Source organism: Cololabis saira, chromosome 4 (genome assembly GCF_033807715.1).
Source record: "Cololabis saira isolate AMF1-May2022 chromosome 4, fColSai1.1, whole genome shotgun sequence".
In the NCBI taxonomy this organism is placed as follows: Eukaryota; Metazoa; Chordata; class Actinopteri; order Beloniformes; family Belonidae; genus Cololabis; species Cololabis saira.
In genome coordinates, this window is record NC_084590.1 from 43,824,963 (window position 1) to 43,968,146 (window position 143,184).

General features: G+C 43.2%; 6 protein-coding genes, 1 long non-coding RNA gene and 1 other non-coding gene across 9 annotated transcripts in view; 2 read left to right on the top strand and 6 right to left on the bottom strand.

The window, feature by feature from the left end:
• Positions 1-11,012: 11,012 nt before the first annotated feature.
• Positions 11,013-25,661, bottom strand: tgfb1a (transforming growth factor, beta 1a). The gene is made up of 6 exons (XM_061719875.1): positions 23,864-25,661; positions 15,375-15,644; positions 15,017-15,245; positions 14,744-14,894; positions 12,236-12,346; positions 11,013-12,147 (listed from the first exon to the last, which is right to left on the bottom strand). Exons 1-6 carry the CDS (start codon positions 24,210-24,212, stop codon positions 12,100-12,102), a joined length of 1,158 nt encoding a protein of 385 aa, XP_061575859.1. The 5' UTR covers positions 24,213-25,661; the 3' UTR covers positions 11,013-12,099.
• Positions 25,662-34,131: 8,470 nt separating this feature from the next.
• On the top strand, positions 34,132-43,901 carry LOC133442010 (cyclin-dependent kinase-like 4). The gene is made up of 9 exons (XM_061719877.1): positions 34,132-34,299; positions 34,715-34,836; positions 35,638-35,710; positions 37,375-37,465; positions 37,783-37,980; positions 39,081-39,163; positions 39,245-39,301; positions 39,620-39,772; positions 42,436-43,901. The coding sequence occupies exons 1-9, from the start codon at positions 34,132-34,134 to the stop codon at positions 42,529-42,531; spliced, it is 1,041 nt and encodes a 346-aa protein (XP_061575861.1). The 3' UTR covers positions 42,532-43,901.
• On the bottom strand, positions 36,222-36,350 carry LOC133442734 (small nucleolar RNA SNORA77). Its single transcript, XR_009782654.1, has one exon. It is a non-coding gene; the product is annotated as a small nucleolar RNA SNORA77 (small nucleolar RNA).
• A 1,303-nt stretch (positions 43,902-45,204) lies between the features above and the next one.
• Positions 45,205-60,601, bottom strand: LOC133442013 (cytochrome P450 2A6-like). The gene is made up of 9 exons (XM_061719880.1): positions 60,415-60,601; positions 60,105-60,267; positions 59,854-60,003; positions 58,675-58,835; positions 58,352-58,528; positions 57,925-58,066; positions 57,641-57,828; positions 45,759-45,900; positions 45,205-45,662 (listed from the first exon to the last, which is right to left on the bottom strand). Exons 1-9 carry the CDS (start codon positions 60,583-60,585, stop codon positions 45,481-45,483), a joined length of 1,476 nt encoding a protein of 491 aa, XP_061575864.1. The 5' UTR covers positions 60,586-60,601; the 3' UTR covers positions 45,205-45,480.
• Positions 60,602-72,585: 11,984 nt separating this feature from the next.
• LOC133442015 (uncharacterized) lies at positions 72,586-74,693 on the bottom strand. Its single transcript, XR_009782507.1, has 3 exons — positions 74,200-74,693; positions 73,925-74,052; positions 72,586-73,644 (listed from the first exon to the last, which is right to left on the bottom strand). It is a non-coding gene; the product is annotated as an uncharacterized LOC133442015 (long non-coding RNA).
• Positions 74,694-75,242: 549 nt separating this feature from the next.
• Positions 75,243-81,562, bottom strand: LOC133442012 (cytochrome P450 2F3-like). The gene is made up of 9 exons (XM_061719879.1): positions 81,373-81,562; positions 81,073-81,235; positions 80,822-80,971; positions 79,542-79,702; positions 79,221-79,397; positions 78,595-78,736; positions 78,311-78,498; positions 75,792-75,933; positions 75,243-75,696 (listed from the first exon to the last, which is right to left on the bottom strand). Exons 1-9 carry the CDS (start codon positions 81,541-81,543, stop codon positions 75,515-75,517), a joined length of 1,476 nt encoding a protein of 491 aa, XP_061575863.1. The 5' UTR covers positions 81,544-81,562; the 3' UTR covers positions 75,243-75,514.
• A 5,032-nt stretch (positions 81,563-86,594) lies between these two features.
• On the bottom strand, positions 86,595-99,499 carry si:ch1073-83n3.2 (uncharacterized). 2 transcript variants are annotated; one of them, XM_061719882.1, is made up of 5 exons: positions 99,325-99,499; positions 91,056-91,314; positions 90,863-90,896; positions 90,603-90,777; positions 86,595-87,154 (listed from the first exon to the last, which is right to left on the bottom strand). In XM_061719882.1, the coding sequence occupies exons 2-5, from the start codon at positions 91,304-91,306 to the stop codon at positions 86,799-86,801; spliced, it is 816 nt and encodes a 271-aa protein (XP_061575866.1). In that variant the 5' UTR covers positions 91,307-91,314; positions 99,325-99,499; the 3' UTR covers positions 86,595-86,798. The 2 variants fall into 2 exon arrangements, with proteins under 2 accessions (XP_061575866.1, XP_061575865.1); XM_061719881.1 differs by lacking the exon at positions 99,325-99,499 and adding an exon at positions 94,148-94,221.
• A 10,397-nt stretch (positions 99,500-109,896) lies between these two features.
• Positions 109,897-143,184, top strand: part of LOC133442011 (tyrosine-protein kinase receptor UFO) — a 69,921-nt gene continuing 36,633 nt past the window's right edge. The window contains exons 1-7 of the mRNA XM_061719878.1: positions 109,897-110,402; positions 128,917-129,127; positions 132,419-132,519; positions 132,609-132,791; positions 138,155-138,235; positions 138,335-138,450; positions 140,879-141,074. Of these exons, the coding sequence (XP_061575862.1) occupies positions 110,279-110,402; positions 128,917-129,127; positions 132,419-132,519; positions 132,609-132,791; positions 138,155-138,235; positions 138,335-138,450; positions 140,879-141,074 (1,012 nt within the window). The 5' untranslated portion in view covers positions 109,897-110,278. The remainder of the gene's footprint in view (positions 110,403-128,916; positions 129,128-132,418; positions 132,520-132,608; positions 132,792-138,154; positions 138,236-138,334; positions 138,451-140,878; positions 141,075-143,184) is intronic.

Here is a 143,184-nt window from a genome sequence, read left to right on the forward strand (position 1 = left end):
AAAAATTACCTCCTCTGGGGTTTTTCGGAGAATTTTTCTTTGACCCCGTTGGGAAAGGTATGAGGTAAAGGAAAGATAGTAGAGAAATTTCTTAAGGATGTGGTGGGGGGGCCGTCATGGGGGGGTGGTGGGGGGGCTGCAGGACGAATCCAACCACACTTTCACTAAGCAGTGATGTAGGTCAACTGCACATGCTCAATGTAGCTGAGTATGTTCTCACTCCAGCTGCTATAAAGCTGAAGAGACTCATGAAGACGTAGAGTCTAAAAAACGATCTGTAGAGCCTCCCCATCCAGGGGGGCGGGGGGTACCAACGCTTGCTTTTCAAACTGCCTTTGCACTATGACTAATCAGAGAAGTGGACAAGTCGACGTATTCAGAGCAATGAAAATGATCATCAGAAGACTGAGTCGTGTAGAATCGTTTGATGCCGTGAGCAATGTAATAAAATGAAATGAATTAAATGTATAAAATGAGAATTTAAAGGCTCAACAAACATCTTTCACATTGGGGATCGATGCCAACTGGCTTAAAATTACGTCTTGAATAGCTTATTTTATTGAGCAGATGCCTTTTACCATTTGTGAATGAGATGGTACGCTAGATAACGCTAGATAACGTTAGATAACGTTAGATAACGTTATATAAGCGGTGAAGACATTTGAAAGTCACAGCAACTTTTTGTTTACTTCTGTTGTCTGCCAACTTTTGTTGTGTTGTAGCATTTTTATTGGTGTTGTGGCTTTTTTCGTGGTGTTGTGGTGTTTTTTGTGGTGTTTTTCATGGTGTTGTGGTGTTTTTCGTTGTGTTGTGGCTTTTTTCGCGGTGTTGTGGTGTTTTTTGTGGTGTTGTGACTTTTGTCCTGGTGTTTGTGGCTTTTTCGTGGTATTTTGGCGTTTTTCATGGTGTGGCATTTTTTGTTGTGTTGTGGCGTTTTTATTATTGTTGTGCCTTTTTTTGTGGTGTTGTGGTGTTTTTCTGAGCATTCTGGCTTTTGTTGTGGTGTTGTGGCTTTTGTTGTGGTGTTATGGCTTTTTTTTCGTGGTGTTGTGGCTTTTTTCATGGTGTTGTGGCTTTTGTCGTTGTTTGAGACGTCTCGGCTACCGCAGGATAGGCTTCATCCACCGAAACCCCTAAGAGACCTTGGCGGCCAACATGCCTCGCCAGTTCGTCTCCAAAAGCCAGGATTCAGTCCTGGTATCGGGCACTTTGAATCACACCCTCGTTGTGGACAGGAAGCTGCAGGGCCGGGAGCCCAAATTTGTTCGCCTCTTTCACTTGGAGCTCTATCAAGATGATCAGCGGAGAGACGACAACCACCATTTAGTCTGAATCTTTAACTGTTGATTCTAAAGCCTGAAAAGAGCGTTATTCCTCAGCTGCGGACATCAGCACTGTTTACATTCAGATTACATCACTGCTCTGTTGTCATCATGTTTAGCCCACCCAGAGACTCTCTACAACTGATTAGGGCCCGAGCACTTACAGTGCGAAGGCCCTATTGTATCTGTAGGAATTTTCTCTTTATTCTTTCTTTATTCTTTATTCTTTATCCTTCTGACGAAAGGAGGGCCTTTTTGCCCCCCTAAACGTGCCCCAAAAGTCACCAAATTTTGCATGCAAGCCAAGCCTGGTGAAAAATTTGATATTTCATGGTTTTCATTAATGGGCGTGGCAAAATGGCTCAACAGCGCCCCCTAGAAAACTTTGTGCCTCAAGCCCCACAATACGGTTTGACCTACATGAACGAAAATCGGTGAACACCTGTATCATGTCGCAACTTAAAGAAAAGTCTCTTGGCGCCATGGCCGAAACTGAACAGGAAGTCGGCCATTTTGAACATTTTGAATTAATCGCGTAATTTTAGCGCAATTTATGCCATTCCTTCGGCAGTTAATACGGCCGTAATGTGCACCCAGATGTGTTATACATCAAAATGTGTGTCTCCATCCTGCAACTTACATTACTTTTCTCTTTCAAAAGCGTTACCGTGGCGACGTTAGACGCCAAAAAGGGCGCCCCCCCTTCATCTGATTGGTCCATATTTGATAGTTCCCCAAAAGTCACCAAATTTTGCACGCAAGGCAGGCCTGGCGATACATTTGATATTTCATGGTTTGCATTAATGGGCGTGGCCTAACGGCTCAACAGCGCCCCCTGGAAAACTTTTCTCTGCCATAACTTTTGAATGGTTTGACATAAAGACTCGTGGGTGGTGTCATCGGACATGGTTTTGAGTCCTTGACCATAATTGGTGCAAATTAGCACTTCTTCTGACTGGTCGATATTTCATAGTTCCTATATTCTGCCATAACCTTTGAATGGTTTGACATAGGAAGTCGTGGGTGGTCATGAGTGCTATGAGTGCAAGGGCCCGTTCATCGCTGCTTGCAGCTTTAATTATGATTGGTTTCCAATGACTTAATGAGTTCAAATGGACTATAGCTCGACGAACCTGCTTGCAAATTTTAATCTGCTTGTGGTACGTCGACATGTCAAGGCTATCAGAAGGGTGCTTTTGTACTCAGAGCTAATTACATTAAAGCAGGCCACTGTTATTTTTTAGTCTTTGGAGCTGATCCCTCGTTTCCTTCATTCGTATTCATGGACATGCCTTTGGAGAGTTGCAAAACCAATAAAAAATAATCACCGAATCTGCAGCCCTGCCAGTCCCTCACCACGTTGTTTTGATTTCACCTGCCTTGTTCAAAGAAAAAGCTATTTTTTTTCTTTTTTAAACCAAACTGAGACTATATGGCGACGCAGCCTCAACTTGTGTCTCACGAAACACAGCAATACTTTTACAGCAGCTGATGGAGAACAAGGCAAAGCTCATAAAAGTGTAAATCTCAATATATATGAAGAGTAAAATCACCCCAGGTGACCAAATCAAAAACATTGTTGTTGGTTTTTTTTATTGAAAAGCATCACAACTTAGACCTAAAACTTTCTTATCAGCATATGCTCTAACTTTAAACCAAGTCTCATAGTTTTGTCAGCTAATTTTTTTGTAAACAAAGTAATGGAAATAGTCTAAAACCTCCCTCTCAGCTCTCCTCAGCTTGGCAGAGGAACAAACTCGCTTAGCGGAGGACTTTTTACCGGCTGATGTTGATATAAACGCTGTTCTTGGCTGTATATTTTACTAGGCAGTATAATACTAGATAAGTATTTAGTACATGTGGATAAAGAGAAGAAAATAAAAGGAATTAGGAAGATTTTTCTGAGTTTTTTCCGTTATAAAATCATTGACTTACAGATGCGGTTTTAATAGGACCAGGGGAAGAATTACTGGACCCACGAGCATCATCCATCCCCACGTCTCCCCATCGTCACCCACCGGGGTGCATTCCACTGTTGGGATTGTGAGATTAAACTGCTATTTAGAGCCGGCCTCTCCTCGGGGGGGTACGTCCCACATGGATATTGCTGTCTCTGCAGACCCAGATCTGCTCCTCTGTTTATCGCCAGGGGAGATTGGAGTTGTTTATAGGATCAGATTTGTCCCTCTGAGTCCAGGGACACGCAACAGAGAGGGAGAGAGAGAGAGAGAGTGTGAGAAGAAAGATAAACTAAGACATCGTATCGTGAGAGGGAGTCGCTCCACGGATGTAATTGGTACCTTTTTTTAAAAAAACAACACGGGACTGGTAATGAGTCAGGGCGCTGCATGCTGTTTGACCACAGTCAGAAACTCTCACATGTTGTATCATACTTTCCCCTTTGTAGATTTTGCTTTGAAGAGGTTTTTTAAGTTTCTCCACTGTCTTTGATCCTCTATTTTTGAGGCTACCGGTGATTTCCATGTCCCAAGAGCTCAACTTCCATCTGTTAAAGAGGAAATGAGCAATTCTTATATGCTAATGACGTTTTTTTTTCTTTTCTGATGCAGACATTTTTTCTAGAATAGTCGTTTTCATTCATTCTTTTCTGTATCTATCACTTTACCGTGTTTAGCTGAGATGATGAATCAAAGTCTTTCAGGGAATCTTCAAAGAGGTTTAACAAAAGCAGAAGAAAATAAATGCTGGGAGACAAGAGATGCACCTGGCTGGTTCAGTCTGATAAGCATCGTAACTGCGGGTGTGAAGGAGGGACATGGCAGTGAAGGCAGGACAGGTGGAGGAGACTTCATCAATCCCCCTATTTCAAACATCAGTGACTTCTTTTTTAACTCAGTTCACCTTTGGTCCGCTTCTTTCCGCTTCTGTCCATTTACTGCATGTCGGCCCACCTCCATATATGCCGTCTAAGGTGGTAACTACAATCTCTGCTCTGTCCAATGTTTAACTCAGGCTAACAAACACCCGTTTTCCACCAAACCGGTTCCAGGGCTGGTTCTGGGCCAGTCCACAACTCGTTCAACTTGGGAACCAGCTGAGAACCAGTTTGCTTTTCCATAGCTCGGGTGCTAAAGTGAGCCACGTCATTACGTCACTGCATTTGCATTGGCGCAAAAATTGGGGCAGTACGGACTTGGTCCGCGTAGCACCGTCCAGTTTCGCCTGGACTTCCTCCGTGGACACATCTCTAAAAGACATGTTGTCTCCTCCTCAGACCACTGCTGCTTTGCTGCATCCATAAAAATTCAATAATGAAAATGTCTCTGTCTCCCAGTCTTGCTACAGTATTGCCGTTGGTCTTAATAACTTCACCCCCTCCGCTATCGTAAGCGGTTCCTTTCCTCTAGCCCAGCAAAGAGTTGGTTCCACCTTGGAACTGGGTTTTGTATGGGGCTAGAACAGTCTCATAATTCACAAATGCACAGGACAAAATTCACAAACGCACGGACCGATTCAAAAATGCAAAGACCGATTCACAAATGTACAGGACAAAATTCACAAATGCACATGCCGAACCGCAAATGCACAGGACAAAATCCACGAATGCACACGCCGATCTGCAAATGCACAGGACAAGATTCACAAATGCACATACCGATTCACAAATACACAGAACAATTCACACGTGCGTAGGACAAGATACACAAATCGAGGGCCGAAGAACATAACCTCCTATCTGCAAAATTGTCTGATTGGTGTTTTTCACTTTGGATGGTGTTTTTCACTTTGGATGACATCACAAGGTGGGCTGCACCTATTCAGCCTGTAGGGGTAGGGTTAGGTTAGGATAGGAGTATCCTTAAAAAAATAGCATTCTACAAGAAAACAACACGTTTTTTTGTGTTTTCCCAAAAAAGTGAAATTTTCAGATAGGAGGTTATGTTCTTCGGCCCTCGAAATGTATTTTTGATGCACACACAAATATAACCTGATTTACAAACGTTTTTTTTGTCTGTGAGCTGCGCTGGATTTGCGTGTGACTTTTGAGACTCCCCTGACGTCCCTCGATCCACAAATACGTTTTTTTTTAACACGAAAGGATATGCAACCAATCAGATTTCTTCTTGTGTTTCAGCCAATCATAAGAGCGCACCCCACGTGGGGGACGATTTACTTGTAAACCAACTCGCGCTCTGAACAGCAAGTATACTCACCCCCGTCATTTGACGCGTCGACAGGCTCGTTCTCCTGAAAGCCACCTGTAGTTCAAATACATAAATATCTCCGCTGTTTCTCATCATCAATTACCTGCATCGGCAGGACTTGGAGCTCTCCAGTTTCCCGGCGGCTCTGGTTGAACGGCCCAACAAACCATCTCCGATCGCGCTGTTTTCTTTACCGAGATCACAAGAAAAGCAGAGTACTGATCTCCTCTCCATCCCGTGTTGCTGTCTTGTTTATTTATCTTTACTCACCAACTCGAAATATTTAATCACTTTTCTAAGCGAACAATGCAATCGTAGTTCAAACAGCAGGTGTATCCGCCCCTTTTATCTGATTGGTTTATGAGTAAATCGTCCCCCACGTGGGGTGCGCTCTTATGATTGGCTGAAACAAAGGAAGATATCTGATTGGTTGCAGATCCTTCCGTGTTAAAAAAAACGTATTTGTGGATTGAGTCACGTCAGGGGAGTCTCAAAAGTCACACGCAAATCCAGCGCAGCTCACAGACAAAAAAACGTTTGTAAATCAGGTTATATTTGTGTGTGCATCAAAAATACATTTGTGTATCTTGTCCTACGCACGTGTGAATTGTCCTGTGCATTTGCGGATCGGCGTGTGCATTTGTGAATTATGAGACTGTTCTAACTCCATAGTTTTCTGGCCCGAAGCCAGTTCTTTGTCAGTGGAAACAGAAAGCCTGGTTCCAAACTCAGCAGAACCAGAACCAGACTGGAACCGGTTTGGTGGAAAAGGGAAAAAGAGGTTGCTAGCCTAGTTCACCACAGTCACTGGAGTTGGATGTTGACACCAACTCAGTCAACCAGGGCGTGGTGGTTGTGATAAGGCTTGAATCAAGGCAACCGGACCTCCTTGATGATGAGTTTGGATCAAGCGATCCAGAGCCGTGCCTTTGCATCGCAGAACTGCTCCCAAATTTCAGCAAATTAAAACAGGAAGGAAAAGTTAGCTTTTTTACAGCACACAGCAGCAGAGAGCTGTGATTTAGTTGCAGAGCACCTCCTACCTAAACGGTGCTTTTCTTCTGAGGATATGCTTCTTGGATAAGCAGATAATAATCTGCTGAGCAAACTGGATTCAGCAGAGACACATCCCTCTGCAGAGCTTTCTTCCAGCAATCAAATGATAATGGCCGATCTTTTTTTTTCTCTTTTTTTAATTTACAAAAGTGCAGTAATTTTAAAGGCGACGTAAGTCCAGACAGACACCGTTGTGGACGTGCAAACGGCAGCATTAGTCCCACACAGAGACGTACTCCACGTTGAGGATCGAAGACGTCTACGTCATCCTTAATCCACCAAAGCCTCCAGGAAACCTGGACTGCAACGCCTCTGTTGCGGTAAGTTTATGGTATGAAATGTTTGTGCATGTACGGACCATATAAACTATAACAATGAATCTGTGTCAGCAGACGGACAACAACAGGGACGGGTTTCAGGGCATATTGCAAGGAGACTGAATGGGTAATATTTTTAAATATTTTTTTGTTGGTGTATCGTTGGAATCCATGTTAAGCACATGGATTTGCTGTGTTGATGAAAAGACCTTGAGGACAGACAGCCAAGCCTTGAAATAGTATTTTCTCCCTCTAGAGGAGCTAGTTAGGTCTACTTTCATATATGCAAGTGAAGAAGAGGAAGTTGCACTTGCTGATGGGCGTTTTCTAGTGGTTGCCACAGCAGATCGTTATGTTGGGGGAAAAATGACCAATACCTCGGTATTCATATATCTTAACCACTAATAATCTAATAAATGTTCTGAGTTTATCGTCTCATTGTCCAGATTCCCATTGTGCCTTCTGGACCAGCACTTGTGGACCCCTTGTTGCAGTGGTGAATGTGAGGTTCAGGATCCTGCCCAGGGGCACGTTGGCATGCAGCAGGACTGGGAATCAGTCCAGTGACATGGGTGGTTTCCCACCAACTCTACTTATCAAAGATCAAAGATGCATCAAAGACCATGTCTGACTTGTGACAGATATCTTTGCATTGTTTGGTTTGGAGACCACTCAGGTGAGCCTGGGTCAGATCGTGCCCTGTGTGACCCCTGGCTCATACATCGCTGTCAAATCGACGAAGGAAACGCTATTGCCTCCACGCCATCGTGAACCCTTTAACGTTTTGCATTGGAACAAGAAGCAATCCACTGCAAAAACACCAGGGGGTGTCGAACTTCTGAAGGATCTGTCGGGAAATTGTGTAAACCTGTTTTGGTTTTCCGGTCACAGCGAACGATGGCAAACCAGAAAAGCGAAGTGCCTGAAGTGATGCAGCACAACGGACCAATCACAGCCCTCGCAGCCTGAATTAGCGCAGTCAGAAACGTTTGGAGGAGGAGGCGACGCAGAGGGTCTGTAATGGGAGAGTAGCTTGACTGGAAACAGGCAGAGAGGGGCGGGCAAGACATGCAGTAAAGAGCAACAAGCTAGGACTCGAACCTGCGCTGCCTGCACCAAGTAAATAGGCTCTATGAATGCCACCAACCCATTTGATTTAATCTGATTTCTAAGAATTTCTCAGACCTCTGTTAATCAAAAAAGACAGAAAAAAAGTTTTATAGAAATATTATTTTACGAATTTTTATTTATTTTAAGAATAAAGACTACATAAACTTAATGTATTTATAATAATAATAAAAAAATTACTTGGAAATTGTGCGATACAAAAGTGGAAGTTTTTTGATTTCAATACATAATTGAGCCTTTGTCAGCCTTCTGATTGGTCCCTGACTGACCAATCAGAAAAATCCTCCTTCGTTGCTACATCCGGGTCAGAATATCCAGTTTGACAAAACAGCCGTGTCTCTCGTTCACATAAATGGAAAAAGTAGTTTTTACTTGTCTTGTATCAAAATTTAAATCACCAGATTATTTTTCAAAAGACCTCGTTTTTGCCATTTTTACAATGGAAGTGGACGGGAGAGATGACAGTTTTGTCCAACCTAGACAAGAGCCTGGGCTTGACAAAGGATCAATTAACACTAAAAATAATATTTTTTTGTGTCTTATTTCATTTATCATGTATTAAAGGGCTAACAACAATGTTACAAAGTTCTCAACACAGCAGCCGAGAATTCAATTCAATTTAATTCAAGGAGGATACGCTGTTGCTAAGGTACATTAATATTTACATGAACGTTATAGCGCCGGTTGCCGCACTTGTATTTCTACATTTGCTGCAGTGAACAGGAAATCTACTACAATCATGTTTGAGGAGTAAAAGGGGGCAGTTGTGCAGTTCGTTGTGTCTCATGGCTGCCACTTGAACTTTCTTGTGATATAATGCCCCCAACTGGTCTGGGGTGGTATCATTACATAGTGTGTCTTTTAACTACATATGCGAAGGAAAATCATAAAATCAAGACTTCCTGGAAATGGTCCAAAGTCTCTCTGCAAAAAACTAAAAGAAAGCCATTTTCATCACAAACTGCTCTGACCAAGGAGCAGAAAAGCGTGTTTGTTGACTTGTGTGTATTTTTACGTGGACATACAAGCGGCACCTGGAGCAACAATGGCCCTGAGCAGCTGTGTGTTTGTCAAACAGAGAAGCAGCAGGACATCAGCTCTGTTATTAAGGTCATGGCCAGCTCCGCCTGAGTCCTTGGGAATTACACCGGGCCGCTTCGCTGCTTCAGTTTTAAATACCAGTTGTGGCAAAAGATCAGTGAGCATATAATTGCAAATGCCGTATGGTGAAATAACAGGACTCAGAATAGCATTGGAGGAGCAGTAGTGTGGCAGATCGGTTCAGATGCAACCAGATCAACTTGTAAAAGTGCTCTGCAGAGGAAATACATCATTACGTCAGCCTTGCACTTGTTTTCCTGATAAATGAAGACTAAACGGAGCACATGGATGCAATAAAAAAGGACCAATTATGTCAAAAGCGATGAAAAGCTACAACTAAATAATTTTCTGATTACTCATGCAGCAGTGCACACCAGGCACGTGTTAGTTGTAAAAGAGCACCTGCTGGACCTCAAAGCGCCTGCAGGCGCGATCCGTCGACTCTTTTCTCTTGCCCAACTTTTCAGGCACACTCCAGTGACGCGGAGCGCTGGTTTTATACACGCGAGTGTTGTTCGGGGATGTGTTCCTGCCTGGCACGAGGTGTCGGCTCAGCAGTTTGCTTCGGCCCCGCGAAGAGCCGCGGGGCCGAGGAGGAAGCAGCTGCCGAGAAAAACGAAGGCGAGCTGGAAGGATAACCCTGCCTCAGTATACCTGCCCTCCGGCTCCGTCCCATCAAAACCACCAGAGATTTACGAGCCCCTTGTCGCTCATTCATTTACTTCAGTAATTAGAACGAAAACATACATGTATAGAAGAGAAACCGAAGCGTGTACTTATCTTAAAGGGATAACGATCTGGTCTTCTTTAACAAAACTTTTTAAACTTTCCAATTACATTTGCCACATCAAGATAACGTGGTACAACTTGTTGCTTGACACCAATATGAGACCTTTTAAGCCAAAAAGAGGTCTTAAAACTAACAAAGAAGTCCATCTAGAAGACTAAAAGTCCTGAAACATGATATTTCTTTTTAAGGGTCCTCTCCCGGAGGACGTCCTGTGTGTTCTGCTGCAAAAACAAGCAAAGCCACCATACTTTGTTGGTAACTTGACTCGCTTTCAAACAGGATCGCACATATCGCTGTGGCCTTGTTAGCGGCACAAGGATCCCCTATCCCGCTCGCCAGCACAAAGCTTATGTAAGGCATTTTGATGTTGGTACGCTTGAACCGTGGCCGTGTCAGAGGGTTCAGTGTTTTAATGTGTATATGAGCAGCGCATGTGTGTGTATATGTGTGTGTGTGTTTGATTTTCCATGCAGTCACTGCCCTTAAGTCTGGTACCTACCAACGGGTCTGGACCTGCTCTCCTCGTTCCCACTTCAGCCTCGTGGGTTGACGGTAATCCCTTGAGTGCAGAGAGATGGGGGTGGGGTTCGGGGGGTGGAAAAGTGCAGGGATAGTAGCTGAAACCCTCCAGGTAAAGCAGCAGTGAAAAAAGCACGTTAGCGTGTTATTGAGGTCCAGCAAGACTCGCTCCTCGCTGGTCTGTCCACCGTTTACCAGGATAGTCCAGCAATTGTGCAGAAATAGACCACATGCATTCACCCCCCCGCCCCCCTCCATTCATGTGTCTCCTGACATCGCAGTCGCTACACGAGTGCTGGTTTTATAACATCTGCTGTTGTTATGCATTTGTAGGTGAATAAATCAGCGAAGAATCACACAAAGTAGTTGTCGTCACATTGTGAAGACGCGTAAGGAAGTGGAAACCGGTGTTATGGAGACCAGAACTCAGTTCTAAACTGAATACACGTCTAAAAGTTGATGTTTTTATACCTGTCCTACTTATCTAAAAGCTTTTGTGTCCACATGGCACGAGTTAATGATGAGCATGCACTGACACGCGTCTCTCAGGCAAGTGGGAACATCTCGTTAGGTCTTTATTTTGATCACAAAACTTTCCACTCTGACCACATAATTTAAAATGTTTATTTTATTTTTTTTTTCATTATTTACAAAGACAATTTACCATCAAGTGCACTATAAACACAAGTAAAAAGCTGAGAAAACATGGCGATTTATTGCCGATAGTACAAGAATATCGTGGAAACTTCATCTTCAATCTGAGACCAAGAACTGAGAAAAAAGGCAATAATTTACCACGGAAATGACGCCTAAGTTCAACTGTGACGTCCCCGGACGTTTCTCGCTAAAAGATGCTGGCTCGACATCTCACAGAAGGTGAAACTGAGGTGTTGCCGCTCAGAACTGATGGTTATCTTTTAGCTTTGACTGATAAAGACGTTTTGTGAACTATCTGAGATGATATCAACAACACAAACATGCTGATACACACACACACACACACACACACGAAAGGCACTGTGAAAATCATTTGGCATGTAAAAGGAGACGGACGGTTCATGTGATGTGTTTAGTGGGCGGACGAGCGGAGCTCTCAGTCGGCGGGAGTTTCCCCGGGTCAGAATACGCCTGCGGCAGCTTGTTTTCTCGTTTCTGGTGGAGTTTGAAAACACCTGCAGCGTTTTCTTCCAGGGAAACCCCAACAACCACGGTTTTCCACCTGGAATTTAACACCTGTTAACCTCTCCGGGAAGATGTTGTGGCAAACGGAAATGTCCCATGTGATTAAATAAAATAAAATAATAAAAAAACAAATCTTCCATCAGGATTAGTTTGGTCCTCGCACACTTTTATGTCCGCCTTTTTTTGTTTGCTTGTTTGTTTGTGAGTCTAAAAAACTGTTTTTGATCCTTTCTTCAGGAAAACCAACGCCTTTATATCTGTCCATCGGACAAATAAATTAATTCATTTTGAGAAACACGCTTTTATCAATACAAGAAGAAGTATATACATTAGAATGATGTAAAATATCTATATTAAAAAAAAAAAGTTCATAGTTTTCCGTGTGTCCACGGTTTAAAGGCGGAGGTTAAGAGAAGAAATTAATGGATATCCTGCTGATTTATAGTGCTTTGCTCCACTTGGTCCATGACACCACTGTTGCACCATCTCCCTCCGACCAGAGGAGGCACCATCGAGGTTTAGGAGCACTTGCAGGACGTCACCATCATGTTGGACAGCTGTTCCACCTGAAAACAGAAGCCAGCGTAAGTCGTGTGAACATGCCGCTTTCGCACTGACGGTTCAGCGGGCGTCTTCAGGCGGCTTCGTCGTTACCCTGTGATTTCTTCCCACGTAGTAGAGGATCGTCAGCGGCTCCAGAACCTCAGGGACGCAACACGGCTGGGCAGAGGCTCCCGGGTTGTGATGCTTGTACAGAGCCAGAATCTGTGAGCAATAACACACACAACAAAAGAATTATGACTCAACTCAAAATTTTATTTAATTACCATCAAGACAAAACAAAGCCATAAACAATGGCTAAATTGTTTTTCCTCCTCTTAAAAATCCATAATCCAATCATACAGTGGTGCTCCTGGAGCATTCGCTCATCAAATGCTGAAGATATTATGCTGTTGTTGTACTAATCATGAAATCATGCTAAATGTTTACCAGAGTTTCCCCTTTTGACTAAAGTTTTTTACAAACTTCCTTTAGAAGTATGTTTGACTATTTAAAAAAAAAAAGAGATGCAAAAAATACCCAAGAAAAAAAGAATGTATCAGATGCACTAGTCACTGATACCCCTTTTCCACCAAACCGGTTCCAGGGCTGGTTCTGGTTCACAACTCGTTCCACTTGCGAACCAGCTGAGAACAGGTTTGCTTTTCCATAGCTCGGGTGCTAATGGGAGCCACGTCATTACGTCACTGCAAACATCAGTTACGGCGCTGCAAACGTAAGTTACGTTGCTGCGTTTGCGTGAAAGTTGAAGCAACAACGACGTATTTGCTCTAATAAGACATGGTCCCCGTAGCTCCTCCGTGGACACATCTCTAAAAGACAGGTTGTCTCCTCCTCAGACCACTGCTGCTTCGCTGTATCCAGATTAATTTGTCGCTTATATGAAAATGTCGCCGTCTCCCAGTCTTGCTATTGCCGTTGGTCTTAACAACTCTGCCCCCTCCGCTTACGTAAGCAGTTCTTTCCTCTAGCCCAACAAAGAGTTGGTGTTACCTTGGAACCGTTTTTTCTGCCCCGGAGCCAGTTCTTTGTCAGTGGAAACAGAAAGCCCGGTTCCAAACTCAGCACTGGCCCAGAACCAGCCCTGGAACCGGTTTGGTGGAAAAGGGGTATTAGAATGCAATCCAGGACTTTTTTTCTGCAGATTGCTGCCAAATGAAGAAAAGTCGGAGGAGATTGTGGATTTATTCCATTAAACATGCCCATGTCCCTGGGGAGGCCAAGCATACATGGGAAAATAGTTCTGTTGTTTTACCAAGAACACCCAAAGAAATACAAATGCATATCTGTACTTTGAACACTTCCGTCCTGGCTGCACTGTAACGGTGAGGATTCTCAATAGGTACAGTATATGTATCACAAAGCTTCCAGATGGTGTTCATGTCTTTATTTTTCTTCTGTCTAGAGATCCAACTTTCCGTGCCTTGAAAATTAAGGGAATTTGACTGGCTTTCGCGGCACCACCACAAAACCCGGTGTGAACCTTGAATGACTGCTTTGCCCTTCAGCCTGTGTCACATGTCTGAAAGCTAAGACTAGAGGATTTACCACAATAGTCAAGACCCCATTTGTAGACTGTGCGAAGAATCAGGGAATCATAACAGCAGGGATTATGAAAGACACAGGTAAGGTATACAAGGAATACCATCGCAAAGTAGGTGAAAGAGTGTCACAGGATCTTATGTGATGAATACAGAAGTCCTAGAGGCAAAATGCAAGACAACTCCAAGAGAAAATGACCCTGTGGGAATTTATAAGTCCAGACTTATTGACTGGCGAGGGACAAAAACTCCAGAAGAAAGCATTGGTCACACATGTAGCAACATGTAGCTGTCGAAATGTCTTGATATTACTGTTGCAACATCAAGTAAAGGAAGAAACCCCAGAATCTGGAAAAAGGCCAACGGGTTGAAAGAGGAAGTTAAAAAGATTTGGAAGATTTGACAGTTTGTGTATTTCAAAAGGAAGTTTCAGATCGGGGCCACTGGCCCGCCCTTCGTTGAGGATCTCTTATGGATCTAAGTCAGTGGTTCTCAACTGGTCTGGTTTCAGGGCTCACCATCACCCCTTTAGGACAAGCTACGTAGATCTCAAATTGTTTAATTGAGAAGGTGGTGTAGTTTAAACCTCAGAGCTGAGATATAGTTCTTAAAAGACTCAAAGCTACATAGCTTTAGCTGAGTACCCACCAACTGACCCTATAACAAGCACCGTACGAGTAAAACTATTCACTCACCAGTTGAGAATCCCTGATCCAAACCATTCAGAAGTGCCATCTTCTTTAAATGATAAAATTCTTCTTCCATTGACAACTTTTTGTGGTACCCCTTTTTTTATCCTTTATTGACAAGTCGGGACTCAAACCTGTACTGGCTGCACGAGGGCAATAGCCTCATTCTAGCGCCCGCTCAACCCACTGAGCTACCCAAGGGCCCCAAGTCTTTGCCTTTTTTCGACTCATCTTCTCTTGACTAACAATCTGCTTCCATGGCGACCAACATCCAGCGCTAATGAGCTACTAACGGCATCAATGAAGTTTTAACAGTGACGGCCTCCAGAAAAACCAAACAGGAAGACAAATGGAGAAGGGTCCCGCTTTACCTGAGAGTACTTGTTCTCAGCACTCCAGATGTAGCTGCAGGTGCCCTTGCAGTAGTTGGCGTAGTAGCCAGTGGGCTCGTGTATCCACTTCCAGCCCAGATCTTTCCTGAAATCGATGTACATCTTCTCCACACAGCAAGCCTCTGACTGACTGCAAGAGAGAGAGAACAGGGTAAGACGTGGATATGGCCCACGATACGAGGCCTGGAAGGTAGATAAACAGGTGGTGGTAATGGTGTCTTTTATAAAAAACTACCAGTAGGATGGGCTTACGCTGAACAGGCGGTGGGTGAGCCGGTGGAGCGTTTCCTGCGCGTGGTGAGATGGGTGCTCATGTTCTGAGGGATGGACATTGTGAGGATGTAGGGCGGCTGCTCTGTCATAGATTGTAGATTCCTTGTATCTCCCCGGACGTTCTCAGTTCCGGAAATATCAAAATTGAATATGCTGATCGCCTCCCCACATTCGCAGAATAAGCGTAGCTGGAAGGTCTGTTCAGCCTCTGGAAAACAAACAGTTTGAGAGTTTTTTTAATGTGGTTTGCAATTTCATCTTGTAATATATAGATATAGATATACATAGAACCATAACAGGATCAGACCATGAACTGAAGTTATAAAGTTATTGTTACCTGACTTCTGGAGCCATTTCCGTAGGGGTTCTGTTACATCGATTGAAAGCCATTGGTCTTTCCATGGATTGCTTATAAATTTGGAGGCATGGTAGTGAGTTGCGGAGTCCAGAGTATAGTACAGCTCCACCCGTTGCTTGTCTTTTATCCTGGTGTTCCTTATGAGCATCCGAAGCTCTGCGCTGGTCAGCAGGGTGAAATCCCCCACGCTCTTCTGTATCTCCGAGATGTTGAAGATCATTTCCCTCAAGCTGTCTGTGCGATTATTTCCTGTGTGATTTAATAAGCGACAATAACTCGTTTGTACATTTCAGCTATTTTGCCCACAAGGATTATGCGTACATGCATGTATGGACAGCAACCCAGAACATTGTAGTGAGTTCTCCAGTGAAGGAGGACTAGCAGTTGGACGAACCATCGGTTTCTCACTCCCTATCACGTGATCCTAACCAACCAGATTAGTTTTGGCACAGAAAGTCTTGACGAAGCCTCTCATATTGTCATTTGGAGACAAATTTAAGGTTTTGCTGGATTGGCTGACTTTTCTTTATACAATAGTTCACAGTAAGACAACTGGTATGTGGCCAGGCAGTTGGATTTTGAAATACTTCCAAAACCAGGATTGTGAAAGAAGTAGAATTGTATTAACTGGAAGTTCCCAGCCCAATCCACAATTTTACTTGTCATTTTTATTTTTGATGTGACTCTTGGTCTCAAAAACAGTTTCCAGGTGATTGCGGCAGTAGCACCAATGCAGTTGAACTTTCATATGCCTCACAGTTTTCACAACAGTTTTTTCTCGTGAAAAATCATCTCCCATAGTCTCACATTTCTCCCACACCCACATTTTGGTCCTACAACTTCCCCAAACCATGTTCCACATAGGCCTGTCTGCATCTGTCCGCTGCCTCCAGGATCTGTGCAAACTTAACAAACCTTTTAAACCCTACAGCTCCCTTTTTTTTCGGTATATCCACCACAGGATTTGGAGGATGCCAAAAGCACCAACCCTCTTGCGGCTGCTGTGGAACCACATCAGCAATCGAAGAGCCAAACAAAGCTGGTTCAGATTAAGTCTCATCAGACTGTTGGAAACGCTCTGCTGCAACTGGGATCTGTTGATAACATTCCCAGCACCACATCATGGGACACTTGCTTGTCGGGCTTCACCACTGCCAACCTCACTAGCCACCACTGGACAGCTCAACTCCTCTCTTTATCCAAGTATAAAAGATGTATGGTGGTTGATGAGGGAACTTTGGCTTGCAGAGAAAGTAAACAACAGATTGGGCAGACTGTTACCCATGTGAGCACCTCAGGGGGAGCACTTTCCAGCGCTCACCCTTACCCTTCAGCGCTCCAACCTCTCGTTGCATGTTCAAGCATGAATAACAGTTAGAGCACATCGATCTTCGAACCCCTCCCAGGCCTCGATTCTAGCTCGAGGTCTTGGAATTGAATCGTAGTGACGTATTTGGATAACTAGGCATTTTGAAGTGTTTCTTTTGTTTGTTTGTTTGTTTTTAATTGTTCCTAGTCTTTGTCTTTGTGTGTTAGGAGACAGGGGGCAAACCCGATCAACAGTGAAAGCATAGCTTCTGAGCTCGCTGGTAAACTCAAACATGGACCTCCAGTTCATGGAGAGGTGAAAGCAATCCTTCATTCTCAAGTTGCATTTAAGGTGCCACTGCTGAGGTTTGCTAGGTTCTGGCTCCAGAAGACTCCCATTCAGTTTCTCACTGGAACAACGCCTGTTTATTTTTCCCACAGTTTACAGAACCCTCCTCCACTTCTCCACAAACCAACAGATGAAATCAACGGGCTATCTCAATGTTTTTGTTTTTTTTAAAGATGGTAGCTGGATTTACAAACTGACTCAGTCAGATCAGATTGTGTGAAAGCGGCGGGTTATAGACACCAACTTTGGGAGAAAGAACCCTTAAAAATCATAAATGGATATGTAGTTCAAAGAAATGTCTTTAAATGTCCTGTCATGAACGTGTCTTTGTATTTACTTGATATTTACAGATGTTACACCATATTCTGTAATATCAGCATAATGCTGGGCCTTTGCGTAATTCTGCTTTTCTTCACTGCAGATAACAAAAAGATTTTTGCATGACTGATTTTCATAATTTTGCCATTAACAGAATAGCTGAGTTCATCTCTTACTCAACCATCAAAACTGCAGCCAAAAATCCATCTATTCCAGCTGCTGCAAAAATGACCGGGGAGAGTTTTGTTCCCTCCGCAGTATTACTGCCCATATTTGTAACTTTAATCCCCGGGTATTCCCCAATCACGACAAAACATTCTCCCTGCAGATGGTGATAAAAAAAAAAAGTAGAAATCAGCTACTGAAGGTTTTAACACCAGGATCTGGACCAGATTTACAGCACAACTGATGTAAAAACGAAGGCGAGCAGAGATTGTCGTAAAAGGGGGGATAATTAAGAGTAAAACAATGTACAAAAAGAGCAGGAGCTGCAAGAATATGAATGAATATGAATGAAGAATGTACTTATATGAATATAGCTCGCATCTATAAGGGGTGTAAGGGTGCGAGCCGAGTGGGGGGGGGCGGTTGTTGAGAAACTGGAGCTGTGTATCAATGGTGAGCAAGGTCTGGCTCTGGCCCAAGTCCTCTACTCTGCCTCAGCCTGCAAAAGCCAGGCTTCTCCACTCTCAAGTCCGGGAATTACGCTGACAGCAGCCCTACCCATTCCTGCATACTTGTGCTGCATGCTCAGTCCGAGCCGTACCAGGATTCACCCTGTCACAGCTGCGTATGTCTCACTTACCGGCATCCTCATCTGGGTACATTGCTGAGGTAATGTTTCACCCGTTGTACTGTAGTGAGGCCCAACTGAAACTGTAAAGGCGCTGATCTGAGGAGCATCTGAGGTGCAACGGGAAACGAGATGACATTTTACCGGACCCCACCCAGAGCAAAGTCAGATGTTTGGTTAGAAGTACGTGAGTGCAAGTCGCAGAGCATCGCATCAGAGCCCGGCTTGCAGAGCAGCAAGCTAGCATGCGGCGAGAGAAGCAACAACAAGCATTTAACGCCCTACAGCTACTTATGAAAGTGAGATAAATGTGTAAAGGGTTAAAGAAGTGTTTGCAAAACAGGAAATTAAGTCACTTCCCCTAAGAAGCATATTCGCTGCAGTCCCATAATTACATTGAGGCTTTATCCTCACTTCTACTTTCTAATTAACAGCGTTTGCATTGTCTCCCGAAGACCAGCGGTGGAAACCTCGCGATAAAATATCCAGCCAGTGTTTCAGGCTTCCTCCTCGTCCTGGGCTGGGGTAATAAATCCTCCCTTCCCATGATAGGGCCAGAGGTGGGTAGTAACGAGTTACATTTACTCCGTTACATTTACTTGAGTAAGTTTTGGGAAATTTTGTACTTTTAGGAGTAGTTTTGAATCACTATACTTTTTACTTTTACTTGAGTAGATTTGTGAAGGAGAAACTGTTCCTCTTACTCCGCTACATTAGGCTACGTTGAGCTGTTACTTTTCTTTTATCCCTTTTATCCACGTACGCGTCAATCTCATGACATCACTGGGTGATTCTTTGGGAAAAAGGTTTGTTTTTGCATGTTTTGTCACATTTACACAAACTCAAACACACACAGAGTTTCTATGAGTTCATGGGCTTGTTCTAGTTCTGCCTGGTTAAAAAAGAAAAGTACAAAGGCTTGAAATTTTGTGCTACTTGTGCTTAATTTATTTTTTATTCTGTTATTTTATTATTTATTAAAGTACTTGAATTTACTTTAAGATTATTTTAATTTAAGCTATTTTAATGTATTTTATTGATTTAATTTGCCTGAAGATGATTATTTTGTACTTTTGTCTGTTTGAATGGTTGTGTTATAAAAATAAATCAGACGTTACTCAACAGTTACTCAGTACTTGAGTAGTACTTTTTTTACTTTTACTCAAGTAATTATTTGGATGACTACATTTTACTTCTACTTGAGTCATATTATTCTGAAGTAACAGTACTTTTACTTGAGTACAATTTTTGGCTACTCTACCCAGCTCTAAATGGGGCTTAATGCAGAACCCGAGCCTTCATGGGTGTGGGGGGCGGGGGATTTGTGTGTTGAACCAGGGCCTATCCACAGGTAAGCCGGGGACAGCTGTTGTGACAGGTAAGGAGACAGCTCTGTAATTACCAGTGGGAGGAAGCAGATTCCAGCAACTCGCTAAATATCTGCCTCCCTCATACTGGTCCCCACCCTCCCACGGCTCACCAGTCCATGTCGGGTTTCACCACCTCATGCTGCGCCACACGTGCTCACAGACCACTGCTGCTAGTGCTCGTGTTTTAGTATCAGTAGATTAAAAAAATACTCCAGTGTACTCCACAAAAGTACTCGTTTGGGGTTTCCAGGGGAGAAAAAGCATCCTGCCTTAATCACGCTGGAAACGGAGCATGCTAACTGGGAGAGGTGCATCTGTGTGGTCTTCAGGGGAGGGATGTGGCTGCTAATTGGTCGAAGGAATTTAGCCTAATCCACCAGACGATTACCGCAGTGGAGACTAAAACTATTAAGTTCGAAAATGCCGTACACACAAGTATGCATCCCTGTAAGCTATCTGGGCATTCACGAAAGCGTGAGTCTTAAATTTAAAAAAGAGGCCACACACACACACAAACACACAATGAAATGATGAATAGAAGTTTCATAAATAAGTTTAGAAAAAAAAACAACTTCTTCCTATTTTGATATCAAAAGCAGAAGTTGGAGTCTTTCTTCCACTCCCTCGTGTGTGTTTCTTTTTCTTTAGAAATGTCTAAAGTGCTCTAGATGACCCTGGACGTGCCGGGCTGAGACGGTGGACGGGTGGGAGGTAGGAAGCTTGCGCTCCCCATGGGCAGCGCTTACACCGGACCTGAGTCACTCAGCATCTCAGTGGCCATCAGCCCGTCTTCCTTCCTGCCAGGCTGCCCTGTCACAAACATGCTGCGAACACACTGATAATAAGCTCAGGAAGCCCAGCACAGGCAGGGCCGAGAGGGGGTAAAAAAAAAAAGAAAAAAGGCACAACGGAAACACAAATTACTGCCACAGAGAGAGAGGGATGGGGGTTTAATGGAAAGATGCTCAGGGAGAAAGAGAAAGAGAGATGCGAAGGGGAACCAGTTGCGAGATAAGCTAGGGAGAACCCAATGATCGAGTTCCCGTCCAGGAAAACCCCGATCCCTGAGGGACAAAGCAAACAAAGAGGGAGCAAACCAAAAGAGAATATGTGACGGGCCCGGGGAGCAGAGGTGTCAAGTAACGAAGTACAAATACTTTGTTACCTTACTTAAGTAGAAATTTTGGTTATCTATACTTCACTGGAGTAATTATTTTTCAGACGACTTTTTACTTTTACTCCTTGCATTTTCACGCAATTATCTGTACTTTTTACTCCTTACATTTTAAAAACAGCCTCGTTACTCTATTTCATTTCGGCCTTTAAAAAAAAACTATCCAGTTAAATTGCTCCATCCGGATAGAGTGAATTTGGTTGTGGTTGTTTCAGATGTTCTTGTCCAGTTTTGTTCTTACATCCGTTCCCTCAGATTCCTGCAACTAAACTTGGATGTACATTCCAATAAAGGTTAGGATAAATGATAACATGCCTCTGAAGTTTGACTTTTTGCACCATTACAATACTTATAGGCAACTAGTCATCATATCTCCTGCTCTCTGAAACACATGTTAATGCTCAATAGTTAATATATTTGCATTATACTAAGCTGCATTCATTTTCAATGGCTTTTGTCCTTAATGGCTTTTTTCCCCCTTACATTACTTTTACTTTTATACTTTAAGTAGTTTTGAAACCAGTACTTTTATACTTTTACTTGAGTTGATACTTCAACTTCTACAGGAGTACTTTTAAACTCTAGTATCTAAACTTCTACCTGAGTAATGAATGTGAATACTTTTGACACCTCTGCCGGGGAGTGCACTTCACCTCCTCTCTCGTCTCATTTCTCTGCCTTTGCCATCCTGCTCTGTCGTTCTCATCTGGGCATAACAAAAAAACGGCTCCTTTGAACGCGGCTTTGTTCTCCCTGCGGCCTGCACACCCCCCGAGAACGGTCCATCCACTCCAGTCTGGCGTTTGATGTGGTGCATAAAAGGGGGATCATGTGCGAAGCCTACCTGATAAGGTGAGAGGTGGAGGCGTGTGGAGAACAATGCAGCACAGAGACCCAACCAAGGATATGGTTATCATGGTAGTTTAGGAATTATTACGCAATTACAGCCGAAGGGCATTTGGCTCCTCAAACAGCATACGCAGCCCCGCCAAACAAACGGAGCTAATAAAATAATAAAAAAACAAAAAACCCCCACTGTGGATACCATGAAAGCAGCGCAGCAGATGGAGCGCGCAGCCCCGCTAACGCGTAACTCCTGTGATCTCTGAACTCTTGTAGCGGCTTAGAGATATTGGGCGGAGATCACAAAAACGAACATGTGTTGAGGGGATTCGAGGAAGACGACTTCAGCCGTCAGCCAGATTCTGACTACCTGGCTACGTTTCCGCTCTGAGACTTGTTTAGGTAGAAATGTGGGGACCTAGGACCTTTGAAAATACTCCTGTTTCCAAAGGCCACATTTTAGTCCCTTCAATCTCAATGTGTTCGCTCACCTAGAGTTGTTTCTGGCAGCCTGTTTCACTTTTAGTTTAAGTCTAGTCTTTGGGTCAAGCTATTATTTTAGTTTTTATTAGTTTTAGTCACGTTCATTCTCCTTTTAGTCGTGTCAAGTTTCAGTCTACTAAAAGCATTTTAGTCTCATTTTAGTCAGAATTGTCCAGGACCATTTTAGTCTCGTTTTAGTCAGAGATTGTATTTAGCCAAACCCATTTTACAATTCAAACAAGGTTATCTTATTATTATATTATTGTTACCTTATAGACTCAAGAATACATTCATTCCAGATACAGAAGACTCTAATTTGAATTTTTCCGCATTTCTCGCCGTCTTTTTCTTTTTCAACGACACATTGGGTTTTCTTTTCCACGTCTATGTAGGAAAGTGTATCCAAAGATGGATCTTCTTCTTCTTCTCCAGCCCCAGAGCAGATCCCTGCGTTTCTCTCTGTAACTTTGTTTTTAACTGACATGAACCTAGAGCTCTGCGTTAACGGCATCAGCCTCTAACTCTGCAGCTGCATCTTCTGGATCTGATTCCCCGCTGCAGCGACTGGGATTGAGGACTAACGTCACCCAGTAGAACTAAACCAGAGAAACTACTGAAAACATGGACATTAAAGATCTTTGTTAGAACATTTCGTCTCGTTTTGGTCAACGAAAATGAATACAGAGTTTTTACATTTTAGTCTCGTTTTTATTCCTCTACGATATTGCCAACATTTCCGTTGCATCTCATTTTCCTCAGGTGATAAAGGTTCGTTGACGACGATATTTAGTCAATCATTTGCGTTGACGAAAGCAACTTTACGCTCCACTTTATTAGCCTCACCTGGTGTACCTGAAGCAGTGTGTAAGACTGCAACTACATCAGGAGGCCAGTAACTACTTTCCAAAGTAGAAACTTTCGTTGGACTGTCAGAATACTTGCTAATGTGTTTGTCTTGAGAATATTGGGACATAAATCCCAGTTAGGCTGTTATGTCACCCTCATTACTGCAAATGGATAAGGATTGACGAGGACTCGTTAGATATCTGCTACTTAGGCCTGTGTTGAAAAAATCGATTTCCCAATTCTAAATCGATTCTCATATTAATTCCTAAAAATCGATTCATATGTCTAAATATCGATTTTTTTTAATTTATTTATTTATTTTTTTTAATTTTATTTATTTATGTATTTTTTTTTTCATCATTACATTAAAACTTTTGGTTATTTTTTTGTTTATCCCCAAAAAAGGAATGTTTTGTTGGACACGAGAATAACTGGTGCCATGTTTTTGCCTTTAAAGGTATGAAAACATTAAAGTGTTAGGTTATAATTGCATAAATTGTCTATATTTCATTACTTTATATACTGTCTTGGGGTTACATTTGCAAAAAATGCTAAAAACCAAATGCTCAAAAATTAAAAACCAAAATAGACCGAAAATGGAACAAATAAAAACGGAATGTGGGAAAAATTAAAACCGATTTCATCCGTCTCTGTTTCCTCCCTGGATCTGTTTGGTAATTCTGACCCACGATGTTTCTGAAAGTAGTTCTATCAGCATTCTGGGAGCTGATTGGTCCTTACAGCATCATTAGCTGCAATACTTGCTGTTGAATCTCAATATAATACTAGTAGTAATATTGTGCATAACTACAGTCATATAATTCATGCAACAGCTCAAAAAACAGTTTTAATAACACTAACCCAAATCAATATCGGAATCGAATCGAATTGAATCAAATCTTGATAATCGATTCTGAATCTTAAGAATCGGAATCGAATCGATTCTTGACATTTGAATCGATCCCCAGCCCTAGTGCTACTTACTGGTCATGTTGAACTTGTTCAGCACCTTGGCGAAGTACTCCTCCTCCTCCTGCTCCATGGAGACCGGGGTCTGGTCCTCGGCCGCCTGCGGCATGTCCTTGGTGCTGTTGTACAGCGACAGCAGGTTGTCGGGGATGTCCTTGTCCTCTCCGGCGTCCTCCGGCGCTTTCGGTAAGCGGAGCTTGCTGAGTATCTGGCTCCTGATGGCCTCGATGCGCTTTGTCCTTAAGAACTCCAGGTCCACCGTCTTACACGTGGACATAGCGCCCGCCGTGGCCCACATGTGGACGGCCATCAGCAGCAGGAAGCCCGGTTTCATGGTGACAGCCGTGCACCTCGACCGCTTCATGCACTGTGCTTGTTTGAAGGAGTTTCCCCCCTCACCTTCCCTTTTACCTTTTTACTGCCTGGCTCCGGCCGGGATGCTCGGGGAACAGTGAATCACTCTGCGGAGAGGTGCGACTGACGCAGAGAGTGTTTGCACACAACAGAACAATTACAGCAGTGTTGACGGTCCTGAAAGAATCACAACTACTGCAGCCTCGTGTCTCCTCAAACAGGTGGAGAAAATCCCAGCAGACACGGCTTCTGACTCAGCCGCACAGGTGACCCGGTGACGTCCTACGCACTGAGGTGAGTCCAGAAGCTGTCAAGTGCTAAAGAAAGAAGGAAAGTTCCGTTCACAAGGTCTCTCCAGCACCCATCGGTCCAAAGCAATGTGGCAGCGGTCCTGGTTTTCAAGCCTCTCACCTGCAACGTTGAGCATAAACCGTGTAAACCCGCTTCCACGTGTCAGCTCAGAGAGAACATGACATGTCAAGTGAATGTGAAGAGAGCCGATGGCTTTGCCGTCGGCGCCGAGGTGTTTCTCTCTCTGCGTCTGAGGTTCTCAACCTGACACGTCTCCCTGTTCTCCTACAGCCGCGAGGTATGTTCGTTGATCATTCCCGGCTGTCATGTGTGAATATGCATTCTGGAAAAAGGTCTCCGAGGAAGAAAGAGAGAGAGAGAGAGAGAGAGAGAGAAAAAAGCGCTACGCTTTCTCAGTTGTGAAGTTTCAGATGACCTCTGGCTTCCTTTACAGCTCGGATGAACGTCGGTGGGGGTTTGAGAGAGTCTGGAGTTAATCCACTATCCCCCGTGAAGAGGAAACGGAGAACAGCCCGGAACCTAAAAGCTGAACATTAACTTACTCATCTGAGATCAGCTACAAACCTTCAGCCTGTTGGCAGAACATGTGACAGACATGTACTGCTCTCTGCTCTCTGACTACCTCTTTTTTCTTGTCACTGATAACAGCATGTGATCTGTCCGCTGCTGCAGTACAACAGAAAAGGCTCTCGGTGCCTCTGGCTCATGCCTGCTTCACCATCTCCTCAGAGAACATGATAACTGCCGTGCAGTCGAGTCTAAGATCAACACAACCCCCCGGCGGGTTCTGTAGCAGACGTTTAAGGAAACTCTGTCCTTGCGGGGCGAGTCTTGCACAGCCTGACACACCTTCCCCTCACACGGGATCAACCATCCAGACACAGCAGCTGCGACCACAGCAGCAGGAGCAACTGTCCGTCTCAGCCCACGCTTGTTTGGGGGGAGTTCAGCTCCTAGTCTTGTCTCCTTCTTTCTCTTTTCCTCCGTCTCATCCACGGGAATCACTTCACGTGCCGCTCTCTCTGACACAGCTCCCGGCCTCGGAGGCGACTCTGGAACTGCTGCTGCGCTGCCTCTCTCCTGCTGCCTGTCAGAGCTCGCTGGTGACAAAGTGATTTGTGGGCGCTCAAGGCTCGGATAACTTGCACACCCTCCCTCTCTGTCTCTCTCTCTCTCTCTCTCTCGCTCTTCCTCTCCCCCCCCAACTCTTTTTTTTTCTTGTTCCTGTTAGTCGACTATTAGAGCGAGTATCTCTCCGCCCAGGAAGTGATGGTAACTGCTGCAAGAGTAAAACATCTGCTATTTGAGCTTTGTCCGCATCAGGAAGTCAGGAGCTGAACAAGCTGAATAAACTTGACTCGGGCTTGCACCTCACTTTATTCCCCGCCTGCCCTCCGCCGAGGCCGCACTGACTGATGTGTCAACAACATGGCACAAGCGCCTCGCCGGCTGGCCCCCACATTCACCTGGTGGTTTGCGAAGGTGTGTGACTGCCAAGCTCGAGAGGGAGGCTACTTCAGGGCCAGGAGGGCTAAAAGTAGAGTTTCATGTGATGGAGAGCCAACAGGGCAGGGCTGTGTGTCGCACTGTGGTGCTTTTTTCGAGGTCGGGTTTGTGTATTTTCAAAAGCAGGACTAGACTAAAACAAACCAGCTATGGTTTCACTCAGTTTAAAAGGTGATTCAACGGGGAAGTGAAGAGAACAAACTGCTACTGTACTGTTGCTCGTGTCATTTTCTTTTTTCTTTTTCCAAACTGGGCCAAACAGGTTTTTTAGTAGGTGGTTTCTGATGGCAATAAAGAATAAGCTACTCATCAGCGGCATGGACGATAGGGAAATTCAAGGCTCAAAAATCCCTGAAAAGTCCAGGAGATATAATTGTTTATTCATAAAAAGAAAACAGTGGCCCTATGTTTAAGGATCAACACTCTCCGTCACTGATGACAGCTGATAAAAACAAGAGGTTAAGTCCGAAATAGAAACTGCTTTTGGTTTAACTTGTAAGCTTCTGCAGACAAATACTGCCATCTAGTGCCAAAGGTGCTGCATAGTTCATTACATAGTTTCTCATGATTATATTTTGATAAAAGGCTGATTTGATCATCTTTAAGCTTTATGATTCTTTTGTTTATTTCTTTTTTTACCTTACAGAATGTGTAATATTATATCATTTCTGCATAGCAACAAAACTGAAAATTGAAGCATGAACAAACAGGAAGGTTACGATAACGGCAATTAGAGGGAGAAGGGGTATGAATAGATAAGTTTTGCTTTTTCATACCCCTTTTCAGACAATTTGCATAAAATCAATGTCAAGTTTATTCGATTGGAAATTTCAATTATGTACAAATTTATAGATGAATATATATTGCGACGATGAGCTAATACTGGTGAATATGTATTTGTTGTTTGGGTTTATTCTTTTGTAAATACTGTTTACCAATTACTTTTGTGGTAATTGTCTGAAAAAAATTAATTAATTCATTCAACAAAATATAATATAGGAAAACAGAGAGGCATAAAGTTCACAACAAACGTAAGACCAAATTAAATAAAATCAACCAACTTAGGTTTCACTGTACATGTTATTGCGCATGTGATGAACTCATTACAACAATTTGCCGTTTCACTATTTCAAGATGAGACGCACTTGAGAAAATCAGGGTCGTGTGAATGAGCAAAGTTCAAACAACACAGATGTGAGAGATGTGTTAACAGAGGAAAGCGCTAAAGAGCAGCTGTGTGAAATATTGCTGCACCAGCAGGTCACACGTGCACGGGCCTCTGCACACATCAGCCTCCCTGCCAGGCCGACTCCATCCACCCGAGCCGTCTGACCGGTCGGCCGTGGGACAGTTCATACCCTTCACCACAAGCGCCTCGCGCCAGAACCTCAAGGTGTCGGTGTGTCTGAGCACAAGAGTGCAACACAGTCTGGTTTCCCATAATTCCCAGTGGAGAGCTGGCAAACAGTCTCTGAAGGACGATGCCGGGTAGAGAGCGCTCACATTCAGCAGAGAGATCAGATGGAGTATAAATCACATTAATGCTTCAGAGTTGGCCTTTCACGTATGTGGGAGTGACATGATGCTGTCGCTTCTTTGAAATGTGTTATGAGTGGGCGAAACTGTTGACTCTTGTGTGAACTCACGTCATCAGCTCTGAACTTCACTGCTTTTGAGGCCCTTTAATTGAATAAAAATCCAGTTTTATTCAACGTCCCCCATGTGGCCAAGTACAGTGCCTTGCGAAAGTATTTGGCCCCCTTGAACTTTGGGACCTATTGCCACATTTCAGGCTTCAAACATAAAGATATAAAACTGCACTTTTTTGTGAAGAATCAACAACAAGTGGGACACAATCATGAAGTGGAACGAAATGTACAGTATTGGATATTTCAAACTTTTTTAACAAATAAAAAACTGAAAAAGTGGGCGTGCAAGATTATTCAGCCCCTTTACTTTCAGTGCAGTAAACTGTGTCCAGAAGTTCAGTGAGGATCTCTGAATGATCCAGTGTTGACCTAAATGACTAATGATGATAAATGGAATCCACCAGTGTGTAATCACGTCTCCGTATAAATGCACCTGCACTGTGATCGTCTCAGAGGTCCGTTTAAAGCGCAGAGAGTGTCATGAAGAACAAGGAACACACCAGGCAGGTCCCAGATACTGTTGTGGAGAAGTTTAAAGCTGGATTTGGATACAAAAATATTTCCCAAGCTTTAAACATCCCAAGGAGCACTGTGCAAGCGATAATATTGAAATGGAAGGAGTATCAGACCACTGCAAATCTACCAAGACCTGGTCGTCCCTCTACACTTTCAGCTCATACAAGGAGAAGACTGATCAGAGATGCAGCCAAGAGGCCCATGATCACTCTGGATGAACTGCAGAGGTCAGAGGTCATGATCACTCTGGATGAACTGCAGAGGTCAGAGGTCACCTACAGCTGAGGTGGGAGACTCTGTCCATACAACAACAATCAGTCGTATACTGCACAATTCTGGCCTTTATGGAAGAGTGGCAAGAAGAAAGCCATTTCTTAAAGATATCCATACAAAGTGTTGTTTAAAGTTTGCCACAAGCCACCTGGGAGACACACCAAACATGTGGATGAAGGTTCTCTGGTCAGATGAGACCAAAACGTTTTGGCAACAATGCAAGACGTTATGTTTGCCGTAAAAGCAACACAGCTCATCCCCCTCAACACACCATCCCCACTGTCAAACATGGTGGTGGCAGCATCATGGTTTGGGCCTGCTTTTCTTCAGCAGGGACAGGGAAGATGGTTAAAATTGATGGGGAGTTGGATGGAGCCAAATACAGGACCATTCTGGAAGAAAACCTGATGGAGTCTGCAAAAGACCTGAGACTGGGACGGAGATTTGTCTTCCAACAAGACAATGATCCAAAACATAAAGCAAAATCTACAATGGAATGGTTCACAAAAAAACATATCCAGGTGTTAGAATGGCCAAGTCAAAGTCCAGACCTGAATCCAATGGAGAATGTGTGGAAAGAACTGAAAACTGCTGTTCACAAACGCTCTCCATCCAACCTCACTGAGCTCCAGCTGTTTTGCAAGGAGGAATGGGCAAAAATTTCAGTCTCTCCATGTGCAAAACTGATAGAGACAAACCCCAAGTGACTTACAACTGTAATCGCAGCAAAAGGTGGCGCTACAAAGTATTCACTTAAGGGGGCTGAATAATTTTGCACGCCCAATTTTTCAGTTTTTTATTTGTTAAAAAAGTTTGAAATATCGAATACATTTTGTTCCACTTCATGATTGTGTCCCACTTGTTGGTGATTCTTCACAAAACAATACAGTTTTATATCTTTATGTTTGAAGCCTGAAATGTGGCAAAAGTTCAAGGGGGCCAAATACTTTCGCAAGGCACTGTAAACCACAGCATAAGGACTCTCAGGGGCAAATTCAAAACTTTACAACTTGATTGAGAGAATCCCAACAATTTCCCTTAGTCAAGCTCCTCAAATTATATTGTTTACATGTCAAATCCAGGTCTTAATTATAATTAACACAATTTGGCATTTGGCATTTGCCACACACTGCACAGGCCGAACCCTCCTAAGTCTTTGTTTTTGTCTTAATGGTGAACTGGCCTTGAATTTTCATCATATTAAGTCTCAGCTGACTCAGATTCATAAGATTCATGCAGATTTGGGTCTTTGTTTTGTGCCTATTTTTGCATCCTGTACCTGACATATAATGGAAATGGTTTATTGTGGACAAAATGTCATATTTCCATAGATTTCTTTTTCACAATAACTTTCTCGGCTATTTGTATTGCATTGAGCAAAAATTATACTGTATGTCTCAAAATAAGCACCGACTACTCGAGAAAGAATAGTCAGAATTATCTAAAACTTTGCTACAGCAATTGGAAGTAAATAATCCTAAGGTAATGTTTCTTACACATATCAAATATTTATAATGTTTATCCATTTAAAATGTACAATTTTCCAACATTACCTGGATTTTAAGATGCTACCATCTTGCAATTAAGTAAAATAAAATATATACATGTATTTAACTGCAATTTAGAAGAAAAAAATACATTTAAATATATGATTTTTTTTAAATATTGAAAGTTCAATTATTGAAATATCCTAGTTTCCCATTATTTCACGATTTTCCTCCATAACCGGTTAAAACCAGCGGTCCCAGGTAACGCCGGTCTCCATGGCAACAGCGTGCGTCCAGCTCTGTGAATTGGCATCTTGGCCGTTTGCGTTACGTTCGCCCTTTTTCTGCGCACGTAGTGAGAGGTAAGTTTTATTTAACTGCTACTTTATTACCACCCGTGTGGCTTCACGACGCGTCGTTTGGAAGTCAAAACAAACCCTTTTCATTTCCTGAAAAACACGCAAAAAAAAAAAAAAACCCCACCAACAACAACAAAGCGGTTGCCAAGGCGACGCCGCGGCGCGCACCACGGAGATCAGTGTGGGAGCAGAACCCGAGGAGGAACCGCGTAACCGTGCGTAATCTGGGGACGTTTGTTGGACCTGCCGCCTTGGAGGCTCCGGTTCTGGTCGTGATCAGACTGGTGGGTCGGTAGGAATAAGTTTTGTGTTCTTGCTCTTATTTTAAGGAATATGTGACTGTTTTTTTCTGTTTATCAGAAAAAACAGTCGCCCCTTGGTTACAAGCTCGGGAAAAAAACGTGTGTAAATGTTTGAATTATTAGAAATACAGTCATTTGATTGAATTAGATACCTTTAAAAGTGCATATGAATGGATGGATGTTCTTATTATTGTGCAACTAGACATTGGGGCATGGACAACAGATGCATTATGTCAAATTATAGTATATAGCCTATATATATATATATATATATATATATAGTATATATATTAGGCTATATATTATATTATATATATATAGGTGGGTAGAGTAGCCAAAAATTGTACTCAAGTAAAAGTACAGTTACTTCAGAATAATATGACTCAAGTAAATAGAAGTAAAAAGTAGTCATCCAAATAATTACTCAAGTAAAAGTAAAAAAGTACTTGGTGAAAAAACTACTCAAGTACTGAGTAACTGTTGAGTCACGTCTGATTTATTTTTTTAACACAACCATTCAAACAGACAAAAGTACAAAATAATCATCTTCAGGCAAATTAAATCAATACAATAATACAATAAATTAAAATTGATAAAAAATAAAATAGCTTAAATGAAAATAATCTTAAAATAAACTCAAGTACTTTAATAAATAATTAAATAAATAAAATAACATAATAAATAAATTAATTAAGCACAAGTAGCACAAAATTTCAAGCCTTTGTACTTTTCTTTTTAAACCAGGCTCCGCGGGCAGAAATAGAAACATGAACTCATAGAAACTCTGTGTGTGTTTGAGTCTGTGTAAATGTGACAAAACATGCAAAAACAAAAATTTTTCCCAAAGAATCACTCAGTGATGTCATGAGATTGACGCGTACGTGGATAAAAGGGATAAAAGAAAAGTAACAGCTCAACGTGGCCTAATGTAGCGGAGTAAGAGGAACAGTTTCTTCTTCACAAATCTACTCAAGTAAAAGTAAAAAGTATAGTGATTCAAAACTACTCCTAAAAGTACAACATTTCCCCAAACTTACTCAAGTAAATGTAACTCGTTACTACCCACCTCTGTATCTGTATATGTATATATATATATATATATATATATATATATATATATATATATATATATATATATATATATATATATATATATATATATATATATATATATATATATATATATATATATACACACACACTATTGCACATGTATGGGTTAAGAATGGCTCCTGGACACCGCCCTAGGGAGACTTTTGGGGGATTTTCTACCAGGTAGAGGCACAGGACAGAGCTAATAGACACTAGAGGCATTACATCTCTTGGACTGGGAGTAGTACCTCAGAATGAAACAACAAAGATCCAGAAATACATCCAGGGGATGTCCCTCAACGATGAACTGCATGGTGAATGTCTGAAACAAGAGAAGAGATGGAGGAGCAGTCCTCGTGGAAAGAGAAGTCCATGCATGGCATATATCACAGGTTCACTGCAGAAGTGGCCGACTCTGAGAAGTCCTCTGAAGGCTAGGGAAGGCTGGTCCGAAGGACATCACTGAGGCATTACAGCAGCACAAGAACAGGCACACATCGAACACATGGAAAGGCAGAATCGTGCAGCTGGAATAGCGTACAGGAACATCTGTACTGAGTACTGAGTGTGGGATAAGTCATGATGGAGGGCACCTCCAAGAGGGGTTGAAAATTAAAGATTAAAACACTTTAAAACACTTTAAGACTTCGTAATCAAAACTGATAAAGTAATGACGCTTAACCGGCTGGACACTATGGAGGCTGACAGAATTAGATGTAGCAATCCCACACCCACCGACACGGAAAAGAAAGAATATGAGAAGCTCGAAAATACGAAGATCCTGGGAGCAACTTCAGAGATCTCAGTCCAGAAGAGGAAGAAGTCCTGCATAGAACCCCCAAACAATCCCCCAGGCCTTGCCCCAAAGGCAAGGGTGGATATATCATGTACAACAGCAGTAGCAGTAGACTAGATAATTACTGGTGGCAATGACTGGAATCAAGAGATAAATGCACAAATAGATTCCTGAGATATTTGCATGAATATGTACAAATACATATACTTGTGTACTTGTGACACTGGTGTACTTCGGAGGGGGCCGATTGTTGCAGTGTGGTCAAAAGTGTGTAGGCCGTGGAGCAGAAGCTATTTTTCATCTGAAGAACTCCCTGTGTGGCAGACGGGTAAATAATCGGTGTTTAGAACCGGCCGGATGGTTGATGAGGATATTAGCTGCATTGGAAGTGATAGACTTCTGCTGTCTGGAGTTGGAGTACCTTGAGGTGGTTCAGTATGCAGAGACGGAATCTGGTAATGATTCTGGTAATGATCTAGTAATGATTTAGGGGAAATATATCCAGTACTCGAGTTGTGGTGGGATGAGGGGGGATGGCATCCCCCCTGAAATAAAAACGGTCAAAATCATCCCCCCTTTCCATCCTTTATGTCATTTCATCAATGAATGTGGTTTTACTGCTATTTCAACATTTAGAGTCATCACCAGAAAAATAACACCAGAAAAATAACTTATTTGACAATTTTCACCTGTTTCAAGTAAATTTTCACTTGAAATAAATAGGAAAATCTGCCAATCTGGGACAAGATTTATCTTCTTATTACAAGCAATAAAATCTTGTTCCACATGCAGATTTTTCTACTTATTTTAAGTGAAAATCTACTTGAAACAGGTGAAAATTGTTGTTTTTTCCAGTGATGAGTCTTGTTGTGTAATGAGATTCGTCTTATTTCTAGTTAAAATGTCTCATTTTAGTAAAAATGAGACATTTTAACTAGAAATAAGATGAATATTCTTGTTAAGATTGTGAGTTTTTGCAGTGATCCATGTTACTTATCCTGTGAAGGACAGAGTCATATTGATAAGTTCAGAAAACAGTTTTTTATTGTTGTGTTTTGATGTATTTGATGTAAGCCCAGTGGATATTTAAAGCTTACAGAAGGCTGCATTTAACTGCTGCTATGTCATTCCTGCAGTATTTCTGCAGGTGTTTTGGTCACTGCTATTATTTGTAATATATTATATTATTTGTAATCAGCACAATTATCTGTCCCCATATGATAAAATCCACCATCCCCCCTGATTTTTTTTTACAACTCGAGTACTGAATATATCATTGCAATTTTAAACTTTATTGACTTGTTGGTCCACAAAAGATTTTAGCTAAGGACTCTTCGAGTCCGGTCCTCGCGGGCCGGCATCTTGCATGTGTTCATCTTGCCTCAACACACCTGATTCAAATGAATGGATTATCATCAGCTTGTCATCGAGTTTTTTATTGATGCATTCATCTGCATCAGGGCGTGTTGAAGCAGGGAAACGTCTGAAACATGCAGCACACCGGCCCGCAAGGACTGAACTGGAGGGGGACGAGCACACAGCCCTGTGGTGTCCCGGTTTGATGGAGGTGGAGAAGTGCTTACCTGTCTGTGGTCTGTTTGTGTTTGTTTTATAGTGTTGTTTATTTTTCCAGTGCAATGGAGAAATATGAAAAACTGGGCAAAATCGGGGAGGGCTCCTACGGTGTGGTGTTCAAGTGCAAACACAGAGACACGGGCCAATTAGTCGCCATCAAGAAGTTTGTGGAGTCCGAGGACGACCCGGTCATCAAGAAGATCGCGCTGCGAGAAATACGTATGCTGAAGGTGAGAAGTACGTCCTGATCACAACTAAATGAACATATGCAGAAATGTATTTAATTACATTTGATAATAATAAGTGATTTTTCCTGAAGGCTACAGAGTTTTTTAATCCCAATAACTCGAGCTGTCTTCACATTGAGTTTGTGAGAATGATTAAACTTTCACTACTAAGCATTTTTGTGAGTTTTATGAGTATGTTCATAACGATTTGGACTCTTAAATCCCTCTAGTTAAATCCTGGAGGGTTTTTTTGGGCACTTTGATGTAAAATAAATGACAAAATTGGTGTAAATTAAAATAATAAAGGCAAAAACCACTTTGTGGCAGTAGAGAACATGACGTTAAAGCTACTTCCAGATCTGGTAAAGTTTGGTCTGACTGTGGAAACTAACATGACTCTGATGATCTGGTCCTACAGCAGCTGAAACATGTGAACTTGGTCAACCTGCTGGAGGTGTTCAGGAGGAAAAGACGCCTCCACCTGGTGTTTGAGTTCTGTGAGCAAACGGTCCTCAACGAGCTGGACAAACACCCCCGAGGGTAAGTCAGGCGTCGCTGAAACGCTGGACTCAGATTTGAAAACACGAGTTCACTTTTAATGAATTATAGTAGCAACAAAAGATGCTCTGTGATTTCCATCTTCAAAAGATGGATATAGCCAGGGACTTTTTTACAAATACCTCCCTACTTTAACTTTTACAACTTCAGCTTTTTATCAAATCTTTCTAACATAGATTAAAGATTGCTAATTTCAATGAATCATGTTTACATTGTTACTTTGCAAAAGTAGTTTTAAATATAACATCTAGGGTTTGTGGAGTCTCCAGTCCTGCACTGAATCTGCCGTTTAGCTCAGTAGGCGTACATTTATTTATCAAGAGTCTTTGTTACACGAGCCGGCCATTAAAAAGGAAGAGATTGCATTACAAAGACGGGCCCAAGATTGTTGCCAAGAGATTTCAGAGACGGAGAGTGTCGGCAGCAGAGCGAAGGAGCCGCCGGGTTTAAAGTGACAGACCACAGTTTTCAGAGGAAAGACGCTCGTCAAGCACTCTGTGGTGACTCGACTGGATTTTAGTTGTTTCCCGGCAAAACTAAACCGCTAAAGGTTGGTTGGTTCTGGTCGTTTTTCTGTTCCCACAAGCCTGTGAAACAGAAACTTTGGCTGCTCTAAGAAACAAAGGTGCTGCTGCTGCTGTGAGACGTGGGTCTAAGGTTACTGAGGAGTTCATAAAATACCTTGTTGGTTTTTTTATCTGAGCAGAAGACGATGACGGTGAACTTGTTGCATTAAGTTTCCATCACAAAAATCAACATCCCTTTGTCTCCTTGTCTCTGTAGGGTACCTGAAGCTCAGCTGAAAAGTATCGTGTGGCAAACTCTGCAGGCCGTGAACTTCTGCCACAAGCACAACGTCAGCAGAATTTCATGTTACTTCTTCTATTTTCATTCTTTTTTTTTTTTTTATTTGCACCCAACTGCGCTTGCAATTTGCACCCAACTGCGTTTGCAAACTTGTGTTGCTTTTCTGCAACATACACGGTTTGAATCAAAATGTCATCCACATGAAATATTATAATTGCTACAGACTCACCTCAAAACTAACACTGACATCCTTTAAAGTTTGGTTTAAGAAATGTGATGTAGCATGAAAAATTGCCCTCATTTAAGCACGTAATGGGAGTGAAGCAATACCCTTATATTGATTGGGACTGGCTAAACGACTTGCCTTTCCGTGTAAGACCCACCGAAGATGTTTTATTGCAAACATGGTCTTTAATACACGATTCATATGGATGACATTTTGATTCAAACCGGCAAATATTGATTTAAAATCGATACGATTTTAAAGGAACACACGACTTGGAACCAAGTTTACTCGAACAAGAATAACTTAAAACAAGTAAAACAAAAACTGACAGTAAACTAATGTAGCAGAACATACAGGCACCAGGCTTTTAGAAGTCCAGTATGATGTTACATTCTGCATGTTCATGTAGCAGACAGAAAAAGTCCCAGGCTGGAGCGAGCGGCAAAGAACAGATTGAGTCTGCGCTCTATTTTCATTCTTATACTAATTATGATCTAGTCACGAGTGGCAGCTCTATAAGTTTAAACATGTTCAATTAATGAGACACAATCAGGTCACAAATCTATCCCCTTATTGACCGTGCTAGTTTGACTTTTCTCTCCTCTTGCACCTGTTACATAACAAACCTGAACGTAACCGCGTTACATAACAGCGTGTAGCTCTGATTGTTCTGAAGCCATCAAGGTCTAAAGCTACAATATCATTAAAGTCTCTGAGTGGAGTTTTGCAGATGTAAGTAGGCTTACTGGTGCCGTCCTGCACTTTAACCCCACGGCGCCTGACAGTATGTGACGTAAGCTGATGGAGATGGAAAGAGAAGGTCAGAAATCAGGAGCGATCACGTTGGATGGATTTGGGGACAAACATAAATCTCCGGTCCAAACAGAAAATGCATCAGTTTAGTTCGACCCATGGATGATGTCTCATATTTGATACCTTTCTGAGATGTCTGCAACACGCCCAGAATCACCTTAGTCAGAACAGAACTATTTAAATATTGTTTATTATCTACTATTATTATAAAATACTGTAAAAACGAGAGTTATACAATGAAAAGAACTTCTAAAAAATAAATAAAATGACCAAATGTACTCAGAGATACAGAAAAAGTTATTAGAAAACTGTTGGAGGTAATTTCAATACACTTTAGATTAAAAAAAACATTTTCTATGTATTATTTCATATATTGGGCATCAAGGGGTTAAAATGAAGTCACTTTTCTGTACAGAAACCAGTTTTTGAAACTTTGGGGAAAGGTCCTTTAAACGTCACCAGACTAATCTGTACCGTCTAAAATGTAAAATGTGGTCCCTCAGGAACTCTGACAAAAGGATTCAGTTATTTTTTTAATATCAGAAATGTTTTGTTTGCCAGACTCTTAGCGGTCCTTTCTTAATCTGTCAGCTTTGGTGTAAGCTCCTTTCTGCGCCGCACACAGCTGGATGTCATGTCGCCTAAATCCCTGCTCCTGCTTGTCTGCCCTTCAGTGCATCCACCGGGACGTGAAGCCGGAGAACATCCTCCTCACCAAAACCGGAGTCATCAAGCTCTGTGACTTCGGCTTCGCCCGCATCCTGAGTAGGTCGTCCGGGCAGCCGGCGTGTTTTACGCGCTTCTAGTATTAATGTAGCTCTAATGACTTATTCAAGATGGAACGTAGATGGGCTGCTGCTCGCTTTCATTGTTTTCAGTGAAGGCTTTGCATAGAAGCACCATTCAGCCAGGCTCTCTTTACCGGGCCTGCATCGGGTTTCCGTGTTACATTACCATACGTTCACATGTAATCATTCAGCACGCCTTGTAATCCCTTCCTCTACAACGTTCATGTGATTTAGTGTTCAATATTCAGTATCTTCAGTGAACGCATATATAACTTTGTGCTGTTGGCTCAGCAGGACCCGAGGACGATTACACTGACTACGTGGCGACCCGCTGGTACCGGGCCCCCGAGCTGCTGGTCGGGGACACTCAGTACGGGCCCCCCGTGGACGTGTGGGCTCTGGGCTGCGTCTTCGCCGAGCTGCTCAGCGGGAATCCACTCTGGCCGGGGAAGTCTGACGTGGACCAGCTCTACCTCATCCGGAGATCTCTCGGTAGGCTCCGATCACGGCCTCTTTAAGGAAAGGTCGCTGGTACCGGCAGCTACGCTGTCGATTTAATGCAGAACCATAATTCAGGCGAAGCTGCAGTCTCTGCGCTGATACTGACACACCGGGTCGGAGCGGATTTGGTCATGATGTTTAACCTGTGTTTTGTGATTAATAAGCACGGGTTTTAATTAAATGTAATTTACGAAGGATGATTTCACGTTCAATAAGATAAGTAATCAATAAAATACAAAGTTTGGCACAAAGGCTTGGCCTGCTTGTGGGCGAGTGGAGGGGGGCACAATAAGAGAAGGTGGCAAGATATAAGGCGAAGAACTAAAGTGGCTTTTAATAAAACTTGTGCAAAAAATTGTGCCACCATTTTTAAATAGCATGCAGCTCTCTAAAGACTCTCTCTCTGCGTATTCTTTGATTTTGGATGTCGCCTCTTGCCACAATAACAGCAGCCATCGGTGCGTAATGCTGGGCAGATTAGCACCTTCCTTTCGAACGTATTAAATACAGACGCAATCACAATCCCCGCAATAACTTTCAGGCTTGGTAAATCTCATTGCGTGTGGTAAATGAACCTATTTGCATTTTCCCCTCCCAGTATTTAGCGCTTCCTGGCCCCATATTGATTATTCATCAGGGCAAAAGTACTAAATGAACAGTGTGTGCTATTTTGCTCATTTGAGAGACGCAGTCCTCTTTGCACGCTGTTAGTAGATCAGCTTGCACATTGGTTTGCGGGTGATGTCAAGTTTGCACACGTTTTTACGCACGCAAACCTTTAGTAAATCAGGCCCTTAGCGTTTCAGTAGGCATACACCCTTCATTTCTTTAAAATGCTTTTATCGTGAAATATTTGCAGGAAGCTTTAGGGGGAACGCTCATTAACTTGAACCTTGCGGGGGGGGGGGGGGCATCCTAAGAGTTGATCACAAATTTGCAGGGGTTCCAAAAAGGTTGAGAACCACTGCGTTAAACCTTCACATACAATAGATCTTCTGGATTTAGCAGTTTTTCTACAGGTTTTACCAACATGCAGATTCCAGTTTTCTGTTCCACTCCGCTCATTTTAATCGTCTCGTTTCTGATCTCAGGTGACCTGATCCCTCATCACCAGCAGGTCTTCCGCTCAAATGTTTTTTTCAGCGGCGTCAGTATCCCCGAACCCGACACGATGGTACGACTCAAAGCACAAGCGTTCGCAATCAAGAAGTCAAAAGTGTGACTTGTGTTATAACCTGATTATCTTCCTTCTCAGGAGCCCCTGGAGAAGCGTTTTCAGGGCGTGTCGCCTCACGCCCTCCAGGTTATGAAGGTTTGTAGACACAACAGCAGCGACATGCCGTCACGGTCAGGATCAATCAATGACCATTTTTGCCTCAGGAAATGTAAAACTGGTGCTTTACATAAGGAGTTTTACATATCATACCGTCCAAGTCCAAAACTCTTTCATAATAAACTTGAAGCAATTCCTTTAGAAAATTATACATTTTTTTTAGCATTTCTAGATTGATTGTCAGTCAGTATAACATTGTGACTAAGTGACACAGTTTCAGTAAAACCACTTCCAGGTGTCGTATGGAGTACTTGAAAAGCCTGTGATTACGTTCTTACTCTGTGTCTGCGTTAGCAGGCGTGCCTGGTGATGGACCCGTCTCTGCGGCTGTCCTGTGCAGAGCTGCTGACGCTGCCGTACTTCCAGGACGAGTCGGGGGCCGGCTGGGGTCGTGAAGCCGAGCGCCCAGGGAGACGGCACGACAGAGGCTCCCGGCGCAGACAGGCGGGGGTGAGTACGACACACCGCTGCGTAATGGTGTCAGAACCATGGCCATGACCCCAAACGCAGACCTGCAGAAGCCGAGCGTATCCTAGAGCTGTCAATACACTCTTACCCCTTTTCCACCAAACTGGTTCCCAGGAGAATACGGGATAACAGCCGATTATCGGCTTAAATTAAAGGCAGTTGGACTTGACAGTGACCCGTACAGTTACAAGAACCAGTGGTCCATGGACATTAATATTTGGCCACGAATCGAGTTTCCTGATATTTATATGTACTTAATTTCTAAACCGGGGAAATAAACGAAGCAAAGCTTGAAGGCATACCAAAGTCTTGACGCTTGGTCCGACTTCAAGGCAGGATTTGTTGTAGAAATTAAAGTGATGAGGACACCGAACTTCATGATTTGACCGTTTAACGTTAGCTACCCAAAAATCCAACATTACCTGATACAACATGGGAACCGAAAATCCACGTTTCGGTGCCTGGACCCCAGTTGTTTCTGCAAATGGCAGCAATCCATTTGTCTCTCTTAAGCTTATTTTTCGGCAGTCTGTAAAATGATTACTCCGATTTCTTGCTAAATCTATGAGTACAGTCGATCGCACAACAGCTCTTTCCCATTTTAGATGTTTTCGAATTGCTCAAACTGAAAGTTGACGCTGCCACTGAGTCTTTCTGCCACTCAGTCTTTCTGCCACTCAGTGGGCAAAACCCGCTGTGAAGTCGCATCTGTGACGTCATGTGCATTCCCTCTATTGGCTCCGGGACAGAGAAACCAGTTCCAAGGTAGCACCAACTCTTTGCTGGGCTAGAGAAAAGAACTGCTTACGTAAGCGGAGGGAGCAGAGTTATTAAGAGCAACGGCAATAGCAAGACTGTGAGAAGGTGCCATTTTCAAATAAGCAACAAATTAGTCTGGATGCAGCAAAGCAGCAGTGGTCTGAGGAGGAGACAACCTGTCTTTTAGAGATGTCCTATTGAATGAATGAATGAATGAATGAATGAATGAATAGCCTTTATTGTCGCCGGTCTGGCGTCCCAGCACAGTGAGATGACAACCAGTACAACCCATCAGGGCACAGACAAAACAAATAACATAAGACATGAGTCAACTGGTGAGAACAGATCAGAGAAAGGATGACATTGGGGATGGGGGAGGGAAAAAAAGGCATCCTCATACTGTGTATAAATTCACAGTGTGAAAGTGCAAAAAAACACCTCTGCACAGAAAGCAACATGACAAATTTAACATCACAAGGCTTGCACATGTGTGTGTGTGTGGGGGGGGAGGGGGAGGTGGTTCTAGCGGCAGGGGGGGGGATCCCGGCACAGTACCCCAAGTGAGCACCGCAGCCAGTGGCCCGGCTCTCAAACCTGTTGACTGCGTTGGGGGGGGCTGGTGATAAGAGGGAGGGGCCGAGGAAGGCGTTGAATTGAGGGAGGTGTGTGTGTTTATCAGTAAGTGTCTGTGAAGCGATGAGACGGTCCGTGAACCTTCGCCCAGAGCTGCTCTCAGCCGATGTCCTTGGTGTTATCAGGCGGCTCGTACAGTTCTGAGACGTGGATCCGCAGGTGTTAATGGGAGAGGGGAGGGTGGTGGGGGCAGAGTCATTTTGTTTACATTCCACCAGGAAGATTGTGACCAGGCGCGATCGGCCTAAGACTGCTCTGTCAAGGGCAGATTATAGAATCAACAATTATATTGAAAACAGGCAGCCCAGTAATTATCCGTCTGCCTTCAGCCCTCTGGTTCAGCATAGGCAACTTCAATCAGACGAATTTGTCATCACTTCTCACCAAGCTGAGCTTCCAACTTCTCCAGGGTGTTATCAATCTTGCCAATGAGCTCGAACACCGCCGCTAGCCTGCAATTCTGTTGGAGAATCGCATCTAGCTTACGGCCCTGCTCCCCCAACGTCAGAGTCTGACCATTGGTCGCCTTGCTTGACCCCTCAGCCACGTCTGGCAGCTCTGAAAGAGCCAAAACAGCTGTTGACGTCTTACGCGTTTGTCGGTAGACAAGTAATCCCCCACCTCCTATCAGGAGGATGATCAGGAGAAATCCTGCTATCATAAATCCAATTATGAAGGCGTCTTCAACGTCCCCGACAGACAGAATTTTGAGACACAAAGGGGTTCCAATATTTGTAGGAATCCATTGTGTACCAAGAAAAAAATGTCCCGTCGGGGCAAGAGAGCTCCCTTACCCCCTGTCTTCTGGTCGCAAAAATTTGGTCAATTGTGCTGAGAGACCAGTTAATCAATTCCATGATTGTAGAGTTTTCGGAGGAGTGAAAAAGAAGAGACTCTGAAGACGAGACAAAACAAAGCAGTAGCAGGGCAGGCAGATAAGGGAGAGAGCAGAAAAAGTGTCCGCCTTCGTCGAGAGCCGGAAGAATTAGACCTAGTCCTATTAGAGCAAAGACCTTGTTGTTGCTTCAACTTTCGCACCAACACAAACGCAGCGATGTAACTGACGTTTACAGTGACGTAATGGCGTAGCTCCCCTTAGCACCCCGAACTATGGAAAAACAAACCGGTTCTGAACCAGCACCAGCACTGGCCCAGAACCAGCCCTAGAACCGGTTTGGTGGAAAAGTGGTAATAATGATCATGTTTAATCTCTGTTTTTTAAAAATTTCTTACCTTTCTCTCTCTCTCTCTAGGCTCAATACCTGCCTCAGTTACCACACAGTAACGTCTCACCAGCACCAGATGTCAAGAAACAAGTGAAGCATAAATGTCACCTGCCCAACATTTGAAAAACCACCAATCCCATCTCCGACAGTGGGACTTGTGAAGTCAGTTTAATACAGTGAATACATTGAAGAAACATGTAGACGTCTTCTGTCGTTTGAAAAGTATTTACATTTGTTTATCGATAAGTCGACCGTGTTCTTTACACGCCGGACATTAATGAACTGATGCCGGTAACGCAGGTACTGTGATATAACCAAAGAGTGCTCAGTCCAGTCAGCGCTGAAGGAAACGTGCACCAAACCACCTCCGTGAGCTGGTATCAGTCACCAGTGTGCCATCATCTGTCAGAGCAGTTTTATTAACATCCCATGCAACGTCATTGTCAAACAGGTTCACACACCAGGATAAAGGTATAATACCTCTTTTTGTATAGTTCTGTTTCTTTTATATCGTACAAATATAAGATATATGTCCCTCCTTAGTGTCCCTCCTTAGATTCATTAAACATGTAAATGTTGTAATATAAACCACAGTTCAGTATATAATGATGTGCCCTTGATGTTTCACTTCTCGACTCGATCAAGTCTTAATTAAGGTTTCATAAAAACCTGCCGTGTAAGCTGACGCTTGAAGTAATTTGATGGAGTCTCAGCCTTCCCCCCACCACCGTCTGACACGGACGTAGACTGTCCCGATCAGCCACCAGACAGCGAATGATCCAGCACAGACAGGCTGACCCGACTTCGCTTGTATCAAGTTACAGGTGGAACTCATTTGCCTCCGTGCGAGGAACTGTAGACCAGCAGGTTGTACCGGAGGTACTGGGGACGGGTGTGGGGCTCGACGCCACTTCACCGGACACTACGAGCCAAATACGCCAGTACACAGTTCATGTTTTGTTTTCTTTTCAAGTGTGGGGGCGTGTGTGTGAATCATACATGTAAAAAATAAGAATCTGTGGAAACGATATACAGTCAGGCAAAGAAAAAACACATCAAACCAAGGTGATTTTTACAGGGAGGTTGCCGTGATCAAGCTCTTCAAGGAGCAACGGTGACGCGTCTGTACTCTGGTTTTAAAGTCTGTGCTGTGAGCAAGAATAAGTGTAATTCTGTGGAATTGACACTGGGAAAAGAAAATTATTCCCCAAATGAGTAGATCAAGGTTGTATAGAGTCAGATTAATAGTCCCAGATTAATATTCCCTCTCCTGATGTCATCATCCTGTAAACTGACCTTTTAGTGGAGCAGCGATGCGTCCAACGTGCAATCCTGAGATGGAAGGTATGGAAAATGTTCATATTGTCACAAAAGGTTTGCTTGTTGTAGTTGTTGAGATGAAAAGTAAGAAAATTACATATAAATGTGTGTTTCTACTTTCTTCTTATTTTTTTTAAATATATTTGATGGATGGTGTTGTTGGGGTGGGTTTATGTCATTCCATATAACAGTACTGATGTGTGATTGTGGCGTCTTGTTCTCTGCTTCTGCCATAAACCAAGTAACAGATAATGCAGGAATCATATATAATATTAATAAAATAAAATAAAAAAAACACTACGTACTGTATTTTCTTCAAATCCAGTTATATTGTTTGTGGTTAAAGTGAGTTATACCACGGTCTGTGTGAATACTCGATTCTGATTGGCTGGCAGGTGTCCATTAAAAGTAATAACCTACACCTAGAAAACAAGTTCGGTCAAATTGCCTGATAACTTTAATATCATTGCGCTGGATCAACTGCCAGGTGGTAACCACGGCAACGGAGATTCAGAGAAGAAGAGTCGGCTACCGCAGGACGGCGACATGAGTGATTTTGTAATTTCTTTTAATTTATTTACAATTACAATTTTGATGACTGGGATGCAAAAGAGGAGAGAAAAGAAAATAGCCGGGCGGAGCTGAGCGGACTAGAATATCTCCCGTTACCAAGGAAACTGAGTTATGGCTTGTTAAAAAACTTTGTAACCAGGTTACAACGGCTGCCGACGAGAGATTAAATAGTCCGCTCAGCCGCTCAGCTGTGGCTTGTTATAAAACTAATGATTTCAACTGAAAACACATTAAAGCATGAATAAATTATTTAAAATTATGTTTTTTGGTAAGTGACCGTGGTATAAACGTTGGAAGGTTCACGCCCCCGTGTCGTCGGGCATCATCCCTAACATAGTAGTAGGTATAATGTGTACAATACATGTATTTGATTCATAACTGAGATAAGTTGTATTGAAAAACATTTCAATTCAACTGAAGTGAGACTTTATCACCTTGTTTGATGTCTAATTCTGAAAATATGCCATTCAATGACCGGTTCAGATTTGCATGTTTAAAACGACACGTTAAAATCCCTCACAACTGAGTCCTTAGCCTGGTTTCACGATAACCGGTACAGGGGCTGCATTTCCCCGGGGCTGAGCCCTGGTTCATAACCGCTGCTGCTTCAGGAGACACTCATCTAAACAACAAACGTTACTCATGATTTTCGGTTTTTAATAAAAAAAATATTTTCAACCATCACAACGATGAAAATCCTTGATGGTTCTTTTCTCGCGGTGGGATATTGGATACTACAGTTTACTGTCAGAGGTCTGATTAAAACTACTAATATTGTACGGGGCGATGCTGATCTACCTTATTTTTTTCTTCACATGAGTCAGAGATGTCATCAGTCACAGCTCGGATGATTTACGTTAAGATATTGGTCATTTATGTGCCCTTGAAAAGAGGTTATACAAATTCAAAATAAGTTTTCATTTATTTTTTCTTCCTAGCAAAGCAAATAAAGCAATTTCACAGAAAATACAGGAATTATATACTAAAAAAAAAAAGACATAATACAGACGTGCATACTTGAAAACAGTTCTTAGAACTAAAAGCAAAGAGAAAGATGTTTTTTTTTAATTATCTTGTTTATGGTACACAGTTAATGAGAAAACAGTAGATATTATATGAACAATACCCTTAATTGAAAATTATGTTAATTGCACTTGAGGGGATGGCAGACTTCACTTTTCACCGCGGTGTGGCAATCAAATCATACCTACGAGGGATGTTGGCAAAGCTGCTGTATTCGGGGTTAAGGTCGATACCGTCTGACCCTTTAGGGCTGGAAAATTTAAAATTCTGTAGGAGCGTTACAAAAAAGATAAAAAGCTCCATTCGGGCCAGAGACTCGCCAACACAGGATCTTTTCCCTATGAAGAAAAACAAAATCAGAAAAGTTTAAACACACAAAACAATATTGTCCAGCATGAAATCAGGTTCAAAAATTGTGTGATTGACTATTTTACCTGCAGCAAATGGCATGAATGCAGGGTTTTTCTTAAAGTTGCCATTCTGGTCCAGGAAGTGCTGAGGGTTAAAAGACATTGGTGTCGACCACTGCTTTTCCTCTTTCAGCACAGAATGCAGCAGGACAATAATTTGAGTGCCCTGTAGACACAAAGAAGTCAGAATTGCAGTTATTAAGTGTATTTTTGTCATAGTATTGCTGAAATTACCAATAATTTCAGATAATATTACTAAAACTATTTTGGGACACAAATCCTCTCCGTTGGCACCATCTGTAGACCAACATTCCAAGGGGCGGCATGTACAGAATGTCAATCACAGTCCCATAAACACTCCAGACAACTGCACCACCCTTTTTCTACCCTGCCTAATGCTTCAAGTAAACATTTACACGTGATGAAGCATTGTGACAGCTTGGCCCCCCTGCAGGGGCAGGTTGCCCCAGTCCTACCTCCTGCAGGGCTTTGAACTGGACTCAACACCTTTTACGTAGCTTCAACTTCCTATCACACCTTGGAAGTTGCCTCAAACAGACTTGGAACACTAGAGCACCCCATGGGGTGATTTTCGTCTGTGGCCTATTGTCTCACACAAGTTCCTGCGTCTTGCATCCCTGCTGAGACAGGCACCGGGGGAGTGGATTCGACTTCCAGCCGCTACAGAGACAAAACCATATATGGACTTCCTGATCCCTCAGGGGTGGTCCCAAAGCTTAAGGGTCACACCTCTGACTGGCTCTCACTGGGCTGGTTTATTCCTGTCATTGTTGATTGAACTTTTGTATAAAAACCCTGTAGCCAAATCAATCTGGGTCGGCATATCAACCAGACTTTGGTCTGTGTAGATCCGCCCACCGCCGGCTGAATAAAAACTCATAAACCACAAAGCGGACTTCTGAACTGGTTTGATAAATTCCTCAACACACGCCACCGCTCGAAGTACAGTAATCCCTCGTTTTTCGCAGGGGTTACGTTCCAAAATGAACTGTTCTGTCCTGGCGTGTTTCTGAGAGGAGAGGGGCTTGCTCTGGAGTTCAGGTATCTTGGAGTCGTTCTTGACTCAACTCTCTCATTTAAGAAACACATAAAAAAGGGGACAAAGTCGGTCAAATATAATCTAGCTAATTTCAGACAAATAAGGAATTCACTGTCCACTACTGCTGCTCTCATGTTTTTACACTGTATGATTCTTTCTCATATTGATTACTGTTTTACAAGCTGGGCACTGGCATGTTCTACAGCACTTAAACTGATAGAGTCACTCTATAAAAAAGCCTTAAAGACACTGGATAAAAAAAACATACTCCTATCACACCTGTCATATCCTCATAAAGTATGATTTTTTAAACCTTTATAGTTATAGAGTTTTCAAATTTGCTTGTTTTATCTAAAGAAGCTTACATGGTCTAGCTCCCCCACCTCTGAGGGAATTCATTAAAAAAAAGGTCTGTCAAAGGCATGAAAACCAGAGGAGATGTTGAGTTTCCCTGTAGGTGCACTGCGTTCGGCAGGACTGTTCTGTCCACCTTGGGGGGGGGGGGTTGGAATAGTCTTCCTACCACTATTAGAGACAGTTATACTTTACCCTCGTTTAAAGCAAAACTTAAAATATGGCTGAAGGAAAACCAGAGGTGTGAACATTAATTTGGACTATTAGGATAAGTTTCATATTGAAACTGTAATTTGATAACTTTTTTTTTGTTTTGTTTTTTTGTCGTTTTTTCACGTTTGTTTTTATTGCTTAATTTTTTTTATCTAGCCCAGCTGTGTTTTTTAATGTTGTGTTTTGTTCATGTATGGCCTTGATGTCTCGTATGTCTGCTGGTGTCCAGTTCTGTGTCTGGCATTAATTTGCCGCGGGAACGAATGGTGGAAATTAGCCTTTGGCTACAACCATGCGTATTTACACGTGTCCATTAATATGTACGGTCCCTGCTCAACAAATAAATAAAGTCAAAGTCAAAGAACCCCTGATGAGTGAAATCCGCGAAATAGCAACCAAGACCACGGCTTCAAATTGCGGAGATCAGCCCCATACACCGCGACCCGATTAATTTGATTTGAAGGGGAGAAAATGAAAAAATGATTATGAAAAAAAATACAATTAAAGCTGCAAGCAGCGATGAACGGGCCCTCGCACTCACGTCCACCGCCCCCCATAAGCATATCAGAAATGACACCACCCACGACTCTCTATGTCAAACCATTCAAAAGTTATAGCAGAAAAAAGGAACCACCAATCAGAAGAAGGGGCAGGGCTAATTCAGGCCAATGAAGGTCAGGGACTCCATACAGAGTCTGATGACACCACCCACGACTCTCTATGTCAAAGCTTTCAAAAGTTATGGCAGAAAATCGGGACAACCAATCGGAAGAAGGGGCGGGGCTAATTCAGGCCAATGAAGGTCAAGGACTCAATACCGAGTCCCATGACACCACCCACGATTCTTTATGTCAAACCATTCAAATGTTATGGCAGAGAAAAGTATTCTAGGGGGCGCTGTTGAGCCGTTAGGCAACGCCCATTAATGCAAACCATGAAATATCAAATGTATCACCAGGCCTGGCTTGAATGCAAAATCTGGTGACTTTGGTGACAAAAATTGCTCACAAAAAATTCAGAATTCAGCCAGGCTCGAACTCTCAACCTCAGGAACCAAAGACCCCAATGATCTGGCTGAGCTACATGTCAGCTTAGGTACTGCTGTGACTTACTGGCTTATGAGAGACCAAAATAGCGATAAAATATCTGGAACCATTTTTTCCTAATTTTAAAAATATTTGTAAGGTATAAATATTAGTAAAACACTATGTTTTATATTATTACTTTTTCTGTAACATTCTACCGAGGTTCTAACCGGGCTGAGCACGGGACTATTTCTGACGTAACCACATTACAACAGCTGATTGGTCGGGGGGCGGGGCCGTCATCACCCTACTCGCCACTGATTGGTCGGGGGGCGGGGCCGTCATCACCCTACTCGCTACTGATTGGTCGGGGGGCGGGGCCGGCATACGTTTGAATCAGGAAGCGGGAGTCAGCGCGAGAGCATGACGCCATATTACAGGCAGCTGATTGGTGGGGGAGCGGGGCCGTCATCACCCTACTGATTGGTCGGGGGGCGGGGCCGGCAGACGTTTGAATCAGGAAGCGGGAGTCAGCGCGAGAGCATGACACCATATTACAGGCAGCTGATTGGTCGGGGAGCGGGGCCGTCATCACCCTACTCGCCACTGATTGGTCGGGGGGCGGGGCCGTCATCACCATACTCGCCACTGATTGGTCGGGGGGCGGGGCCGTCATCACCCTACTCGCCACTGATTGGTCGGGGGGCGGGGCCGTCATCACCCTATTCGCCACTGATTGGTCGGGGGGCGGGGCCAGCAGACGTTTGAATCAGGAAGCGGGACTCTCTATGTAAAACCATTCCAAAGTTATAGCAGAAAATCGGGACAACCAATCAGAAGAAGGGGCGGGGCTAATTAAGGCCAACGAAGCTTAAGAACTCATTACAGAGTCCCATGACACCACCGACGACTTCCTATGTCAAACCATTAAAAAGTTATAGCAGAAAAAAGGGACAACCAATCAGAAGAAGAGGCGGGGCTAATTCTGGCCAACGAAGCTTAAGAAGTCAGTACAATGTCCCATGACACCACCCACGACTTCCTATGTCAAACCATTCAAAAGTTATGGCAGATAAAAGTATTCTAGGGGGCGCTGTTGAGCCGTTAGGCCACGCCCATTAATGCAAACCATGAAATATCAAATTTATCGCCAAGTCTGGCTTGCATGCAAAATTTGGTGACTTTTGGAGAACTATCAAATATGGACCAATCACATGAAGGGGGGGCGCGCCTTTTGGCGTCTAGCGTCGCCACGGTAACACTTTTGAAAGAGAAAAGTAATGCGTGGTGTCGCAGGATGTAGACGCACATTTAGATGTATAACACACCTGGGTGCACGTTACGGTTCGGGCTGAATTAACTGCCGAAGGAATGGCATAAATTGCGCCAAAGTGACACGATTAATTCAAAATGGCCGACTTCCTGTTCGGTTTCGGGCATGACGCCAAGAGACTTTTCTTTAAGTTGTCCCATGATACAGGTGTGTACCGATTTTCGTGCATGTACGTCAAACCGTATCGTGGGGCTTGAGGCACAAAGTTTTCAAGGGGGCGCTGTTGAGCCATTTTACCACGCCCATTAATGCAAACCATTAAATATCAAATTTTTCGCCAGGCCTGACTTGGGTGCAAAATTTGGTGACTTTTTGGGCATGTTAAGGGGGGCAAAAAGGCCATCACTTTGTCAGAAGAAAAAAAAAAAAAATAATAATTAAAGCTGCAAGCAGCGATGAACGGGCCCTCGCACTCACGGCCACCGCCCCCCATAAGCATATCAGAAAAGACACCACCCACGACTTCCTATGTCAAACTATTCAAAAGTTATAGCAGAAAAAAGGGACAACCAATCAGAAGAAGGGGCGGGGCTAATTTAGGCCAATGAAGGTCAAGGACTCCATAAAGAATCTGATGACCCCACCCACGACTCCCTATGTCAAACCATTCCAAAGTTATAGCAGAAAATCGGGACAACCAATCAGAAGAAGGGGCGGGGCTAATTAAGGCCAACGAAGCTTAAGGACTCATTACAGAGTCCCATGACACCACCCACAACTTCCTATGTCAAACCATTCAAAAGTTATGGCAGATAAAAGTATTCTAGGGGGCGCTGTTGAGCCGTTAGGCCACGCCCATTAATGCAAACCATGAAATATCAAATTTATCGCCAAGTCTGGCTTGCATGCAAAATTTGGTGACTTTTGGAGAACTATCAAATATGGACCAATCACATGAAGGGCGGGCGCGCCTTTTGGCGTCTAGCGTCGCCACGGTAACACTTCTGAAAGAGAAAAGTAATGCGTGGTGTCGCAGGATGTAGACGCACATTTTGATGTATAACACACCTGGGTGCACGTTACGGTTCGGGCTGAATTAACTGCCGAAGGAATGGCATAAATTTCGCCAAAATGACACAATTTATTCAAAATGGCCGACATCCTGTTCGGTTTCGGCCATGGCTCCAAGAGACTTTTCTTTAAGTTGTGCCATGATACAGGTGTGTAGCGATTTTCGTGCATGTACGTCAAACCGTATTGTGGGGCTTGAGGCACAAAGTTTTCCGGGGGGCGCTGTTGAGCCATTTTGCCACGCCCATTAATGCAAACCATGAAATATCAAATTTATCGCCAGGCCTGGCATGCATGCCAAATTTGGTGCCTTTTGGGGAACTATCAAATATGGACCAATCAGATGAAGGGGGGGTGCGCTTGTTGGCGTCTAGCGTCGCCACGGTAACACTTTTGAAAGAGAAAAGTAATGCGTGTAGTCGCAGGATGGAGACGCACATTTTGATGTATAACACACCTGGGTTCACGATACGGTTCGGGCTGAATTAACTCTCGAAGGAATGGCATAAATTGCGCCAAAGTGACACGATTAATTCAAAATGGCCGACTTCCTGTTCGGTTTCAGGCATGACGCCAAGAGACTTTTCTTTAAGTTGTCCCATGATACACGTGGGTACCGATTTTCGTGCATGTACGTCAAACCGTATCGTGGGGCTTGAGGCACAAAGATTTCAAGGGGGCGCTGTTGAGCCATTTTACCACGCCCATTAATGCAAACCATTAAATATCAAATTTTTCGCCAGGCCTGACTTGGGTGCAAAATTTGGTGACTTTTTGGGCATGTTAAGGGGGGCAAAAAGGCCATCACTTTGTCAGAAGAAAAAAAAAAAAAATAATAATAATAATAATAAAAATTCCTGCAAATACAATAGGGCCTTCGCACTGCAAGTGCTCGGGCCCTAATAATAATAATAATTAAAGCTGCAAGCAGCGATGAACGGGCCCTCGCACTCACGGCCACCGCCCCCCATAAGCATATCAGAAAAGACACCACCCACGACTTCCTATGTCAAACCATTCAAAAGTTATAGCAGAAAAAAGGGACAACCAATCAGAAGAAGGGGCGGGGCTAATTCAGGCCAATGAAGGTCAAGGACTCCATACATAATCTGATGACACCACCCACGACTCTCTATGTCAAACCATTCCAAAGTTATAGCAGAAAATCGGGACAACCAATCAGAAGAAGGGGCGGGGCTAATTAAGGCCAACGAAGCTTAAGGACTCATTACAGATTCCCATGACACCACCCACGACTTCCTATGTCAAACCATTCAAAAGTTATAGCAGAAAAAAGGGACAACCAATCAGAAGAAAGGGTGGGGCTAATTCAGGCCAATGAAGGTCAAGGACTCCATACATAATCTGATGACCCCACCCACGACTCCCTATGTCAAACCATTCCAAAGTTATAGCAGAAAATCGGGACAACCAATCAGAAGAAGGGGCGGGGTTAATTAAAGCCAACTAAGCTTAAGGACTCATTACAGAGTCCCATGACACCACCCACGACTCTCTATGTTAAACCATTCCAAAGTTATAGCAGAAAATCGGGACAACCAATCAGAAGAAGGGGCTGGGCTAATTAAGGCCAACGAAGCTTAAGAACTCAGTACAAAGTCCCATGACACCACCCACGACTTCCTATGTCAAACCATTAAAAAGTTATAGCAGAAAAAAGGGACAACCAATCAGAAGAAGAGGCGGGGCTAATTCTGGCCAATGAAGGTCAAGGACTCCATAAAGAATCTGATGACACTACCCACGACTCTCTATGTCAAACCATTCCAATGTTATAGCAGGAAATCGGGACAACCAATCAGAAGAAGGGGCGGGGCTAATTAAGGCCAACGAAGCTTAAGGACTCATTACAGAGTCCCATGACACCACCCACGACTTCCTATGTCAAACCATTCAAAAGTTATGGCAGATAAAAGTATTTTAGGGGGCGCTGTTGAGCCGTTAGGCCACGCCCATTAATGCAAACCATGAAATATCAAATTTATCGCCAAGTCTGGCTTGCATGCAAAATTTGGTGACTTTTGGAGAACTATCAAATATGGACCAATCACATGAAGGGGGGGCGCGCCTTTTGGCGTCTAGCGTCGCCACGGTAATACTTTTGAAAGAGAAAAGTAATGCGTGGTGTCGCAGGATGTAGACGCACATTTTGATGTATAACACACCTGGGTGCACGTTACGGTTCGGGCTGAATTAACTGCCGAAGGAATGGCATAAATTTCGCCAAAATGACACAATTTATTCAAAATGGCCGACTTCCTGTTCGGTTTCGGCCATGGCGCCAAGAGACTTTTCTTTTAGTTGTGACATGATACAGGTGTGTAGCGATTTTCGTGCATGTACGTCAAACCGTATTGTGGGGCTTGAGGCACAAAGTTTTCCGGGGGGCGCTGTTGAGCCATTTTGCCACGCCCATTAATGCAAACCATGAAAGATCAAATTTATCGCCAGGCCTGGCTTGCATGCCAAATTTGGTGCCTTTTGGGGAACTATCAAATATGGACCAATCAGATGAAGGGGGGGTCCGCTTGTTGGCGTCTAGCGTCGCCACGGTAATACTTTTGAAAGAGAAAAGTAATGCGTGTAGTCGCAGGATGGAGACGCACATTTTGATGTATAACACATCTGGGTTAACGATACGGTTCGGGCTGAATTAACTCTCGAAGGAATGGCATATATTGCTCCAAAATTACGCAATTAATTCAGAATGTTCAAAATGGCTGACTTCCTGTTCGGTTTCGGCAATGGCGCCAAGAGACTTTTCTTTTAGTTGCGACATGATACAGGAGTGTACCAATTTTCGTTCATGTGCGTCAAACCGTATTATGGGGCTTGAGGCGCAAAGTTTTTTCTGTCTGAACCAACCAGATGAAGGGTAGCCGCGCTTTTTGGCGTCTAGCATCGCCACGGTAACGCTTTTGAAAGAGAAAAGTAATGCGTGTAGTCGGAGGATGGAGACGCACATTTTGATGTATAACACACTTGGGTGCACGTTACGGTTCGGGCTGAATTAACTTTCGAAGGAATGGAATAAATTTCGCCAAAATGACACAACTAATTCCAAATGGCCGACTTCCTGTTCGGTTTCGGGCATGACGCCAAGAGACTTTTCTTTCGGTTGCGCCATGATACAGGTGTGTACCGATTTTCGTGCGTGTACGACATACCGCATTCTGGGGCTTGAGGCACAAAGTTTTCAAGGGGGCGCTGTTGAGCCATTTTGCCACGCCCATTAATGCAAACCATTAAATATCAAATTTTTCGCCAGGCCTGACTTGCATGCAAAATTTGGTGACTTTTTGGGCACGTTTAGGGGGGCAAAAAGGCCTTCCTTTTGTCAGAAGAAAAAGAAAGAAAGAAAGAAAGAAAAAATTCCTACAGATACAATAGGGCCTTCGCACTGAAGGTGCTCGGGCCCTAAAAATTCCTGCAAATACAATAGGGCCTTCGCACTGCAAGTGCTCGGGCCCTAATAAATACAGTAGAACAAATTGTGACTTGCACGTATTTCACTGCTCTTCTGACTGCGCTGCTGCATCCTGACTCGCTCTGTAGCGTCTTTTTCTTCTAAAGCCCGCGGTGCAGGTGTGTTTTTTCCAGAAAAGACCATAGTTATGGGTCGTTGTTGTCACTCTTTTTTCTTCTGGGCAAAAAGATTCTTATAAACCGTCATGCCACCATCGATCATATTTGAGAACTGTAATGAACGATTAAAGGGTTTCTGTTCTTCAGCTGCTCGCTGAAGCTCATTGGTCATTCTCAGCATTGTTGCTAAGCGACCAACATTATTGAAACAGGAAGTGGAGAAGCGGGGAGACTATTTAGCCAATCAGAGTGCAGAACATGATGCACAAGGGAAATCCGCGAAGCAGCGAGACCATGACAAGTGAACCACGTTATAGCGAGCAGCGAGGGATTACTGTACACTGGATGCTCCTCTGGAAAACGCCCACAAATGTCTCGCCGACGAACTGAATAACTTTTATGACAGTTTTGAGACCATTGGTCAATGAGCTGACATTGTTAGAGGAGGAGAGGAAATGGCTCTCATTGTGACAGAGCACGATGTGCGGAGGACAATCGGGAGAGTAAATCCCAGGAAGGCAGCAGGTTGGGATGGGATCAGAGGTTATGTCCTTAAGGTCTGTGCTAACCAGCTAGTGCCTGTCCTGACAATAATATTCAACCTCTCCCTCTCACAGTGCAATGTCACTAAATGTTTTCAAATGAACTGATAGTTCCTGTGCCCAAGAAACCCCAGCCCAGCTCTCTGAAAGATTATTGCCCCATAGCCCTAACATCTATGGTGATGAAGTGTTTTGAAAGTCTTGTCAAACCCCCCCACAATTCCTCCCTGCCTGTATCTCTGGACCCGCTTCAATTTGCCTACCGCTCCAACAGACCCACAGACGATGCTATTTCATCTACTCCACACCACCTTATCCCATCTGGACACCAAGAGAGGACGCTACGCTAGACTGTTGTTAATCGACTACAGCTCAACGTTTAACACCATAATCCCCTCCAGGCTGGTCCAAAAACTGTACGATCTCTATGTGCATCCCTCACTGGGCCGGTGGATTCATAGCTTCCTCACAGAGAGACTGCAGATGGTGTGCGTGGGCCGCAACAACTCTTCTTCTCCACTCACCGTCAGTACTGGGTCCTTTAAAGATGCTTTCTGAGCCCTCTGCTGTATTCCCTATATACTCATGACTGCATGGCCACCTCTGACTCCAATACCATCATAGAGTTTGCGGATGACACAGCTGTAGTGGGTCTCATCTCCAACAATGAAGAGTCTGCCTTACGAACCGAGATAAAACATCTCATGGACTGGAGTGAGGACAACAACCTAACACTCAACATCTGTAACACAAAGGAGCTGATAGATAGTGGACTTTGGCAGGAAGCAGCAGAGATACCTCCAACCCATCTGCATCAAAGGGGCCCAGGTATACAGAAATAAATACCTGGATTTCCACATCTTACAGGACCTCTCCTGTCACATTAACACCTTAGTGAAAAAGGCCGCCAGTGTCTCTACTTCCTAAAGAGACCGGGGGACTTCCAACCCCCACCGAGGGCACTTACAAACTTCTACACCTGCACTATAGAGAGTTTCCTGAGTGGGAGCATCACTAACTGAATGGGGAACAACACCAAAAGGGACCAACTGACTCTGAGGAGGGTGGTTTGCTCTGCTGAGAGGACCATCAGGATTACCCTCACAAAACTGCAGGATATTTATTCCAATCATGGCTGTACCTCTAATCTGTAGCACAAAGCTGTGACAACTTTTAAAAAAACATACTCTGAGGAAGAGGAGTGCAGTTAAGATGACAACTCCACCCACTTAAAATCAGCTGCTATGAAACATACCCGTGAGGTCATGGTTGAAAATGAAACATTCGTTTTGTTTCTGTGTTATTACAACCAAAACATGTCACAGACATTTCATTCAGACCACGGGAATTTTTTGAAAAACAAAGAACTTTACATCTCTCCACTTAACAGAGGTGGTCTTAATGCTATTTTGATCAGAGTTTTTAAATAATTGCAATACTGCACAATACTGTACATTTCAAATTAATATATTGCCAGGGAAAAATCTTCATTCCATCGCTTCTCCACAGGGGTGCCCCAAGACTCCGTACTTGGGCTCCTTCCATTTGCAATATACACCACTGCTCTGGGCCAGATTATTCAATCACACATCCTCTCTGGTCACTGCTAGGCAGATGATACACAACTCTGTCATTCCCACCAGACAACCCGGCAATCATACACAAATGTCAGCTTGCCTCTCTGATCTGTCCGCATGGATGAAGAGTCACCACCTTCACCTTTAGCTGCTTAAGACTAAGGCCCTGGCTCTTCCTGCCCATCATTCATTCAGCCTCACTATTGACGTAAATGTTGTATCAACTACCGTTGCTCCCACAAAAATGACAAAGAACCTGGATGTCATGACTGATTAAATGTTTTACTTCTCTGACCACGTTGCCTCAGCCTCCAGTTCGTGTCACAAAAAAAAGACCTCAGCTGATTCAAAATGCAACTCAACTCCTGGTAGAGACCATAGTTATATCCCACTTTGCTTACTGCAATGCCCTCCTAGCTGGCTAGCCAGTTTTTTGCGATTAAACCAATACTTTTACATGCACTAACAGAAAGTCTAATTGTTGCCTTAATCCTCAATCCGACCGATATTGAATTTTAAAAAGCCATGTATACACCTTAGCTGGGCTGTAGTCGAACCAAACTGAAACTCTTGAGATCGAGCTATTAGTGCCAGATAATGTAATCTTAATTCGAGTTATTCTGGCATGTATATGCAACCCATGCTTAGCCGAGCTAGTGACTGCCCTGGGACTCCCCCTTCTGGAAGTGACAACACCATGAAAGCAAGAATATCAACACAGTAGGACAAGAAGAAGACAACCGAAAAAGAAATAACCTGAAGAACGGCAATGCAAAAGTGCGTTTGGCGCCACGTAGCATCACAGACTCTAATGTACCTCACTCAAAAATCGATTGTCTTCTCCTGCATGTATACTTGGATTTCTCGGGAACTCCTGTTTAATCCTTATCTAGATTGTTGCCCATAGCTTGATTTAGATGCATTTAACCAAACTGAGTGTGTCTGGTCTTTAATCAACTCAGATGTGCTCACATCACTCCTTTGCTCACTGGGCTGCACTGACTACCTGTGGCAACTCGGATAAAAAAGTCTTTGACACTTAAGGTGATCTCAGGATCTGCACCTGCCTATATGAACTTGATCTAAAAGACTTATGTTATGTTATAATGGATTGTATTCCTCTCTAAGTCGCTTTGGATAAAAGCATCTGCTAAATGTAATGTAATATATTGGAGCCAAGATTACCTTGGGGATGGTATAACCCATATAAGAGATGTCCTTCGGTGCATAGCGAGGGAGACTGAAGGGGGCCAAGTCCAGAAAACGCTGAATCTCATGGATAACGGCATCGGTAAAAGGAAGAGATTTACGGTCCTCCATATTAGGGCACCGGTTTCTTCCAATCACTGTATCAATCTCCTCCTGCATTTTCTCTACAGAAGACAAATTCACATTAATTTAAAGGTGTGTACAAAATGACAAGCATTTACTTCTGACCACAATGTCTTTGGAAAATAAGGGAGACTCACTCTGTACGTCTGTGTGTTTGATCAGCACACTGATGCCATATCTGATGGTGGAGCTGGTGGTTTCTGTTCCTGCCAGAAACAGGTTCATCACTGTTGAGACCAAGTTCTCATTGATGAACTCTGTGGTGGGATTTTCCTTTTCCTGAGAGGGAAAAAGGGAAAATAATGCTTTATGATCCACATCAGATCCAATATATTAACTTATACTTTGAGCACTAAAAACGTGAACTAAAAGTAATTGACCAACAGTGAAGTCAGATTGATAGGTATTCTACCCACCAGCTGGTAGTTAGGTTACTTCAGCTTTCCTATCTTTGGTGCAGTACTTTAACAACCCTTAATCGTTTTATTGTATAAACTGTGATGAGACTGTGTCAAAAAGAGGAATCATTGCCAACTGCCTGTGGCTGAACAAAAGACACGAAACCTGATCACATCGGAGAAGAAAGCAGTCAACGTAGTCTCTTGGGGAGCTCGGGTCCAGTGTATCTCTGTGCTCTTCTATCTTCTTTATGAAAAACTGTCTAAGTTCCGTATTGCGGGCAAAAAAAGTGTGCTGGGGACCGGGAAGACGTTCCATGAGCCAGGGGAAGATGTTGTACAGCTGGAAGATGTAACAGAAGTCCTATTTATTCAAATATTCTGTGTTACCTATACATATTTGGTAAACTGATATTGAACGTGTTCTCATAATTTGTTGTGAGGATGTAAGAATATTACATTTTTCATTTGAGGGAAACTTCCACTTACCACACCCCAAGGTTTGCTATTGAACCTTGGAAGTTCAGATATGTTTTCAAGCAGGTGCAAGAATTGCTTCTCTTTGTAGCCAAAGCGTTTGCCAAACACTAAGCAGCAGATCACGTTACACACAGTGCCACCCAACAAAAACGTGGGGTCAAATGGTGAACCTGCAGCCAAAAAGGGAAAACACAACTGGGTTTGTCTTGCACATGCCCTTCTCAGAAACAAAAAAGAGAAATTAGTATGTGGAGAATATAATTTAACTAACCAACCAATGCATTTGAGGTTTTACTCCAGAAATGGTTTGCTTAAAATATGTTTTTGATAAAAAGGATGATTACGTTTTTACACACCCTTAAAACCAGCTCTAACCAATTTCAGACAGCAACATGTCTGATCCTGCACAGTTCCTGTGTTTACCTGGACCAGGACTATGCGGTTTATAGGTAATATACAGACATATAAAGACAAACAACCATGCACAATCACGCTAAGACCTACGGGCAATTTAGAATCATCAAATAAATTACTATGCATGTTTTGGACTGTGGGAGGAAGCCGGGGGGAGTACCCGGGGGGAACCCATGCAAGCACAGGAAGAACATGAAAATTCGACCGAGCCAAGGAGTCCAACCAAGAACCTTCTTGCTGTGAGGCGACCATGCTAACCACTAAGCCACCGGGCTGCCTTGATACAAACAGTTGGACCTTTTCCAGTTTAAAAATGCAATCAACATTCATGTTCATGTCTGGCTTCACGAAAAGATGATTGCATCTCATCCAGACCTGTCCAGGGTGCAACCATGCCTTTTGGCAGTACTGAACGGTGATAGGTTGCAGCCAACCCCCCCCCCCCCCCCCCTTCCCCCCCATTTTGGCCACCCAGTTCAAAGTGTGCAACTTGTTCTAGCTTGATACACACACTGAACAATCCAATAAAGCTCCCATGTTGTTTTTGGCCCTCCAAGTCAGCTTTTTTGGAATATATCTGCTACTGAACTGAAACATTTCAATTCAATTCAATATATTTTATGTACCAATTGCATCATATACAAAATGTCTCTAGGTGCTTATAACGGAGCCAGGAGATGACCCCCGAGCAAATCCAACATAGGTTTGACAGAAAATTTGAGGTGATTGGTATAAAAACAAAGCTCGTTTGAATCAGGTCTCTGTAAAACTAACCTTTCAATGATTGTATATGGTCCCTCAAGTGTTTGCTCTCCTCTTGAATCCACTCCTCCATCCCTTTACGTCCCATCCCAAAATCTCGCAGGGTTGACAGAGTGAAGCGCCGCAGCTGGCGCCAGCGCTCCCCATTGCTGATCGTCAAACCTGTTCAAAGAAAAGCTGAGCTCGTTGACCTGGAGAACATCCTTACACTGAGACACCACAGGCATGAAATATTCCAGATTTGCAGTGTCTTGTGTTCTTACCATATCCTTTGGTAGATTTGTGCAGAAATGGCAGTGGTCCTCTTCCTGTAAAGTCATCTGCCTGGTCCACCAGGGCCCCTTTAATCGTGTCATACCCTACCAGGACAACTACCCGCTGCCAGCCCAGATATAGTGTCACCAAAGGACCATGAGTTTTACTGAACTGAAGGCAAAAAGAAATATTTGCAAAAACAGACAACATTGCTTTTAGTGTTCAAACATCAGGATGCAAATAAAAGACCCAAGCATACTCCATATACGTTCTAATTCAACTGTGAATTATGCAAATTAAAACAATTCTCAAACTCACCTCCAGAAAGGTTTTAAAAGGTGCATTCTTATTTAGCTGTAACAGGTTTCCTATAACAGGAAGAGCATAGGGTCCTGGAGGCAAACGATGCTTACTACTGTTTTTGACAGTAAAAAGCCACAGCAGAGCCAAGATCAGCCCTGCCAAGACCACGGTTGCAGAAAACTCCATGATGCTCTCCACACTCTGATTCCTTTTCCTCTCCCTTATATAACCACAGACCTGGTAGTTGATGTTTAAAAGAGAGTTGGCAGGAGCAGAGCACTGGGTCACAGGTGAGTCATGTGATCCTCCTGGAAATGCCCTGAGCACTTTCAACTATTTAGTGGAATCCATCCATCCATCCATTATCTATACCCACTTTATCCTTTGCAGGGTCACTGTCGGAATTCCACTTTCTGCACCCTCCAAGCCTCCTATATTCCTCCCACCTACGTTGGAAATAATCACTTCCCCGTGGATTGCCCTGCCCAAATGTACCTCCTGACTTTTCTTTCAAGGCTTTTTTCCATTTCCGTTTTTCCACGGCCTGATGGACCCAGTACTTTGTTACAAAACGTTGGACTGAAGGGAGTATTCCATAAAATAATGCCTTATCAACTGCTGTTAAGCTCCATTGTCCGCGAGTTCAAAAGGAATGACAGAATGATGTCAGAAAATTGTTTCTAGATGAATCACGTAGTCTTCAGGCGATTCTGAATCTTTTTGTTTGCATGCTGCGATGCAAGTGTAGTCTGCTCCTCTAGGAGACAGCAATAATGTGATTATTTAATTTTAACTCCAAATCTACCAAGTCAATTGCGAACTGGTCGGTATCCGAAATGGATCTGCAAGACTATCAGCAGCTTTTACCATTTCATCTATTTTTTTTAGCCTTCCTTTTCTCTTCCTGTTTACTCCTCTTTCTCATTCAAAATAATCAGAATGTATTTACAAAAGTCTTAAAAGACAGTGAAACCAAACTTGGGATAAATTCCGATGCTTAAACTACACATAAACAACAACTAACTAAACATTAAACACAAACTTCAGATCATTTATATGTGGGTTTGTGTCAGTGCGTATGTGTGAATTATTCCTTTTCAAACTAAATTAACTAAACTAAATCGGTGCATTTTAACTGAAAATAAAGGATATCAGCACTGATCACAAATGTACACTTTTTTTGTTAGAAGTACCCATGATTCTGTGTAATAATAATAATAATAATAATAACTTGCATTTATATAGCGCCTTTCAAAGAACCCAAGGTCGCTTAACAGATCATAGGCCTTTTCAAGGGATGCCTTGAAAAAGGAAAACCAAGGAAGAACAAACAAAACAAAACACCATCGGGACAAAACGACAGGGGGGGGGGGGGGGGGGGGGCACTAATGGGGAAAAGCCAGGGTGAAAAGGTGGGTTTTGAGATGTGTTTTAAAACTGTCCAGAGAAGGGGAGTCACGGATTACAGCAGGGAGAGAGTTCCAAAGGGTGGGGGCAGCAACACTGAAGGCTCTGTCCCCAAACGTCTTCAGTCTGGTCCGGGGGATGGAGAGCAGACCAGCGTCTGAAGACCGCAGGTTCCGGGAGGGAGTGTGGTGATGAAGGAGGTCGGACAGGTACTGGGGGGCCAGAGTGTGAAGGGATTTGTAGGTGAGTAGGAGGAGTTTGTACCGAATGCGGAACTTAACAGGTAGCCAGTGGAGGTGGATGAGGGTGGGGGTGATGTGCTGCCAGGGCTTGGTGTGGGTGAGAACCCTGGCAGCTGAATTCTGCACATACTGGAGCCTGTCCAGGGTTTTACTTGGAACCCCAGACAGGACTCCATTACAATAATCCAGTCGGGAGGTGATGAAAACATGGATGAGTGTTTCTGCCACAGAGTCAGAGAGTGAGGGACGGAGACGTGCGATGTTTCTGAGGTGGTAGAATGCAGATTTGGTGACCGACTTGATATGTGACTGGAAGGAGAGGGTGGAGTCCAAGATGACGCCCAGATTACGGACCTCGGAGGATGGCGTGATGGTGCAGCCGTCCACCCGGATGAGCAGATCTCCAACCTTCCGGAGCAGTGACTTGGGGGCCACAACCATGAGCTCCGTCTTATTGCTGTTCAGTTTGAGGAAGTTGGTTGTCATCCAAGATTTTATGGCTGAGAGGCAGTTAACCAGAAGCCCCTTTCACACAGAGATTCCGCAATATTGGTGTAAAGAAGTCCTGCCAATACGCCGCCTTTGTTGGTTCACACAGAACCATACAACGCCGGCATAACGCCGCTCCCGTCTGTAAATTCACACAGCATGCCGGCGTTCCGCAATCAGAGGCGTGACGACAGCGTCAGCGTCTAGTGGCATGCCGGCATGCCAGCTGTGTCATTCACACAGACCCCGTTTCGGCTCTGTGACTACCTCCGCTGCCGGCTTATTGGTGGGGCCACTTGGCCCCCCCATTCCGCCTCCGTGACTTTCACACAGAACAGCGAGGCGGCTTAAAGGCGCAACGTTCCCGCCTCGAACTGGCTGTGTGAAAGGGGCTAAAGACTGTGGGGGGAGCTGGGAGGATGGTGAGGTGAAGTGTAAAATGTCACACACACATTGTATTGTGTATTGATTTAGCCTACGTATAGTAAAATAAAGCATTGAATCAAAATCCTTGATAAGTGTTCTACTCGGGAAAATCATGAATTTCCTGCAAAGTATGCATACTTTTACTTTGCCTAGTCTGATTCCTCAGAACCCTTCTTGCAGTGGGGGTCTCAATTTTTGAGACTGTCACACAACCAATACCTCACCTCATTATTTATATGTCTTCAGCAAAACACTGCGAATAAAAAAGTTGTTTTCTGAATTGCTATAAAATACGGTATTGTTAAGTTAATTGTGTAATTAACTTTTAAAAATAGGTGAAATTATTGCATTTTTTAATTGATCACACAAATGGTTCCCGGTTTGACACTTTGGGCCGGCTGGAGTCTGGAGATTCATGGTCTCTTCATATGTTCTCCTCATGCTCCTCCTCCTCATTTCTCCAGGTACTCTTCCTCCCATAGTCCAAAAAACAGGATTTTAGGCTGAATCTAAATTACCTGGAGGCATTTATGTTTGTTTGTCTATATGGCCCTGCAATGGACTGGTGACCTGTCCAGTGTGTACTCCTAACTCCCGCCTGTAATGAGCTGGGAATATTTACGTTTTAGGAAAAAAATGAAAGAAATTGTCATTTTGAACCATTATTACGTGTTAAGTTGCATGGTTACAAACGTCACACAACATTTTTGCTAAAAATGTGCAACAAATGATTAAGGATAAGATCTTGGTAGTAGTTTCCAGAATTGTAATTTGCAAAACATATAAAGAAATACTATATTTGCATCATATCTGTATGTTTCTTTATACGTACAAAAAGTGTTAAAAAAAATAACTTTTTCAAAGTGCCTCAAATTTAAATTTAATCTTTGTGAGTAAGTCGTGTGCTTGGAAGATCGTTGTTGTGAAATAATGGATTCCCCACAGCACAAGCAACAGGGCTGTCATTCAAGCCGACCTGACCAAGTACTGCTCGAAGCCTTGCACACAGTGGACAGGGGCCACTTATCGAACTGTGCTGCCTGAGCTCCTCAGATCCATCCCACACCTCCATGTTTGGGGGCTCCCCCTCACGAAATGATTGGATGTGGGAAGTCTCGCTCCTAGGATTACAGATGCTAATGCTCTGCAGCCAAAGTAGAAGCTCTCGTGTGCATAGCATCATCTTGATCATCCACTGAATCACATGTTTCGGACAAAGGCACAAGTGCCGGGGGCTGCTGCTGGACCTGGGCCTTCAATTGGTCTACTTTTGCTTGTAGGGATTCCAGCTCTACAGTTTTCCGTTGTGGGCTGTCATGGCCCTAGCTTACCCCACCCCTACATTTGCCATACTGGGGGGGCTCAGCAAGTGGAACGTCATTCCCAAACCTCTGCTCCTTCACAGAGAGGGGCAAAAGGCTGAAATCAGGACAAGGGTTAGTGAGGGCATTCGTAAGGTGGCCCTGTTAAAGCTTGTGGAAGACAATGAAAGGCCGTTTGATGCTGAACTTCCAACATTTCTTTTGGATTGGTGAGTAAACCTGTAGCACGGCGAGTGCTACGGGGCCCGACCGACGGAACAGAGAGGACACGGGGTTTTGTGCACGAACATCTTTATTTCCAAACACACTAACACACGTGTTTTCAGCTTCAGTCCGCCGCCTCCTTCTTATGAAGGCAGGCAGGGTGGAGAGGTTGATTGGGAACACCTGTTCCCAATCACCTGAGTGGCTGCACCTCCACCCTGCCACAAAACTGCTGACTTTTGTTTCCCTAAACATTTTTGATGGTACGGTAAATCACTGACTGTATTGATCTCGACTATGTTCCCTCTTGATTTTGTAACAGGATTTGACTGTTTGTCTGAAAAGGACTGGGTGTTATTGACATAACACCTTTAACCTTGTTTCAGCTTCTCATACTCTTTACTGTGTGTCTCTCATTCACTTATGACCCCTTTTCAGAGCAAAAACACCCAGCTTGTCTGTTATGAGAGTTGACAGGAGTGACACCACTATTATCTTCTGCTGCTGTACCTTCACATCTTAATGTGTTGTGCATCCAGAGCGGGTCATTTAGATATGTACAAAGCTAAATGCACTGAACTGCTACCATGTGAGATATTCGTGTCAACAAGTTGAACAGCCGTGCCCAGTGATTGCACAACACGTACAAGCATGAGCACAAAAAAATGTCACTCTTAAAAAGTCTTAAAGCGGACCTATTATGAAAAACAAGTTTTTTCTTGTTTTAACATATATAAAGTGGTCTCCCCTCACCCTGCCAACACAGAAAAGATGAAATGCCACCAAATTCTGCAGTGTCTGTACCGGCTGAATCTTCCAGTGTCATGTGACTTCTACGAGCCGTTCAGAATCTGCTCCCGTCGTTACGTAACGACAGGAGCAGAATCCATAGGTCGGCCCCCGCTGCTGAAACCACGCCCACAACCAACTCCGCCAGCTGGAGCGTCCGCCATTGTTCCGAAGCGGGGAATCGTGTGGCTGTTTCCACAGCGAGGGGACAGTTTTTGCATCGACACTTACCCTCATAAAAGGATCAGTGCCCACAGCACGGACCCGGCAACGGACCCGGCAACTGCACACGAGTCAGCGGTAAGTTACGTTATTTTTTTATGTTATTTATATTTGTCTACAAGTATGAGCTAAGTATTTAGCTTAGCTCCGGAGCACCGGAGGCCACACACCGGGGCCCCTCACCGGACCGGACCGGTGAGGGCCCCGATGGCTCCAGTGTTCCCTAACGGAGCCACTCACTCGTTAGGTAACACCGGAGCTCTATTAGTAATACATTTTTCTTCTGTTTATGGTTTCAGATCTTCCAAGCACCTGAAGCTGTTCAACGACACCTTCAGAAGACGCACGATCCTTCCTTGAGCCAGCAATAGTGCATACATGTTATTTATACAACTTATGTTCTTTTATTTTTTTTAACAATATAGTTGCCATTTGTGAAAATTCAGTGCTCTGATTTCTTTACAGCTAACATGATTCATTTGTCTTGTAACATAAGAAATTAAATGAGGAATCGGAGTAAATAACTGTTTCGAATTCAATTAAATCTTCCTGTGTGAAGACGAGGTGACCCGGATCCCTCTTCAGGTAACTAAAGGCTGATTTATGGTTCCGCGTTACACCAACGCAGAGTCTACGGCGTAGGGTACGCGTCGATTTAACGCAGAACCGTAATTCAGGCTTTAAGATCCGTTTCCACCGTGTAACTGAATGAGAGCGTCCGACTATCGCGTCGAGCTGCGTGACATCGGACGCTCTCTGTCCACACTGAAACCGTTAAACTCGCGGCCAGTTAGGACAGTCCAATACAAAAAAAAATAAAGCAATGGAATTTATTTTGTCGCCGAAGCTTCTCTCATGGGACACGCTTTGTGTACGGAGCCCCTGCTCTTCTGGCCCGGAGCGAGGCTTTGTGCCCTCCCCTGCTACACATGATTCAGGCAGCCAATCAGCACAGAGCCTCATTATCATAGCCTCCCCTCCCCTAAGAATCACTCACAGAAAATTAGGAGGGTTAGAAGCGGTAAAACTAGAGACATGGCCCACAGGCTGAATTTCTGATTTATGTAGAAAAAACAAGCTTTAGATTGACATTCAAGGCCTGTTTATCAAAGAAAGTATAACACCATGCATGTCAAATGGTGGACTGGTTTTGTGTGAACAGAAATTACTAAACCAGCTGAGACCTTATCTGTTTGGCTTCGCTGGCTGTTATGCAAAGACTGAGCAGCAATGTATACATTACTTAACATTCACAATATTTCCACATAAGGGATGTTTGTGATGAAAAAAATTGTGAATTTGTTGAAGAAAGAGATTCTTATCTGAAAGTGGATTATAAATCTTGATTTCCATTATCTTAGATGTGGTAAAGTAAGTCCCTCTTTTATGCAACAGGAGCAATTACTTTTTCTTTTTTTTTTACTTTTATTTTACTAATACTTTGATAACTGACATACACAGATTACTTTTTTCTAATTTAACACACATATATCTGTCTTCCTCTAATTCACATTTATTATCACTTCATCAATCTTTTCTTACTTTCTTTTTTTTAACTATATATGAGAGCTGAGGAAAAGCATGAAAACACATAACAGGCACACAAACCTTTGGAATCTGCAAGAGAGAAAAACAAACAAAAACAGAAAAAGGCAGAGACAAAAACAGGAACCATTCCAAGTGAGTAGTATTTGTGTGTGCAAATTGAAAACAAGGCTTTACCTGAACTGCAACAAGAGTGGAGGAGGAAGGGCACAACCCACGCCACCCGAGATATCAAAAGCCGACAAGGAAGAAACCCTAACTCAGGCCACCAACAGCCCCACGGAGGACCAAAAAAGAGACAGGAAGAAACCCCCCACCAGCAAGCTCTGCTCTCTCCCAGCAGGTGACAGAGGGAAGCCCCAGGAAGAGACCCCATGACCACGGGAGAAGGCAGCCCGCGACGATGGACCTGAACCCAGCCAAGCACCAGCCATCCGGCATAGGCCGACCGCGGGGCCAAGAGGTTCACACCCTCCAGGGCAACAACCCCCATCTTGCGAAAGGCCAGCCCCCCTGACAGCTGACGCCGGCGGGTCGGCACCCGCCCCAATGAAAGCGGGAACCCCAGACCCAAAGGCGCGCCAGCTGCAAGCGGGGGGAAGCGGAAATGGGCACAGAGCACGAAAACCCCCCAACAAGGAGCACCCAGACAAGCCCAACAGCAAAGAGTCCCAAACGCAGGTTATTCATTTTGATGATTCATTTTGATAAGTCATCTTCTTTATTAATTATAAATAACTATTGTAAGACAATTATTAATAACTCTCTAATAACTTAACTAGCACTCCCTTCGTGGCAAAACATAAATGGTGCCCCGTGTGAGGCTTTTAATATACCAGCTTTGTGTCAAATCTGTGTAAAATAATCCAATATTTCTTTTTCCAATATTAATTTTGAATAACATTATTTATTTATTTTTTTTAGTTTTAATTATTTGTTTTTTAATTTTTAATTGTTTTAATCTTTTTTTTTTTCTAGTGACATTATTTACTTCACTAATATAATGTTTGGCTCAGACCTCTTCCTGCGAGATGGCAAAGCATCCTCAAAACTAGTTGACGGACAAAATAGTCACTGGTCCCACTGCCCTATGCTGGCCAGCATAGGGCGAGAGAGAGGATCCAGCAGTTATCCCGTCTGGTTATCCTGTCTGAGCTAAGAGAGACAGCAAGTAGCCAAAAATACTACTACAGGCACAGTCCCAGACTTCCACACCAGGGATGAAATTCAAGTGCTGCCCCCCAGGTACAAAGGGAGGAAAGGGGGGCCAGACTAAAAGTGAGCAGACCCGGTCACCCTCAGGCCCACTGCTCAGTGCCTTCGAGACGAAGTAATGAATCCGAAACACAGTGAGTCATAATCTGAAGACCGTGAGGAGTCCAAATTTCAGGAACTTTTCCCTGCTGGACAAAAGCTTGGTTCAAGTGGTTTGAAACCCCACCTTGACCTACCTTCTCCATATCTTTGGAGAACAAATTATTTTTCTTGGCACAGAGACCATCTGTACCAAAATATTCTGGTGAGCCATAGAGATTTTCTCCCCCAGAAGTGGAAATCAGCTCCACAGCTGAAAGGTAGGTAGGTTACCTTTGAGTGTTAAGTAGTAACCGCATGCCTACACTCACAATTTGCATGCTTTCAACACCATTTAAAGCAGCACTATGTAACTTTTCCACCTTAATATAATATTTCCATATCATTGTGATGGTACATCAACTTACAACAGGTTTAATGACACCTCTGTCATGGTCTGAGGGGGTCTGTATCCCCTTCACTGGCACTATGTAATTTTGAGCTCAGGAGAAGCTGGTATCATGGCCGAAGCAGCGAAAAAAACAAAGAAAATAAAAGTTTTATCGGAGGAGGCACAAATGCACGCGACGGGGACAGGATCTTTCCGGCAGTACGCGCTGGTGCTCATGGGAAACGTAGTGTTCTTTCTGGTAAAGCAAAGGAGCCGCCAAACTTAACAAAAGCTGAAAGTTACATTGTGCTGCTTTAAAATTTTTTTTATTATCTAGCAATTATCACAGAACTACGGAGCCCCTCTGGTGACATTTGAAAAAAAATAAAATAATGTTATTATGTATGTATTATGTATCTCGTGCCCACGCATTATTTTACTCATGGATGGCATTATAACCTACTGTCTGGACTTCGTGGATGCAACTTCCTTGGTGGCATGGTTATTCATCATTAATAACGGTAATTGTAGTTTATTTATATTAAAGAGCAAGAGTATTGTCATGGCGAGTGTAGTAATAACATGTGACATTTGAAAAAAATAAAATAACTCGTGGCCACGCATTAATAACTCGTGGCCACGCATTAATTATCTCGTGGCCATGCATTAATTATCTCGTGGCCACGCATTGATTAACTCGTGGCCACGAGTTATTAATGCATGGCCACGCATTATTTAATTTTTTTCAAATGTCACCAGAGGGGCTCCGTACAGAACAATTACATTGGTAGTTTGTTTTGAAGTATACTGCACATCAACGCTTCAAGCACACAACTAGATGATTCAATCAAACACCTGGAATCATTCTAACCTTTAACAGATCCTATACTTCTTTTCCTACTTGTCTTTCTATACAGTTCTGAAACAGCAACATTAAGACTGTTTGGTTTTGAAAAATTCCGTTTGTCATGTTAATAGTTATGGTTTTTAGAGTCTCTGCCCAGACATTGCCTCAACTCAGCACAGACACAAAGCCTTTAGCCTGGACTGTGCAACACATGGACTGTTGCACCGTTGGTAGCTCCAATGACTACGACCAGCATCCCGGTCATCAGGCCTAAGGGCGGATGTAGGGCCACAGCTCTGTGTTGCACATGGGAAGACTTAATTTTAATTCTGAGGCCTAGCTCTGAGGCCCAACTCTGAGCCCAGCCTCAATTTCTTCACGTTGACCACATGGTTTGAATCAAAGGAACCTCCATAATGACGCAAAGCCCTTGCAGGTGTTGTGCAACTCAGGTAGCTTGGCTGTCCAGTTATCGAAGGGTTATTAATAATTGTATTAATAATTATTAATAATTAATAAAGTTGACTATTTATCAGGGCAGCACGGTGGCTTAGTGGTTAGCACTGTTGCCTCACAGCAAGAAGGTCCCCGGTTCGACTCCCAGGCCCGGCAGGGGCCTTTCTGTGTAGAGTTTGCATGTTCTCCCCGTGCTTGTGTGGGTTTTCTCCGGGTACTCCGGCTTCCTCCCACAGTCCAAAAACATGCATATTAGGTTCATTGGTGATTCTAAATTGCCCGTAGATGTGAGTGTGGTTGTGAGCATGGTTTGTGTGTATATGTGTGGCCCTGTGATGGACTGGTGACCTGTCCAGGGTGTAAACCCTGCCTCTCACCTGAAATGAGCTGGGATAGGCTCCAGCAGACCCCCGTGACCCCGCAAGGGATAAAGCGGGTATAGATAATGGATGGATGGATGGACTATTTATCAAATTGAATGACCAATATGATAAATAACATCCTCGGGGCACCACCCTGGGCCTTAATCCAGGGAAATGATAACTTTTAACAGCAGAAAATCAGTCTCAAAATAGGGATTATCCACCAGAACACAGTAAGAGCTGTTATTACTGGTGAATAATGTTGAAGGCGTGCAGATTCGAGCAACAATCAGATATGACCAAAATTTGCATGAAACAACAGAAACCACTCATTAAAAATCAAACAGAATTTATTTACATACGGGTATCAGAGCAGATGTAAATAAATACCCAAATAAATCCTGATGGCACACTACATCATTATAAAACCATTAATTAACTAGAAAAACAACAATCAATAAAAATGAAATGATAGTGATGTATGCAGTAAACTCAGCTCTGAACACAGATTTAGCTCTGGAACGCTCTCAATTAAACTAGTACACTCAGACTCAAGACCTCACGCATTCCGGTCGGGATCGGGAAGCTGCGGGTTCTGTCGGGGTTCCAGTCCGATGCGGCCTCGTTTCTCTCGGCTCCACCATGCGGCTCGGCTCGGCTCAGTCCTGTGGGGACCTCACGGGCAGGACGATCCTGCAGGGGTTCCCCGGGGCGGGCAGCCGCTCAGCTTGCTCTCCACGTTCCTCCTTTGAAAAGAGATGCAGTCTTGCTGCGTGCGCACAGCTGGGCAGGTCTCTCCGATCACAGAGCCTCTTGACGCGCCTCCAGGCGTGCGAGGACAGTCCACTGGAATCAGGGCCGTCGCCGTCTTTCACCAAGGCGCGGGCTCACGGACCTGGAAGAGTCTGGCTTCCGGGCTAAGGGAACTCAAGCAGGGAAAAGGTTAGGAGGAGCAGGAGGGACGGAGCGCTGCCGCAGCGGATCTCCAGGCCAAGCTGGAGCGACGGGATGCAGAGCATGGGCCGGCCGTGGAGCAACGCTCCGCGGGATCTTCTCTCCCCCCTCCCAGGGGGGGGAGGAGGAGATGGGATCTTTGGCCCGCAGCCAAAAGATCCAGCTGCTCAGGACTGAAGCTTGATCGGAAGAGAGAGAAAAAGGGAGCAGCGGCAGGGTTTTGATCCTACGCGAGCCGCTTGTAGGCGCCGCCCCCCCACGCAAGGCATGCTGGGGATTGTAGTTCATGGCAAGGTGGCCATTTTAGGAGGCACATTAAAGCGGGTTTCAGGCTGGGGGGGTTGCTGGTATTTATAGGTTTTGGGTCTGTTCAAAGAGGCAGTACCCCCCTTTTGGGGCCTGGCAGGGACCTGGTTTCCTGGGTTTTCGCTGTCCTGCTTGATCTGGGGCCATGCAGCGCGGGTCATAAACTTACTATCTCGAGCCAGGCCGAGATGACCAGAAGTTAGCAGCAGGGGGTCGTAAAACTCTGACTTCAGGAAGAAGGGCCAAAGTCTGGCTTTACTGGTCTTCATAATCCTGAAATTGTTCATATACATTTATAACAGTCCATATGATCACTGGGTGTGGTCCAACACAGGCTTTGCATTGACGGCCTTTTGGTAATAAGGAATTGCACCCTCATTGGACAAAAACGCAGCAGGGGCCGCTTGAATTGGCAACAATAGTCTGCAGCCCTGCAACGAGTGACCTGCAAACGTTCCGAGCCCCAGATGAGCCAAACGAGGGACCCTTGCATGCCCCAACGTGAACGCCTTCGGGCCGACCTGGAGTTGAAGGAGGCCCAGCTGCAGTGCCCATGCTGCATCCCCTCCTCCACACGGAGACGAGGAGAGCAGGAGAGAGAGAGCCACTCTTCACCAGGGTCACCTGCAGAGCATAACCATCCAGCTGTTTACCAGGGAATGCTGGCTGGCCAGACCAAACCACCTTTTTCTTCAATTACAAAGATCCACGTAAGATACTGTTTTGTGTCTGGGCAGAGAAACTCTCTCTTTGAGATCTTACGTGACGTTGTCCACCATTTTCCTTTTGGTTTACACGACGTGACGTTGTCCGTCATTTTCCTTTTGGTCCACATTACGTGGCGTGACACACACACACACACACACACACACACACACACACACACACACACACACACACACACACACACACACACACACACACACACACACACACACACACACACACACACACACACACACACACACACACACAGATGATCTGAAGTTTGTGTTTAATGTTTAGTTAGCTGTTGTTTATGCGTAGTTTAGGCATCAAAATTTATCCCGTGTTGTTTCATTATCTTTTAACACTTGTGTAAATAAATTCTGATTTATTTGGATGAGATAAGTTGTTTGTGTTTATTTTGTACATATTTGTCATAGCTGATGGTTGCAAAGGTCTGTGCTCGGACCCCTTCCTTCACTGTTATTCTGTAAGGCCACCCCTGGCAACAGGGTGGCACGTATGGAATAACAGATACTTTGAGACTCATTTTGCTGTTTAGTTATTTTTTCCTGATAAAGTCAGGTGGCGCCCCATTTTGATTCATTCATTTTTATAATTCATTTTGATGAGTCATCTTTTTTATTCATTATTAATAACTATCGTAAGACCATTATTAATAACTTTCTAATAACTGAACCAGCATTCCCTTTGTGGCACGACATTTGCATACCACCGACTTTCTAGCTCCCCCTCCTCAAACTGTTGTTTGCACTGCGTGTTTATGCAAGCCAACAACGAGAAGACTGAACAAGAGAAAAATGTGCACAGTCACTGTGAAAGCAGGATTTATTTATAAGTCTATTTTGAATCATGTTACATGTAAAAAATAAACAAATAAATTCCATGTGCAACGGGTGATTTTTTTTTTTCAAGCAGGGAAAAAGAAAACTGAGAGGATGTGGATCACATTCATGAGACAACCAATAGAAAAACAATAATATCATATTTAATTATTTTGATGTTAGGCTATTCTGTGGTAGGGAGAGGATGATGCAAAATGAAGTCCTCCACACAAGATACCATTTATTTTCAAATAGGACTCATAAATAAGCCATTAATGAATTACTGTTTACAGTGACATTACAAATGAAAACTAAAACTGGGACTGTGTTGGGAATGAAAAGTCTTCCGAACAATTTCTTTCTGTTTATAGTCACCATGAAAAGGCAAATCCTCTGCAGAAAAATGCATCAAAATTGGAGTCCCCTTCAAAGTCTGTTGTCTGTTGAAGTGAAGAGAGTTGAAGATTTGAATCAGGTCTCTGTAAAAACAGATCTTTGAATAAGTGTATGTGGTCCCCCATGTGTTTGCTCTCTTCCTGAATCCACTCCATCCCTTTACGCCCTATCCCAAAATCTTGCAGGGTTTTCAGAGTGAAGCGCCAGCGCTCCCCATTACTGATCCCCAAACCTGTTCATAGAAAAGCTGAGCTCGCTGACCTGGAGAACATCCTTACACTGAGGCTTGAAAGATGACCGATTGGTAGTGTCTTGTGTTCTTACCTAAATCTTTGGTAGACTTGAATAGAGATGGCAGTGGTCTTCTTCCTGTGAAGTCATCTGCCTGGTCCACCAGGGACCTGCTGCCAGCCCAGGTATAATTTCATCACAGGACGATGAGTTTTATTAAACTGAAGGCAAGAAGAATTATTTTCAAAAACAGAAAACATTGATTTTTGTGTTCAAACATCATTGTGTAAATAAGAGACCCCAGGATACTCCAAATATGTTCTAATTCAACTGTGAATTTTGTAAACTAAAAAAATTATCATACTCACCTCCAGAAAGCTTTGAAAGGATGTATTCTTTACTAGTGGTGGTAGGTTTCCTATGCCAGGAAGAGCAAAGGGTCCTAGAGGCAGATGATGCTTCCTACTAATACTGACGGTAAAAAATAAAATAATATTTGATCTTGCAACGTGAGTGATTATAGGGTTGTCACGTGACGAGAGAGCGAGCACTCGACTGCATATTCAACATGAGACACGTTAAATTTATCTTTTTAGGTTTTATTAAAGGGTTTGGAATCAGCCTTCTTTTAGTTTCAGTACGGAATATGTCCAAATCTGCTTTCTGTCAGCGAGGTGAATCTGTTGATGAAGGACACTCATGACGTTCCTTAACTAGGTTCAGGAGGTGCGGGTTTGTTATATCCAGTGGTGGACAGTAACGGAGTAAATTTACTTGAGTACTGTACTTAAGTACATATCCAGAGGATTTGTACTTTACTTGAGTATTAGATTTCTTTGGTACTTATTACTCTTACTTGAATACATTTCCAAGACAAATATTTTTACTTTTACTCGTGTGTTTGTCAAGACATAGCCGCAACAATTAATTTAGAAAAAATATAGTAATTTACTGATGTGGAAAATAAGAAATTTACTCTTACTCTTACTCTTACGTTTACTTAAAGTAAATTTAAAAGCATTTACTTTTGGATACTTAAGTACCTTTAAAAGCAAGTACTTTTCTACTCTTACTCGAGTAATATTTTGACTGAGCTACTTTTACTTGTAACGGAGTACATTTTGACCAGTAGTATTTGTACTCTTACTCAAGTACTGGGGTCAAGTACTCTGTCCACCTCTGGTTATATCGTACCATAGAACATGGACTGATGTTTGGCTTAGCCACCTTATTCTGTATTTCTTCTGGTCCTACAACTTTTTTTTGTCATGATGACTATTTTTTAGCACTGTTTTTCATTGATTGCTTGTGTTTTTTTCATCTAATTGTTAAAATTCACTGAACAGAATTTATTTTAAAAAAGACCGATGCACCTTAAATTCAAAATAACTTTTCATTTATTTTTTGTTCGTAGCAAAGCAAATAAAGCAATTTCACAGAAAATACAGGAATTATATACTTAAAAAATAAAAATACAAAATACAGACGTGCATACTTGAAAACAGTTCTTAGAACTAAAAGCAAAAAGAAAGATATTTTCTAAAATTATCTTGTTCATAGTACACAGTTAATGAGAAAACAGTAGATATTATAGGAACAATACCCTACAATACTGATTACAAATTATAAATTGTATTAAAAATGTATTATAATTGCACTTGAGGGGATGTCAGACTTCTCTTTTTACCGCGGTGTGGCAATCAAATCATACCTACGAGGGATGTTGGCAAAGCTGCTGTATTCGGGGTTAAGGTCGATACTGTCTGGTCCTTTAGGACTGGAAAATGTAAAATCCTGTAGGAGCGTTACAAAAAAGATAAAAAGCTCCATTCGGGCCAGAGACTCGCCAACACAGGACCTTTTCCCTATGAAGAAAAACAAAATCATAAAAGTTTAAAGGCACAAAATATTTTGTCCAGCATGAAATCAGGTTCAACAATTATGTGATTGACTTTTTTACCTGCAGAAAATGGCATGAATGCAGGGTTTTTCTTGAAGTTGCCATTCTGGTCCAGGAAGTGCTGAGGGTTAAAAGACATTGGTGTCGACCACTGCTTTTCCTCTTTCAGCACAGAGTGCAGCAGAGGAATAATTTGAGTGCCCTGTTGAGACAAAGTAGTCATAGTTGCAGTTGCTAGGTGTATTTTTGTCATATCTGAAATTACCAATCATTTGGTCAGACACAATTCTCTCTGTTGGCACCACCTCTAGATCGAGTTTCCATGGGGGGGCATTTAAAGAATGTCAATCACAGTCCTATAAACACTCCAGACAACCACCCCACCCCCTTCCCCCCAGCCTAATGCTTCAAGTAAAAATTTGCACACCACTGCTTGAAGTACACTGGATGTTCCTCTGGCAAACGCCGACAAATCTCTTGCCAAAGATCTGATTGGCTTTTATGCCGTTTTCGAGGCCATTGGTCAATGAGCTGACATTATCACCGTGATGGAGCACGATGTGCGGGGGACAATCGGGAGAGTAAATCCCAAGAAGGCAGCAGGTCCGGATGGGATCACAGTTTATTTCCTTAAGGACTGTACTAACCAGCTAGTCCCTGTCCTGACAATAATATTCAACCTCTCCCTCTCACAGTGCAATGGGAGCATCACTAAAAGGGACCAGCTTGTCAAAAAGTTGAACAATGTTTTTTTATTTCTAAAAATGATTTACCTCCATTTGTTACATTATTGATTTATTCACAGGTATCTGTTTTCTCATGCCACGGGTTTCCATAGTAACGTAATTTGCTTGTGGTGGCACACTACAACTCAGATCCACAAGCTCTGGCATGCACAATCACAGTTCTGGAGTTCAGCAGAGAGGTTAGGAGGGGCATGAACATTGGATGCATTCAAATTATTTATTCCAACCGCAGCTGTACCTCTGATCTGTAGCACAAAGCTGTAACAACTTTCAATCAAACACACCCTGAGGAAGATGAGTGGAGTTAAGACGACAACTCCACCCACTTAAAATCAGATGCTATGAACATACCATGAGGTCATTTTTGAAAAGGGAACATTCGTACTGTGTTTCTGTATTTTTACCACCAAAACATGTCACAGACATTTCATGCAGACCACGGGAAATTTTTGAAAAACAAAGAACTTCATATCTCCAATTTACAGATGTGGTCTTAATGCTATTTTTGATCAGAGTTTTTAAATAATTGCAATACTGCACAATACATTTCAAATGAATATATTGCCAGGGAAAAATTTTCATTCCATCGCTTCTCCACAGGGGTTCCCCAAAACTCCGTACTTGGGCTCCTTCCATTTGCAATAAACACCACTGCTCTGGGCCAGATTATTCAATCACACAGCCTCTGGTCACTGCTAGGCAGATGATACACAACTCTGTCATTCCCACTGGACAACCCAGCAATCTTGCACAAATGTCAGCTTGCCTCTCTGATCTGTCTGCATAGATGAAGAGTCACCACCTTCACCTTTAGCTGCTTAAGCCTAAGGCCCTGGCTTTTCCTGCCCATCATTCATTCAGCGTCACTATTGGCGTAAATATTGTATCAACTACTGTTGCTCCCACAAAAATGACAAAGAACCTTGGTGTCATGACTGATTAAACGTTTTCCTTCTCTGACCAGGTCGCCTCGGTGTCTAGGTCATGTCACAAAACATAAGACTTCAGCTATCACAATATGCAACTCAACTCCTGTTCCTTACACAGTGCCCTCCTAGCTGGCTCGCCAGTTTCTGCGATTAAACCAATACAAAAGGTTCAGAATGTGCCAGTCAGTACTTTTACATGCACTAACAGAAAGTTTAATTGTTGCCTTAATCCGACCGATATCGAATTTAAAAAAGCCATGTAAACACCTTAGCTGGGCTGTAGTCGAACCAAACTGAAACTCTTGAGGTTGAGCTATTAGTGCCAGATAATGTAGCCCTAATTTGAGTTATTCCGGCATGTAACCCACGCTTAGCCGAGCTAGTGACTGCCCTGGGACTCCCCCTTCTGGAAGTGACGACACCATGAAAGCAAGAATATCAAAACAGTAGGACAAGAAGAAGACGACCAACAAAGAACTAACCTGAAGAACGCCAACGCAAAAGTGCGTGTGGCGCCACGTAGCATCGCGGACTCGAACGCACTTCACTCAATAATCGATTGTCTTCTTGCGCATGTATACTTGGATTTAAACTCCAGTTTAATCCTTATCTAGATTGTTGCCCATAGCTTGATTTAGATGTGCATAACCACACTGAGTGTGTCTGGTCTTTAATCAACTCAGATGTGCTCACATCACTCCTTTGCTCACTGGGCTGCACTGACTACCTGTGGCAACTTGAATAAAACATAAATCTTTGACACTAAAGGTGATTTCAGGATCTACACCTGCCTTGATCTAAAAGACTTAAGTTATGTTATAATGGATTGATTGCATTCCTCTCTAAGTCGCTTTGGATAAAAGCATCTGCTAACTGTAATGTAATATATTGGAACCAAGATTACCTTGGGGATGGTATAACCCATGAAAGAGATGTCCTTCAGTGCATAGTGAGGGAGACTGAAGGGGACCAGGTCCAGAAAACGCTGAATCTCATGGATAACGGCATCGGTAAAAGGAAGAGATTTACGGTCCTCCATATTAGGGCACCGGTTTCTTCCAATCACTGTATCAATCTCTTCCTGCACTTTCTCTGGAGAAGGCAAATTCACATTAATTTAAAGGTGTGTCCACAATGACAAGCATTTACTTCTGACCACAATGTCTTTGGAAAATAAGGGAGACTCACTCTGTACGTCACTGTGTTTGATCAGCACACTGAGGCCATATCTAATGGTGGTGCTGGTGGTTTCTGTTCCTGCCAGGAACAGGTTCATCACTGTTGAGACCAAGTTCTCATAGATGAACTCTGTGGTGGGATTGTCCTTTTCCTGAAAGGGAAAAAGTGAAAACAATGTTTTGTGATCCACGTCTGATCTTACACTAAAAACCTGAACTAAAAGTAAAGTAATGGACCAACGGCAAAGTCAGATTGATAGGTATTTTACCCACCAGCTGGTAGTTAGGTTACTTCAGCTTTCCTATCTTTGGTGCAGTGATTTAACAACCATTAGTCGGTTTATTGTATAAAATGTGATGAGACTGTGTCAAAAAGAGGAATCAGTGCCAATTGCTTGTGCGTGAAGAAGGGATGAGGAAGATTTGAGGATTTTAGAATAAAACTACCAGAAAAGTGGCTCACTGCAAAGAGAACAGTGGGGTTTTGATCAAGGATGTCACGTGCATTTTCTCAATGCCTCAAGATATTGTATCCACATTTGGAAAAAGATTACATAATATACAATTTTTGCAATATGCTCAATAAAATAATCTTTAACGCTATACTGTTCAGGGTTTTTATTTGTTCTTTCAAACCTGATCACATCGGAGCAGAAAGCAGTCAACGAAGTCTCTTGGGGAGCTGGGGTCCAGTGTATCTTTGTGCTCTTCTATCTTAGTTATGACAAACTGTCTAAGTTCCCCGACGTGGGCAAAAAAAGTGTGCTGGGGACCGGGAAGACGTTCCATGAGCCAGGGGAAGATGTTGTACAGCTGGAAGATGTAACAGAAGTCCTATTTATTCAAATATTCTGTTACCTATACATATTTGGTAAACTGATATTGAATGTGTTCTCATAACTTGTTGTGAAGATGTTAGAATATTACAGTTTTCATTTGAGGGAAACTTCCACTTACCACACCCCAAGGGCTGCTATTGATCTTTGCAAGCTGAGATATGATGTCAAGCAGGTGCAGGAATTGCTTGTCTTCGTAGCCGAAGCGTTGGCCAAACACCAAGCAGCAGATCACGTTAGACACAGTGCGACTCAACAAGAAGATTGGGTCAAATGGTGAACCTGCAGCCAAAAAGGGAAAACACAACTTGGTTTGTCTCGCACATGCCCTTCTCAGAAACAAAAAAGAGAAATAAGTATGTGGAGAATGTATTTTTACTAACCAACACATTTATGCACTTATAGTTTTACTCCAGAAATGGTAAAATGATGTTTAAGTTTTTAAACACACCCTTAAAACCGGTTATAACCAATTTTATAGCAGCAGTAACATGTCTGATCCTGCACAGTTCCTGTGTTTACCTGGACCAGGACTATGTGGTTTATAGGTCAACCCTTTGAAATTCAAGCTTTTGATTAAATGATTAACTTTTATTGATACAAACAGTTGGACCTTTTCCAGTTTAAAAATGCAAATCAATACAACATTCACGTTCACTGGTCAGGTTGCATATTGTTTCTGTGCTCTTGCTTTCTTTGTGTTGGATCAAATGTGATAAGCCTTTACCTGATATTGCATTTCTTGCTTTTAATTCTTCACTTCACAGCTCTGGTTGTGTATTACAATAGTTTTTCAGAGCTCAGTCTGGTTTCACGACGAAGATGATTTCACAGGTTTTGCCAAATGCATCTCATCCAGACCTGGCCAGGGTGCAACCCTCCCTTTTGCCTGTACTGAACTGAGATCCGGCAAACCCCTGTGACCCTGCATTGGATTCAGCAGGTAAAGAAAATGGATGGAAGGACTCTTGTCCATGAAGTCAAGTGGGTTTTTTTTCCCTCATTTTGGCCGTGCAGTTTGTGAGGCATATTGTGCTACATCCAGAGTTTACTCAGCTTAAATTGGTGTCAAAGACAGAAAAGGGTCAAAGTGCACCGCTTGTGTAAGCTTGATAAACACACTGAACAATCTAATAAATCTCCTATGCTGTTTTTGCTCCTCAAGATGCCTAAAACATCACGGGAGCAGTATGCATCATCTGCAAACATACATAGTTCCAAATGTGACCATAATAAAGTTTCATACTTCTTCACTCCAAGTCAGCTCTTTTGGAATATATCTGCTACTGAACTGAAAGATTTCAATTTCAATTCAATATTTTTTACATACCATCTATATCATATACAAAAAGACTAGATGCAAAAGAAGCTCTTTCGGATCAGTTCTCTGTAAAAACACACCTTTAAACGATTGTATATGGTCCCTCATGTGTTTGCTCTCCTCCTGAATCCACTCCTCCATCCCTTTACGTCCCATCCCAAAATCTCGCAGGGTTGTCAGAGTGAAGCGCCGCAGCTGGCGCCAGCGATCCCCATTACTGATCCCCAAACCTGTTCAAAGAAAAGCTGAGCTCGCTGACCTGGAGAACATCCTTACAGTGAGACACCACAGGCTTGAAAGATGCCAGATTTGCAGTGTCTTGTGTTCTTACCATATCCTTTGGTAGCTTTGTGCAGAAATGGCACTTGTGCTCTTCCTGTAAAGTCATCTGCCTGGTCCACCAGGGCCCCTTTAACCGTGTCATACCCCACCAGGACAACTACCCGCTGCCAGCCCAGGTATAACGTCATCACAGGACCATGAGTTTTACTAAACTGAAGGCAAGAAGATTTTTTTTTGCAAAAACAGCCAACATTGCTAGGTCAGGGTGCAAATAAGAGACTACAGGATACTCCAAATATGTTCAATTTCAACTGTGAATTATGCAAATTAAAACAATTCTTAAACTCACCTCTAGAAACGTTTTAAAAGGTGCATTTTTGTTTATTTGTGGCAGGTTTCCAATAACAGGAAGAGCAAAGGGTCCTGGAGGCAAACGATGCTTACTACTGTTTTTGACAGTAAAAAGCCACAGAAGAGCCAAGATCAGCCCTGCCAAGACCACGGTTGCAGAAAACTCCATGATGCTCTTTACACTCTGATTCCTTTTCTCCTCTGTTATATACTACTCACAGACCTGCAGAGGCTCACGCCTACTTCTACAAGTTGTTGATGTTTAACAGGGAGTAGGCAGGAGCAGAGCACTGGGTCACAGGTAAGTTATGTGAAATCTATATTAGCGCCTGTGTACTTTCACCTTTGTAGTCTGTGAAAGTGCACATAAAAATAGCTAAAGAATGTGTGAAATAGCATGTTGTCACATGAAAGGCCTGACGGATGTTGTTCAGTCAGGACTTGTTGGTATTTTTGCCAACCCCTCAAAGGAAAGGAAAGTAGCTATTTGCTGCTCCATTTTTTCTTTTTTGTTAACTAAATGTATTTACAAGATGCAGACCTCAGGGGCAGTATAAAATAGCATTCTGGTCCTCAGAGTCCTTGGATTTGTGAACTTCAAAGATTTGAGGTGTAAATGGACATAGCAAAGGAATATTAATGCTCTTTGTTTGTTTGTTTGCCAAATAAAACATATTCGAGTTTCAACTTAACTTGCATGAATAATAATTGACTTGATTTATGATTAAATTGATATATTAGAATTCATTTTCAATGGCTCTGGGCCAGTGCAGGATAAGACATTTACAGTCGCGGCAGGGTGAACGTCTCGCCCTGTCACTCCAGCTGAGCACCAGCTGCTGGGCGAGAACCGGGCTACCTGAAAGTGCTTTGGTACAGGAGGAGGGGCTTACGGCAGCACCGACTGCTCACTGAGAGGACAGAGAGCTATATAGGCTTTCACATTAGAGTCTTCAACAGTCGGCAGTAAAACCTAAAAAAAAGTTGCTAGATTTGTTGCTAGTCACTCTTTTTTTAAATAAAATACGCAAGAGGGGTCGGAAAAACCTAAATAAAGCCTAAATATAGCATTTGAGTTGTGAAGTTAAATTCGATTCACTTCAGTTTCATTTTCATAGTTACAAATTACGACAAATGGCGTCCCAAGGCACTTCAAGAATACAGTTTCCTCACTTCAAATGAGTCCAATTAATACAAGGCCTAATACCAATTGTTACTGTCTCGCTAAGGAAGCCAACAATGTTAAAACTTTTTTTCGATCCACAGCAAGCAACTGCAGACAGGAAAACCCATAATTTAAGAAAAAGATGCCTCTGCCAGAACTAGACGTAGAGGGGGTTGGCAATCTGCCTCAACTGGTTAGGAGACACAGATTACACAGATTGATAACAACAATAATTTAATTAATAGAATTGTAGAAAAAGAGAAAAGAGCAAGGGAAGGTGTATCACGAGAGGACTGCCAGCAGTCTAGGCCTATAGCATCATAACTAAGGAATGTTTGAGATCATCTGAGCCATCTCTAAGGACAGACTTATGAGCTATTTAAAGGAGCAACATAGTAGATTAAAATATCCCAAAACAACCAAGAAACAGCAAGAGAATGAGAAGAAATAAGTGCAGTCATGTCACAAAAACAATGGCTATGTATTTATCTGCTGAGATATCTACCGAGTCAGTGTGCTAAATAGCCAGCTTCAGTATGTCCAATCTCATATTGGGCAACATGGCAGCCTCAGCAAGATGATGGATAGGTAAACAGAAGCAGCAGGGATGGCTGGGATCTTTGGAAGAGAAGCACCACATCAACACATCCATCTGGTAGTGGAAAAAACCTAATTTGGAAGGAAAAAAGAGCAGACATGAACAGGGCTAAAGTGAATATCAGCAATGCTTTCCCTCGTTTGAGACAGCTTGTGGAAGGCAATGAAATGAAGTTTGATGCTAAACTTGCAATATTTCTTTTAGATTGGTAAGTAAACGGTTGCTGACTTTTGTTTCACTAAACCTTTTTGATGGTACGGTAAATCACTGACCGTATTGATCTCGAATATGTTCTCCGTTGATTTTGTAACAGGATTGGACTGTTTGTCTGAGAAAGGGCTGGATTTTGTTGACATAGCACCTTTAATCTTGTTTCAGCTTCTCATACTCTTTACTGTGTGTCTCTCATCACTTTTGACCCCTTTCGGAGCAAAAACACCCAGCTTGTCTGTTATGAGAGCCCACAGGAGTGACACCACTATTATCTTCTGCTGCTGTACCTTCACATCTTAATGTGTTGTGCATCCAGAGCGGGTAAACATGGCTAAATGCACTGAACTGCTATCATGTGAGATATTTGTGTCAAGCATGCAGAACACATACAAACATAATTTCACAACAGCTCTTAAAAACTCTAAAGTAAAAAGTTGTTAATTTCAAAGAAAGTATAACACCATGCATGTCAAATAGTGGATTGGACTGATTTTGTGTGAACAGAAACAACTTAAAGGGATTGTGACATGAAAAACACATTTTTCTTGATTTTTTGTGTTTTGTTGGGTGTCTTGACATCAATTACACCCAAAAAACAACAAACTTTTAACATTCAGTGTATTGTGTGCTTTCTGGGATTTTCCGCATAACTATGCAAAAACGGCGCATGTGGTTTGGTGGCGGATCGTTACGTAACGATCCGCTAAATCACCGCCCCCTCCACCCAGCTCCCTGCCTCCGCTCCTCTCCAGCGCACCATAAAGGCTGATTTATGGTTCCGCGTTACACCGACGCAGAGACTACGGCGTAGGGTTACGCGGCGACGCGCACCATACGCTGAACCCTACGGCGTAGGCTCTGCGTCGATTTAACGCGGAACCATAAATGAGGCTTAACACGGAGCTGTTTAGAGCCTCTTTTGTTCTAATCACCGGAGGAAAACTGCTAAGAAGACCCGCGGCCACTGACTGGACTTAAGATAAGGGGACAGTGCTGCTTGCATGCCTTTATTTTTATGATTGTTTGCTGTGGTTCGCCCTCCTGCTTTTCCGTGCATGCTTCGCCTGTCGCTCCGACGCCGTGTGAGCGTATGGCTGGAGGAGGAGGAGGTTTGGAGGAGGAGCGGAGCAATGATTGACAGGAAAGGGGGGAAAGGAAGCATTTTTCACGGCGCAAAAAAACACTGTAATAAAAAGCCAGGAAAAGAGTACTAGAGTGAAGTTTTTCTTGTTACACTCTTTTAGACACATTTGAGGGATGTTGCCCAAGACTTTTAATAGTGTTAAAAGCATGTTAAAAATGATGTCACAATACCTTTAACCAGCTGAGACCTTATCTGTTTGGCTTGGCTGTCATGCAAAGACAAAGCAGCAATGTTGTATATATTACATAAGATTATCAATCTTGATTTCCATTCTCTTAGATGTGGGAAAGTAAGTCCATCTTGTATGCAACTGGAACCAATTACAATCCACAAAATTGCATGTGGTGGGGGGGTTTGAAGCCGAGTGCCAAGCGGATGAGAATCAACACCTCCAAAAACGAGGCCAAGGTAATCCACCAGGAAAAGGTGCCTTCTCCAGGTGGGTGGAGAGGTCCTGCCTCAAGTGGAGGAGTTCAAGTATCTTAGGGTCTTGTTCACGAGCGACGGAAAGGTGGAGCGTGAGATTGACAGACGGATCGTTGCAGCGTCCGCAGTTATGCGGTCGGTGTACCGGACCATTGTGGTGAAGAAGAAACTGAGTCCAAAGGCGAAGCTCTCGATTTACCGGTCAATCTACCCTCATACCCTCACCTATGGATATGAAATTTGGGTAATAAACAAAAGGACAAGATCGCGGATACAAGCGGCCGAGATGAGTTTCCTCCGCAGGGCGGCTGGACGCTCCCTTAGAGATAGGGTGAGGAGTTCGGTCACCCGGGTGGAGCTCGGAGTCGATGCTCCTTCACATTGAGAGGAGTCAGCTGAGGTGGCTTGGGCATCTGTACCGGATCCTCCTGGACGCCTCCCTAGGGAGGTGTTCCAGGCATGTCCCTCCTCCCTAGGGAGGTGTTCCAGGCATGTCCCACCGGGAGGAGACCCCGGGGAAGACCCAGGACACGCTGGAGAGACTATTGGCACTTTTACACTAGTACGTACTCAGCCCAACTCGGCTCCCCTCCACTCGGTTTGGTTCTTTCCCACTAGGGGTCTAACGTGCTGAGTAGATACTTTTCTGTAACTATTCTGCCGAGGTTCTAAGCAGCTGAGTCGGGCTTTATCTGACATCATCACACTACAGGCCACCGATTGGTCGGGGGGTTGGAGTCAGACGTCTGAGTCAGGAGGCAGAAATCAGCGAAAGAGCGACTCGCGGCTTCTTGTATATTTTATTCGACAGGTAATGGCAGCACAAAAGTCTGTTTGGTGATCCAACTCTGAGGTGCAGATGTTCATAAACCTGGTGGCTGAGGAGAGAATTAAAAAGGGATCTAGTTGGGCGATAAGGAACGACCAGATCTACCAGGAGCTCTGTCACTTCATAGCTGCTCGCGGCTCCAGCTGACTTTTCATCAGTGCAGAGACAAACAAACAAACAAAAAGCATCGCCGCTTGAAGTTTCTCTCACTCTCATTTTTTAACTTGATATTGAACACAAGCCACAGACCCAGCAGCACATCTATCATCTCCTCCAGGTTCTACATCTTTAGTGTTGTCTTCTTTGTTTAGATCACACAATGAAATACGTCACAGCAGCTTCACTCCACTACTTCTCCAGATGCTGAATTGTTATGGAAAAGAAACTTGGCCGAGCCGAGTCGAGTCTCTGGTGGAAGTGTCTGGGGTGATGGAAGCCTGGGCATCTCTGCTAAGACTGCTGCCCCCGCGACCCGGTAATGGATGAGCACAAGAAAATGGGTGGATGGATGGAAAAGTGCACACACCTCGTGACCTATGTATGTGCAGACCCTGTGTGGAACCGTCATCAGCTCTTTGCATACCGACGACCTTCTCGTTCCCCCTCCTCAAACTGTTGTTTGCACTGCAGGTTTATGCAAGCCAACAACGACAAACTGAACAAGAGAAAAATGTGCACAGTCACTGTGACAGCAGGATTTATTTATGAGTCTATTTTGAATCGCGTCCATGTGCGATGGGTTATTTTGGTTTTTTAAAGCAGGGAAAAAGGAAAAGGATGTGGATCACATTAATGAGACAAGAAAAACAGTAACATCATATTATTTCATTATTTTGATGCTTATATGTTCTGTGGTGGTGGGGGGTGGGGGTGGTCATGCAACATGAAATCTTTCACACAAGAAACCATATTTCATTTCAAATTCATAATAAATAAGCCATTAATGGATTACTGTTTACAGTGACATATTACAAAGGAAAAATAAAACTGGGACTGGGTGTTGGGGATGAAAGGTCTTCCGAACAGTTTCTCTCTGGTGCTAGTCGCCATTAAAAGGCAAATCCTCCACAGTCAAATGCATCAAAGTCGGAGTCCCCTTCAAAGTCGAAGCTGTTGAAGTGAGGAGAGTCGACGTCCTGGCTGCAGGCGTGGAAGGCGCCGCCGGCAGGGAGCTCGGAGAAGCCCCCCGCGCCGTGGGTGATCTCCGGGGCCCTGGCGGTGAGCGGCGAGGACGGGGAGCAGGAGCTGATGTAAGTCAGAGCGGACGAGGCCGCCGGCCCTCCCATCAGCAGGCACACCGCCCGCACTGCCCGGGCGTCACTGCTGTTGCCATGGCGAAGACAGTCTGACACTCGGTGAGGTGGTGCCACAGAAGCACTGCGCTGAGCCCGCCTCGCCCCACAGGCTGCAGGGAAAAGTGAATCAAAAGTGCTATTAATCCACTCTATCACTCTTTTCATCACTCCAGGCACTTCATTCAAGAGTCGTAAGTTATAAATCAAAATAATATTATAAATAAGGTTAAGAATGATTGAGAAACTGGCCACCGCAAAAACATTCTTGCAGTCAAACCGATGGTTGCATTCAGGGCCGGTCTCAGGATTTTGGTAGGCCGAAACACGATTTTGCTCACACACACTGCTTACAACTGAAAAAAACAGACAGATAACTTAATAAATTATCAATAAACCTTTTACTTTATTTAGAAATGTGAAGAAATATTCCTGGAATCAACTCTCGTAAGGAAATGATTTTGTGTATTGTGAATATGTGTTTAATTGAAATGAACCCCAGTTGAGACCCTTTTGCCAGGAACAAGCCCCTGTTGCAGTGTGGACCAGTATTATCAACCATTTAAAAAAAACTACACTATACTTTTTGCTCGAGTTTCTGTGTGTTTCTGTATATTCCAAGGGCGTAGAATTAGCATGGACGGAAGAAACATGTCCCCACCAATATTCAGCAAATATTGAATTGTTCATTATCATTTAATAGAAAAACAAACCAGATTAATAGAAAAAAAGAGAAAGAAAAAATGCTGATCTGTCAACGCAGAAAAAGTTACAGTAAATTACGTTATCTACTGGAGTCCTACCTCCCGTAACATATATGGCCAATGAGATTGTGATTGGCTGTGCCTTGACATTTGAGACACTGAAGCTTTGTTTGGTTGTTAGCGGCGCATAAAACTGCAAAGAGAACTTTCCAGTCCGCGAGAGGACTCAGCTGCAACGTGGGTGACACATGAGTCTCAAAAGCGAGTATGGCAGCAAAAAGAAAAAGAGGAAATTGGACATAAGTGTCTTGCCCAAAGTATCTTTGGATCCCCAGTTGCTCCAGGTTGTCAGGCCAGCGCCGTTGTATGGCAGCTCCACCAAAAACCTGTGTGTGAATGTCTACAGTGTAAAGCGCTTTGGGGCTGTATGAGTACAGCTGAAAAGCGATATACAAGTGTAAGCCATTTACCATAAGCAACTATTTGAAACCTGTAAGTCAGCTAAAAGTCAAGTTCGCTAGTGAAATGTGTCTGTCTTAACAACATAACTGGCAGAGGTGTATAATCCAGGTGCCATAAAGTAAAAACCCTGCCATGTTTCTGGATCAGCCTGTACATTTAGAACAGGGGTTTTCACTAATGACCTACCATCTACCTGCAGAGGATCTGGTTTAGTGATTGGTTGGAACAACTGCTGGACTGGATTTTTACTTTATGGACCTGGATTATACACCTCTGGTAACTGGCAATACAAGGCTTTGGCGTACATCATACAGTCTAAAATTGCATGCAATTATGAATAACGTGGCTTGGAAACTAACTGTAATAATAATGGTATATAATAATAACCAAAACGGTTGTTTTAACTTGGCGGCCAGTTGTATGGTTTGTCAGTTTGTAAGAAGCTGATGAACTAAGCTGTAAATATTTGTATTTCTGCTGCAAAGTTGGACATTTTAATGTTGGATTGATTCTTTTCTGCAGCCAGCCTCTAGTGGTCAGTAGAGGAACTGCAAAATATTTTGTTACTTTGGGTTTGGTCTCAATACGGACATTAGATGGTTGCATGTTTCTGTAAAGTGATACGTAGTCGTCACTTTTTAGTTCATGTAATTTTAGCCTGCAGTAGTTATCATAGTTCCTTTTAAAGGACAAAAGACAGAAAATGCTTATTTACAAACATACAAATGAGAAATCACAAATACAAATTAAAGCTGCAAGCAGCGATGAACGGGCCCTCGCACCCTTGTGCACGTTCAGGCTGCAGTGGAAGTGCTTGTATGAGTTGCATGTAGATGTGTTCAGGCCTGGACATTTAGCGGATGACACCACTCACGACTCTGTATGTCCTACCATTTAAAAGTTATGGCAGAAAATATGATCTATCAAATATCGACCAATCAGAAGAAGGGGTGGGGCTAATTCATGCCAATGAAGGTCAAGTACTCAATACCGAGTCCGATGACACCACCCACATGTCTTTATCACAACCCGTTCAAAAGTTATGGCAGAAAATAGGAACAATCACATATCGACCAATCAGATGAAGGGGGGGCACACTTTTTGGCGTCTAGCGTCGCCACAGTAACACTTTTGACTGAGAAAAGTAATGCGCGTTGTCGCAGGATGGAGACGCACATTTTGATGTATAACACACCTGGGTGCACGTTACGGTTCAGGCCGTATTAACTGCCGAAGGAATGGCATAAATTGCGGCAAAATTACACGATTAATTCAAAATGGCCGACTTCCTGTTCAGTTTCGGCCATGGCGCCAAGAGACTTTTCTTTAAGTTGTGACATGATACAGGTGTGTACCGATTTTCGTGCATGTACGTCAAACCATATTGTGGGGCTTGAGGCAAGAAGTTTTTTAGGGGGCGCTGTTGAGCCATTAGGCCATGACCATTAATGCAAACCATGAAATATCAAATTTATTACCAGCCCTGTCTTGCGTGCAAAATTTGGTGACTTTTGGGGAACTATCAAATATGGACCAATAAGATGAAGGGGGGGTGCGCTTGTTGGTGTCTAGCATCGCCACGGTAACGCTTTTGACTGAGAAAAGTAAAGCGCGTTGTTGCAGGATGGAGACGAACATTTTGATGTATAACACACCTGGGTGCACGTTACGGTTCGGGCCGTATTAACTGCCGAAGGAGTGGCATAAATTGCGCCAAAATTACACGATTAATTGAAAATGGCTGACTTCCTGTTCGGTTTCGGCCATGGCGCCAAGAGACTTTTCTTTAAGTTGCGACATGATACAGGTGTGTACCGACTTTCGTGCATGTACGTCAAACCGTATTGTGGGGCTTGAGGCACAAAGTTTTCTAGGGGGCGCTGTTGAGCCATTTTGCCACGCCCATTAATGCAAACCATTAAATATCACATTTTTCGCCAGGCATGGCTTGCCTGCAAAATTTGGTGACTTTTGGGGCACGTTTAGGGGGAAAAAAAATCCCTCATTTCGTCAGAAGAAAGAAAGAAGAAAGAAAGAATTCCTACAGATACAATAGGGCCTTCGCACTGTAAGTGCTCGTGCCCTAATTATAATTTAAAGCCATCACCTTCCTGAACCAGCATCCGACCACCATCACATGGAAATCTTCTTAGAATTATATTGTTTTTTGTTTTTTTTTAACTTATCTTGCACTTTATATAAGGACCAGCACAAGCGACAAAGCACCTGTAATTTCATTATTAAAATAAAGAATCTTGAATCTTGAATAATTTAGTACCTAAAAATGAGTGAAATTACAGCTGCAGTAAGAGCTTTTATATGTCACACACAACATGCCCATCACGCCCTGTTAAGTAAATGTTAATGGTGGTGAAACTGCTCCAGGATAGCAGACCTTGGTTCGGGCCTCTGAATGAGCCCCCCCTCTCAGTGACTCGAGACAGAGGTGGGGTGCCCTCGCCAATCCGGGGGGAACCGGGTTCGCTGGACGTGTCGGGCAGCGGGTCTCTGTCTGTGATGCAGGGAGTGACGCTGCGCTCTCTCTGAAGCGTCTGGGGCGACATGACGCCCTGGAGGTCACATGAACGAAAGGTCACCATGAGACGGAGAAAAGGAAGAAGCAGGAGCAGACTGAACTCTACGCCGATGACTCACCTCTCTCACCTTCCTGATCAGCTTCAGCCAAAGACTGTGGAAGGTAAAAGTGACATGATGTTGGGATCAGGTCTAGTACATGCTTGTAACAACAGAAGAGAAACATCTGACAACAAGTAGGCCAAAGGAGATCTTTAAGAGTGCAGTTAAGATCTGATAACGAGGAACCGCCGACATCCGGGGAGCTACTCACCTGCACTCATCGGGATTGTCCGCCAGGAGCAGGAGGAACTTGTTCTGCCGCAGGATGAGGGCAAAGCAGCAATCCCTCCTCCCCCCCGGAGGCAGCTTGGGCAGGTCCAGGATTTCTCGACCCTCGGCGATCACCTCGCAGTTGGTTTGTAGCGCCACCACCTGATCCGGAGGGGACTCAATGTCCCGGCACACCAGCAGGCTCCCCTCCATCGTCAGGACCAGGTACTTGTCCTTCCACTGCTTGAACATGAAGCCCCCTGCAGGTGACAAGCCGTGAAGCCTCGTTTCAAGAAGTGATACAAGTTTTCTTTCTGTCAGGAGCTGCAAAACCTTTTTTTTCCTTCAAAATCTCGCTTTGATTATGAAAGAGTATAAGCGCTACGTAAACTATCCCACAGCTCGAAGATTCTCAGTGGGGGTCCAGATCTCCCTGATACACTCTTTAACACACGATTTAAACCTGATGAATCTGGAATATTGTCATCCGATCACATGTACGCACTTTTTTCTGAGCACATTTCTTCCCTGATGATGATGATGATGATGATGATGATGATGATGATGATGATGATGATGATGATGATTTTGATGGTTTTACATCCGTCGGTTCTAAACGTGGTTTCCGTCATACTCGTGCATCATCCGTGTGGTTGTTAAGCTCTACCTCCACCAGGGGGCAGTGATGAGTCGATCACCGACAGCAGACTTTAAATTTAGTCTTTGGCTTTAAATTTAATCAAAAACCCTTTTCCATAGATGAACAATAAATCTATAGAGATCAAGTGACCGCCGGCCCGGGGCCATCGGAGAACAGTGACCTCATTCACGTTTAATATTTTATTTGTGGTACGTCGGAGGAAATGAAGACAGCAATACAAATGAATGAAAGTCGATACACAAATGGGCAACTCTTTCATTTGATTTTACCGAAATTATTGGCAGAACGTCATTTTCACTACTTTTGGATGACCACCATGACATTTGACCGTAAAGGACCGTACAGAACAACGGTGAAGCATTACGTCATGGGACTTAGAGGGATTCTGACCGAAGAGTGGTTCTGAAGCCTCTTTTTCTTCATACTGAGCAAAAGCGCCAACCATCTTACTCCTGAATTTCTTTGCAGTTCATCAACTGGCCGCTAGGAGCTGCAAAAGCGAGTCAATCTCCATTGAAATCCGTGTTAAAATGTTCAAGTTTAGAGCAGAAATAAACATATTGGTTCAAAGAACTGTTTTGATCTATGACAACTCTAAGGAGGGGGTTAATGCTGTTGTCCCACGCCAGGAGAGTTTATATCAAGCAATTCATTTATTTCTAATGTGGTTGATTAACAGTTGGCTCAGCCAATGGCTAGCCGTCATCGCTTCTTCATCTGTCATTGTCATGCTTTGCAGCAACGACTCGTTTGTACGAATGCAGCATCGGCTAAACACGACGGTCATTTTCGTTTTTGCCTTTGGGTCAACACATTAAGCGGTTTATCTGCTGGAAATGTCTGACGGCAGCTCTGCAGATATCAAGCGGACGCAGCAGTGTATCAGAGGCCTTTGGACACTAGTGGCAGAAGTAGGAACTTCTGCCTAAAAGCTGTGAGACATTTCTCCCATTTTAAGAGACATTTTCCCCACCCTTGATTTTATGTTAACATTCTTTGCACGATAAATGTTTGTTGCTGCACCCTTTGTGTATGTGGGTTACTAAGTACTGCTCACCCTCGAAGAACTGAAAAGTATTTCCTTGGGGTCTTGGTTATTGTATTACCATAACTTTAAGAACCACCCCTTTGACACATACATATGTAGAAACATATGTAGTACAATATTTCCCAAACAGTGTTTCATGTTGTGAAAGCGTAGAAAAAAAACTTGACTTGTGAGAGCACATCCCTGCATCCAGCCATCCGAGCCAGGGGAAGGACCAAAGTCTGACAAATGTCAGACTTTATCCTCCTGGCAGAAGTAGAAAGAGAACAAAAATCCCCTGTTTTGGAACCGTTTTGTGGGTTTTCAGGACACCGGGACACATGACCGTCTTGGGCCGCAGGTGTCCCAGACAGACTGTCCTGTGTGCAATAAGGATAATAGAAGTGGAGCACATGGTGATGGACAGGGAAGGTCTGCTTCATCTCTCCCTGCAGAGGATTATAAACGAAACAGGTGGATTTTTGTAGAAGAGATGGGAGGGGTTGGAAATGTGATGGATTAGCCGCGCGGTAATGACTTGGCCGAAAAATTACTGTAGATTTAAAACTGTGTTTTACTGTACTTGAGGATTATTGTGGTTAAAGGGTCATCCTTTGCTGGTTGGTTGGCAGTTATCACCAACTGTTCACTAGTAACAGGAAATAATTCTGGTTTATCGGAATAAAACAGCCTCTATAATTAACTTTCCACCAGAATGACCTGATGAAACGCAGTGATGAGCAGGTAAAAAACAGAACTGGCTAGACTTCTACTATAAGTTGCACAAACGTTTTGAAAGAATGTCATAGATTTGTCTATAGAGTACTAGAGCTTGAGATTTCTAACTAACGTTATAAGAGAATAAATAATGAAGTAAGTGAACGACATCTGAATCAAGTCAAATGAAAGAAGGATCAACCTCTCGTCGATGCAAAATGATTTACCATCTTTTCTTTCTTTGTATAAGTATTTTATCCTACATCTATAATATCAATACTCGACAGGGATGTAAATCTCTTCAGCTGTAGTTTTGAATTCATTTCCAGGGAGCTGACTGGTTCCTCTCATGCAGCACATTTCCTCGCTGCCCCCGTGTTAACCTGCGTCTGACGCTTAAACGGATCTATTTTCTGTAAAAGCACATGGTTTTACTCCCAGAGTCTTGCAGACTGCTGACCTGACTGAACATTTCTCTCCAGACATTAAATCAACATCAGCTTCACGATGCCAAGAATGTATCTACAGTAACGTTGGGAAACGGAAATAGTAAAAGGCTGATTTCAGTTTGGATCGTCGGCAGATTTTTAAATGTTTTTTCTTTTCTGCTGGTTTCACATCTGCTCAAATCCCACCGAAACGGAGCGTCAGAGAGACGAATGGTCTCATTCAGGTCATCGCAGCCTACCGTATTTCCGGAGGAAGCCTCGGTGGACGCCGGCCGTGCTCATGTCTGCGACCGCCGCTGCAGCAGGATCTGAAGTGACGGGCAGAGCGAGTGATGCTTAAAATAAGGGTGAGGAGAGGGAGACGGGGAGAGGCAGGGCGTAATCCCTACCGTTAAAGCCCGTGCTGCCAAGCCGTCCCTGCTTACGCTCACGTAAACATCACATGAGAGGCCCAAATAATCATTTCAGCCATCGATTAATCCCCACCACACAGTTCCCATGATGTCACCTTTGACTCCGCCACCCTTCACTTCACTTCCCTTTATTAATTTGTCCCTTGAAGGGCGATTAGGTTTGCAGCAGATATAATCATTCGGCACACATTCATCATACACGCTACGTTCAGACATTAAAACATACATGATGTGAGCAGAGAATAACTACAACAGATGCACCAAAGCGCACAGAACACAGAACACAAAGGAGGGAGAAACAATAAAAAGGGAGACTTAAATACATTTCAACAGCACAGGTGGCAGCATGGACCAGGTTTTAAACCACAGAGCCACAATTACCTCTTCTTCTCTGCAGCGTTCAAAGCCTTAATGGAGAGAGGCGCAAAGGAATATTTTTTTGTAGCTGGCGGGACAGTCATGCTGAAAGGAAGAAGCTTATATTCTTGGTTAAGAGGGTGAGTATCGTCCCTGCGAATGGATTTTGCTTTCTTAAGCACCTGAGAATTAAACATTTCGTCCAGACTGCTGAACTTCACCCGAGCAACTTTAGAAGCAACACGCACAATTCTCCCGAGGGAGTTTTCCGTACCAACAAATAATACAAAATGAGATAACAGATTCAATAAAAGCACATTTAAACATGTAAAACATTTTCATCAGGGTTTTGTCTACCTGGAATTTAGCGAGCTTCCTCAGACAAAAGAGGCGCTGTTGACCTTTTTTGCAAAGCGTATCACAATTCATATCAAATTTGTATAGAATAGAATAGAATAGGCAAGGCAAGTTTATTTATATAGCACAATTCAACACAAGGTAATTCAAAGTGCAAGAATAGAATAGAATACTTTATTGTCAATATACCTGGGTACAGTGAGATTGAAAGCAGCATTACCTCTCCAGTGCAAGACAGTGCAAACAATAAGAAATATAAGAATATAAGAAATATAAATATATATATATATATATATATATATATATATATATATATATATATATATATATATATATATATATATATATATATAATATAAAAATATAAAAAAGGTTAAGGTGCATTTGAATAGTGAAAGACCTGAGATCCTATTTACAGATAATAATATATAGTTACACATGTGGTGGAATATTGCACAGATAGTCCGGGAAAGAGTATTGCACGGTAAAAACAGTAATTGCACATGAAGACATTCACAAAGGCATTTACATGAGCTTATTATCAATTATAGTGCCGAGATATTTGTAACTGGTCACTAGTTCAACTGGCTGGTTGTGAAGAACACTACAATGAGGAACTGGGGATTTACGTCTAAAATCAATGCAAACCTCTTTTGTTTTAGAAATGTTCATTTGAAGGAAGGTTGTTGCTCTGTCATGCACTAATCTGTGTGAAGATGCACATTAAACTGATGTGAAACAGGTCTGCAGCGTTGTGCGTCCTCAGAACCAGGACCGGGCTCAGGTCCTGCTGAGGCAAATGAACAGGGATGGGTTATTATCTCTGCACAGCTGGAGGAATGTCGTCGCAGCACTTTAAATAGCCCCGACCAGGATCTTAATCCGACCTGGGAAACATTCCTTCATGCCGGCAAGCGGCCTCCGAGACATGAAGTGTTCCTCGGTGGAATTAAACCGTGTACCGGCCCGTTAATGCTTTGTTTGTCATTGTTCGGACACCGTTACGTAATCGCTTCACGGATAAATGTTCTGTAAGATGACGGCAGAGGGACAGATGGGAAAACGCGATGAGGATGAGAGAATCACACATCTATATGATCAGAACAAAAACACACACAGAGACAATGAGACAGGAAAACGATAGTGAGTAAAAGCATGATGGATTTTCCTTTAGCTCATCTGGCCAGATAAGAGATTTAATCAGCGAAACTTAAAAAGAGCTCAGATTTGGTTGAGCACATGTCTGCCTTAAGCGAGCGAGTTGGTTTTTAAATGAATCATGATCATGTGACGTGCATAACTGGTGAGCCTGACGCTGGCGGACGTGAATCCTGGGAAGAAAATCGGCTGTTTTTTGCAGCTGAGACCGGCTCAGGGACCCGCCGAGGGTCTCAGCTGCACCCAGGATCCGGTGAGTCCATCAGCTTCTCCTCAGCTGTTGTTTACGGGTCTCTTCGCTGTCCTCATCAGCCGGGCTGCAGCTGAGGCAGATTAGGATCACGGACCAATCGAGAGCATTTCACCTCTGCACCCTGAAAAGCTGTTCGCGGTTATCACATGTTCACACGTGTGACTTTTGAAAATTCAGTGTGAGAGCACAGCCTGCATCTGCATGTCTTCTGGATGTCTTCTGCATGCTCCCCGTCCCGCCAGTAGCCGCTTGAACCGACCAGAGACACATGTGGTTGGCTCAGAACTTCCTGCACTTAAAGGGGACCTATTTGTTTTAACATATATAAAGTGGTCTCCCCTCACCCTGCCAACACAGAAAAGATGGAAAGACACAAAATTCTGCAGGGTCTGTACAGCCCGCCCTGCTGGATCTTCCAGTGTCATGTGATTTCTACGAGCCGTTCAGAATCTGCTCCGGTCGTTACGTAACGACGGGAGCAGATTTACATAGGTCGGTCTCCGCTGCTGAAACCATGCCCACAACTAACTCCGCCGGCCGGAGCGTCCGCCATTGTTCAGAAGCGGTGACTGTTTGAACAACGAGGAGATTAGGTTTTGCATCAACACTTACCCTCATAAAAGGATCAGTTCCCACAGCACGGACCCGGCAACTGCACACGAGTCAGCGGTAAGTGATGTTATTTTTTTATGTTATTTATATTTGTATGATCTTTGCATGGGCTAAGTATTTAGCTTAGCTCACGGAGCTGCCGGAGCTGCTCACAGACCGGACCGGTGAGGGGCCCCGGGCCCCGGTGGCTCCAGTGTTTCCTAACGGAGTGTTAGGTAACAGCGGAGCTGTATTAGTACCGTAATACATTTTTCTTCTGTTTATGGTTTCAGATCTTCCAAGCACCTGAAGCTTCAACGACACCTTCAGAAGACGCACGGTCTTCCTTGAGCCAGCAATAGTGCATACATGTTATTTATATACAACGTATGTTCTTTTATTTTTTTAACAATAAACTTGCCATTTGTGAAAATTCAGTGTTGTGATTTCTTTACAGTTAACATGATTCATTTGTCTTGTAACATAAGAAATGAAATGATGAGGAATCGAAGTAAATAACTGTGGTGTAACTATTTAGAATTCAATTAAATCTTCCTGTGTGAAGATGAGGGAACTAAAGGCTGATTTATGGTTCCGCGTTACACCAACGCAGAGCCTACGGCGTAGGGTACGCGTCGATTTAACGCTGAACCGTAAATCATGCTTAAGATCCGTTTCCACCGTGTAACTGAATGAGAGCGTCCGACTATCGCATCGAGCTGAGTGACATCGGACGCTCTCTGTCCACACTGAAACAGTTAAACTCGTGGCCAGTTAGGACAGTCTAATACAAAAAAAATAAAGCAATGGAATTTATTTTGTCGCCCAAGCTTCTCGCATGGGACATGTTTTGTGTACGCAGCCGGCTCTTCTGCCCAGAGAGGCTTTGTTTCCTCCCCTGCTACACGTCATTCAGGCAGCCAATCAGCACAGAGCCCCATTATTATAGCCTCCCCTCCCTTCAGGATCCCTCATAGAGAAGGAGGTTAGAAGCGGTAAAACTAGAGACATGCCCCACAGGCTGAATTTCTGATATATGTAGAAAAAACAAGCTTTAGATTGTTTTTAAGACATTCAAGGCCTGTTTAAAACACACATTAAATTCCATAATAGGTCCCCTTTAAACAAGGACAAGACAGAGTGCATTGTGTTTGGGGAAACTGTGACGACTAGCTTTGGTGCCTCGTCCTCGTCTTTCAGTCCTTATGTCAGAAATCTGGTTGCGATTTTTGATAGTTTTTTCAAATTTGACAAACAAGTTGATAACGTTGTTAGGACAAGTTTTTATCAGTTACTCCTCCTAGCCAAAGTGAAATATTTTTAAATCGTCACGACCTGGAGAAAGCTGTTCACGCTCTAATCAGCTCACAATTAGACATCTCCAAGTCCTCTATTAGCCTTCGACTAGTGCAGAATGCAGCTGCCCGTCTTTTAACTGACACTAAAAGACGTGAGCACATTACTCTGGTCCTCTATTCACTCTATTGACTTCCTGTCCATTTTAGAATTGATTTTAAACAGCCCCGCCCTATTTATCGGAGCTTTTAACGGTGTGTGAGCAGGGCAGGGCGTTGAGATCCTCAAACCAACTGTTGTTGGAAGTACCCGGGTCAAAGTTCAAGCGCTGGGGTGACCAAGCTTTTTCAGTTGGTGTTGTATTTCTGTATGTTTTATTCTGTAAAGCACTTTGGCTCACCTACACTGATACAAATATTGTGCTTGATCAACTTTTTGCATGAGATTATTATGTAGCTCAAGAAAGACTAGTCTTTTTATAAACTACTTAATTTTTTGTATGTAAATAATACATTTTGCAAGTACAGTCAACTTAATTGTTTTAAGTTTACTTTATCTATCAAAATTAAGTTGACTTTACTTGCAAATGAATTTTGTACATACTAAAAATGTATTTTTTACTGTGGTGTTCTACTTAAACAAATAAAGCATGTTTCATCTAAACGTTGGATAGATTAAAATTGTTAAAGGAAAGGTAGGTAAATACAACAAGATCATTGCTTGTTGTTTGTGTGTAAATGAAAAGATTGCCTGGGATTACATAAATACTGCTTGTTAAGGAAAAAATGCAAAATGTCTTGTTTTTTGAACCAATGCAGATTAAGTTCAAAACCAGATGTATTCATGTAAAGCAACAAACTTCATTTTTAATTGTTAATATCACAGATTTAAATATGTTATATTTACATGCGCTTAGATTTATTTTTTTCAGTGTAGAGGTGGCTGTAAAGGGCTATATATTTACATTTACATGTTGAAGACACGAGCCGACCTTTGAGCCGGTGGCCCTGCAGCCTTGTCCATCAGTTTCCGGGGTTACCAGCGGTCTGCATCCTGCACAGACTCCGCTGGCGTTGTTGAGGAAACATCTGCATCCTGGAAGAGGTCACTGAACTCGTAAAGAGGTGATGATTTCTCCTCTCTGCCAGCGGACACTCTGAGTCGTCCTGCAGAACCACAAAACATCAAGAAATGTGGGACAGAAAGACAGTATCCAGTTTTATATGACGGAGATAAACTCGATAATGGATTTCAAATACTCCCCAGTAAACCCTTCAGACCACGGAGGCCTGCGGCTCTCGTTTCACTCCGGTGAAACAATACTGTCAGCCAGCATCGGTATATCTCACTGAGGCAGGTTTATTTATAGCTTCTCGGGGGGCCGGCCTATAAAACGCTGGACTGCGTTTTCCTTTTGCAATCATCTCATCCTGCGTTCAGAAACCTGGAAAAACACTCATCCCGGTCTTTGACCAACCTGGACGCGCTTCTCGGAGCCTGCTCTGACAGAAACCAGGACTCCGGGGCGTGTAAACACCCGTCCCCCGAGGTTACCGACGATCTCAGCTGGCGGGAGCAGGAGGAATCAGAAACAGGGATTTGGCAGCGCCTGCGTAACCAGTTCATCATGTTCCATGTAAACATTGTTGCGGAGTTATGATCAGAACTAACTACTTTACATGTAATGTGCACGGACGGTTAAGTTGCTGCAGAAACCTCCAGCACGGAGCCCAGAGACCATGTTTCCCCCGACAGGCCTTTTGCTTTAGCCCCGTAATCATCCTCATGTCTTTATCCGCCATGTTGACTGACAGCGAAATGTTAGACCCAAATTAAAATCCCCAACTCTCCATTTGGACCCGTGTGAGCGCTTTATTCCAGCGGAGTCGTGCACGAGCTCTTTTGTGCGTAAACTCATAACAAGATGACACTCAGCTCACCAGACAAATATCAATTACTGTTGAGCCTTTGTGTTGTGGGAATTTAAAGAGCTCTGTCTTCCCAGAAGCTGGAGCTCTGATGAAGAGGCCGGTTTATTATTTGACACCAAGCATAGTTAAGATAAAATAAGGAAAAAGCAGTTCGGCCCATATTATTTTCTTTAACAAAAGATTACCGGAGCCAAGAGAATAAAGTAAAGAACACAAAAAAAAAAAAAAAAACATCCTCCCTCTTAGATTCTGATTCATTTAGGAAAATATAAGACGGGTTTCTGTGTGTAGGAGCAAACCAGAACAGCAGAACTGGGGCCGGATTCACAAAACACAAAAAAACACAAAAAAAAAATCTTCTTAAGTGTCTTTTTTTTTTTTAAGTTCAGTCTTAAGAAGAAAAAAGAGAAGAAGTCATATTCTCCAAAAAAGTTCTTAAGTATTTTCTCAACTTTCTTCTTAAGTTTCTTCTTAAGAAAAAACTTAAGAATAAATGGTATTCTTGAAATAAAAGTTCCCAAATTTGTTCTTGACTTTTTTCTTAACTTTAAGACAACCTTGACCTGTCTTAAAATTTCTTCTGTGAAAAGGTAATAATAATAATAATAAGACTCTAATATCACCTTTTTCAACACATGTTAGACAAGTTTAGACTAGTAGGTCATAGTTTGAGGATATACTTTGTAATTAATTACACAAAGAGCCTGTTAACTGTTTGTTAGCATGTTAGTTAGCGTGGTAGTTAATTATTATTAATTTTCCCCAATAGTATTTTTTTCTGCACATTAATCTCATCCACCATAACCTTGAAAAGTTCCTGCATCTCTTTTTCTCCTTCTCCATGTTTAGTGAGTGACTGACGGTTAAGACCAAACTACCTATAAATGTTGTTTGTTGGCGCGTGCAATGACATATTTTAAGAAGTTCTTAAGTAGGAAAAATAAGAAATTCGTAAGAAATGACAGTTCTTAAGACGGTTCTTAAAGGAGCTTGAGGCTCCTTTAAGAAATGAGACTCTCTAGCGCCACCCTTCACCACGACGGCCGTCGGGGGTACTGCAGCCAACAGTGAAGCCGGCACGGGAGAATGGGCAGAACGCAAATGCAGCGTCATGTGACGTCACATCCGCAGCCCAGCGCGGGAAATTCGGGACCGAATTGCAGCACATTTTGCAGCACACAGCCTGTTCAAGGCAACGGAGAGATACACTAGAGGAAACATTCTTTTGGGTTTGGAACGCTTCATCTGACATTATTACTAGAAAACTTAAAATGTATACGGATTTTTTTCATAAATCTTGCCACAATCCGGCCTCAAGCTCCTTTAAGAAAATATTGAGGAATTGCACTTGAGAATTTTCTTATGAACTTCTTAATTTTAGATCTTAAGACATTTCTTAAGATCGTTCTTCAGAACATATTGCTGAATCCGGCCCCTGGTCCTTGATGGAGCTGCGATCAGCAGACGGGTGCAGACCCGGGTCGGGCCAATCCTGACCCCTGGTACCGTCAGCTGGTGTGCAGACCTCCATGACAGCAGAAAGTGTTGTTAATTAGCTGCTCTGGAGCATCCAGGCTTGTGATGAAGCAATGCCAAGGGACAGACATAAACAGTGGTTTTAGAAAAGCCACTTCGGTCTGGAGAGGTTTATGAAACCATTTGCCAGAAAATTTCCCCCAAGGTCAGACCTTAAAATGCAACAATTACAGAATCTGATAGTCCTTCAGGAAACAAATACTTCAACTTGTCACTGCTAAACATGAACTTAAGCACCTGAATAGAAGGCAAATGGAGCTGGTTTCTTGTCTGAACACATTTCAACCTTCATCTGAAAGAACTCTTCACTTCTAAATGACCCGCGGAAAAGTTTCAGACGTTCATCTTTGTGATTTGTTGCTAAACATGAACTTAAGCACCTGAATAGAAGGCAAATGGAGCTGGTTTCTTGTCTCAACACATTTCAACCTTCATCTGAAAGAACTCTTCACTTCACACTTCTAAATGACCTGCGGAGAGTTTCAGACGTTCATCCGTGTGACTTGTTGAAGTCTCATGTAAATAACTGACCCACACGTCCCTCGTCTGGGTCGTTAGGGTCACCTTGTCCACTGTATGTTGTTCCCACGGTCACCAGGTAAACATTGTACCTGTTTAGGGCGGACGAATCACGGAACTGTTGTGAAACCACCGTGGCAGGAGAGTCCCGGCTGTAACCCAAGGTAATCTTCTCTGTTCAGTGTTGTTTTTCACATTTAGTGTTATTATCTTTCCTCCTCCAGAAATAGCAAATAGCAAAACGTGGCATAAAGACATGAGAGAAGACAGCAAAGTCCTTGGTGATGTAGTTCCTGGAAGCTGTTTCCCATCACACGTTCTCCACAAAAACTAGGCACTCAAAGTGAAAATTCGTTCATAATAATTATACAAATCCAATGCAACAGATCATTAGAAAAAGAGCCGGTATTTCACAACCCTTCCCATCACTCCAGACCAGGAGGAAGCTGCAGTGAAGCTGGTCAGAGACATGCATGGTGAGCAACACCCTCTGCACGACCTGCTACCTCCGACACGAGGCAGCTGGACTGCCGAGACTTTGAGGAACCAGCACGAGCTGAACCCAAGGCCAAAACCAGCAGGCTGAAAAACTCAGTCCTGCAAACTGCAGTTAGACTGGTTAATGACACTATTTAGATAAAAGACTTTAGCAAAGACACAGCGTGACTGCTAATGAACATGGTTGCCATTAACCCTTCTACTGTCTTCGGGTCAAAATGACATAATTCTCCTGTCCTTCTTTCCTCCTGCTCTCTTCTTGCTTCTTCCCTTCCTCTTTTCTCCTTTCCTTCTTTCTTTCCTTGGTTCCTTGGTTCCTTCCTTCCTTCCTTCCTTCCTTCTTTTTTCCCTTCCTTCCTTCTTTCCTCCTGCTCTCTCCTTCCTTCTTCCCTTCCTCTTTTCTCCCTTCCTTCTTCCTTCCTTCCTTCCTTCCTTCCTTCCTTCCTTCCTTCCTTCCTTCCTTCCTTCCTTCCTTCCTTCCTTCCTTCCTTTCTCCCTTCCTTCCTTCCTTCCTTATTTTCTCCCTTCTTTCCTCCTGCTCTCTCCTTCCTTCTTCCCTTCCTCTTTTCTCCCTTCCTTCTTCCCTTCCTTCCTTCCTTCCTTCCTTCCTTCCTTCCTTCCTTCCTTCCTTCCTTCCTTCCTTCCTTCCTTCCCTCCTTCCTTCCTTCTTTTCTCCCTTCCTTTTCTCCCATCCTCCCTTCCTTATTTTCTCCCTTCTTTCCTTCCTTCCTTCCTTCCTTCCTTCCTTCCTTCCTTCCTTCCTTCCTTCCTTCCTTCCTTCCTTCCTTCCTTCTTTCCTTCCTTCCTTCTTTCCTCCCTCCCTTCCTTCTTTCCTCCTGCTCTCTCCTTCCTTCTTCCCTTCCTCTTTTCTTCCTTCCTTCCTTCCTTCCTTCCTTCCTTCCTTCCTTCCTTCCTTCCTTCCTTCTTTCCTCCCTCCCTTCCTTCTTTCCTCCTGCTCTCTCCTTCCTTCTTCCCTTCCTCTTTCCTTCCTTCCTTCCTTCCTTCCTTCCTTCCTTCCTTCCTTCCTTCCTTCCTTCCTTCCTTCCTTCCTTCCTTCCTTCCTTCTTTCCTTCCTTCCTTCCTTCCTTCCTTCCTTCCTTCCTTCCTTCCTTCCTTCCTTCCTTCCTTCTTTCCTCCCTTCCTTCCTTCTTTCCTCCTGCTCTCTCCTTCCTTCTTCCCTTCCTCTTTTCTTCCTTCCTTCCTTCCTTCCTTCCTTCCTTCCTTCTTTCCTTCCTTCCTTCCTTCCTTCCTTCCTTCCTTCCTTCCTTCCTTCCTTCCTTCCTTCCTTCCTTCCTTCTTTCCTCCCTTCCTTCCTTCTTTCCTCCTGCTCTCTCCTTCCTTCTTCCCTTCCTCTTTTCTTCCTTCCTTCCTTCCTTCCTTCCTTCCTTCCTTCCTTCCTTCCTTCCTTCCTTCCTTCCTTCCTTCCTTCTTTCCTACCTTCCTTCCTTCTTCCCTTCCTTCCTTCCTTCCTTCCTTCCTTCCTTCCTTCCTTCCTTCCTTCCTTCCTTCCTTCCTTCCTTCCTTCCTTCCTTCCTTCCTTCTTTCCTCCCTTCCTTCCTTCTTTCCTCCTGCTCTCTCCTTCCTTCTTCCCTTCCTCTTTTCTTCCTTCCTTCCTTCCTTCCTTCCTTCCTTCCTTCCTTCCTTCCTTCCTTCCGTCCTTCCTTCCTTCCTTCCTTCCTTCCTTCCTTCCTTCTTTCCTCCTGCCCTCTCCTTCCTTCTTCCTTCCTCTTTTCTTCCTTCCTTCCTTCCTTCCTTCCTTCCTTCCTTCCTTCCTTCCTTCCTTACTTCCTTCCTTCCTTCTTTGCTCCCTTCCTTCCTTCTTTCCTCCTGCCCTCTCCTTCCTTCTTCCCTTCCTCTTTTCTTCCTTCCTTCCTTCCTTCCTTCCTTCCTTCCTTCCTTCCTTCCTTCCTTCTTTGCTCCCTTCCTTCCTTCTTTCCTCCTGCTCTCTCCTTCCTTCTTCCCTTCCTCTTTTCTTCCGTCCTTCCTTCCTTCTTTCCTTCCTTCCTTCCTTCCTTCCTCCCTTCCTTCCTTCCTTCCTTCCTTCCTTCCTTCCTTCTTTCCTCCCTTCCTTCCTTCTTTCCTCCTGCTCTCTCCTTCCTTCTTCCCTTCCTCTTTTCTTCCTTCCTTCCTTCCTTCCTTCCTTCCTTCCTTCCTTCCTTCCTTCCTTCTTTGCTCCCTTCCTTCCTTCTTTCCTCCTGCTCTCTCCTTCCTTCTTCTCTTCCTCTTTTCTTCCTTCCTTCCTTCCTTCCTTCCTTCCTTCCTTCCTTCCTTCCTTCCTTCCTTCCTTCCTTCCTTCCTTCCTTCCTTCCTTCTTTCCTCCTGCTCTCTCCTTCCTTCTCCCCTTCCTCTTTTCTTCCTTCCTTCCTTCCTTCCTTCCTTCCTTCCTTCCTTCCTTCCTTCCTTCCTTCCTTCCTTCCTTCCTTCCTTCCTTCCTTCCTTCCTTCCTTCCTTCCTTCCTTCCTTCCTTCCTTCCTCTCATCCTCCTTCCTTGACCCGAAGACAGCAACAAGGGTTAAATGAAATATTTTTAACTGTGAAATTGTATGTTTTAAAATTGTATGTAATTGTATGTTTTTTATTGATTGCTGTAAAATTGTGCTCTTTTTTTCAGTGGAGAACCTGGCTTTCACTGCTAGCTGAATTGAATAAAATCTAATCAAATCAAATCAACAGAAGAATCACCGTATCAGGCAGCTGGAAACTCATTCTGCCGTTGTTTTTCTGCACTTTTCATATTTTATTTTGTGCACAACAATATATTTAGACACTAAACAAAAATGCTAAGTATGAAAATATGTAAATAATGGTACCTTCTTGTGTATTTTATGTCCTGATTATTGAGGATACACCCTGAGTGTAAACGGCAACCCTACAATAAATAAATAAATACTCCGGCGCAGTGCGCGGGATGTCCAGCAGGGGGCAGACGAGACTTCAGGTTCACAAAGGGACGTTACAACATGCACCTCCCTTCAGACCCAACAGGTTGTTTTGGTCTGATACAACTGTTTCAGCTGGAGGAGTGTGTTTTCAATCCTACACGAGTTTATTCTCAACTCAAAGTCTGTAAAAGTTCAGTAGGATTTCTTTTTTTTTTCTGTGTCTTGACCAAAACAGAGAGCCCTGCACTTGATGCCCCCGCCCCCTTCAGAACCCTAACACCATTCCCTCCAGCTCGGCCCTCAAACTTTGTGTTTTGGAGTAGAACACCCCTCTGTCTTGTACTGGACCCCCCCCTCTCCTATCCGGGGCCAGTGAGAGCTCCATCGCTCAGCCCGCCAGTGAAAAGAAAGCGAACACAATGGGGTCTTTCTCAGTCCCTGTGTGTCTCCATTAAAGAGCCTGGGAACACAACACTGTCCGCCGAGCGGCTCTTAAAGGGCCAGAGGGGCCGAGTCTCTGCTTCAGCATCCTCATTGTTTTCATGAGGGGGGAAAAAAAGGAAATATATCCCACAAATTACCCTTTCCTGAGCAGTTTCATCACCAAACACAAGCAGAGAGAGACACACACAACCCAAATCAAGCGCCTCTGTTTGCAACATCCCCAGCTGATGTGTGTCAGGACAGACACATCTATTTAGACTATACCGCCGATGACACAACACACTGTTTTGGCTGAAGCTGGATGTCCAAACAAATCCTCTGGTGGAAGGATACTGACAGTGTTTAGTGGTCTCGGCGTCTCCACGTTCTCTGGACTCCATCCATGCTTTTAAGAGCAAACTTAAAACCCAGCAGGTCCTCCGAGCTGTTAAACATCAGTAGTGACAGTTGTTTTATGACCACCATGTTGATTTTATGTACTTTTATTCTAGGAGTTTTTCATCTGTATTGTCTTGTTTTTATTATATTTCTACTTTTATTGTAGTGTTTTATTCAGGTTATTATTGATGTTGTTTTATTTTTTGTGAAGCACCTTGTGACAGTCCGTTGTCTGTGAAAGGTGCTATATAAATAAAAATGTATTAACATTTACTTACTTGACTGTTAAGTGTTTAAGAAATTAATTTATTAAAAGAGAGAGAGAGAGAGAGAGAGAGAGAGAGAGAGAGAGAGAGAGAGAGAGAGAGAGAGAGAGAGACTGCAACAAGTTTGAAGCTTTCACAACAAACACTTCCTCTATAAGATTTCCCTTGATCATTTTCACACCCTCAAAACTGACAATTGAACAGAAAGATGTATGCAGGCGTTTCTTTCCACAACTGAAACAAAGTGGTTGGTGTGAACTTTTTAAAAAAAATCGTATTTCTGCTTTTATTGTAGTGTTTTATTCATGTTATTATTGATGTATTTTTTGTGAAACACCTTGTGACATTCTGTTGTCTGTGAAAGGTGCTATAGAAATGCAAACTGGGGTGGGGGGTGTAGGGGGCGTTGGAAGCTCCTAATTGTTATGTTTGTTGTGTTTAGATTCACACTTTTGAATAATTTGATCAGACAACCAGCAGCTCATCTTTTCGGGTGCATTCCCCCCGTGAAAGGTGACACCCGTCCAGTTGTTGGGGCCCCCGGTAAATGGCCCCCCAGGCCCCAGGTCTGGTCTGGGGTCTGGGGGGTCCGTGGTGCCCCGGGCGGGAAACGGCCGGGTGTTCCGCCAATCCTTGCTACCTGCCGAGAAATGCTACTTTGTGGTTCTGCGCATGCACACAGTGGATTTTAAAAGTTTGATTGGCACGTCCATGATTTTTTGCACGATGTAAAATGGATAATATGGGATGTTGAGTATTTGATCCTTCAAAATACACTTACCCATGACATGAATTGCATTACACTTTGTGAACATTATACGATAAAGAGAGAAAAAAAAACAATTCTATCGCTTTATTTGATATTCATTCAGTCATTGGCCTTTATTTAAAGGAGCCGTCTGTAAGAAATGTCCAAAACTGGTACTGCAGTCACTTTCAAAATATTGTTGAGCGGCGTGTACCCTCCCCCTCCTCCCCCCCACCAGAGGTTGCCAGGTAGGCTGCAGAATGCAGCAGGAACGTAGGCTGCCATGGCTGCCATAATTAGAGCCGAGCTGGCAACCCGGATGCCGAAACAATACTGACTTGGTGATTGGGAGATAGGTGGAGGGTGGAGCTTCAGAAACAATACTGACTTGGTGATTGGGAGATAGGTGGAGGGTGGAGCTTCAGAAACAATACTGACTTGGTGATTGGGAGATAGGTGGAGGGTGGAGCTTCAGAAACAATACTGACTTGGTGATTGGGAGATAGGTGGAGGGTGGAGCTTCAGAAACAATACTGACTTGGTGATTGGGAGATAGGTGGAGGGTGGAGCTTCAGAAACAATTCTGACTTGGTGATTGGGAGATAGGTGGAGGGTGGAGCTTCAGAAACAATACTGACTTGGTGATTGGGAGATAGGTGGAGGGTGGAGCTTCAGAAACAATACTGACTTGGTGATTGGGAGATAGGTGGAGGGTGGAGCTTCAGAAACAATACTGACTTGGTGATTGGGAGATAGGTGGAGGGTGGAGCTTCAGGCCAAAACAAAAAATGACAACATAAACATCAGTTGAGGGCTGCAACTCCTCTTTTTAAACTGGAATATCCTGGCTTGAGTGCTGTTGTCAGTGACATAAGTATTTGAAATGAACATGATTTTTAAATGTCTGTTGACATATCGGGGTCATTTTATGATTCGTTTTATTATTGCTCTTACATACAGCTCCTTTAACCAGGCAGTCCTTAAGAACACATTCTTATTTACAATGACGGCCTGGCAAGCGACAAGGACCACTTGGGGGGAAAGGAAGTGGTTTAGGGAGTAAAACACAGTAAAATTGTAACTCTACAAAGGTAGAAAACCATTAGGTAGCATTTTTTGGCAAAGCAGCAGAAATTGTCAGAACACCGGTCTGGTGGGTAGGGTTGCCACCCGTCCCGTAAAATACGGAATTGTCCTTTATTTGAGAAAAAAATGTTGCGTCTCGTATTGAACTAATACGGGACACGATTTGTACCGTATTTTCATTAACTTTTACACCATATTCTAGTTGAATTATTGAAATAAATGAACCTTTACACCATATTCTAGTTGAATTATTGAAATAAATTAACTTGTACACCATATTCTAGTTGAATTATTGAAATAAATTAACTTTTACACCATATTCTAGTTGAATTATTGAAATAAGTTAACTTTTACACCATATTCTAGTTGAATTATTGAAATAAATTAACTTTTACACCATATTCTAGTTGAATTATTGAAATAAATTAACTTGTACACCATATTCTAGTTGAATTATTGAAATAAATTAACTTTTACACCATATTCTAGTTGAATTATTGAAATAAGTTAACTTTTACACCATATTCTTGTTGAATTATTGAAATAAATCCACTTTTACACCATATTCTAGTTGAATTATTGAAATAAATTAACTTTTACACCATATTCTAGTTGAATTATTGAAATAAATTAACTTTTACACCATATTCTAGTTGAATTATTGAAATAAATTAACTTTTACACCATATTCTAGTTGAATTATTGAAATAAATTAACTTTTACACCATATTCTTCACCTGTAGGCTATATTATACATCTGGGCTGATGTGGACATACATAGCATAGGAGGATATTTCAGTTGCTAGTATGGTTGGCTGTCTGTACAGTCATGCAAGTTCAATGCTATTAAAGCACTTTAAACTTTAAATCAAAGCATTTTGTTTTTTCATATAAAATAAACACATTTTTATGCAGTTTAGAAGTTTTGGGGGCTTTTTTTTTGGCTCCTGCGCTGCTGAAATCAGGGCGTCCCTTATATTTCTGAAAGGTGGCAACCCTACTGGCGGGGCTTTTACTTTACCACCTCAGGGGGTCCGTGCGTAATTAAAAATGCGAATTAGGAGCTGCTGTGGCGAGACAATCAGCATGCTGAAGAGTTTCTCACAAACTCTGAGAAAAGGAGGGAGGCTGTGGAGAGAGAGAAAGGAGGAGGAGGAGGAGGAGGAGGAGGAGGAGGAGGGTGGAGAGATCTTGAGTTGAGGAATTTCAGTGCTGTTTGAAGGGGGAGAGGGGGGAGAGAGTCAGGGGAATGTCTGAGGGAGCCGGTGGGCTGAAGAAGGAGAGACGCTTCGGACTGACGGCGGGCTGAAGGAGAGATGGTTTAAAAATACTCCTCTGTTACTAGAAATAGATCCGGTTTGGACGAACCGGGTCGGTGGACCAAGACCTCGGGACCTCGGGACCTCGGGAGCGCCTAGGGTCGTGCGCGTTTTTCGGAAACCAAAAGTTTGTGGAACAACAGCGTCAGCGGGGGGAAGCAGCAGCTCTTTTTTTTTTCTTTTTTTGAATCAGTTGGTCTCCTGAAAACGGGAACTGAAACCCCCAGAGGAAAGCCGGTCTGGGTTCCTCTGGTCCCGTCCCGGACGGTTCACTTACTTCGCCCTGACGCGTCCCGAGCGCAACAACCCGCGGGTCCCGGAGCGGCTGGGATGCGGTGATGGAGCGTGTTTTCAGGATGAAGCTCTTGTTGTCAGCTGATCTGTCCATGATGACCCGCTGCAGGTTGCTGATCCTCGCCCTGGTGTTTGCGCTCCGGAACCAGGCGGCCGGACAGCTGTCAGGTGAGGCTGACGCGCAAATCGACGCAGAGCCTACGGCGTAGGGTACGCGTCGCCGCGTACCATACGCCGTATGCTCTGCGTTGCTGTAACGCGGAACCATAAATCAGCCTTCATCCCAGTGGCGTCAATTCAGTGGAAGCTAAGGTATGGCAAGGTTACGAGTCACAGAATTTAACTAGAGTATCAATCAACACGTCCAGCAAATACTCATCACATTAGTCTGCTATGTAGCTTATCTGTGTGGTCAAGAAAATTGGAACTTTTTCAAATGCAGTCTCGCTCACTGCAAAAACTCAAAATTTTACCAGGAATATTTGTCTTATTTCTAGTTAAAATGTCTCATTTTTAGTCAAAACATCTCATTACACTTAAAACAAGAGTCATCACCAGAAAAATAACTTATTTGACTATTTTCACCTGTTTCAAGTAAATTTTCACTTGAAATAAGTAGAAAAATCTGCCAGTGGGACAAGATTTATCTTCTCATTACAAGCAAAACAATCTCGTTCCACTGGCAGATTTTTCCACTTATTTTAAGTGAAAATCTACTTGAAACAGGTGAAAATGGTTGTTTTTGAGTCTTGTCTTAAATGTAATGAGATTTTTTTGACTAAAAATCAGACATTTTAACTAGAAATAAGACAAATATTCTTGTTAAGATTTTGAGTTTTTGCAGTGTATAATAACTAGTGAAATCGATCATGTTGTTCTGATTTGCATTTGTAGTTATTCTATATGTATTAAGTAATAGAATAATCCATACAAAGAGACAGAGTAATTCCATAAATGTATTTAAAAAACAAACATTTACATCCCTTGAAGCTGAGGTGTGGCGGCTGCCGTACCTTCATACCCAATTGACGCCCCTGCTTCATCCGCTGTTTGTTCGCACCAGCGTGCGTAAAAACACGGTTTCACAAGCTGCTTTTTTTACTGTTTACTCATTAAAACAATTTGCTTTGAGGCTGGGAGCGCAGCCACATCTGTAAGGGCGTTCAGCATCTGGGCGGCATGAAGGGATTCATGCATGGGCTCGATGAAAGGCGAGCAAGTAAAAGATAAACTGGGTGTAACGAGTGTGATAGTGAGTGCACCAGTGTACTGTAGCTGGTGTGAGGTTGAGGTTTGAGTTTAAACGTGTTTTCCATTTCTGGCACCAGTGATTGGACCGATGAGGGTTTTTTGAAATCAGGTGCTCCTCCCTGTAAATCTTTCCCGACAAGGTTTTTTTTCCACAAGTTATGGCTTTTCAGCAAGTAAAAGTAAGCCAGACATGTAATATAAAGTGTGCTGGAAGGTGATGTTGGATACCACCCATTTCCTTTCTGATCCGATATTGAGTAAAATTCAGGCTGGTATTGGTGATACCGATTCAATATCGATATATTGATGAAAATACACTTAATGTGCCAGTAAATCAAAAAAACAATGGTGTATTTTAGATAGTTTAATAAAATAAAAGACATCATAGTCACTTATTTAGCTACTTATTTTAAAGTCAAAAGTTTACTGAGTGTTTGAAAAAGGTGTTTCCATCACTAAAAAAGATCCTAAGTAAAATAATAAAACCATTAAAATAAATAAGAGAATAATAAACAAAAATAAAAACTACTATAAAAATGAAAATGAAAAACAGTAGTTCCTACCAGCAGCGTGTCATTTAGATAGAATCTGAATAGTTTAGTTACTTTCCGTATTCCTGTTAATGATGTACATTACCACAAATGACTCAAAAGTATCAATATTTTCATTTGAGAATCGATTTTAGAGCATACAGATGTGGTATCGGAAGTATCGATATTTCAGTATTGATCCGCACATACATAGATAGACAGACAGACAGACAGACAGACAGACAGACAGACAGACAGACAGACAGACAGACAGACTTTATTTATCCCAGGCTAGGAAATTGTAGTTTTTTTAGTTTTTTTTTTATAGATAGATATACTTTAATTATCCACATAAATCCACGCCCACAAACATAACTAGTGCTGGGAAGACAGAGAGCTTGCTCTGCAGAGGGGGGAAGTCTGGACTCTTTTGGACTGTAGTTTGCACATAAAACCAAGTTCATGATTTGGAAACCATGTTTGACCTGCGTGTCCTGCGTTAATAACAAGGTGGCTGCAGCCAGAGCTTGTAAACCATCAGCTCCTGCAGCCCGTGGGTGAAAAACACGGGTTCCTGCAGGCGCCTCCACCTGCACGTTCACGTGTTGTGACGATCACGGCCCACCAGAGATTACAGGACTGTCTCAGTTCCCACGCAGAAGTCCCGGTGGCCCCGGGAGCGAGAGGACATGCAGGCAGTCCTATGATGGATGGGACGAGGGGGCAAGAGTGGAGGAGAAGGAGGTCGCCCTGAGGGGAGGTGGCAAGATGTGCGGCCATGAATCCGAAGAATGGTATGAAAGGGAGAAAAGGGCAGGGCTGGAATTTTTCTGTAGAAAAGCTAGAAGAGATTAAAGCTGCAAGCAGCGATGAACGGGCCCTCGCACTCACGGCCACCGCCCCCCATAAGCATATCAGAAATGACACCACCCACGACTTCCTATGTCAAACCATTCAAAAGTTATAGCAGAAAAAAGGGACAACCAATCAGAAGAAGGGGCGGGGCTAATTCAGGCCAATGAAGGTCAAGGACGCCATACAGAATCTGATGACACCACCCACGACTCTCTATGTCAAACCATTCAAAAGTTATAGCAGAAAATAGGGACAACCAATCAGAAGAAGGGGCGGGGCTAATTTTCGCCAATTATGGTCAAGGACTCAATACCGAGTCCCATGACACCACCCACGACTCTTTATGTCAAACCTTTCAAAAGTTATGGCAGAGAAAAGTATTCTAGTGGGCGCTGTTGAGCCGTTAGGCCACGCCCATTAATGCAAACCATGAAATATCAAATGTATCGACAGGCCTGGCTTTTCTTTAAGTTGCGACATGATACAGGTGTGTACCGATTTTTGTTCATGTACGTCAAACCGTATTATGGGGCTTGAGGCGCAAAGTTTTTTCTGTCTGAACCAATCAGATGAAGGGTGGGCGCGCTTTTTGCCGTCTAGCGTCGCCACGGTAACGCTTTTGAAAGAGAAAAGTAATGCGTGGTGTCGGAGGATGGAGACGCACATTTTGATGTATAACACACCTGGGTGCACGTTACGGTTCGGGCCGTATTAATGACCAAAGAAATGGCATAAATTGCGCCAAAATTACACGATTAATTCAAAATGTTCAAAATGGCCGACTTCCTGTTCGGTTTCGGCCATGCCGCCAAGAGACTTTCCTTTAAGTTGCGACATGATACAAGTGTGTACCGATAAAGGAAGATAAAGGAAGCTCTGAAAACCTTAACAAACCATGGTTTACTATAGAACTTAGGAAATCCGCTTTAAAGAAAAACAAACTTTATAAAAGGCATTTACAAAGTCCTAGTCCTTTAAATTGTGCTACATACAAAAATTATAGGAATAAATACAACCACCTTATTAGAAATAAATAAATGATCTATGGATAATATTGAAAGAATCACTCAACAAGAAAAAAAATCATCTATTCCAGCCCAGTCTACATTTCAGGATGGTGCATAAGATAACAGAGCATACACAAATTGCTAATAAATTCAATGATTTCTTTATAAATGTGGTTCCACGTCTTGCAAAACATATTGAAAATGTTCATGGTTCTTCTTCTAACTATAAATGAAGGTTATCCCTGTTTAAAGGGGACCTATTATGAAAAACATAGGAACATACAATGACATAGTTATGCTGATTCTTTAATATTTGTCTTTAAATTTGTCTCAAATCTTAAAGCGACACTACGTAACTTTTCCACCTTAATATCATATTTCCAGAGTCATTGTGATGGAACATCAACTTCCAACAGGTTTAATTACACCTCTGTCATGCTCTGAGGGGTCTGTATCTCCTTCACTGGCACTATGTAACTTTGAGGAGCATGGTAGGAACCCTGCCACACTAAAAGACTACAAATCGTTACGACTTTGACTGCTTTACGGCATACGTCACTTCCCCCTCCTTCCCGATTCGCAGTCGAGACGAAAATGGGCGGGGCTTGGAGCGCAGAGCAGAGCTCCGCAGAAGCTCTTATGCTCTTATGCTGTGTTGTGGCTGCAGCAACTCCACACAACAGACGTGGGGAAAAGATCAATAATGGTTTAACTTTTCAACGGTTTCCTGCTCGGAGGCAGAACCACGCAGGCCAAGTATCTGATATAACAAAGTAAAAGAGTGAAAGAGTCGTCGGCTTGCTTTGGATCGCGGCTGTAACGTCCAAACACCTTCCACACAGCCTGATGTAAAGCCTGAATTATGGTTCTGCGTTAAATCGACGCAGACCTACTACGGGTACGTGGCGACGCGCAACGTACGGTGCGTGTCGCCGCGTACCTTACGCCGTAGGCTCTGCGTCGATTTAACGCAGAGCCATAAATCAGCCTTAAACCACAAACAAACACTCACAGACCGGGGTCGGATCAAAACACGGGTTTTATTCCCCACTTCGCCAGCTAAACGCATTTGCTGGCCAGCTCTCTGCGGTGCAATTAACCCCAATCTTCAGATAAAACTAGTTTGTTGAGGAAAAAATATTAACTCTATTTGTTGCTGCAGAGGAAAAAAATAATCTCACGAGGAAAACAAAAATATTGCTCAAGCCTCGGAGCCTCTTCAGCATAATATAGCAGTCAAAAAAAAAGAAAAGAGAAGTAAGAGGGATACAAAACATGTACTGTATGTTGTACTATTATACAAATTTATTGAAACACATGGCTCTTCAGAAGGGATTTCATATGGATCCAGACCGTTAATAATCATTATTTTCTCCATATACTGCTCCCTGGCTTCCTTGTTTAAGGTATCCCGGTAAATTCCAGTTCCTTTTCAGCAGTTTAACATCTTTTTTTTTGCGTTCAGTCTGTTCACTTGGTGAAACAGAAAAGCATCCCGTCTTCTATCAAAACAAATGCAGCGACGGGACAGGAGTTTTCCGGCAGTACGCGCTGGTGCTCATGGGAAACGTAGTGTTCTTTCTGGTAAAACACTACCGCTTTTGTCCAAAAGATGCCGCCAAACTCAGAAAAGCTGAAAGTTACGTTGTGCTGCTTTAACTGTCTGCTGTTTCTCATCATTTGGGCCGACCACCCGTCATGTGGGGTAACCAACGAATGGCAATTATGTAACAAATTCAAAATTTAATGTCTATCAGTTTTGGTTCAAATATAAATCATTGGTATAGTATGCATAAATGGCTTTATGAGGGTGACACTTCCATTATAGATAAAATGTATTTCAAAATGGTTTTCAAAAAGTAAAGGACATACTATCTTTCTTGAAAAGTTAATCTAATTACTGATACTTATTAAAATATACATTTTGTTAAGGAAATCTATTAATTTTGAGATAAATAACTCAAAGGCCTTATACATCATTGAGCCACAACTGTGATTCAGGCTTAAAGCTCCCCTGCTACACGTCATTCAGGCAGCCAATCAGCACAGAGCCTCATTAACATAGCCCCCCCTCCCCTCAGAATCCCTCATAGAGAAGGTTAGAAATGGTAAAAATAAAGACATGGCCCAGAGGCTGAATTTCTCATTTATGTAGAAAAAACATTCAAAAGCTTGTTTTTAAGACATTCAATGCCTGTTTAAAATATACATTAAATGCCATTATAGGTCACCTTTAAATAATGTTTAAGCAAATGAGGCAATTCTCGCCAAATACAGTAAATTCCAGTTGTCCCTGAACGCACCAGGAGGATAATCGGTCAATTTTAGAATTCCGACCGGTCCCTGAATGCACCTCCTCCGCGGCGCTGCGCGGTCCCGACAAGATCTCGGCTGAAAGCCGATAATAATATAATACAATTGCAAAGCTGCTGTGAAATAAGGTGTAATACATGCACTGTAATTATTTTCTGTATAAAAATTGAATTTAAAAAGACGGGTTTGACTCAAAATCAGTGTGGTTTTATTTAAGTGGTCTCTGTGTCGGTAGAGATTGAAAAAAGCGAGCTGCATGTCGGCAGTTTTACTGGGGGGATGATTTGGACCGTTTTTATTTCAGGGGGGGATGCCATCCCCCCCTCATCCCCCCCTCATCCCCCCTCAACTCCAGTACTGATTAATAAAGTGTCTTATAAATCAATAATTTTAAAATCTCAATCCTTATTTTCATTTAAAGGCCAGGGCTTATAGGCTACATATTTACACTGTGTAGCCTGAAAGTGAACTGCAACTTACGTGCGGACGCATCTTTGCTGACATTTGGCCGTGTCTTCCTCCAGCGCCTTTTTTTTCTCTCTCCCTCTCGGTGCCGCCTTTTCTCTTTTTCTTTTTTACCCGGCTGGGTGTGCATTATTTGCCTCTGGACTCGTCTCCCGGTCCACTCGCGCACACGCACACGCGGCGACGGCGCGCTGTCTGTTCGGTGATACTGTTGGGGCGGGTGTTAATTTGAAACAAACCAACTATCTTGCCCAACTCACAAGCTACTGGCCTGAGTGGCCTCTGATTGGCCTGGCCTGACTCTCTAACTTAGAAAAAAAGTCAAATAGCCGGCGCTGCGGCGCACCAGCCGCCTGTGTAAAAAAAAAAAAAAGAGAGAGACGCAGGCGGCATCCTAGACCGGCGCATCGGGAATACTCCCGGTTCTCCCTATGGCCAGTCCGGGCCTGGTTAGAGTATTAGTTGCCGCAAAACTAACGGCGTCTCAACACTGATGCACAGGGAGGTGCGCGCGCATAAGCGCCCCGCCCCCCCGTCCCCCTGCGCGAGCCGCGCGGGAGCGCGCCCCCTCCCCTTTCTCTTCCCCAACTCAGAGCTGCAAGTTTGCGCGTTCACGTGTGTGACAGTCTGAGACAGGGTGGCAATGATTCATTCGACATAAATATTCATTAAAAATCACGTATTTGAAGGACTTTATTGAAATTCACACAATATTTTCACATTACAGTAAACAACATATCTATGAAGTCGGATGTCAATTTTGACATTTTGTGACAAAGACATAGCTTTTTATGTTATTAGTTAATTTTTTTAATTTTTACAGTGACGGAGTTCTTCAAAAACTATATGTTCCAGTGTATGATTTTTTAGTCCTGTTGTAAGCTATCTGAAACTGCCATTTAATTTTCCTTACACAAAATCTCAGATTTTTAATTAATATTTTACCAGAAATGCAGAGTGACATAAAAATGCCAATTCCTTTCAAATTACGGCCACGATACGCGACATGGTCAACAAGGGACCTACTGACAATCATATGTGTCGATTGGATTAAGATTGGATGAACGAAACAGCCATTACAGCACATAATTTGATGAAAAATGTATACCTGACCAAAAGGTGGCGCTATGGAGTTCATCCAAGATTGTCATATCCTCTTGTTCAGAATGGAAGCCTGATTACATGAATTGATTTTGGGTTGATTCTGACCAATTATGTTTAAGTTACAACAACTTTTATGTTCATGGCGAGACACAGAAATTTGACAACCTCTGACAGCGACGCCCTTTGATAAGAACTTACAGTTTTCTCTGTCAGTCATCGTCAATGTCTTACCTATTATCTGACCAAATTTGAGATCAATAAACTGATCTCGCTTGGAGCACAGATGCATACTACAAGACATGACAATTCCTGGTGCCAACAGGTGGCGCTACAACCGATCCTGAATATTCCACCATAGATGTCTTCAGGCTCAGTCTACAATCATGCACATACGTTTTCAACAACATCAAATCATGTATTGCTGAATTACAGCCAATTGATGTTTGATGGCGAGGCTTAAAAATGACCTCAAACTTCGGTGGATCACTACGGTCAAGCCCTCTGGCAGAAACTTAAAAGCTTCGCAATTTAGCGTCGGCCATGTGTCTAGATTGTACAAACCAAGTTGTGAGCCAATCTGATAAAATCTCTAGGAGGAGTTCGTTAAAGTACGAGGCCTGGAAATGACCATAATTCATGAAAAATGACATTTTCTGTTCAAAATGACGGACTTCCTGTGTAACTTAGAGCATGGGTCCAAGAGACTTTTTTGTAGAGCTTTGTCTGATATAATAGACACATAAAGGACATTGCTGTAAGTCAAACCATATTATGGGGCTCTTCAAAAACATAAAATAGGTGGCGCTATAGAGCCTAATCCTTTTTGACCCATGCCTGTTGCCCATAAAATACGTAATTTTACGCGACTCTGGAAGCGTGTGCAAAATTTGGTGAGTTTCTGAGCATTTTAAGGCCTCCAAAAAGGCAATTTATTTACGGCGAGAATAATAATAATAATAATTAAAGCTGCAAGCAGCGATGAACGGGCCCTCGCACTCATGGCCAACGCCCCTCCTTCCAGCCCCCCCCAAAAAGAGAATATTAAAAATACGATAAATGTAAAAAAAAAATAAAATTAAACAAGATTTATCTTCTCATTACAAGCAAAAAAATCTTGTTCCACTGGCAGATTTTTCTACTTATTTTAAGTGAAAACAGGTGAACAGGTGAAACAGATGAAAATGGTGTTTTTTTTTCCAGTTATGAGTCTTGTTTTAAGTGTAATGAGGTTTTTTTTACTAAAATGAGACATTTTAACTAGAAATAAGACAAATATTTTTGTTAAGATTTTGAGTTTTTGCAGTGATCCATTTTACTTATCCTGTGAAAGACAGATGCATATTGATAAGTTCAGAAAACTGTTTTTTATTGTTGTGTTTTGATGTATTTGATGTAAGCCCAGTGGATATTTAAAGCTTACAGAAGGCTGCATTTAACTGCTGCTATGTCATTCCTGCAGTATTTCTGCAGGTGTTTTGGTCACTGCTATTATTTGTAATATATTATAATATTTGTAATCAGAACAAATTATCTGTCCCCATATGATAAAATCCATCCCCCCTGATTTTTTTTTACAACTCGAGTACTGGCTGCGGTTCTGTTTAAAGCCGGGCAGACACTGTGCCATTGCCGGCTCGTTTTGAACCAATTTTCCTCTTGTTTCAATCATTAATATGTGTGCAGACAAGGTAAAAAAAAAAAAAAAAAGAAAACTCAAACTCTTTCAGTTCACTGTGTTTTCTAGTAGTTCTTCTAGTTTTCTATTGTTACTTTTAAGTTTACTGTTCCCTTTGTGGTTTTACTGGTTGTAAAGCATGTAGCTTTAATTATCACCCAATTCTGTGTTTCACCTTGTTAGTCAACTTCACTCCAACTCATTACCACCAATTTTACACTTATTTTTGGAATGAATGGTCAATAGACCTCATTTACATAAAATCATAGCTCATTTTTGAGATAGATAAAGATAAGCCGAAATTCTGAATTTTTTTGACTATAGTTAAACTCAGAGGCATATAAATTGATGGATTATCACAGACGGGTATATGTGAAAATGAAATGAAATCATTTAAAATGTTTGGACTACCACCCAGCACCAGCCAGTGGTTGGTGGGTCAAATTGAATATCACAGGAGAGGAGAAATTGAATAAAATATCCATAATTCAATGCAAGTAGTGATCAGAGGTGGGTAGTAACGAGTTACATTTACTCCGTTACATTTACTTGAGTAAGTTTTGGGAAATTTTGTACTTTTAGGAGTAGTTTTGGATAACTGTACTTTTTACTTTTACTTGAGTAGATTTGTGAAGGAGAAACTGTTCCTCTTACTCCGCTACATTAGGCTACGTTGAGCTGTTACTTTTCTTTTATCCTTTTTATCCGTGTACGCGTCAATCTCATGACATCACTGAGTGATTCTTTGGGAAAAAGGTTTGTTTTTGCATGTTTTGTCACATTTACACAGACTCAAACACACACAGAGTTTCTATGAGTTCATGTTTGTTCTAGTTCTGCCTGGTTGAAAAAGAAAAGTACAAAGGCTTGAAATTTTGTGCTACTTGTGCTTAATTTATTTTTTTATTCTGTTATTTTATTATTTATTAAAGTTCTTGAATTTACTTTACGCTTATTTTAATTTAAGCTATTTTTCATTTTTTTATTAATTTTAATTTATTTTATTATTTTATTGATTTTAATTTGCCTGAAGGTGATTATTTTGTACTTTTGTCTTTTTGAATGGGTGTGTTAAAAAAATAAATCAGACGTTACTCAACAGTTACTCAGTACTTGAGTAGTTTTTCCACCAAGTACTTTTTTTACTTTTACTCAAGTAATTATTTGGATGACTACTTTTTACTTCTACTTGAGTCATATTATTCTGAAGTAACAGTACTTTTACTTGAGTACAATTTTTGGCTACTCTACCAGCTCTGGTAGTGATCATCAATTTTATTTGAAATGAGTGTAACAGAGGCAGTTATATGGATGAAAATCATATTTTTGATATAAAAGAAAAGTGAATATGGGTCAATTTGACCAAAAGACCACAGAAGGGTTATCTATTAACATTTCAACATAATCAACTCATCCAAGAGATATTCAGAAGAGCTTCTCTTCTGCAAATGGTACAGTAGATGAGCTGCCATACAAAGGAATTTCCCTTTGGGGATTAATAAAGTAATTCTTATTCTTATTCTTAAAATCCGTCTAGCTGACGTGACCCAGGCAGACCAAACAACAGGCTTCAGCTTGAGCGGCCGTTTTCCGCTTGGTCCTAGTGCTGACCTGTCTCCATTTAATATAGCGTAACATTGTTTTTGGACGGTAAAAACTGCAGGGGACAAAAACTGCCTTTTGAAAAAGTGCAGGATACATGCCCCCCCCCCCCATATTACGTCCGTGTATGAACGTACAGTCAGTGTGAGCAGAGACCTGTCGCATCAGAGCATCAGGTCCGTCCCAGCCGGTGTTCTGCCAATTTCTGCTCCCTGCCGAAAAAATGCTACGTTTGGGTTCTGCGCATGCGCACAGTCGATTTTCAAAGTTTGCATCATTTCTTGCACGATGTAAAATGGATAATGGGATGTTGATTATTTGATCCTTCAAAATACACGACCCATGACATGAATGCATTACACTTTGTGAACATTATACGATAAAGAGAAAAAAAACAACAATTCTATGGCTTTATTTGATATTCATTCAGTCATTCGCCTTTATTTAACCAGGCAGGTCATTAAGAACATTCTTATTTACAATGACGGCCTGGCAAGAGACAAGGACCACTTGGGGGTGAAAGGAAGTGGTTTAGGGAGTAAAACACAGTAAAGTTGTGGCTCTACAAAGGTGGAAAACCTTTAGGTAGCATTTTTTGGCAAAGCTGCAGAAATGGGCAGAAACTGGCTCTCGGCTCTGCGCGTGGCCGCGCGCGGCCGCGCGCTCCTGATCGGGATCGCGGATGGAAGCTCAATAATAATATAATAATATAATAAAATAAAATAATTGCAACACGCATTAAAAAACCACAATACAACTTACGTGACGTGACGGCGTGACTCCACATGTTGCTGCAAGTTGCAACAACCCCCCTCCCCCGCCCCGCCCCCGGCAGCTTCCAGGAGCTGCGTCTGCGCGTTCCCGCGGTCTGCGCGCACGCGGCCCGCAGACAGCTTCATGCTTCTAATCCAACTCAAAACATTCATTATAAATCGCCTTTTGCACATACAATGCTCAAATCATATTATTTTCAACAATATTTTTATTATATTATATTTTATTATATTATTATATTATTATATATTTATTATATTCGACATTGCATGACAAAGTAAAGATTTATTTCAAAATGAGTTCATATTTTGAATAAAGTCCGTGACAAACTGTCCCAAATATAGAATGGATATCAGAATGGAAGCCTGATTAAATGTATTGATTTTGGGTCAATTTGGACCAAGTATTTGAAAGTTAAAACAACTTTTATGTTCATGGCGAGACACCGAAATTTGACAACCTCTAACAGCGACGCCCTTTGAGAAAAACTTACAGTTTTCTCTGTCAGCCATCGTCAATGTCTTACCTATTTATCTGACCAACTTTGAGATCCATCCGCTCATCTCCCTTTGAGCACAGATGCATACTAGAAGACATGACAATTCCTGGTGCCAACAGGTGGCGCTACAACCGATCCTGAATATTCCACCACAGATGGGTTCAGGCTCAACCTACAATCATGCACATACGTTTTCAACCACATCAAATCATGTATTGCTGAATTACAGCCAATTGGTGTTTCATGGCGAGCCTTAAAAATGACCTCAAACTTCGGTGGATCACTACGGTCAAGCCCTCTGGCAGAAACTTAAAAGCTTCGCAATTTAGCGTCGGCCATGTGTCTAGATTGTACAAACCAAGTTGTGAGCCAATCTGATAAAATCTCTAGGAGGAGTTCGTTAAAGTACGAGGCCTAGAAATGATCAGAATTCATGAAAAATGACATTTTCTGTTCAAAATGCCGGACTTCCTGTGTAACTTAGAGCATGGGTCCAAGAGACTTTTTTGTAGGGCTTTGTCTGATATAATAGACACATAAAGGTCATTGCTGTAAGTCAAACCATATTGTGGGGCTCGTCAAAAACATAAAATAGGTGGCGCTATAGAGCCTAATCCTTTTTGACCCATGCCTGTCGCCCATAAAATACGTAATTTTACGCGACTCTGGAAGCGTGTGCAAAATTTGGTGAGTTTTTGAGCATTTTAAGGCCTCCAAAAAGGCAATTTATTTATGGCGAGAATAATAATAATAATAATAATAATAATAATAATAATAATAATAAACATCACAGATACAATAGGGTCCTCGCACTTTCAGTGCTCGGGCCCTAATTAAGGAGGAAGGAAGAGGAGGATAACGGCTTGGACTGCGCGAAGCATTCTTGGTACAACAGGTTCGGTGACGTTAAACATCTGAGCTTTTTCATCAGCGGAGGGAGTGCAAAAAAAAAAAGAGATAAAATAAATACAAGTGTGGGAGCTCAGGGGGGAGTTCAGGAAGCACAAGTGAATAGCTGCAGGCAGGCCACACACACACACACACACACACACACACACACACACACACACACACACACACACACACACACACACACACACACACAGTTAGTGCATGGCCTACTCTCTCATAAAAGCTTTACAAGCTTATTATTACATGAAAGCAGCAGAAAGAGATACAGAGAAAGAAAGCAGGGCTGCCTTTGTTCGCCGTGGCACTGAAGAAGAAACAAAGTCAGGCTCTGGCACATTGTTGAAAGAGCTCAGCCGAGCTTAGAAATAAAGGGAAGGACGACTTTTAATGGCCAAAAAGCACACAGAGACGGGGAGGCGGCGGAGCGGCGAGTCGGAGGGCCTCTTGTTATTTATCACGCACTCCCACGTCGGGCTCTCTGGGTCCTGTGTAGGTTTGTTTGGGTGTGGAAGAAAATCACAACGTGTCACGGGTAAAATAATCCCCGCAGAAGAGGGGAACTCTGGGTATTTATGTGTGTTTGGGCCGAGATGGCTTCCAGAGGGATCCTCTGGGATCAAAGTGACGGGTTAAAGGTTGAAGGTTGGACTCTGAGTCAGACTGACGGGCTTGAGAAAATCAGTGAGACGGGAAAACTTTGGGCTTTTCTTGAGACATTACAGAACACAAAGAGAGCTCTCATCCTCAAACTTTCCTATCTGCTTCGTCAACACAAAGAGAAGCTGCATCGTTTCCTTGGTTTTATTAAGAGTATTGTGCTTTGGAGGATGCTGCCGGCTCGGAATGGGTGATATTTTACCGTTCACGATAAACCGTCAAAAAAATTCCCCACGGTAAGAATTTGTATCTCACGGTAAAATGATAAATTCCCGTTGATGACGTTTTTGTGTAAAGCTGATTTATGGTTCTGTGTTAAATCCACGCACAACGTACGTGAAGGAAGGAAGGAAGGAAGGAAGGAAGGAAGGAAGGAAGGAAGGAAGGAAGGAAGGAAGGAAGGAAGGAAGGAAGGAAGGAAGGAAGGAAGGAAGGAAGGAAGGAAGGAAGGAAGGAAGGGAGAAAAGAGGAATGGAAAAAGGAAGGAAGGAAGGAAGGAAGGAAAGAAAAAGGGAAGAAGGAAGGAAGGAAGGAAGGAAGGAAGGAAGGAAGGAAGGAAGGAAGGAAGGAAGGAAGGAAGGAAGGAAGGGAGGGAGGGAGGGAGGGAGGGAGGGAGGGAGGGAGGGAGGGAGGAAGGAAGGAAGGAAAGAAGAAGGGAAGAAGGAAGGAAGGAAGGGAGGGAGGGAGGGAGGGAGGGAGGGAGGAAGGAAGGAAGGAAGGAAGGAAGGAAGGAAGGAAGGAAGGAAGGAAGGAAGGAAGGAAGGAAGGAAGGAAGGAAGGAAGGACGGAAGGAAGGAAGGAAGGGAGAAAAGAGGAATGGAAAAAGGAAGGAAGGAAAGAAGAAGGGAAGAAGGAAGGAAGGAAGGAAGGAAGGAAGGAAGGAAGGAAGGAAGGAAGGAAGGAAGGAAGGAAGGAAGGAAGGAAGGAAGAAAAGAGGAATGGAAAAAGGAAGGAAGGAAGGAAGGAAAGAAGAAGGGAAGAAGGAAGGAAGGAAGGAAGGAAGGAAGGAAGGAAGGAAGGAAGGAAGGAAGGAAGGAAGGAAGGAAGGAAGGAAGGAAGGAAGGAAGGAAGGAAGGGAGGGAGGGAGGAAGGTTTTTGTGTAACAAACATGGCGGATCTGAGGAGCTTGAGTCATTACAGTTTTGCAGTACAGGTATAATCATTTGATTGGTTTTTATCAATTCAATTTAATTGGTGTAGTTTAGTATTTAGTATCTTTTAGAGCAGTGATTTGGCTCCAAAGACTGAATGTGGTGATAGATTTATAGTTAAAAGGTGGAGTTGAATTGGTATTTTTTTTATCGTCATTTTAATCGTTATCGGGATAAATGCCAGAAATGATCGTGATACATTTTAGTCCACACCGCCCATCCCTACTGCCGGCCCGTTCTTCCTCCAACATCACCAGGAAAACCTCCAGTTCTTGGCTGTTAAACAGAAGAGGAGCTGCGGTGCGTTCACTGCTCTACCAGAGACAAACTGATCATATTTAGTTTGCGTGAAACAGCCGATGTTCAAACAGCAGGCCCTTTGTCCCCGTATCAGCAACGCTGTCCTTCTCAGGTCAGCCCTGCTATCAGCAAATCCACCAGGAGAGACAGACGGACTCGTTCAGGGAGCTGATAAACCCCCGGTTCACCTGCTGTTATCACATCTGGGTGAAGGAAAGAACCAGGCGGGTCGGAGTGGCTGAACATTAACAGCCAGGCCAGCGACTGAAGCACAATGTGCCGGTTGCTTTTCTGTGTGTGAGACTGCTGAGTGGATAAAATCAGCAGCAGTCTTGTGAAAAAGAAAAGAAAACATCCCCTTTTTTAGTTGTATGGTTTCACCTGTCAGGACGTAACACCTCAGGTAAATGACAGGTTTCATGACTGAACAAAAACTAAATCTCAGGCCGGGGGGAGTGTGTGGAAAACTAAAGGTGAACATATCCATACATGTACACGTTTTAAAGGTTGGCTTTATGTCTGTTAATGCCTTGAAGGAAAAACATCAGCAACAAGCTTAGAGAAGCAGCTGCAGCTCGGGATGTAAGTGTCCAATTGATTTCCATCATTCTTTAGCAGAGGTGTCAAGTAACAAAGTACAAATACTTCGTTACCTTACTTAAGTAGAAATTTTGGTTATCTATACTTCACTGGAGTAATTATTTTTCAGACGACTTTTTACTTTTACTCCTTACATTTTCACGCAATTATCTGTACTTTTTACTCCTTACATTTTAAAAACAGCCTCGTTACTCTATTTCATTTGGGCCTTTAAAAAAAACTATCCAGTTAAATTGCTCCATCCGGATAGAGTGAATGTGGTTGTGGTTGTTTCAGATGTTCTTGTCCAGTTTTGTTCTTACATCCGTTCCCTCAGATTCCTGCAACTAAACTTGGATGTACATTCCAATAAAGGTTAGGATAAATGATAACATGCCTCTGAAGTTTGACTTTTTGCACCATTACAATACTTATAGGCAACTAGTCATCATATCTCCTGCTCTCTGAAACACATGTTAATGCTCAATAGTACACATATATGGTTCTTTAATATATTTGCATTAAACTAAGATACATTCATTTTCAATGGCTTTTGTCCTTAATGGCTTTTTTCCCCCTTACATTACTTTTACTTTTATACTTTAAGTAGTTTTGAAACCAGTACTTTTATACTTTTACTTGAGTAAAAAACTTGAGTTGATACTTCAACTTCTACAGGAGTATTTTTAAACTCTAGTATCTATACTTCTACCTGAGTAATCTATGTGAATACTTTTGACACCTCTGGTCTTTAGTAAGAAGGATTATTATTAACCTTCCCAAGGTCACCACGAAGTCAGACCGTGCTGTGATCTGAGAAGTTAAGAAGATGTTCAGAGCTACATCTCTACAGGTGTCATTTAGGATGTTAAATGTTGGAGAGACCATGACATCATTAGTAGAAAAAGAGTGGCTTGTTGGGTAGGGATTAGTTTAGGTTAGGTTTAGGTTTTTACAGCTTAGGTTGCATCGTGAAAAAAAGGCCAGAAGACTTTTGGAAAAGTGCTAAAACTTTGTTTCTTTGGTCATAATGCAGTAGACTTGTAGTGAAGACTGTCTAAACCGAAACCAAGACCAGAGAGTGTCAAGACCAAGACTAGTTCAGCTCAAGATCAAAAACAAACCTAGTAATTTCCTGATCCTGCGTGATTGTAGAACATCATCCTGGTTCAGCTAGTTTCCATATGAGCTTGTTTTCAACTGCAGCACAATAACACAGAGAAGTGGATGATGATGTTGAACTCACTATAAATGTTTTCATCCATCAGCTGAGATCAGATATGTGTGGCAACTGCACTACCGCTATTTCTACACTATTGGAGGATTGACTCCAGTGTTTTTAAGGATTGACACGACTACTAACTAGTCCCAAAGTCCTCTAACAGAATAACCAGCTCCAACACCCCCCTCCACCTCAGGAAAGTCATGAAGAGTAAATGTTACTGGTTTAAATTGGACTGAATTTGGAGATGAAACCTGAATTTCAAATATTAAAGATACAATTACCAACTTGAAATTACATTATTTTACCATTATAGTAATCAGATTACACCGTATATCAGCATCACTGAAATGGACCTGATGCTTAGGGCCAGTCCCAATCCCCCCCCTAGTCCTACCTTTCAGCCCTACCCCTAAATTTTGTGCGTTCCCGTGAGGGTAGTGGTGTCCCAATTCCTCTTTGCATGTAGGGGTAGTTGGATAAACGAGGGGTAGGGGGTATGAATCTAGCCCTTCACAGCGAGGGATTTCAGATGCTGACTTTGCGACCGAGGGCCTGAGAAAATTTCCCAGAATGCTTTACGTCATCATTTGCAGACTGAATCAAACAAAAAAACATGGCGGATATTTCTTGTTTTTTAGTGAATAAAATCAATATTTTGAGTTAGTTTCTGCATAAAAATGCGTTTTGATTACATTTCTAGCGAGAAATACACAACAAGCTCCCGATCCGGCGGCTCTTCTCATCCCCAGAAAACATCAGGGCAAATCTCTTAACAGGCGTTATTTGGATAAACTGAGCCCAGGTTGGGGATCTTAACGGTTACTTTTACGCCTGAAAAAATATTAAAACTTAATAAAGTGGCATATTAACAGCGCTACAGCTGAAATTAAAACAGCTTTTAGCTCTCGGTTTCCTGATATGGTGTGATGTATGTGCACCCATAGGTAGTGTTTTCCTCACCTGGATCGTTAGTGCTAAGCCATGTCACCAGTCCACTTACTGTGTGTGTGTGTGTGTGTGTGTGTGTGTGTGTGTGTGTGTGTGTGTGTGTGAGTGTGTGCACATGTATATGAGTGTGAGTGAGTGTGTGTGTACACGTGGGGGGTGGGGGGTGGGGCCGTATGGAATGTTTTAAATTGTGTTTTTTATTGTTATTTTATTCTGCATGTAAAGCACCATGTGTTGCATTTTATATTGTATGATTTGGTGCTATACAAATAAATAAAGTTTAAGTTTAAGTTTAAACGTAACTACGCAGTCGCTTATGTACTCGAACATAAACCACACAGTGACGTAGCAAGTGGTGTCCCAATCCCTAGGGAAGATTACAAGGGCCCTACGCCTGTGGCTTCATTTTTAGGGCTATTGGTAGTGAGTGAGGGCTAGTGGTTGAAAGTAGGGTGGACATTGATTGGGATTGGCCCTTAATCAATCACAACGATATAAAATATTATTGATATATTTACTCAAACAACGCCGTTATAAACACAAAACTGTATTTAATTACAGACACATGCAGATGCACCAAAACATTAAATCAAATGCAAAATACAAATAGTTTACAAAACTGTACATTAACAAGAGGAAGAACTGCTGATCACCAGACTCTGTCACCTTGGTGCAACGGACTCTCAATTATCCGCGAACGAGACGAGACCAAGACCACAAAAAAGTCAAGACGTTGCTTACGTTGGAGCCCCTCAGTCAACCGTAAACTCTGTGTATTTTTATTGAAAGAATTATTTCAGAATCCGTAAAAGACTCTTCCTTGGTGTGATTGCAGACCTGGAGTTCCAGCAGAGCCCCGACGTCATCGTGTCCTCGCTGGGGCGGGCCGTGAAGATGAGCTGTGCCCTGAGGGCCACGGGGCCGGAGGAGGAGGACCCCCCCGACGTGGTCTGGCTGCGGGACGGCGTGCCGCTGCAGCTTGCAAACACCAACCAGTTCCAGGCGCTCACCGCCAGCAACACGTGGACCATCAAGAGCACCCTCAGGTGGGAAGCGGCTTCGTTTTTTTCTTTCTCTTGTCTGCATACGGTATACAGTATATTAATGGTTAATATCAAGTTTGGTAAAACCTAAAGCATATATATGCATTTTAATCTTCTTAATCTCTTTAATCTTTTTTTTTAAACATACATGTAAGAGGGATAGGGGGGTTGGTGGGGGGAGGTGTTGAGGGGTGGCATCCGCTGGAAAACACACAACGGGCACACAAGCCTTTGAAATCTGCAAGACAGAAAACAAACAAACAAACAGACACAAGAACAGGCAGAGACACAAACAGCAACCATTCCAGGGGCCGGATTCACCAATATTTTCTTAAGAACGATCTTAAGAAATGTCTTAAGATCTAAAATTAAGAAGTTCATAAGAAAGTTCTTAAGTGAAATTCCTCAATATTTTCTTAAGAACTGTCATTTCTTACGAATTTCTTATTTTTCCTACGCAAAGTCCTCCTCTTTCTAGAAGTCTGCTGGTTTGGAACTAGGGGTGGGCAAAAATATCGATATGGCAATATATATATCGCGATACTTCGCCGGCTGATTTGATGTTGATATTCTTTTTCAAATAATAAATCATGTTTCAGACGGGTTGTAAATCCAGTACGACTTTATTGTATAGATGAGCTTAAATAATATTGTTAATGTTAATTTCATATATAATTTCATATATTGTGTAAATAATGTGACAACTTGTCTAAAATGTGTTGAAAAAGGTGATATTAGAGTCTTTTAAGACAGGTCAAGGTTGTCTTAAAGTTAAGAAAAAAGTCAAGAACAAATTTGAGAACTTTTATTTCAAGAATACCATTTATTCTTAAGTTTTTTCTTAAGAAGAAACTTAAGAAGAAAGTTGAGAAAATACTTAAGAACTTTTTTGGAGAATATGACTTCTTCTCTTTTTTAGGGCCCGAGCACTTGCAGTGCGAAGGCCCTATTGTATCTGTAGGAATTCTTCTTCTTCTTCTTCTTCTTCTTCTTCTTCTTATTGTTCTGACAAAAGGAGGGCCTTTTTGCCCCCCTAAACGTGCCCAAAAAGTCACCAAATTTTGCATGCAAGTCAGGCCTGGCGAAAAATTTGATATTTAATGGTTTACATTAATGGGCGTGGCAAAATGGCTCAACAGCGCCCCCCGGAAAACTTTGTGCCTCAAGCCCCACAATGCGGTTTGTCGTACATGCACGAAAATCGGTACACACCTGTATCATGGCACAACTTAAAGAAAAGTCTCTGGGCGTCATGTCGAGAAACCGAACAGGAAGTCGGCCATTTTGAATTAATCGTGTCATTTTGGCGAAATTTATGCCTTCCTTCGGCAGTTAATACGGCCCGAACCGTAACGTGCACCCAGGTGTGTTATACATCAAAATGTGCGTCTCCATCCTCCGATACCACGCATTACTTTTCTCTTTCAAAAGCGTTACCGTGGCGACGCTAGACGCCGAAAAGCGCGCCCACCCTTCATCTGATTGGTTCAGACAGAAAAAACTTTGCGCCTCAAGCCCCTCAATACGGTTTGACGTACATGAACGAAAATCACTACACACCTGTATCATGTCGCAACTTAAAGAAAAGTCTCTTGGCGCCACGGCCGAAACCGAACAGGAAGTCGGCCATTTTGAACATTCTGAATTAATCGCGTAATTTTGGAGCAATATATGCCATTCCTTCGAGAATTAATACGGCCCGAACCGTATCGTGAACCCAGATGTGTTATACATCAAAATGTGCGTCTCCATCCTGCGACTACATGCATTACTTTTCTCTTTCAAAAGTGTTACCGTGGCGGCGCTAGACGCCAACAAGCGCACCCCCCCTTCATCTGATTGGTCCATATTTGATAGTTCCCCAAAAGGCACCAAATTTGGCACGCAAGCCAGGACTGGCGATAAATGTGATATTTCATGGTTTGCATTAATGGGCGTGGCAAAATGGCTCAACAGCGCCCCCCGGAAAACTTTGTGCCTCAAGCCCCACAATACGGTTTGACGTACATGCACGAAAATCGCTATACACCTGTATCATGGCACAGCTTAAAGAAAAGTCTCTTGGAGCCATGGCCGAAACCGAAAAGGAAGTCGGCCATTTTGAAATCTGATTGGTCCATATTTGATAGTTCTCCAAAAGTCACCAAATTTTGCATGCAAGACAGACTTGGCGATAAATTTGATGTTTCATGGTTTGCATTAATGGGCGTGGCCTAACGGCTCAACAGCGCCCCCTAGAATACTTTTCTCTGCCATAACTTTGGAATGGTTTGACATAGGAAGTTGTGGGTGGTGTCATGGGACTCTGTATGGAGTCCTTGAGCTTCGTTGGCCTTAATTAGCCCCGCCCCTTCTTCTGATTGGTTGTCCCGATTTTCTGCTATATCTTTGGAATGGTTTGACATAGAGAGTCGTGGCTGGTGTCATCAGATTCTTTATGGAGCCCTTGACCTTCATTGGCCTGAATTAGCCCCGCCCCTTCTTCTGATTGGTTGTCCCTTTTTTCTGCTATAACTTTTTAATGGTTTGACATAGGAAGTCGTGGGTGGTGTCATGGGACTCTGTAATGAGTCCTTAAGCTTCGTTGGCCTTAATTAGCCCCGCCCCTTCTTCTGATTGGTTGTCCCGATTTTCTGCTATAACTTTGGAATGGTTTGACATAGAGAGTCGTGGGTGGTGTCATCAGATTCTGTATGGAGTCCTTGACCTTCATTGGCCTGAATTAGCCCCGCCCCTTCTTGTGATTGGTTGTCCCTTTTTTCTGCTATAACTTTTGAATGGTTTGACATAGGAAGTCGTGGGTCGTGTCATTTCTGATATGCTTATGGGGGGCGGTGGCCGTGAGTGCGAGGGCCCGTTCATCGCTGCTTGCAGCTTTAATTCTTCTTAAGACTGAACTTAAGAAAAAAAATGACACTTAAGAAGATTTTTTTTCTTAAGAATGTTTTGTTGAATCCGGCCCCAGGTCTCTAAAACTAAATCAAGACTAGGCTACTGCGATTATCGGTCCCCCAAAACTGTGTGGTGAGTATGTAGGTGAGTGAGCAGGTGTGTATGTCTGTGTAACTGTGTGTGTGCAAAGTGAAAACAAGGGAAGCGGCTTCTTATTGAGATCTAACGTCTTTGCCGAATGTTATATAACCTTTCAGCAACAGTATCATGAGTTTCGCTCTGAAAGAAACGATTTAAACCAAGAAAGATCCCGTGCTTCTCCTCCGGTAGCACTTGTTCTGGTTGGACCGGGCAGTAAAGTGATGTCTGTCAAACCTTTCAAATCATAATCTTCATTTACAGCATCGAGAAGGTGCAGCTCATCCACATGGGCTCCTACAGATGTGCCGTGCAGTCCGAGACCCGCCAGACTTTATCAGACGAGGGGAGGATTCAGCTGGAAGGTGAGTTCGTCCGCAGCGGCTGAAGCTGCAGAGTTTTATTTGAGTCTTTAAAAGACTGGAGAGTGCTGACTCAGCGAGTCCTTCCTCAGGCCTTCCCCATTTCTCCGTGGAGCCGCAGCACATGTCGGTGGTGGCCAACGTCTCGGTGAACCTCAGCTGTGTCGCCCACGGACCCCCAGACCCCGTCAAGGTCATCTGGCTGCAGGACGGTGTCCCGCTCAACTCCCTGGCGGACGCCGTGGCGCTGTCCCCGTCCACCCTCGTCCTCACAGGTATCAGTCCACCTCTGCTCGGCCTTCGCTTCGCTTTCGATTGACAAACCCGATGCCGGTTGGGTGTTACCTGGCGTTTTTCCAAGTCTTTGACGTAAGACCTCTCCGGGGAAGTTTTCACTGGGGTTTGGTGTTTGCTTTGTCGCTTTTCCAGCATCACATGCAAAAATCTCTGTGTTCAGTCTCCCTTTTTTTTGTTTGGATGTGGCCTCTTATAATGCGAGGAAAACAGAAAGCAATTTAGAGAAACAACATGGCCTTCGCCGCTCAGCCATGACGGAGTTTGAGGTCGGGATTGGTGAGCGTCTCTGGTGAGGGGCGAAGGAAATTCCAGTGTTTCCAGCCCAAATGGGATGGAAAGTCAGTGAGGTCCTGCAGCTGCTAATTGTTTCGCCCTAGAAATGTGAAAAAAAAACAACCTCAAACCCATAAACCTTTGGCAGAGCTCAAGGAAAACTCTATAAGTTGATGTTTTCTTCAAAACAATAGTCCATATATATTCAGTTTATGATAAAAAAAACCTGTAAGTGCTAATATTTGAACCCGGTGATTCTTAGAAAACTAAAGTAGGAGTTGACCAGTGAAAGATAAGACGTCACAGCCTGCGGCGATGCAGTGCACGCCTTTCAAACACGTCCAAATCCTGATTTTATGGCTCAAACAAAACCCCAAACCAGCCGTCCTCCCCTGAGAGAGCCCGGCTGAGGCTGGGCCAGCCGATCCACGGAGGATGTGCTCTGTCGTTTGGGAGATGGAAAACTGATGCACGGAGGACAGGGGGAGATAAAAGACAGAGGCAGAGAGGGGAGGAGGGCTGTGTTGCTGTGTAAACGCAGCCCGCCGCCGCCGCTGCCTGCCAGGTCGCAGGCATGCGTTAAGTCCGGCATTGGAAAGGCAAAACAGAGCCGGCTGAGTCAGGCGGAAGGAGGAGGGAGCAGTCGGTCTGACTCATGGGAGCAGGCTGCCTGATGTCGACCGCGGCCCGTTTGACGGCGACCTACACTCATATCTTTGGAATGGGCAGCTGCTGGCGGTGGACCGCAGCCTAAACGGAGGAAAACACCAAAATAATCTCTCAAGAAGCAGAGAAGTGGCATGGAGAGCATGAAGATATCGAGAAAATGATGTTGTGTGACTTTTATCGCCTGTAAAGTCAGCAGTTCCAACCTTAAACTTGCACTTTCATTTGAAAGTGAAACATCTCAGTCATTTATCAAAGAACCAGAACCAGAACCCTAACCGAAGGGACATCTGAGGGTCAGTCAACACTCCAGAGGGTAAAAGCTGGGAGCCGTTTCCACCTGAAAGTTCTGCCTCCAGTTGTACTTCTGGAGGCTATAGGAACTCCTCGTCTTCCTTCTCTTAACGACAACATCGTGAAAGACAAACAAACAATATATGAGCGGTTGTCTTGTGATCGATGAATGAACTGGCTGACCAATCAGAGCAGACCGGGACCTTCGGTGGAAGTGGCCTTAAAGAGACGGGAACTAACATGCTTGGTGTGGAGCACTACACAGTTTAATAACGATAATCATAACACAAATCTCCTAATACATGGCTTAGGGAGCACATAGGGGGCCAAAGTGGTATGTTTTTGGTTGCCAACCTCGGGGCTTGAACCTAGGTCCTCCAAACTGTCCACTTCCTGTCCAAAGTCCACTTCTATCACTACTAGACTACCAGTCTGGGCTTGGGTCTGGAGGCCCCAGGTTCAAGCCCTGGAATGGCAAGGCCCTTACCCCCAAATAGCTCCTCTCTCAGTTGCTTTGGATAAAAGGTGTCATGGTTTGATAGTTCCTGTTTTGTTTTGAAGCCCGTGTCTGGTTTGACTTTCCTGTTTCCCATTTGCCCTGTTCGTCTGCACCTGTGTCTCGTTAACCCTTGTGTATATCTGGTCTTGTCTTTCCCTAGCTCCCTGCTGGTCCGTACCGCTTCCTCCCTCCATGTTTTCCATGTCAGGTTTTGGTAGTTTTATTTTGTCACATTCTGGTTTTTGTATCCTGCTCGGCAGCTCTTTGGTTTTGTTTTGGACAAATAAATCACTACTTTTTGGAACTCCTGCCTTCTAGTCTCCTGCATCTGGGTCCTACTCTAACCGCACCCTGACAAAAAACGTCTGCAGTGACTGAATGTGAGGGATGGGGAGGGATGTCGGTTTGCTGATAGGGAAGACGTGATTCAGACAAGAGTGTGTGGCGCAATGGCGAGATGTCCTCACGGACACTTCATTCGCGGACACAGCTAGTGTTCATCCCTCTCCCCGTTCTCCTCTCGTCTCCTCTCTTACTTCACCCGCCGAGAGGAGAGGAATCGTACCCCCTGTTCTCTTTCCGGCGGCAGGACAATGGAGGCATGGTGCCGTTGGCGCAGGGAGGCACACTGTGTCAGATCGTGGCAGATTGACAATGTTGGGGTGCTAGGAAGCAGCGGTAAAACTCAGATGTCACATTTTTCTGTGTGTGTGTGTGTGTGTGTGTGTGTGTGTGTGTGTGTGTGTGTGTGTGTGTGTGTGTGTGTGTGTGTGTGTGTGTGTGTGTGTGTGTGTGTTGGCCGGCCCGTGATTTGCAGAGGAATGTTTCAAGTGTTTCACGCTGTGAGGACTCCATTCTCCGTTGAGAGACAGCGTTGTCTCCGTCCCAGATTGTCCCCGGCAGCTTCTCTATTACACAACAACCGACCACGGCCTCGTCTTCTTCTTGCACCTGCGGAGAAAAACACTTAGACATAAAATCTCTCGCCTCACAAACATGAATAAACAAACCTCTTGAGACTAAACTCCAAAACTGAAGCTTGATGGTTTTTATCTGATTAGCTTTTGCTGAGTGAATGTTTAGTTTAACCGATGGGAGGGGCCAGTGTTTATAAATGTATTAAGGGATAGCCCCTTGAGATGAATCATCTCGTTTTCGAGGGGGTCCAACAAAAAACATACAACACATACAACATACATAATACAGTGTCCAAATTGGCCAAATTTCCTTCAACTTAGTTGATGTTTTAAACTGCAGATCAGATTTAAGTCTCACATTTGAATCGATGCACTGCATGTTTAATGTAACAAGACATCATTAAAATCCCCACAAGGTCTAAAAATGAGTTTAATACAACCCCAATTCTACCCCGTAGCTTGTATAATCACCTTTAGCTGCAGCAAGTTGAAGACTTTATTTCCATGACTTTATCAGCTTCTGGTCCATGCTTCTTTACAAGGCTGTGGTTTAGAGGTCTGAGGTTTAGAGGAACTTATGCACAGCTGTCCGTTAAAGTCCCACCGCAGTAATTCAGTCAGGCTGGAGGTCTGGACTTTGACCTGAGGGTCGTGGTGCCGGGAGTGTTTTCTTTTCCAGCCATTCTGTTGTTCTGGTGTGGAAATAGACTCACATGAGCATCCTTAGATACAGTATTCAAAGGGAGATCATGGTGACTCATGGAGTCGATGGATGTTCTCCTGTTCTGTGCCTGGGAAACAACCCCGATCATCACCCCTCCACCGCCGTGCCTGGCAGGTGGTGTCGGTGTGGGTATGCTGCGTTCAGTTCTCGCTGTGCATCGAGACCAAATATCTCTGGTCTTGTCTGTGTGAAGGAGGTTGTAGCAGAAGTCTGGAGATTTGTTGAGATGCCACTGGTAAATGGAGGAGTTCATGGTGAAATCAAGGATTGCAAGTCCAAGTCATGACCCCTCCACCACCGTGCTCGACAGCTGGTTTGAGTTATTTTGTGCTGATATTCTGTGTTTGGCTGCACTGTGATTTCTCACCGAAAACTTCCGCTTTGCAAAGTCTTCCTCTTTTCTAGAAGTCTGCTGGTTTGGAACTAGGGGTGGGCAAAAATATCGATATGGCAATATATATCGCGATACCTTGCCGGCTGATTTGATATCGACATTCTTTTTCAAATAATAAATCATGTTTCAGAGGGATTGTAAATCCAGTACGACTTTATTGTATAGATGAGCTTAAATAATATTGTTAATGTTAATTTCATATTGTGTAAATAATGTGAAAAACATATGCAAATATGTTGTAACTTTAGCTTGTATAGTTACAATAAAACGGCTTGGATTATTTGAATTGTTTTTTTGACTCAGTTTGTCCCATTAATTGTCACCATAATCTAATTTTTAGATGCATAATGCCTTTTACAGTTTTCAGCGATCAATGTATAACATCACAATATATCGCAAAATTTGGATATCACAATACCATATCGTATCATGACTCAAGTATTGTGATGTGTATCGTATCATAATGTATATCGTATCGCGATGTGTATCGTATCATGATGTGTATCGTATCATGATGTGTATCGTATCGTGATGTGTATCGTATGGTAATGTGTATTGTATCGCGATGTGTATCGTATCATGATGTGTATCGTATCATGATGTGTATCGTATCGTGATGTGTATCGTATCGTGATGTGTATCGTATCGTAATGTATATCGTAACGCGATGTGTATTGTATCGTGATGTGTATCGTATCGTGATGTGTATCGTATCATGATGTGTATCGTATCGTGATGTGTATCGTATCGTGATGTGTATCGTATCGTAATGTATATCGTAACGCGATGTGTATTGTATCGTGATGTGTATCGTATCGTGATGTGTATCGTATCGCGATGTGTATTGTATCGCAATGTGTATCGTATCGTGATGTGTATCGTATCGTGAGGTCCTTGGCAACATCCCCCCCTATTTGGGGCTGAACTTGTCTTCTCTTGGCGTTTCCTCTAAAGAAGCTGGGCTTCTTCCGCATTTTCCAAATGGTCTCTCCGTGAAGCTTTAACTCAAACATCCCTGCTGGCGCCTGTGGAGTCTGAGGCGTAACTATTGGTACATCTGCTCTGAACATCAGCTTTTGTTCAACAAATAATGACATAATCTGGTACGTCATGTGTTGTTCATCTGAGGTCACACTTCTAAGAAAACGCCCACTTCTAACCCGGTGAGGACCAGGTTGTTTTTTTTATTACGTCTTGTTTTGTAAAAACCTTCAAAAAGAGAGATAAGAGGGCAGATTTTCCCTTCAGCTTGACTCAAGAGGAGTGACTTTCCTGTCATTTACCTCATTGTGAAGAAGCCTTAAGGGCTTTCCTGTTTGTGCCGTGTAGTCAGACTCATGATGAGCTGGAGGATGAGAGCCTGTCAGACGGCTGAACTACCATGAGGCAGGATGTTACCTGGAGCAGAACACCGATGCTGGCCAAGCCTTCTGCAGCTCAGTGAATCAGACATCAGTCCTGCCAGGCGTCTTGTGTTTGTTATACGAGGGTGTAAGGTGACTCAAGGTTTATTACGGGCAGAATGTGCTCCAGAAAGATCCATTTAACTTTTCTCACCCCGTCTTTCTGTCCAGGTCTGAACAAAACCAGCACCTTCTCCTGCGAGGCCCACAACCACAAAGGTGTAGCCACCTCTGGATCCGGTACCGTCACCGGTAGGAGTCACGCTACAGACACAGCACCACCTCGGCTGAGTTTCTCGCTCTGTTATCTTTGTTTACTCTCTCTTTCTTCCCCCCTCTACCTCTCTACAGTTCTTCCAGGGCAGCCTCAGAATGTGAGGGCTGTGGAAACCACTCAGAACACTCTTCGCTTATCGTGGCAGCTCGGTTTTGGAGGCTACTACCCGATAATCCGCTGCACCGTTCAGGTGAGCCAAGTGAGACCTAATGGGGGCCTTAGGGGAAAAGAAATCACTGCAGATGTCCGACTTGTCTGGCTTGTCCAGCAAACACATCTTTCCCTCCGTGTTTGCAGAACTGAGAGCTGGCTTTTTCCTCCTTTTTGCTGAACTCATCCTCTACCCCTCCCTGCTTTATTCCTCCACCAGTGGGTCAGGTTTCACTCTGGGAAAAGTGGCCTCCTGGACTAATCTGGTGTAGCACCACTCCCTCTCCTTGTGTCTTTCTGCCACTTTCCGTCCCTCTCTCTCTCTGCGGCCGCTGCAGCGGGAAGGTTTTCTCCTGCAGCAGCACCACCCCGAAACGTCTGCTTCTAATAAAGCTGCCCCTCATGCCTCTGGCTGCTCCCGCCGCCCCTCCCCGGCCCCGAACAAAACAAGGGGCCCACTTCAGCAGAATGGGGCAGAAATCAGAATTTAACGGTTCATTGTGCAGCAGGAGAGAAAGATGATGAAGAGCAGAAAGACTTCCCTATGCTCTGCACACGAAGGCACGGCGGCGGGAGGGAGGGATGGGGAGAAGACGGGAGCAGACAAGAGTGGGGGGGGGGGGGAGAAAGTCAGAAAGGGCCGTGACGGCAGGTATTTGTGGGTCTGAGCCACGCGAGGGGAATGCGGCCGCAGGGTGACTCAGCGCTGAGTCGTACGAGTCCGTGAAGCACTTGTTCGGCAGGCTGGGCGGTGACTCACCGGGCCGCGGCTGTTTCTCATTCGCCGTCTCTCACAAACACACACATTCATGCCTCACTAATTCACACGACCGTCCCAGCTCACGCCATGAGGGAAAACACTTCCCGACCTGCGAGCGGCGGCTCGTGACTTTCATTTTCCGAGGCCCAGAAGACAATAGTTGGGTCCCTCGCGGCCCTGTCAAGCTGGGCAGCTCGCTGTCAGGCCTCGCGCCTTGCGCCGGCTCTCATGTGGTCGGAAGATGTTTGTTGTTTTCTTTCTCGCCATGTTTTCCTCTTTACGAGCTAAAGTTTGCAGAAGTGGCAGGTTTCTGCTCCAGATTATTTCTATGAGGAGTTCTGCTTTCATGGGCACCTTGCTGAGTGGACGGGGGGGGGGGGGGGGGGGGGGGGGGGTTATGTGCAGAGTTTTGGAAATTAACACTTAATGACCCCCCCATCCTCCCCCCGTCCACCCTCTGACTTTCCTGTGAAAAACATCACGTGATCATGTGGATGGATGTGGATACGGCTCACATCTATGAAATCTGTTTCTAGTTTCTAGTTTCTAGTTCCTAGTTCTTAGTTCTTGCACAAGTGGAGTGGGGGGGGGTGATTACATAAAAGCTGAGAAATATTAACTTTGTTACTAATTAAAGGAAGCAGACTTTAAACCTTCTTATTTTATTTTGAAAGGGCACAAAAGTTGATAGACGGAGCGTGGATCGATTCTTGAAGCAGAATCAGCTTTTGGTTTCAGAGATCATGTTTCTGTTTCCTGTTTTACACATTTTAATAGGTCTGACTTATTTATGTTGCTTTGTTTTATCTTAAAACTATGAACACGTCAATGATTTTCATCCTTGTTTGTGGCGAGCAGCTTTTTCCTCTGCCCTGTTTCCACTAGAACAGGGGTCGGCAACCCAAAATGTTGAAAGAGCCATATTGGACCAAAAACACAAAAAACAAATATGTCTGGAGCCGCAAAAAATGAAAATTCTTGTATAAGCCTTAGAATGAAGGCAACACATGCTGCATGTTTCTATATTAGTTATAACTGGGGGAAGATTATTTTTTGCACTTCATTATGCACTTCAAGAAAAAAGTCGAAATGTCGAGAAAAAAGTCGAAATGTCAATATTAATTTTGAAGTACAATCTTGAGAAAAAAGTCGATATGTCGAGAAAAAAAGCAATGTTGAGAAAAAAGTCAAATTTTCGAGGAAAGTCAAAATTTTGTGAAAAGGGTCAATGTTGAGAAAAAAGTCGAAATATCGAGATTAAAAGGGAAGAAAAAGAGAAAAAAAGGAGAAAAAAAGAAGAAAAAAGAAAAGAGAAAAAAAAGGAAAAAAAGAAAAAAAAAGGTCAAACATTTTTGAAAAAGCTCCATTAGCCACTAGGACGGCGCTAAGGAGCCGCGGGTTGCCGACCCCCGCACTAGAAGAACATCACCTTCTTTCTCAGAGCAACATGAAAACATTATAACAGATACTTTTATGTGTTGCACACAAAGTGTATCTCTTATTTATTCATTTAGTTTCTTCATGGATGCAAAACTAACTACGCAGAAGATACGTGGTTAGAGAAGACACAAACTGACTTGTGCAAAAACAAAAACCAACGCAGAGAAGTTGCTCATCAGCACATACGTGGTTTTCAGTTTCATCCAGCCGCTGCACCATTAAGTGAGACGCTGCAGATTAACACCCTCCCCTTATGTGAACCTTCCAGGCCAGAGAGTCAGGCCCGTCCGCCCCGGCAGGCCCCGACAACATCATCCACAACCAGAACGTGAACATCCCGCCGGCCAGCCACCTGGTGGGGGACCTGGAGCCCCACCACCTGTACGCCGTCAGGGTGGCCTGTCACAGCAGCCAGGGCCCGTCGGCCTGGTCGCCCTGGGTGGAGCTGCGCACCCAGGAGGGAGGTGAGTGAAATACACTGGAGGGGTGGAGAGGGGGCCCAGGTCAAGGCTGCGTTATCTGGTTACTGAGGGAGGTGGAGGTCCGAGACTCCTCCCGGTCCGAGACTCGAGTTGTAAAAAGAAATCAGGGGGGATGGTGGATTTTATCATATGGGGACAGATAATTTGTGCTGATTACAAATAATATAATATATTACAAATAATAGCAGTGACCAAAACACCTGCAGAAATACTGCAGGAATGACATAGCAGCAGTTAAATGCAGCCTTCTGTAAGCTTTAAATATCCACTGGGCTTACATCAAATACATCAAAACACAACAATAAAAAACAGTTTTCTGAACTTATCAATATGACTCTGTCCTTCACAGGATAAGTAAAATGGATCACTGCAAAAACTCGAAATCTTATCAAGAATATTTGTCTTATTTCTAGTTAAAATGTCTCATTTTGGTAAAAAAAATTTCATTACACTTAAAACAAGACTCATCACTGGAAAAAACAACAATTTTCAACTGTTTCAAGTAGATTTTCACTTAAATATAAGTAGAAAAATCTGCCAGTGGAACAAGATTTTTTTGCTTGTAATAAGAAGATAAATCTTGTCCCACTGGCAGATTTTCCTACTTATTTCAAGTGAAAGTTTACTTGAAACAGGTTGAAAATTGTCAAATAAGTTATTTTTCTGGTGTTATTTTTCTGGTGATGACTCTAAATGTTGAAATAGCAGTAAAACCACATTCATTGATGAAATGTCATAAGGGATGGAAAGGGGGGATGGCAGTTTTACAGGGGGGATGATTTGGACCGTTTTTATTTCAGGGGGGATGCCATCCCCCCCTCATCCCCCTCAACTCCAGTACTGCCTCCCGGTCCGAGACTCCTCCGGGTCAGAGACGGAAGCACACTCCTGTGATTTATGGCGTCTCAGTCAGCGTTAAAGATCTTTTTATGTTATTAGATTAGATTAGATTAGATTGTCCTTTATTTCTCCCTCAATTGGGAAATTCCCTTTGTGTAGCAGCAGTAAACTCAAAACACTTTATTTTGATTTACAATTTTAAAAACCGTCCCAGGGTGACAGAAGTTCGGGCCTACAAGCGGCTTTGCTTTTTCAAAAGAGAAACGCTACAGCCAGGGAGTCTTCAAGTTAATAAACAATAAAACACGATAAAAAATAAATAAATGAATAAAATAATTGCCTCATGGAGAATTATTCAGGAGTTTAATGGAGGCACAAATGATTTAAGTTGCACTTGGGAACCCTGCATGATCTCCCAGGGGCAGGAGCTCGTACTCCGAGTGAAGGATTGTGGGAAGACTCAACTACCGTCCTCTGGGCCTGAGGAATGAAGGTCCCTTTCCCCATCACCTTCAGGGCTGTAAGCACCAAATGGGCCAGGCTGACATCCCATATCGGATAAAAACATGATGCTTTAGTCCAAACCATACAGCCTCAATCGCAAAAAGTGCAGTTGATGCTTTCACCACAGTTAAGGCTGATTTTCTGGGCCCTATAAAGTATCTGGGATTTTATTTGATCATAACTGTGACTCAAGTCAACAGATATGATGTGAAGCGTTTAATTTTTTAGTCCAGGCCGCTGTCACTTCGAACTCCCTTGTTCGAGGCTCCCAGACGTTACACAGGACCACGGTCGCACTGGATACTTCACCGCCGAATGAACTATAATTGCCTCGAAAACCTTTTTTTTTTTCCTTCTTTCGGAGCCTGTTCTGAGGTGATCTGATTGCATCCGTGATTGGAAGCGAGTTGAGACAAAGTGGGAACAGGTTTCACGACACCGAGCAGCCGGGGAATCGGGTTGCAGCGGCCTGTTTCTCGTATTGGCCTCTTCTCCTCCGTCTGTGTTTGTGAGAGCTGCCAGATGTGAGCGACTGAGCCACCTCTGGATGTAAACGCTGGAGGCGGCGGGGCCGAGCGGCCCGGGAGCGACTGAAGTTCCTCCGCCAGGATCCCGGCGCCCCGTCCAGGCATGCCGAGTGTCTGACTTCCAGCCCAGGCGGGGTTTTTCCATGCCAGCTCACGCTCCCTCCATCCCTGGATAGACGGGGTGGAAACAGAGCTGGGTGAGAGGAGAGAGATGCCACGGC

Bases quoted from the DNA above. Each gene is read 5' to 3' on its own strand.
- LOC133442013 (XM_061719880.1), bottom strand. From the start codon at position 60,585: ATGGAGTTTTCTGCAACCGTGGTCTTGGCAGGGCTGATCTTGGCTCTG. The intron at 60,004-60,104 runs GTAAGAACACAA...TTCTTTGAACAG, and splicing joins CAAATCTACCAAAGGATATG to GTTTGACGATCAGCAATGGG. The intron at 58,529-58,674 runs GTAAGTGGAAGT...TACATCTTCCAG, and splicing joins ATAGCAAACCTTGGGGTGTG to CTGTACAACATCTTCCCCTG.
- si:ch1073-83n3.2 (XM_061719881.1), bottom strand. From the start codon at position 94,190: ATGAGCACGGCCGGCGTCCACCGAGGCTTCCTCCGGAAATACG. The intron at 90,778-90,862 runs GTGAGTCATCGG...TGTGACCTCCAG, and splicing joins TGATCAGGAAGGTGAGAGAG to GGCGTCATGTCGCCCCAGAC. The intron at 87,155-90,602 runs GTCTGCTATCCT...TTTTCCCTGCAG, and splicing joins ATTCAGAGGCCCGAACCAAG to CCTGTGGGGCGAGGCGGGCT.
- LOC133442012 (XM_061719879.1), bottom strand. From the start codon at position 81,543: ATGGAGTTTTCTGCAACCGTGGTCTTGGCAGGGCTGATCTTGGCTCTT. The intron at 79,398-79,541 runs GTAAGTGGAAGT...TACATCTTCCAG, and splicing joins ATAGCAGCCCTTGGGGTGTG to CTGTACAACATCTTCCCCTG. The intron at 78,737-79,220 runs GTTTGAAAGAAC...TTTCCCTTTCAG, and splicing joins TTCTGCTCCGATGTGATCAG to GAAAAGGACAATCCCACCAC.
- LOC133442010 (XM_061719877.1), top strand. From the start codon at position 34,132: ATGGAGAAATATGAAAAACTGGGCAAAATCGGGGAGGGCTCCTACGGT. The intron at 34,837-35,637 runs GTAAGTCAGGCG...TTGTCTCTGTAG, and splicing joins CTGGACAAACACCCCCGAGG to GGTACCTGAAGCTCAGCTGA. The intron at 37,981-39,080 runs GTAGGCTCCGAT...TTCTGATCTCAG, and splicing joins CCTCATCCGGAGATCTCTCG to GTGACCTGATCCCTCATCAC.
- tgfb1a (XM_061719875.1), bottom strand. From the start codon at position 24,212: ATGAAGCGGTCGAGGTGCACGGCTGTCACCATGAAACCGGGCTTCCTG. The intron at 12,347-14,743 runs GTAAAGCGGGAC...TATTGCTCACAG, and splicing joins CTGAGAACAAGTACTCTCAG to ATTCTGGCTCTGTACAAGCA. The intron at 12,148-12,235 runs GTAACGACGAAG...TTCTGTTTTCAG, and splicing joins ACGTGGGAAGAAATCACAGG to GTGGAACAGCTGTCCAACAT.